The sequence below is a fragment of the Artemia franciscana genome, unplaced genomic scaffold (assembly GCF_032884065.1).
Source record: "Artemia franciscana unplaced genomic scaffold, ASM3288406v1 PGA_scaffold_67, whole genome shotgun sequence".
Classification (NCBI taxonomy): Eukaryota; Metazoa; Arthropoda; class Branchiopoda; order Anostraca; family Artemiidae; genus Artemia; species Artemia franciscana.
The window spans coordinates 1,016,982-1,139,047 of record NW_027062705.1 but is presented as its reverse complement, the minus strand read 5'-3'; the positions used below and the strand labels follow the sequence as shown (position 1 = coordinate 1,139,047).

The 122,066-nt window shown below is 35.0% G+C and overlaps 2 protein-coding genes and 1 long non-coding RNA gene across 7 annotated transcripts; 1 reads left to right on the top strand and 2 right to left on the bottom strand.

The window, feature by feature from the left end:
• Positions 1-9,166: 9,166 nt before the first annotated feature.
• LOC136042120 (uncharacterized) lies at positions 9,167-76,615 on the top strand. Of its 4 annotated transcripts, none has more exons than XM_065727020.1 (4): positions 9,167-9,241; positions 19,144-19,486; positions 59,065-59,308; positions 74,110-76,615. In XM_065727020.1, exons 2-4 carry the CDS (start codon positions 19,144-19,146, stop codon positions 76,559-76,561), a joined length of 3,039 nt encoding a protein of 1,012 aa, XP_065583092.1. In that variant the 5' UTR covers positions 9,167-9,241; the 3' UTR covers positions 76,562-76,615. The 4 variants fall into 4 exon arrangements, with proteins under 4 accessions (XP_065583092.1, XP_065583094.1, XP_065583093.1 ...); XM_065727022.1 differs by lacking the exons at positions 9,167-9,241; positions 19,144-19,486 and adding exons at positions 43,195-43,284; positions 53,949-54,107; XM_065727021.1 differs by lacking the exons at positions 9,167-9,241; positions 19,144-19,486 and adding an exon at positions 54,748-54,992.
• LOC136042121 (uncharacterized) lies at positions 29,620-54,621 on the bottom strand. Its single transcript, XM_065727024.1, has 3 exons — positions 54,553-54,621; positions 39,942-40,189; positions 29,620-33,762 (listed from the first exon to the last, which is right to left on the bottom strand). The coding sequence occupies exons 2-3, from the start codon at positions 40,186-40,188 to the stop codon at positions 33,368-33,370; spliced, it is 642 nt and encodes a 213-aa protein (XP_065583096.1). The 5' UTR covers position 40,189; positions 54,553-54,621; the 3' UTR covers positions 29,620-33,367.
• A 16,544-nt stretch (positions 76,616-93,159) lies between the features above and the next one.
• LOC136042133 (uncharacterized) lies at positions 93,160-114,596 on the bottom strand. 2 transcript variants are annotated; one of them, XR_010621182.1, is made up of 4 exons: positions 114,479-114,596; positions 102,127-102,206; positions 95,663-95,720; positions 93,160-93,690 (listed from the first exon to the last, which is right to left on the bottom strand). It is a non-coding gene; the product is annotated as an uncharacterized LOC136042133 (long non-coding RNA). The 2 variants fall into 2 exon arrangements; XR_010621181.1 differs by lacking the exon at positions 114,479-114,596 and adding an exon at positions 108,711-108,820.
• Positions 114,597-122,066: the final 7,470 nt, after the last annotated feature.

Here is a 122,066-nt window from a genome sequence, read left to right as displayed (position 1 = left end):
TTTCAACGGTGATTCCAATCACCGTTCCAATACGGTGATTGGAACACCGTAATTTTCAGCACAGTCACAAAATCCAGCTTGCTCTAAGGAACATTCATGAATTATTTTTCTTATATTTCTCTACTTTTCAATATACTCACTAATAATTTATTTAACTTTATAGGGTACATTTATAGAATGAAAGTTTTATTGAATAGTTTTTGAGAGTTTTTTTCGTAAAAATCACCATTAATGATTTAACCAGTTTTATTTGACAGTTCGTACGTTAAAGGGGTTTTATGTTTCAGTACAGCTATTTCAAACACTTCAGCTGTTTAATTTGGTAGGTAACATTTATCAAAAAACCCTTACTTTTATTATTTCTACCCAAATCACCAACATTGAACTTGTTTATGGATGGTTTTTGAACTTCAACATCAGGAAATAAATTAGTGCAGACCTTGTTTTCATTTACTTTTTTACTCGCATCTCTTGGCTTCATTTTGATGGATCGATGATAAGATTTGTTATAATTGTCAATGAAAGAGGGTAATACATCTGCCCAACGTTTCGTGTTGTGATGAGTAGAACATTTCCATAATTTCTCTTTGATTGTTCTAAACCGTTTAACAATTTGAGCTTTTAATTCACTTTCAGATGAGGATCAATGAATTCAATTACTCTTAAAAATACTTGAACATTTTTCATAACAAATTCTTTACCTTTGTCTGTTTGTAATTTTTTAGGTTTTCTGTTTTAAAAAACAACCGTAAAAACTTGAATAATTTCCTTACCCGTTTTATCCTTTCAAAGAATCCACCAAGAATATCTACTAAAATAATCGATGACTGTAGGAATATAATTAAAATTATTATTATCACTTGTAAACTGCTATATATATAGAAAAAAATCCGCTTGCAACTGGTTCAATCTTATGAACGTTAACGCGTCTTCTTTTAAATGCATGATAAGCTGGATGGTGGAAAGAATAACTATTTTGATTTGGCCACACTTCTTCTATTTTAGTTTTTTATACAATAAAACCACGTTCTTTTAGTTTTCTATGTAAATCATCAATGCCTGAAAAGTTTGAATAATGGAATTCTAAAATACTGTTTTCTACGCTACTCTTGCCAGCACTAATACCACTTCCTTTTATGCAGGGTTTTTGCTCATTGCTTCCTTTTTTTAAAAAGATTTTTCTTGCAACCACAAAATGAACGAACACCTTTAATCATTGGCACTTCATTTCGACTCGACAGCAGCAATCTGTTTACATCACACACAATAAATCTCCATTTATCACAGATTTAAATTATTAAACAAATTTAAATTATGAAACATATTAATAAACATAACAGACTTCTACGTTCTCAACAAAGTCTCAAGAGTAGTATATAGCAGGCAATAACAATCCTCAGGCTTGACCTTTTTTAAGAATAGGAATTTTGTTTAATAAAATCGGCTCTTAAAAAACGACTGTAATTGCAGAAGTGGTGAAAGGTGTTAAGAACGACAAATTCGTCAAGATAATGAAACAATTGCCGCATTATACAATTAATGAATTGCGGTCATTTGCCAAACACAGTAATTTAAAGACTATTGGCGAAAATTTAAAATATTCAATACCATCAATGATCCTCTTAATAATGAAATATCAAAATGAGATCATTATAATCAATCGTCATGAAATGTAAAAAGAGAAAAAGACAAAAGCAGTATTACTATAATATTTAAACTGAATTAAAAGTAAAATTAAAAATGAAATCAAAGGAAAGAATAATGCTCTTTCAGATTTAAAAATTCAAATTAATAGTAAACGAAACAAAGATATTACTGAACTTAACAAATTTTTAAGATCAAAAAAGAATTCAAGTGCTGGAATTTATAATGAAGCGAAGAATAAAGTAAAAAGTTATCTCAATCAAACAGTTCGTGGTGACGAACTGTAGTCAGGAGCGACACGGCTCAATAGTAACCAAAACTCTTAAAAATCTAATTTTGATACCAATAGCTACATCAAGAGAATTACATTTTAATGCTGATTTTAAATATATAAGTTTCATCAAGTTTAGTTGTACCCATCAAAAGTTATGAGCCTGAGAAAATTTGCCGCATTTTAAAAAATAGAGGGAAACAGCCCCTAAAAGTCATAGAAAACGTAACGAAAATCACACCATCAGATTCGGCGTATCAGAGAACCCTATTGTAAAAGTTTCATGCTTCTATCTACAAAAATGTGGAATTCTTCATGTTTTGCCAGAAGGCAGATCACGGATGCGTGTATATTTGTTTGTTTGTTTGTTTTTCTTCCCCAGGGGTGATCGTGTCGACCCAGTAGTCTTAGAATATTGCAAGAGGGCTCATTTTAATGGAAATAAAAAGTTCTAGTGCCCTTTTCAAGTGACCAAAAAAATTGGAGGGCACCTAGGTCCCCTCCCACGCTAATTGTTTTCCCAAAGTAACTGGATCAAAATTCTGAGATAGCCATTTTATTCAGTGTAGTATAAAAATCTGTTAACTATGTCTTTGGGGACGACTTACTCCCCCACAGTCCCCGTGGGAAGGGCTACAAGTTACAAACTTTGACCAGTGCTTACATATAGTAATGGCTATTTTAAAGTGTACAGACGTTTGAAGGGGGATTTTTTGGTTGAGGGGGGGTGAGAAGAGGGGGATATGTTGGGGGAACTTTCCTTGGAAGAATTTATCATGGGGTAAGAAAATCTCCATGAAGGGAGCGCAGGATTTTCTAGCATTATTAAAAAAAAACAATGAAAAATAAATATGAAAAAGTTTTTCCAACTGAAAGTAAGGAGCAGAATTAAAACTTAAAACGGACAGAAATTATTCCGCATATGATGGGCTCACCTCCTCCTAATACCTCGCTCTTTATGCTAAATTATTTTTAGTAATTTCAACTATTTATTATACGGCTTTTGTGATTCAGGGGACATTCTTATGAAATTGGGACAAAATTTAATCATATACGTAATAAAAACATGAGAATACAGAAGTTCTTTACGTAAGCTAATTTATAAGTTACGTACATCTTTTCCTAATAAAAACATTCGTAAAAAATTAAAAGTTCTAGTTGCCTTTCTAAGTAACCAAAAAAACCGGAGGGCAACTAGGCCTCCTCCCCCAATCCTTTTTTTCTCAAAATCATTCGATTAAAACTATGAGGAAGCCATTTAGCCCAAAAAAATAAATATGCAAATTTCGTTTTAATTATTCATTTGCGGAGAGCCAAAATCAAAACATGCATTGATTCAAAAACTTTCAGAAATTAAATTAAAAAAAACAAGTTTTTTTAACGGAAAGTAAGGAGCGACATTAAAACTTAAAACGAACAGAAATTACTTCGTATGTGAAAGGGGTTGCTTCCTCATCAACGCCCTGCTCTTTACGCTAAAGTTTTTTACTGTTTTAAAAAGTAGAGTTAAGAGATTGAGTCAAACTATAACGTAAAGAGTGGGACGTTGATGAGGAATCAACCGCTTTCACACACGAACTAATTTCTGTTCGTTTTAAGTTTTAATGTCGCTCCTTACTCTCCGTTAAAAAAAACTTGTTTTATTTTTATTTTAATCAAATAGAAGTCAATAAGGTACGTTGACAAAAATCGACAGTTCATTCGATATATAACTGGTAGACAGAGTGTTAAAAGAGAACGGAATATTATTGACATTTCGAATTTATTTATAAATAAGAAAAAAAAAACAAGATAAATTCCAGATAACCCAGGTTTTATGTTTAAAGAATAAAAGCATGATAATAATTCAAGTATTCAATGGATTAGAGAAAGTTCCCTTACAGTTAATATTTCAATGAATTCAAATGGAACTGATTTTGGACCACTTTTTGACTCTCTTAAAGAGATTAAAAAATACAATGAATGATAGAGATTGTTACAGAGTTCAATTTACAATACGTTTGATATTTTATTTTTAGAAGGACAATAAAGAACTCAAACATATTCCTTATCATAGCTACTCCTGAATTTTTAATAAATATAGTGACATCAAACAAAACCATCTAAATAGTAAACACAGGAATATACACTCTTGGACACTCGGTCAAAAAAGTAAGTTCGTTAAATCGTGGCAAGAAGCGCCACGATTTCTCTGACATCACCAAAAAATTTTTACTCGGTTATTTAAAGACCACAAAAATAATGGCATGTCATCTACAGAAATTTCCAACTTGGTCGGTAAACGCAGCAGTTTTACCAACTCTTACCGTTATTTTAGGGAGGGTGCCACAATTTTCCATTTTGAGCAAACAGTTCGTTGTAACGAACTGTAAGTTTGTTTACTTACCTGGAAGTCTTTAGTAGTTCGTTTACTAAAGACCCGGCTCAACAGTAACCGAAACTCTAAACAACAGAATTTTGATACCAATAGATACATCAAAAGAATAAAATTTTTCTGATTTCATGGGGAAGAGAATTTTATGAAAAGGGTGCCGGATTTCATAGCATTATTTAAAAGAGACCAGAAATTAATTAAAAAAACAAGTTCTTTCAACTGAAACTAAATAACAATATTAAAACTTAAACAAACAGAAATTATTACGTATATGAGGGGTTTGCTCCCTCGTTAATTCCTCACTCTTTACGCTAAAGTTTGTTTAGTTCTTTCAAAAAAGCTATTTATTCTAATTAAACGGCCTTTGTGATTCAAGAGTAATTTGTAACAAAATTGAACACAATTCGAATCTACCGTAAAGAGCAAAGTTTTGACAAAGGGGTGAACCCCCTCACATACGCAATAATTTCTGTTTGTTTCGAGTTTTAATGTTGCTGCTTACTTTCAGCTGAAAAAAACTTGTCCTTTTCATTTAATTAAATAAAGAACATGAAAACAGTGACATGATCTATGCAAAAATTTCGATCTCCGTCGGTAAATACAGCGGAATTTGCAATTATTTTGCAAATTTGTATATAATTTTATTTTTTAGCACCATTGGGTAACCTTGTCATTAATCTCTTAGGATGTATAGTCTTTCATAGAAAATGAGCCCTTGTGGCCATGAGGGTTGGCGTGTGTAATTTTTAGCTGATTTCTGGAAAGTAAGGTTTAATTTTGAACTTTATAGCAAAACATTCGCCCATTGATAGGAAAATCTGGCAATTTTTTCTTTTTTTTAAGTGACGGTGATTATGTCAGCGAAATAAAGGGTGAGAAGACTCAGGCAAATCGATCGCGTGTTTTAAAGCTGTAATATGTACCAATCAGCTGACATTAAGATTTGTTTTGTCAGCAGAAACTGACAATGGTAGGGAAATCTGGAAATTTTCTTTTTCTTTTTAAGTGAAGGTGATTATGTGAGCGAAATAAAGGGTAAGAAGACTCAGGCAAATCGATCGCTTGTTTCAAAGCTGCAGAATGCACCAATAAGCAGACCAAAAATTTTGTTTTGTCAGAAGAAACCTACAATGGTCGGAAAATCTGGCAATTTTTTCTTTCTTTTTATGTGCCGATGATTATGTGAACGAAATAAAGGGTAAGAATAATCAGGCAAATCGATCGCTTGTTTCAAAGCTGTAGAATGCACGAATCAGCAGACCAAAAGTCTTGATTTTTCATAAAAAATTGACAATGGTAGGAAAATCTGGCATCTTTTTTCGTTCTTTTTTTGGGGACGGTGATTATGTGAGCGAAATAAAAGGTAAGAAGACTAAGGCAAATCGACCGCTTGTTTCAAAGCTGTAAAATACACCACTCAGTAGACCAAAAGATTTGTTTTTTCAGCAGAAACTGACAGTGGAAGGAAAATCTGGCAACTTTTTATTTTTATTTTTAAGGGATGGTGAATATGTGAGTGAAATAAAGGGTAAAAATACTTAGGCAAATTGATCACTTGTTTCAAAGCTGTAGAATGCACCAATCAGCAGACTAAAAGATTTGTTATGTAAATAGAAACTGATAATGGTAGGAAAATCTGGCAACTTCTTTTTTTCTTTTTTAAGTGACGATGAAAAAGGTAAGGTGACGATAAAGGGTAAGAATAAAAGGCAAACTAAAGGCACTTGTTTCAAAGCTGTATAATGCACCAATCAGCAGACCAAAAGATTCGTGTTGTCAGTAGAAACTGGTAATGGTAGGAAATCCTGCAACTTTTTTCTTTCTTTTTAAGTGGCGATTATTATGTAAGCGAAATAAAGGGTAAGAGTACATAGGCAAATAGATTGCTTGTTTCAAAGCTGTAGAATGCACCAATCAGAAGACCATAAGATTTGTTTTGTCAGTAAAAACTGATAAAAGTAGGAAAATCTGACAACTTTTTTCTTTCTTTTTAAGCGACGGTGATTATGTGAGTGAAATAAAGGGTAAGAATACTCAGGCAAATCGATTGTTTTCTTCAAAGCTGTAAAATGCACCAATCAGCAGAAACAAAAATTGTTTTTTCAGCAGAAACTGACAATGGTAGGAAAACCAAAAAAAAAGACAGACCAAAAGATTAATTTTGTCAGCAAAAATGATACCGGTGGGGAAATTTGACAACTTCTTTCTTTCCTTTTTAGTGACGGTGTTTATGTGACAAATATTTGCGAGCCTTAGGCAAATCGATTGTTTGATCGACTGTAAATCGATCGATTATATGCTAAAAGCCTTTGGTCTGGATTATTTTTGGAAGTGGTTTTATTGTTTCTAGTAGGATTACTGAGAACATAACCTGCTCAAGATTTTGCTATGTAATTTTTAATTACAGGAAAAATTGTGATTCACTTCCTGTCTCATCAAGACTCAAGAATAAAATGTTTTTTGAAAAGAGGCCGTTCGAAAGCTTAAAGTGGAAAGCTTAGAGCAGAAAGCTTAAAGACCGGGAAAACGAAATTACCTTACGAATGCAACAAATCTTGTTTTTGTGCTTATGAGATATACAAAAAAAACTACTGTAAACAAGTTTGTTAATCTAAATTTCATCGATGTTATTGGTTACTTAGGTGGATTTGGAATTTAAACAAAACTTCACGACGGTTTGGTGTACAAAGCCACATTTAAAGACTATATGTAAAAAGACCAATGGTTTTTCGCTAACCTAGATCTAGCATTTTTCAAACAATTATGGTAACAAACTATAAGTAAGGAAGGATGCGGCTGAATAGTAACCGAAAAAGTGAGAAGCAGAGTCTTTATAATAATGGATGACTCAAAAGAATCAATTATTGGTGCTTATTTGAAAACCTATAAAATGCACAAGCTTTAGTGTTACATATAGAAAATTTACGAGACTGAGATATTTTGTCCAACTTTTCAAAAAGGGGCAAAAACCTTCAAAAAATTATCTGATCTTAATGAGAATTACAACATCAGATTCAGCATATCAGAAATTCCTATATACAAAATATCAGCATCTCAAGCATTTCAAGCAGATTTAGCATTTAATCTCCTAAATACAAAATGTAGAATTTTGTATTTGGTGGACTTAAGCAAGATCATAGATGTGTATTTATTGGTTTGTTTTTTCCCAGAGTGATCGTACCAAACCAGTGATCTCAAAAGGTTGGGAGAGGACTCATTCTATCGAAAATCAAAACCGGTTCTAATGCCCTTTTTAAGGACCAAAAATATTAAAAGGCAGCTAGCTCCTTCCCAAGCCCATTTTTTCTCACATTCATCCCATCAAAATTTTGAGATAACCATTTTGTTCAGCATAATCGCTAATAAGTGTCTTTCAGGATGACTTGACCCCCCTCCCAAAGCTATCTGCTTTGCCTATTGCTTACGTATTTTATCAGCTATTAGGACGTATACAGACATTTTCGGAAGGGGGATTTTCTTGGATTGAGGGGGGAAGACGTTGGAGGATCTTTCTAATGAGAAATTTTTCACAGGGGTATGAAATTTTCCATGGAGGGAAAGCAGGATTTCACGGGCTTAATTAAAAAACGATCAGAAATAAAATTAAAAATACAAGTTTTTTCAATTGAAAGTAAGGAGAAAAATTAAAACTTAAAACGAAAAGGAACAATTACGTATTTGAGGGGGTTATCCCCTCCTCAAATGCTTAGCTCTCAACACTAAGGTTTTCTATAAGTCTTTCAAAAAGCCTTATTATCCATTAAACTGTGCTTGTGTTTCAGGAGTCATTCTTAAATAATTGGAACAAAAATCTTTAGCTTAAAGAGTGAGCTATTGAGGAGGGGGTGACCCCCTCATATGCGTAGTAATTTCTGTTTGTTTCAAATTTTAATGTTGCTCCTTACTTTCTGTTGAAAACACCATTTTTTAAATTCAGTTTTTAGAAAATATGACTGCTTGTTCACAATAATCCTGCAAAGGTACACCCTAGGAGGGTGTTTCCTCTCTCCGAACCTCGCGTATATAAACAAGTTGCGCCTTATTCGACTCAGGGTTGTTCATTGGAAGTTCATAGCACATCCTCAAATAACTAAATGGCAATCGCTCAAATAAACTAAGTGACATAGTTGTTTATATCCAGTTTTTTTTTCTAGGTTGCACTTGCTTTCGAGCCGAAACTAGTACTAGGAAATACACTATATATAAATTACAATCTTTTCATTCTAATGTTTAATTATTTTATGATATAATTGAAAATTTGAGGAGTTTTAGTTTAATAAAAACCCTTCAGCATGAAAAAAAATTACAAGCTACACTATTTCTTATGTTTTATATCTAAAGCTACATTCTGCTACTTAGAGGAATTTGGGGTTTTACAGCAACCATAAGATCTGTCAAATCAATGAAATAGCCTTATAAAAATATAGAAAAAAATAATAAGAATAATAGCCTAATTTAAAAATAATTAAATAATAATATAGAAAAATAGCCTTATAAGAATGCACAAAGAAAAGTTATTTACAAACTACAAGGTATTCATTTAATTCATTGTAAGTTTTACGAATTTCTTAAGGAATTTTAAACAAAAATTGTATTTTTTTGTATAAATTATAGAAAGTAGCAAGTGCACTACACAACCAATTATGACTATTAATTCATAAAAAGGATGTGACATTTGACAGATTAGTGATTTTTGACTAGCTATACAAAAAGCATGCAGCACACGAAAAGGCTCAAGATAAATCAGACGTATACGGGTTTCCTCGCAATTTGAATAACCTTGTTGACAAAATAAGTCTAAACATGAAGGCTACAACGGGTCAAAACAGATTAAGCTGCCTGCAGGCACTATGATGACCTCCTCTTGCGCTTTGTCCAACCTATGTAAGTGAGACCCACAAGTTCAATTTAAGTTGTGGTGCTATTAATTTAAAAAATATAGGGATAGGAAAGTAAGTACATATTTTACACTTCTCTATTTTCCAGGGTTGTGGTTTGGATTTTAAAAATGTCTACTTTCCTTTATTTTATTTCTTTATGGTGAATTACAAGGAGACTTGCTATGGTGTGTAAGCATTTGAAAATAAATAAAGGTAAATGTTTAGTTTCGTCACAAGCTGTCTAAAGTGCGTATTACTGCATATAGCAAGATTCTGATGATCGCATATTGTTTCTTTGTCACTATTAGAGAAGCGCATTCATTTCTTAGCTTTTTAAAACCCCCCTCCAACGAAAATAAAAATGTGTAAAGTGGACTTGCCTACAGGTAACATTACCTATAGAGCGAAGCGTATTAGTCCATGAGCCCCGCGGGCAGCGGAGCGAGGTCTGTATTCTATATTTATTCAATAAAGTGATAAAACTAAAAAAAAAACTCAAAAGAGGTTTACTAAATAAATATAGAATACATACCTCGCTCCGCTGCCTGCGGGGCTCATGGTCTAACATGCTTCATTCTATAGGTAATGTTATCTGTAAGCAACCTCACTTTACGCATTTTTAGTTTGCCCTATGGAGGAGGAGGGTCAACCAGAAATAGACGTGTTCCTAGAATTACCATTTCTAAGTACAATAATGTGGAAACTATGTTGCTTCGCAGCATAGTTTCCAGTTTAGATAGCTTGTGACGAAACTACACATATACCACAGACTTCCTGTGGTGTGTAAGCATTTGAAAATAAATAAAATAAAACATGAAATTATGAGCATTCATTCCTTTATTTATTTTTTTGGCCTATTTTTATTAAGTTATGGTTGCAGCAACAGCTGCAACCTAGCTAAAAGAGAACCACAGGTCGTAGTAGCTGAAAGTTTCAACGTTGATAAAAAAAAAAAAATTGTCCAAAGATAAAAAAATGTTATTTGAAGCTATATAAGGAAGGGTGACTACACGTTTAGTTAGTTTGAATAGCAGAAGTTTATAGCAAAAAGAAATTTTGTGGAATATTGAAAAAAAGGGTCGAAGCTCACGGAAATAGCGATGGATCACAATGGAAAGTGTATTGTTGGAATCACCAGCATTGAAAGCCTTGCACAAGAGAGTACCGCGTTGAAGATAAAGGAAAATCACTTTTAGCATGAGTAGTACAAATCTAAAACATTTTCAAAATTCCTAATTGGTGAGGTTTATAGTCCTCCTCTCCTCTAAGTCCTTATCAGCTCCCCTAAGAAGTTACATTAACCTTCTATTAAATACCAGAATTAGCAGACGACTGCAAAATCAAAGGGAGGATTAAGGACTCAATCGAATCTCTCCATAATACCAATTTGCTTTTCGTAGATAGGCATATATGTTGATTAAATTAAAAAAAAACAAGTTTTTTAACTGAAAGTGAGGAGCAACATTAAAATTTAAAAAGAAAAGAAATTATTACGCGTATGAGGGGATTTGCCCCTTCGTCAATACCTCGCTCTTTACGCTAAAGTTCGAATTTCGTTCCGATTCTTTAAGAATGACCCCTGAATCGCAAAGGCCGTTTAATTAGAATATGTAGCGCTTTTGAAAGTACTAAATTTTTAGCGTAAAGAGTGAGGTATTGACGAGGGGGTGAACCTTCTTGTATTAGTAATAATTTCTGTTCGTTTTAAATTTTAATGTTGCTCCTTACTTTCAGTTGAAAACAAACTTTTTTAAATTTAATTTCTGATCATTTTTCAAATACTACAGGGATAACCAGCTTCATAGAAATTATTTTCCCCCATGAAAAATTCCTCCGTGGAAAGATCCTTCTACGCAACCCAATCTACCCCCCCCCACTAGAAAAATCCCCCCGAAAATGTCTGTATACTTCCCAATAACCAATACTATATGTGAACAATGGACTAAGTTCATGACTTGCAGCCCTTCTCCCAGGGAATGTGGGGAATTAAGTTGTCCTCAAAGACATAGTTGTTAGATATTTTGACTATGCAGAAAAAAAATGGCTATTTCAAAATTTTCATCCGGTGACTTTGGTAAAAAAAATGAGCGTGGGAGAGGGCCTAGCTGCCCGCTTAAAAGATGGTCAATTATAAGAGCGCTAGATCTTTTAATTTCCGCTCAAATAAGCCCTCTCACAACACTCTAGGACCACTGAGTCGGTATGATCACCGCTGGGAAAAATATATAAAAAATAAATAAATACGCATCCGTGATCTTTCTTATGGTAAAAAATACATATTCCGCATTTTTGCAGATACAAGCTTAAAACCTCTACATTAGAGTTCGCTGATGTGGTGAATCTGATGGTGTGATTTTCATTAAGATTTTACGACTCTTAGGGGGTGTTTCCCCCTTTTTTTGAAAATAAGCCAAATTTTCTATGGCTAGTAACTTGTGATGAATAGTGACTAAACTTGTATATTTACAATCAGCATATAAATCCAATTCTTTTGATCAACCTATCGGTATCAGAAGTCTTTTTTTTTTAGAGTTTCGGTTACTATGGAGCCGGGTCACTCGTTACTTACGGTTTGTTACCACGAACTGATTGATAAGAAAATTTTTCAAGTGCCAAATGACACCAAAAATGAAGCGTTTTAGTGCCTTTTTTGTAGTTAAGAGGCTGAGAGCTGTGAAAAGCATACCATAATAATATCTATAATGGAAAATCCTCAACTGGGTTTTACGACTGGGGTTTACAGCTTCTCACCTTGTAAGGAGTCCCTTTCGGCCCCCTTCGTAAGTGAAGACTCGAAAACAAGGTTTTAAATAGCTCGTCAAATTAAAAAAAAAAAAAAAACATCGCAAACTCCGAATTGGAATAGTTACTAATATTTATATTATATAAACATAAAGCTAACAAATATTTGATCAAATAGCAGTTCAGCAGAAGGCATCATAAGATTTACCTTGTTCTTTCAGAGCAATTTTTCACCTCATATATAATCAATAATAAAAAATCTTTTTTTACAAAAGAAGTTTTCCAAATAAAAGCAAAGACTAAAAAGAACTACATAAAGCCTAAGACAAAAAGAAATAGTAAAATAGAAATTCAATAAACAAAGAAAACCCAAAAGAAATAAAAATTTGCAATAAAAATCAAGTCAAATTTCAAACAAATTGAAATTCCTACAAACAGGAGTGGGACTAACGCTTCCTGTACTTTTTAAGGACATGTACTTCCTCTGCGGTCTACTGAAAGCATGAAGTTGTAGGCTAGTCGTATTAGTAATAGTCAAAGTAGTACTAGCCGTAGTTGTAGTAGTAGAAGAAGCATTATTTGTAACTATTGCAGTTGTAATAGTGGCCTAGTAGTCGTAGTAGTAATAATCATAGTAGTAGTTGTAGTAATAGTAGGCTTAGTTGCAGTAACCCTTATCGTGGTTGTAATAGTAGTAGTCATAGCATTAGTAGTTGGAACATTAGTAGTTGTAGTAATAGTAGTTGTAGCAGTATTAGTCGCAATAGTAGTAGCAATCATAGTGATTGCACCAGTCGCAGTAGTAGTACTAGCAGCAGTTGTAGCAACAATAGTTGAAGTAGTCGTAGTTGTAGACGTAAAACTATTAGTTTTGGTATATGTAATAGCAGTCACAGTAAAAGCAGTCATAGCAGTAACAGTCGTAGTGGTCATAGTAGTCGCAGTAGCCGTAGCAGAAGAAGCTGTAATATTGGTAGTTCTAGATGTAGTAGTTTTAGTAGTAGCCTACTAGTCGCAGTAATGGCAGTATTGGCACTGTAGTAGTGGTTTTTAGTAGAAATAGGGGTAGTAGTAGTAGTAGTAGCTGTAGTTGTCGTCGAAGTAGCAGTTGTAGTTGTAGTAGTGGTCGAAGTAGCAGTTGTAGTAATAATAGTAGTAATAGTCGTACTAGTGGTAGTCAGATTGGTAATTGTAGTTAGTCATAGTAGTAATGATTGTTGTAGTAGTCTCAGTAGTAGCAATTCTAGTAATAGCAATCGTAGTAGTTGAAGTCATAGTAGCAGTAGCTGTAGTAGGAGTAATCGTAGTAATTGTAGTAGTTTTATTAATAGTAGTCGCAGCAGTAGCAATCGTAATAGTAGTAGCCTTAATACCTGTAGTCGCAGCAGTAATAGCCGATAGCAGTTGAAGTAGTACGCGTAGTAAGAATAGTCGCTTTAGTAGTTTTTGTTGTAATAACAGAAGTAGTAGTAGTAATCCTAGTAGTTGTTGTTGCATTTGTAGCAGTAGTAAAAACAGAAGTAATACGCACAGTGCCTTTTGGTTAGTCCGAAATTCCCCTCGACATGCCCTGGAAGTTTCAACTTAATACCTTTAACCGTTTAAGAGACACGCGATCAAACATACCTTTATTTCCCAAAAATAAAACCTATTAATGCCAACACTCTAGCGTTGCCCACTGTAGCAGTGACGACACTTCGACGTGTTGTTTATTTATTATTTCTGTCCCAGAGTCACATGGAAGGGATGGTCAAACTAACTTCGAAGGGGATTTATTCAATTTTACATTAAAGTCCTAGTGCCCCCTTTAAGAGTCGAAGGTGATTGGAAGGTGGAAGGCCCCGGCTCACAACTTTTTAACTACCCCCCGCCCCAACCATGTACTTCCAATCAAAATTTTGAGATAGCGATTTTATTTAAAATACTCTAAAGGTCAAATAATTATGCTCAGACGATTGTATGACAATCCCCCCCCCCAGAGCCCCTTGAGCAAGAGCTCTAAGTTATGTAAGTTGCACAGAGCTTACATTTAGGGTTTGTAATTGAAAAATATAGGCATATTCAATCCTTGGTCTAAAAAAGGACTAATTGCTAGCATAACTGCTAGCAACTCAGCGAAATTGCTAAATTATGCTGACGAGCCCTCATAGAGGGACTGTAAGCGAATATAAGGGTAAAAAGCTCTCTAATATCATTCGTGGAAAATATAAGCATTCCCCCCTTTTTGTCACAATTAGTCAAAATGTATGCATTGAGACAATGTAATGCTCTATACGCAGGCTTGCTTTGAAGCCAAACTGACTATCGGGAGTGAAACACCAATTATTGACATGTGTAGTCATAAACAGCTCCATTAATTTAGACAATCTTGTAGTTTTTTTTCTATCTCAGGAATGACATAAATATTTTCATTCATGAACTTTAAACCATAAGATTCGATAATAGTCTGATCTTTATGTTGTGACTCTGAATGGAATTCCCTGCCCATTAAAATTCGGCTAGGTCATTCTTATGGATAATTTAAAAAAGAGCTAACTGACCACCTCCTATGCCTAGAAAGTTATATTTCTTCTCCCTTCTGTATTTTCCCTCTATCTTTCCTTTGCAACTTTTTTTGTGCCGTCATTTAATTTAATTTGTGCTTAATTTAATGCTTAATAAGTGTTGTAATTTAATTTAATTGATGGAGGTGTGATATTATCTATTATTAGTGCTTTTATTTAATACAATGTTTGGTCCCCCACTCTCACAGGCCAAAGAACCTTTGTAGGGGAATTAGGATCTGTAATTTTTTTCTTTCTTTAAATAAATCGATTGAATGATTGATTTAGATACCGGGGTGCCAGTTATAAGAGGGTATGAGGCATATTATTTCGGCTTTTTACTTTTTATGGGACTTGGTATTAACCAAGTGACATATAGCAATCGCCAATTCTGTCGGTCTGTCGGTCCCGGTTTTGCTACTTTAGGCACTTCCAGGTAAGAAAGGACGATGGTATTTGGCAGGAGTATCAGGGACGGGACCAGCTTAAATTACAAATAGTCGTTTTCCCAATTTGACCATCTGGGGGGAGTGGAGGGCCGGTTAATTGGGAAAAAATAGAAAAATTGAAGTATTTTTAACTTACGAACTGTTGATCAGATCTTAATGAAATTTGATGTTTGGAAGGATATCGTGTCTCAGAGCTGTTATTTTTAATCCCGACCCGATCTGGTGACATTGGGGGGGATATGGGAGGGGGAAACCTAAAATCTTGGAAAACACTTAGAGTGGAGGGATCGCGATGAAACTTGATTCAGATTCATGATTGACATAACTGGAACGGACCAACTCTCTTTGGGGTGGTTGGGGGGGGGGGGTAATTCTGAAAAATTAAAAAAATGAGGTATTTATAACTTACGAGCGGGTGATCGGATCTCAATGAAATTTGATATTTATAAGGATATGGTGTCTTAGAGTTCTTATTTTAAATCCCGACCAGATCTGGTGACATTGGGGGGGGGGGGTTGGGAGGGGGAAACCTAAAACTCGGAAAACACTTAGAGTGGAGGGATCGGGATGAAACTTGGTGGGAAAGTAAGTACAAGTCCTAGATACTTGATTGACATAGCCGGAACGGATCCGCTCTCTTTGGGGTAGTTGGGGGAGGGGTTAATTCTGAAAAATTAGAAAAAATGAGGTATTTTTAACTTACGAACGGGTGATCGGATCTGAATGAAATTTGATATTTAGAAGGATATCGTGTCTCAAAGCTCTTATTTTAAATCCTGACCGAATCTGGTGACATTGGGGAAGTTTGGGGTGGGGAACCTAAAATCATGGAAAACACTTAGATTGGAGGGATCGGGATGAAACTTGGTGGGAAAAATAAGAGCAGAAGTCTTACATACGTGATTTAAATAATTGGAACGGATCCGCTCTATTGGGGGGGGGGCTAATTCTGAAAAATAAGAAAAAATGACGTATTTTAAACTTACGAAGGAATGATCGGATCTTCATGAAACTTCATATTTAGAAGGACCTCAGAACTCAGATCTCTTATTTTAAATCTAAACCGGATCAAGCGTAATTCGGGGGGAGGGGCAGTTGGGGGGACCGGAAATCTTAGCAAATACTTAAAGCGGTGAGATCAGGATAAAAATGGATGGGAAGAATAGAAACCTGTCTAAGATACGTGACTGACATAACCGGACCGGATCTGCTCTCTTTGGTGGAATCGGGGGGGGGGGAGAAAATTTTGAAAATTGAGGTATTTGTAACTTACGAAAGGGCGACCAGATCTTAATGAAATTTGATATTTAGAAGGATCTTGTGCTTTAAAGTTCTAATTTTCAATTCCTACCGGACCCTGTGACATTGGGGGGAGTTGGAGGGGGAAACCGGAATTCTTGGAAAACATGAAAATTGGGGTATTTTTATCTTACGAATAGATGATCGGATCTTAATGAAATTAAATAAAAAAAAACAAGTTTTTTTAACTGAAAGTAAGGAGCGACATTAAAACTTAAAACGAACAGAAATTACCCCGTATATGAAAGGGGCTGCTCCTTCTTCAACGCCTTGCTCTTTGCACTAAAGTTCGACTCTTTCTCTCAACTCTACTTTTTAAAATAGTAAAAACTTTAGCTTAAAGAGCAGGGCGTTGAAGAAGGAGCAGCCCCTTTCATATACGGGGTAATTTCTGTTCGTTTTAAGTTTTAATGTCGCTCCTTACTTTCAATTAAATAAATTTGTTTTTTTTATTTAAGTTCTGAACGTTTTTTTTTAGTTAATCCATGTTTTAATTTCGGCTCTCCGCAGATGAATAATTAAAGCGAAATTTGCATATTTATTTATTTGGCTAAATGGCTTTCTCGTTGTTTTGATCGAATGATTTTGCGAAAAAAGGAGGGGAAGGAGGCCCAGTTGCTCTCCAAGTTTTTGGATACTTAAAAAGGCAACTAGAACTTTTAGTTTTTACGAATGTTTTCATTAGTAAAAGATATACGTAACTTACGAATTAGCTTACGTAAGAAATTTCTATGTTCGTATGTTTTTATTACGTATATGAGAAGGTTCGCCCACTCGTCAATACCTCGTCAATAACTCTTTGCATTAAAGCTTAAATTGTGTCCCCTGAATCACAAAGGCCGTAGAATAAATAGTTGAAATTACTAAAAATCCTTTAGCGTAAAGAGTGGGGTATTAGGAGGAGGTGAACCTCTTATATGCGTAATATTTTCTGTTCGTTTTAAGTTTTAATGCTACTCCATACTTCCAGTTGAAAAAGAATTTTCATATTTATTTTCTCATTTTTTTTTAAATAATGCTAGAAAATGCTGCGCCCCCTTTATGGAAATCTTCTTCCCCCATGACAAATTCATCCATGGCAAATCTCCCCCACATAGTCTCAAATCTCCCCCTCTTATCAATCCCCCCCCCTCCCAACCAAAAATTCCCCCTGAAAACGTCTCTACATTTCCCAATAACACTGGTCAAAATGTGCAACTTGCAGCCCCTCCCACGGGGACTGTGGGGGAGTAAGTCGTCCTCAAAGACATAGTTATAAGGTTTTTCGACTATGCTGAATAAAATGGCTATCTCAGAATTTTGATCCGACTACTTTGGGAAAAAATGAGCGTGGGAGGGGGCCTAGGTGCCCTCCAATTTTTTTGGTCACTTAAAAAGGGCACTAGAACTTTTTATTTCCGTTGGAATGAGCCCTCTCGCAAAATTTTAGGACCTCTGGGTCGATACGATCACCTCTGGGAAAAAAAAAAAACAAAAAAAAAAAAAAACAAATAAACACGCCTCCGTGATTTGTCTTCTGGCAAAAAATACAAAATTCCACATTTTTGTAGATAGGATCTTGGAACTTGTTCCATGGGGTTCTCTGATACGCTGAATCTGATGGTGTGATTCTCATTAGGATTCTATGACTTTTAGGGGGTGTTTCACCCTATTTTCTAAAATAGGGCATATTTTCTCAGGCTCGTAACTTTTGATGGGTTAGATTAAACTTGATGAAACTTATATATTTAAAATCAGCATTAAAATGCGATTTGTTTTATGTAACTATTGGTATCAAAATTCCGTTTTTTAGAGTTTTGGCTACTATTGAGCCGGGTCGCTCCTTACTACAGTTCGTTACCACGAACTGTTTGATTTGATTTTTAGAAGGAATTCATGTCTCTGAGCTCTTATTTCAAATCCCAACCAGATCTTTTGACATTGGGGGGAGCTGGAGGGGGAAATCTTGGAAAAACACTTGGAGTGGAGGAATCGGGATGAAGCTTGGTGGATAGAATAAACAAATGTCCTTGATACGTGATTGAGAGAATCGTACTGGATTTGCTCTCTTTGGGGGAGTTGGGGGGAGGGGTTCAGTGATTTGGCGAGTTTTGTGCTTCTGGGCGTGCTAGGACGATTAAAATTGGTAGGCGTGTCAGGGAGCTGCAAAATTTGACTTGATAAAGTCGTTTTCCCAGATTCGAGCATCTGGGGCTAAAGGGAGAGGAAAAATTTGAAAAAATTAGGTATTTATAACTTACGAGTGGGTGATCGGATCTTAATGAATTTTGATATTTAGAAGGAAATCGTGACTCAGAGCTCTTTTTTTAAATCCTGACCGGCATTAAGCCTCTTATTTTCCTTTTTAAATCAATCTATTGATTCATAGAATTTTGTTAGAGCTCATACCATATGATCTCTTGGCTCTTAGCTCTTCTCGCCTCGTCACAAGTGCCATATGTGCTCTTAGCTCTTGTTTTTAGGAACAGCGTTGCTATACCTATTGAAAATATTATGCGATTGATCCAAAACAAAAGATCCTCTTATAAAGCAAATCAAATTGTTCAATGAGCTTTGCACTACCATAAAACAAACTTATATGTCAGACTGTATCTACATCTCCTGAAAATTTTTATTTGGCGTAGTATAGCCTATTTCACGTTATTGACACTGACGAACAAAAGTGTATATAGCTCTCATACTCCTGAAACTGGCAGTATCCTTATTTGCTTGTAGATGTTTTGTACCGAATCACGGGGTTGCCTGTCAACCAACAATTGAACAGCAAAGATACTAAAAGATACTGAACTCTTGCCTCTTCTTTAAGAAAACATGATAAAGGACCTGGAGCAGTGCAATTTCAACTTCATGCTTTTAGGCCACATTATTTGTGTTGCAACTCATCTGTTTTTTTAAGTTCTTTTTGAATTGAAATACTTATTTGTCAAAATTGTATTTACAGATGATCGGCTTCCTTCTTGCGTTCACTTTGCGACCCTGTCTATTGAATGCAGCATCTTTAAGGGAGGAACCGCTCTACTACCCCGAAAATGATAATCAGCAGCTTATCCAAACTCTTCAAGCACAACCTCGAACAAGTCAGTCCCAGCCCTTTGTTCCATATACTCCTGAGCAGTTTAAACAAGGTTTTGGGCTTGTGTCATCGGATGATACCACATACTCTCCTGAAGAGGAAAACCCACTCTCAAAAATGTGGAGCATTATAAAAGATTATGTTTCAGGAACTCCTGGGTTAGAAACAGCAAGAGCAGAAGAAAGAAAGGGTGGTGGAGGTATCGATGTTGGTAGGTAATGATTTAATAAAAGTCTTTTTAATAAACAATTTTACAGGAAATTCAATTTATGAATTCAACTATATTGGTAAATTTGCTGGAAATTATTTTGATGATTTAACATTGGCTATGTATAAGTTCTATGTAAAATATTGTTCAAATAAAAAAAAAAAATCGATAATTTTTTAATGTACTGCGTGCTATAGTTTGGCACACATACTTTGGCAACACAAATATTTAATGGTAAGTTGCAACGTTCTCGTATTTTTGTTTTTGTTTAACCAACCAATTCTTCAAAAAATTACAAAATAGCTAACACCTACGCTAATATGAAATTATTTTAATGTTTTATGTTTTAACTCATAAATCAACTTTTAATATCAGCTAATAAAATAATCCAACAATATTTTCAGAAAACAAACAGCTCGTGGTAATAAACTGTAAGTATAGAGCGGCTCGTATCTTGGCTATAGCAACTGAAAACCAAAAAAAAAAAAAAATGGTAAAAAAAACATTCCAAAACAATAACTTATGTCAATTTTACGATAATTATTTATATCTAATTAAGGAATTTTAAAATAGCCTGTAAGCAGTTATGAGCCTGGGAGAATTTTCGTAAGAAAGAGGTGTAAAGACCCCTAAAATTAGCGTATATTAATATTCAAGTATTTGTTTTGATTTCTTTCAGAGTGATAATACCAACAAAGTGGTCATAATATATTTAAAGAGTACACATTCCAAATAAAATTTAAAGCTATAGTTCTAATTTTAAGCACCAAAAGAAATAATGTTCCGCGAAAGTGCTTTTCTGTCATTTTGTACCCAAATCTAAATTTTTGGCTCTAACAGGGCCAAAATATATCGTTTTAAAATTTTGATATAGCATGTCGGTTGATCATTATTGATCAACATTGACCGTTGATCATTATTGATCGTCCCAGACCTAGGCAGAGCGAAATGTTGATCTCTGCCATTTTGATCAACAGAAAAAAGATTTTAGACCGAATAGAGTCAAATTGCTTTCGAGAGAGCTAATGGGCTTAAAGCAATAAAAAGCTTTGTAATTAGCCTCTTGGGTTTTGGCACGAGATGCTGCCACATTCGTTTCTTAGCACATTCGTTTCTTTAGCACATTCGTTTCTTTAGCACATTCTTAGCACATTCGTTTCTTTAGCACATTCTTAGCACATTCGTTTGTTAGCATATTCGTTTCTTTAGCACATTCTTAGCACATTCGTTTCTTAGCACATTCGTTTCTTTAGCACATTCTTAGCACATTCGTTTCTTAGCACATTCGTTTCTTTAGCACATTCTTAGCACATTCGTTTCTTAGCACATTCGTTTCTTTAGCACATTCTTAGCACATTCGTTTCTTAGCACATTCGTTTCTTTAGCACATTCTTAGCACATTCGTTTCTTAGCACATTCGTTTCTTTAGCACATTCTTAGCACATTCGTTTCTTTAGCACATTCGTTTCTTAGCACATTCGTTTCTTTAGCACATTCTTAGCACATTCGTTTCTTTAGCACATTCTTAGCACATTCGTTTCTTAGCACATTCGTTTCTTTAGCACATTCTTAGCACATTCGTTTCTTAGCACATTCGTTTCTTTAGCACATTCTTAGCACATTCGTTTCTTAGCACATTCGTTTCTTTAGCACATTCTTAGCACATTTGTTTCTTAGCACATTCGTTTCTTTAGCACATTCTTAGCACATTCGTTTCTTAGCACATTCGTTTCCTTAGCACATTCTTAGCATATTCGTTTCTTAGCACATTCGTTCTTAGCATTCGTTTCTTTACACAGTCCCGATAAAATGAAATGCCATTATGTAAGATATAAACACAGTAATACTAACGTTTATAGCACATTACATTGCTGCTCGTCACTTGTTAGAGGAGGTTGAAAGGTCAGAGGGACTTTTTTGGATAAGGGAGTTTTTTTTTAATAAGGGAGAGCGGGCTTCCTATCCTGAAAAGGAATTTTATTTAAGTTTGAATCTTCCTAATTTCCTTGAGAGGTCCTTCCAATCACTGTGGAAAGGTTATTTAGTCTCTTACATGTCCTCATTTGGAATAATTTATCTGTGTTAAGGTTCAAACTGAACATGAGTGGTAGTATAGTTCATCTGTTATTACAGAAACAATTTTAGCGAGAAATAAAAGTTAACTTTCCCTGATATATTTAGTCAGTTGAGAAGATTAATTAGATACTAGATTGGGATTGTTGTATGCGGTAAGTGCTCATTGAAAATTAAAGGATATTGAAGGCCAGTTAATCGTAAATCTATTTATATTAACAAAATTTTCATTTGCTATTCATTTTCACTAATATATTTGCTTCAATGAACCGGTGGTCAGTTTTTGTAACAAATATAGCAAATATGCGGTTACTATTTCAAGTTCAAAACGTCAGTTTTTTGGACGTAAAATTTCTCACCTTTTTCGTTGGCGTATCCAAGCCATTCCTTTAAATTATTAAATAAAAAAAACAAGTTTTTTCAACTGAAAGTAAGGAGTGACATCAAAACTTAAAACGCACAGAAATTACTTCGTATATGAAAGAGGCTGCTTCCTCATCAACGCCCCGCTCTTTACGCTAAAGTTTGACTCTTTCTCTCAATTCTTCTTTCTAAAACAGTAAAAAACTTTAGCGTAAAGAGCGAAGCGTTGATGAGGAAGCAGCCTCTTTCATATACGAAGTAATTTCTGTGCGTTTTAAGTTTTGATGTCACTCCTTACTTTCAGTTGAAAAAACTTGTTTTTTTTATTTAATTTCTGAACGTTTTTGAATCAATGCATGTTTTGATTTTGGCTCTCCGCAGAGGAATGATCAAAACGAAATTTGCATATTTTTTTTTTGGCTCAATGGCTTTCTCATAATTTTGATCGAATGATTTTGAGAAAAAAAGAGCGGGGGACGAAGCCTAGTTGCCCCCCGATTTTTTGGTTAATTAAAAAGGCAACTAGAACTTTTAATTTTTTACGAATCTTTTTATTGGTAAAAGATTTACGTAACTTATAAATTAGCTTACGTAAAGAACTTTTGTATTCTCATGTTTTTATTACATATATGAGGGGATTCGCCCCATCGTCAGTACCTCGCTCTTTACACGAAAGCTTAAATTTTATCCCAATTCATTAAGAATGACCCCCTGAATCACAAAAGCCGTAGAATAAGTAGTTGAAATTACCGAAAATACTTTAGCGTAAAGAGCGAGGTATTAGAAGGAGGTGAGCCCCTCATATGGGTAATAATTTCTGTTTGTTTTAAGTTTTATTGCTGTTCCTTACTTCCAGCTGAAAAAGCTTTTTCACTTTTATTTTTTAATTGTTTTTTTTAATAATGCTAGTAAATCCTGCTCTCCCTTCATGGAAATTTTCTTCTCCCATTACAAATTCTCGAAGGAAAGTTCCCCCAGCATATCCCCCTCTTCTCAACCCCTCCCCCAAACCAAAAAAATCCTCCTGAAAACGCCTGTATACTTCCCAATAACCATTACTATATGTAAGCACAGGTCAAAGTTTGTAACTTGTTGCCCCTCCCACGGGGACTGTGGGGGAGTAAGTCGTCCCCAAAGACATAGTTATAAGGTTTTTTGACTCCGCTGAATAAAATGGCTATCTCAGAATTTTGATCCGTTGACTTTGGGAAAATAATTAGCGTGGGAGGGGGCCTAGGTGCCCTCCAATTTTTTTGGTCACTTAAAAAGGGCACTAGAACTTTTCATTTCCGTTAGAATGAGCCCTCTTGCAGCATTCTAGGACAACTGGGTCGATACGATCACCCCTGGGGAAAAGAAAAAAAAAACAAAAAAACAAAAAAACCAATAAACACGCATCCGTGATCTGCCTTCTGGCAAAAAATGCAAAATTCCACATTTTTGTAGATAGGAGCTCGAAACTTCTACAGTAGGGTTCTCTGATACGCTGAATCAGATGGTGTGATTTTCGTTAAGTTTCTATGACTTTTAGGGGGCGTTTCCCCCTATTTTCTAAAATAACGCAAATTTTCTCAGGCTCGTAACTTTTGATGGGTAAGACTAAACTTGATGAAACTTATATATTTAAAACCAGCATTAAAATGCGATTCTTTTGATGTAGCTATTGGTATCAAAATTCCATTTTTTAGAGTTTTGGTTACTATTGAGCCGGGTCGCTCCTTACTACAGTTCGTTACCACGAACTGTTTGATAATTTTCACCATACGCTACAGTAATATTCTATAATTGTTCGGACTTTTTACAATTATAAGTGTTACACATTTTTTTTATATTCCTTTCAAGCTTATCCGTTGTTGAATAGAGCTACCGATGCTCACTGAGTGTCGCAATCAGTATTTCTACTAACCTTGACTTTTTGGAAGTTCCACGAAAATTTCCCAAAACAAAAATTTTACTTTCTAAAATCTTTCCTAGAATTAACTTTAATGTTCCTGTGAACAATTTGTGTTTCATACTCTGTCTACGGCCCAACGAAAAGCAAGTTGTCCCCGATTGGAGTAGGAAGATTTCGCATTGAAAAATTTACAAGAAATGGGAACTTTCCGGGAGGGTTTAAAGTGGGAGGCTTTGAATAGATCGGGATGGAGGAGGAGGATGCGTAGCTATGTTGGCTTCGCGCAAACTGGTGCTGCGGTGAGTTGTTCATAGTCGTAGTATTTCGTGTTAACGTTAGTCTATTTACGATTGTTAATTTTTGGGTTGTTTTAGAGAGCTTAATTTCCATTCCAAACCCACAAAATTCCGGTTAGTAGAATCGCGAATCGTAAATAATAGCAAATACTAATGTAGGCTAAATGCCCAAAATTAAAAAGAAAAGAAACTTACAAACTTTGAAATAAAATTTCAATCTTTGTTTCAGAGCTACCCGACCCAGTAGGTTACACTTACAGTGACCCAGCTGGATATTCAATGCAGTCCGGTTTTGAGGGATATATTGTCCCGTCCATGCCCCATCTTGGAGAAAAAGGAGCCATAACAGGGCTTATTATAGCTGTAGCAGTCCTATCTGGTATACTTGCAGTTCTCATTCCTATGAGCTTGGGATGGTTGACAATGTTTAAAAGGATAAATATTGTTCGTAACATCTTAAATTGGCTCAGAACCAGATTATTTGGTAGATCTGGTCGTGAGTTCAGGATTGATTCAAGAACCGATGAATACTTAGAAAATTTAGCGTCAGAAGTATGGAAATCAATCTTAAAGCTAAGCGAGCAATCTTAGCTGTTTTGAACTTTTTTATGCATGTATATATTATAAATATTTTTGAATGTTTCTTTATATAAAAATTTCAGATTGTAAGGTAACAGTTCGACTTCTAAATCCAAGATTAGTTTTGTAAGGTGCTTGGCCAAGGCGAGATTAACAGCTTGCCCCTCAACATGCTTGAAAGTTGTCTTCTGTAAAAATGTTTCCTTTTCTCCTTTTTCCTTATTTTGAAAAATCTCCTTTTTGTTCCCACTGACTTGAGACTGAGCAGTAAACAGTTGGAACTATAAATAAACTTTAAATTGCTGCTTTGCAGTTTGTGCAATATACTTGGTAAAATTATTTTAAAGAAATTGGCTCGTCATATTTCCCAGACTTATATATTTTTTTTTTTTAGAAATCTTTCAAAATGGTGTTTTAATGAAAACTAAGTTTCCTTGAGTTTTTCAGATATTTAAATTTGTGTAACTAAATTTATTGATTTTTTTGCCAGAAAACAGCTATTGAGAGCTTATAAACTAGATTTTTATTTTTTGCAAGCTAATTAAGGTTTTTTTTTTATCCTAATCCTGTTTTATTGCATTGGTTTGCTGTTTTCAGTAACGCTCTAGTTTTTCCAAATTCTTCAAATATAGAGAAAAATTATGAACCAGTATGTTTGGAACTTTTTTCGCTTGCAAGTTTTAAGTTTCGACATCACCCTTTATTTATATCAGTAAAACTTGGGATAAAAAAAAACAAAACAAATTGCACTAAAAGCTTTCCGTAAACAATGGAAAACTTACATATTTTATGGTCATTATCCCTGGAGCTGTTTGGATGATTTTGCCCCAGAAAGCAAACTTGTTTTACCCTACGATGCTTCTGAGCAAAATGTCAGAATCCTGATACAATACATTGGGATTTACTGGAGAGGGTTGGGTATCTCGTTTTATAAAATGAATGAATTTTGTATTTCAAAACACTAGTTACAAGGTCATCTGACTAAATTTGCTTTCTCGTCATATATTTACTACTAGTACTGACAACTCACTGCAGTGCCAAGTCACCTGAGGTCAGCACAGCTAGGTTTGTTCCTCCTCTATCCCAAAATAAAAAAAAATATTTCCTCTTAGACCCTCCAAATAAATTCCAAATTTCTTTAAATCCTTTCTTACAAATGCTTCCCAACACATTTGGGGACAACCTGCTTTTCATTTGGAAAAGATTGGAGGGCAACTAGGCCTCCTCCCCCACCTCTTTTTTCTTGAAATCGTCCGATCAAAAAGAAGAGAAAGCCATTTAGCCAAAGAAAACGAAATAATATGCAAATTTCGTTTCAGTTATTCATGTACGGAGAGCCAAAATCAAAATATGCGTTAATTCAAAAACGTTTAGAAATTAAATAAATAAAAAAATTTTTAACTGAAAGTAAGGAGTGACATTAAAACTTAAAACGAACAGAAATTCCTCCGTATATGAAAGGAGCTGTTGCGTCCTCAACGCCCCGCTCTTTACGCTAAAGTTTTTTACTGTTTAAAAAAGTAGAGTCGAGAGAAAGAGTCAAACTTTAGCTTAAAGAGTGGGGTGTTGAGGACGGAAAAGCCCTTTCATATACGGATTAATTTCTGTTTGTTTTAAGTTTTAATGTCGCTCCTTACTTTCAGTTAAAAAACAAAAAAAAAACTGGTAAATGTTTACTTTCGTTCCAAGTGCTCTAAAGTGCATATTACTGCATATAGCAGGATTCTGAAGATCACATATTGCTTCCTTGTCATTATTAGAGAAGCACATTCATTTCTGGTTTACCCTCTTCCTCCATGGGGCAAACTAAAAATGCATAGAGTGGGCTTGCTTAAAGGTAACATTACCTATAGAGCAAAGCGTATCAGTCCATGAGCCCCACGGGCATCGGGGCGAGGTCTGTATTCTATGATTATTCAACAAAGAGTGATAAAACTAAAAAAATAGGTTTATTAAAGAAATATGCACTTTTCAGCACTTGGAACGAAAGTAAACATTTACCAAAAACCTTGTCTTTTTATTTATTTTGCCAAAAAGAACATTCTCTGTTAATCTGCCATCTCTCAGGCACGAAATATTTCCTAATGATCTCAATCTTTCTCTGATTTTAAAATAAACGTAGGATAGAACCACATTCTTTGTGCGGCTAATTGTTTGAAGTTTGATCAGTCAGACGGGTACCCAAAATATTATGATGACAATTCCTGTGGAAAACATCTAACAAATCCTCCTCCGCCTTGATATAGAATCCATTTTTCCTAATAGACTTTGGTATTATGGCCCAAGAAAAGAGAAGTTTTTTCAATGGATCAGTTAGGCCATTTACTAATACTGAAATTACTATCGATTTTTTTTTACTAAAAATCAATTTCGTCATCCAATGAATTGGCCCAATTTCACTAAATAGATTTAGTTATGCTGGTGCTAGAAAAGTGGAGTTGTTATTGATTTCATCCTCCAGGCCACTCAATACAGTTATTGAGAAGATCAACGGTTATGAGTTAGTACGCAGTGTCAAGCCACTAACTGACAAATGATATATATAATACCTTAATGGTAATAAGAGTAGTGCCAATAGATTCTCCTCCACCTTCTGAAGCACCATTGTTTCAGAACCATACTTGACCATGGTCATAACTGAAAGATTATTCCTCGTCTCGCTACCTATTATCCTCTCTTTACCTTCAACCCTCAAATTTCTGACCTATTCGTATACCATTAATTCTCAAATACTCCAAGATTCATTCGTTTTGCCAACCTTTTCATCTAGAACACTCAAATCATCATCATAATCTAAGTAAAGGAAACTCCTATAGACCTATACAAAAATGTAGAATTTTTCTGTTTTTTACCTGAAGACAGATCACGGATGATTGTGTAATTTTTTTACATTTTTTTTTTTACTCCCCAGGGTTGATCGTTTTGTGATATAGGTACTAGAAGACCAAGAGGGAAGATTCGAGCGGAAATTGAAAGTGCCAAAAATTAGAGCACCTCTGGCCCCCCTTCCTCGCCAATTTATTACCCAAAGTTACCTGATTAAAATTTTGAGATAAACATTTTGTTCAGTATAGTTGAAAGATCAAATAACTTGTCTTTGGGGTAAAATGACCCATAACTGTCCATGGGGATACGCCTCTAAGTTATCAAATTTACCCATTGTTCACATATATATAGTATTTGTTACCGGTAAATATACAAACATTTTTCAGGGGGGGCTTAGTTTGGATTTCCATTGGGAAAGCCTTCCTTGGGAAATCAAATTTACATGGGGGAATGAGTTTTCTAGGGAAAATTTTTCACCGGGGACATTTGACAGAATTCCTATACAACGTTCTTGTTAATTGTCTTACATTATCTTTGTCAACTCAGTTTTGCATGTGGAGATGTTAGGGGGAATTATCCCGGACTATTTGATTTCCAGAAAATATATTTCTACGGAAGGGGTATTTCTGGAGTGATTGAGAGTAATTTTCAAATGACATTATGCTAAGAATATTCTTTCAGGCTGCAAAAAAATATACAGGGAGGAGATTTTCAGCGACGATAGAACTGTCTTGAGGGAACTTGACCGGGAGGGGAGGGTGCAATTTAAGTTAGATGAAATTTTCACGAAGACGTTTGCCGTAAGGAGGTATATTTCGTGGAGGCTGAGCCAGAATTACTTGCACTTCTGGCTGTTTTCTTCAAGCTTTTTAATGAGAGTTATTTATTTAAGATAGTTTATTGGATGTTAGATTTCAGTAACCCTTCCCCGAAAAATAGAAGGGGAAGTTTACTGTCATTAAATACCATAAAAGTTAAATTTTTCACAGATATGATCCAAATATCAGAGAAATCAATTTTTTATAGTCTAAAGCCTTAAAACAGGAGGTTTTAAGCACCCTATCTGGCAAACCACCCCAGAGGAATATTTACTGCCATTTTGTGCTCTAAAAGATCAGTTTTTGCCCAAACAGGATCAAATATCGGAGAAATTGATTTTTCATTGTCTAAAACCAAAACAGAAGGTTTTAACCCTCTCTATCTTAACAAAATACCGCACATGGGCGTTTATTGGCGTTTTTTGCCATGAAAAATCAATTTTCCCCAAACAAGATCAAAATATCAGAGAAATCGGTTTTTATAGTCTAAAGCCTTAAAATAGGAGGCTTTAAGCCACCCTATCTGGACAGAACACAGCATAGGGATGTTTACCGCCATTTTGTGACATAAAAGATGAATTTTCACCCAAAAAGGATTAAAATATCAGAGAAATCGATTTTTCATAGTCTAAAGCTTTAAGACGGGAGGTTTTAAGCGACTCTATCTTCACAAAACATCTAGGAGGGTGTTTCCTACCACTTTGTGCCAAAAAAGATCAAGGTTTGCTCAAACAGGATCAAAATATCAGAAAAATTGATATTTCATAGTCTAAAATCTTTAAACAGGAGGTTTTAAACCACCATATATTTAAAGAACACCGCTGAGGGGAGTGTTTACTATCAATTTGGGTCATATAAGATCGACGACAACGTGGCACACTGTAGTCGCCCGATGGCCCCCTCTGGCGTGCATTATCACACATAAGACATTTTTCACGCATTTTCGAGTAAAAATAAATATCCGTTTACACTAGAATTGTTCGTTTAAACTTAAAGAAAAATTCCCAATAGCGCTTCTTCTGATGACTCGTGGCAGTTGACTCCTGCGTGGGATAATATACCCACCAGATGAAACCCTTTGACGTGCACTATCATATTTAAGGCATTTTCAACCTCTTTTCCACAAAAATAAGCTTATCAACTTACATTAACCATTGTTTTTATTTGAACTGCGAAGACTTTGCCATTTCATTCTTAGATTGTAATTTTCCTTGGCATTTCACAGCCGCTTCTCAATATTTCCCGTGATAATGTAAAAAATTCCCCTTTATTCGTAAAAAGGACATAGAATTTAAAACATGTTCTTAAATGAGCCTTTTCCTTAGTCCTACAAAATGTAGAAATCCAGAACAATCCTGAAATCAAGTTCAATACATAGAAATCCAGTAGTGTGGAGGCTATGGATTTGAAAACGGCCATATGGGGTATACTATTGGAGCTATCATCCCCTGAAGCTGCTATTGCTTACACTTGGGTCTTTCTCAATACTGTAGTGCAATACAAAAAGTTCAAACAAACCAACATAATTCCTACAAAACATAAGAATTATTCCTACATAATACAAAAATACTTTGCACAATTTTAACATAGTTCTAATTAAATGAAAAATAGTTGGTGCAGAATAAAAAATAATTATTACAAAAAACAAAAATTATAACAATATCCCAAATACTTATTATAAAATACAAAAAAGTTCAAACACAACCCAAAATAATTCCTACAAAAGAAAAATAATACTTAAAAAATACAAAAATACTCTGAACAATTCTAAAATAGTTCTAACAAAATGAAAAATAGTTGGTGCAGAAAACAAAGTACTTGCTACAAAAAAAATGTAACAACATCCCAATTACTTCTAATATAATACAAAAAGTTCACACATAATCCAAAATAATTCATAGTTAACACAAATACTACTACTACTTATTGCTCACAGCAGCACCAAGCCACTTGAGGCCAACAGAGCTTCGGGTGCTACTCCTCCATCCCAATCTATTTAGAGCCCCCCTCTTTACATCCTTTTGAGATTTGAATTTTTGAGATAGCAATTAGGTCAGCATAGTCAAAATACCTAATTACTATGACTTTGGGGACGACTTAATTCCCCACAGTCCCCGGGGGAGGGGCTGCAAGTTACAAACGTTGACCATTGTTTACGTATAGTAATGGTTATTGGGAAGTTTACAGACATTTTCAGGGGGGACTTTCTCGCGCTGGGGTAGGTCGGGGGAGGAGGTTACGTGGGAGGATCTTGCCATAGAGGAATTTATCGTGAGGGAAGGGAATTCCCATGAAGGGGACGCAGGATTCTCTAAAATTATTTAAAAAGAAAAACGAGAAAATAAATAAAAAAAGTTTTCAACTGGAAGTAAGGAGCAGCATTAAAACTTAAAACTAACAAAATGTATTACGTAGATAAGGGGGTTCGTCTTCTCCACAATACCCTGCTCTTTAAACTAAAATATTTTTAGTAATTTTAACTATTTATTCCACGGCCTTTGTGAATCATGGGTCATTCTTAAAGAATTGGGATGTAATTCAAGCTTTGCCTTAAAGAGCGAGGAATGGCCAAGGGGTGAAGCCCTTCATATACGTAGTAAAAGTACACAAACATAGAAGTTCGTTATGTAAGTTAATTCGTCAGTTACGTATATTTATTACTAATAAAAACGTCTTTAAAAAGAAAAAGTTCTAGTTGCATTTTTAAGTAACCAAAAATGGGAGGGCAACTAGGTCTCTTCCCCCACTTATTTTTTTTATCAAAAGCGTCCAATCTAAACTGTGATAAAGCCATTTAACCCAAAAAATTAATATGCAAATTTCGTTTTAATTATTCATGGGCGGTAAGCCAAATAAAAACATAAATTAATTCAAAAACGTTCTGAAATTAAATAAAAAAAAAAACAAGTTTTTTTAACTTCAAGTAAGGAGTGACATTAAAACTTAAAAAGAACTGAAATTATTCCGTATATGAAAGGGGTTGTCCCGTCCTCAACGCCTCGCTCTTTACGCAAAAGTTTTCTATTGTTTTAAAAAGTGGAACTGTGACAAAGAGTCAAACTTTGGCGTAAAGGGCGAGGCGTTGAGGAGTTTTTCAAATCATTTCCAGGCTTAACCAAGATATGATATGGGCCACCAGCCTAAAAAACACAGGATTTATTGCTGATAAAGTGTATGTAACAATAAGTATAAATTAGTGGTAACTTGCCGCTTTTTCATTTCTCTACCTGGTAATTTAAATATTGGAATGCAAGTAAAATCTTGGGCAAGATTTGATTATTTAGTAAAAAATATTGAATGAATAGTAGTTTCGTTGAAGAAGTTCTTAAAAATAATTTTAATCAATTGGCTATATTGAATTTCCATTCGTTTGTATTTAAGCCCTCCTCTGACCACAACTGTTATTTTACACCCCAAAATGGCAAACAGTTTCTTTGCTGTGGCTTAATTTAAATTATATCTTAAAATGGGAACCACAACTTTTAACTTCCACTTAAATGAGCTGTCTCCTAGTGTTTTAAGACAACTGGTGTAGTACAACACTGACCCATGGAAAAAACAGCTCATCAGCTAATCGTTTAAAACTAAACAATTTTACACTAGCATGTATAGAATTGAAGAGTTGGTCTAATCTAAAGATAAAGCTCTAGTTTATATCCTATTTATTTTGTATATCCTTTAATAGAATTTTTGTTAGAATGAGTCACATTATGAATTTAATTTGCGTCATAAAACAACGTACAGCCTAACGCAACGGCATTTCTTATATGTAAATTCGCGCACTGCCTGAATACTAAGAGTTGAATCCAAATCAAACAAAGACTCTCTAAAACAATCCCTTGAGTTTTTTGTTTGGTTCGTTCGACGCTGTTGGAAAAAAACAACAGATACTCGGAAAAAGGTCGTAATAACAATTGAACATGCAGAAGAAGCGGATTACTGACCTAGCTTACGCGTTCTCTGTATAACAGAACACCTGCGATAAAATTAAATTTACACAAGCTGCATAAAAAAAATCTATGATTTTAAGTTTGGTTTTTAAGAACATATAGAAGGATTTTAACAGGTACCGCATGGATACCAAGCATATTAATAGGAATAAATACAGAAAATAAATTCAAAATCATAGAACATGGGTTTTTGATTTCCATAATGGGAGTGCTCTGCAATGTCATATCATTAATTATATCAATATTATTCAATACGTCTGATTATAAATTAGGTTTTGGATTTTACTTCTTTTTGTTTAATACCATCAAGTAAGAAAACCCAAGTTCTGGCATCCTGATATTTTATATCGATATATTTATATTTGTATCAATATGTTTATCCATATATTTATGGTTGTTTAGTGTTCTTTTCCGCATATACTGTTTTTCTAGAGCTTTAAAAGTGTGCATTAAGGAGCACAGGTTCATGTTATCTTCTATTACTTTCTACCTTCCATTCTCTTCTATTCTCCCAACTAGTGATTTTTATACTTTCGGTTGGTGATATATACACCACTGCTTCCAAGTTCATTCATGTGCATCTTTAGTTTCTCTGTTGGTGGTCAATAATTCATAGCTTCTCTTAGCCTCTGCTATTACTAGGCAGATAACCTCTTGCTTTTGATATGTCTTCACATTTTTATCTTGTCGTTATAAAAATAAATTGTCACATAAGCACGCAAGCTAGGAAATCGTGTTTAGAAAGGCAATCAAATTCACGAAGATCTCGAAGACGATTACAAGGCTGGAAAGTACCTATGGTAAGTTTCTAACCAGAAAAATTTAAAGAAAATCCCTCGACCTGTTGATTAGGATTAATGCATCAGCTGTCACACAACAGAAAACTATAATCAAAAAATAAAAAGACACAAACACAGAACATTAGCAGTAAAATTTCAGCCATTATTCGGAAGAAAAGATTTCTAATAGTTTGGCCATTATAATATTCGGAATGCTGTCATTAGCTCCCTGTAATGCACTGAATACTGAATACAGCCATGTTGGATTGCACTTTGATTCTGAAAATGGCTGGAGTCCCAGAATAATTAATGTAAATTTTCCTGAAACTGTCTAATACTATCCAAAACAAATTCGGCTATTTCCAGAGCGTGCTCATTTAAAACATCCATTTTAAATTTAAAAGTGTTTGGTTTTATATAATTCATACTGCGGCGCCGTCTATAAAGTCCCGTTAACCAGGCGACTATGTAACGAATAGTATCTTGCCCTGTCTGTCTAAGGAAGAATAGTATAAAATCAGTCAATGCAACTGGGAGTATGCTTAAAAATATTGTACTCAATCCGACAACGTTGATTATATTTGACATTATGCCACCTGAGTGAGCACTTAATTTGGGAAGTTGTGGGATTACGAAACTTTCCATTCCCTCTTGCATATGGAAGCCTGCTTCAGGATTGAGCTGTGAAATGGCACTGGGATCTGAAAAAGCATAGCCTTGCTTACTGTTATTTTTAAAATTAATCATTAAAACAAAAAATACGAATTTTTCTTTCAGAAAACTTGCAAACCCATAGAGGTTTTGAAACTTACCAAAAATATTGTTATTTTACAAATAGATAAATACTTCAAGAAGTTTCAATTTTTAAGGGTTTAGCGAACTTTTAAAAAGAATTAAAAGTAATTTTTTAATCTTGCTTACAATCTTAGTGCTCAGAAGCCTTTCCGCCAGTTTTATAAGGAAGCCAATCGCAAACAGGATTTGCTACCCTGAGGGGGGTGTTTTATCGACAGATGTATTATCACCCATTTTTTGGGGGGTGGGAGGATGAAATGGGAGCATTTCATTTTTGCTAACAATCGTAACGACAGAGGCCGAAAGTTTAATCAATTTGCTGTAAGATCGCTTAATTTTAAAGAATTACGGGGACTCACGCCTTAATTGAAAAAAAAAAAATCGTATAGGGAAAACCAACACATCAATCAGAAGGGCGTCTTCCCTTCACACACCAATTCTGTTTGTTATTGTTTGGATTTGGAAGAACCCCATGCCAAACCAAAGAAATAAATATTGTTTAAAATTATTTAGAATATACTATGCTTACTATCTTTCAGCATTGAATTCCCCATCGGATATCTCAGTTAAAGCACTCCCATGATAAAATCTGAACAATTTTTTCTTTTGTAACAGCGATATTTTTTACGGCGTGAGGGTTGGAGACTTGATATTTATCGGCATAAGTTTTTCATAGTCAGAATAGCGCTAAATAGAACTTGGACAACTGAAGGAAATTAGTTTTGGGGAGGTATCTTTGCGGTTTAACGAGAAATCATGTAAAATGTTTTTTTAAGGACTTCATATAACATAAAAATAAGACAAATCTCAGGATTCAAGTGGGGAGGGGGTTTGATAGACTCTTACTCCCCCCCCCACCTCACACACACAAATATAAGGTTTGGAAAACGAGCTTTTTTGTATTTTCATTGAAAGTATTTTTTTGCTTTTTGGTATTTTAATTGAGAGAGATCAAAATACTAAAAATTGCCCTCCCCCCTTCAACTACATTTTAGATAATATACTTTTCAAGGGGGTGGCGCTAGCGGGCTACAATAACATCGTAGGCAGATTTTTTATAGTTCATATAAAAGATATTGCTCATATTTACGTTCTTTCTATAAGCTCCACCATTTTCAAGTTTCAAATGGCACTAAAAACGGCACTTTAGGCGCCATGTCTCAAGTAGAAAAGCTCGGGCTATTGGGCTAGCAGAACTTTTAAGAGCTATGTTTAATGGCTCATTTGAAAGCTATTGGTCATATCTACGTGCTTTTCATTGATTCGACCATTCGTAAGTGTGATATAACACTGAAAACAATAATTTTAGTGCCACATCCTGAGTGCAAAAGTTGGGAAGTACAAAACAGGTACTATTTTAATAGTTATGTTTCAAAACCACTAACTGGAGGTTCACAAGAATCTCTCCCGTACACTCTCCGCCTCCTAGTTCCCTTTGTAAGTTTCATAAGTCGTCTGCTCGCCATAAAGCTACTGCAACATTAGCAGGCTACCACACCATCGTAGATAGATGTTTAATGGCTCAATTAAAAGCTAATTTAATCATTAATTAATAGCTACTGCTTATATTTGCTAGGTTCATACAAAGTCTATCGTTTATTAGATTTCAATATTAACTAGTTTCTGGAGAAAAATTGCAATGAACTCTTTGTCACGGTTTAAGCAGTAGCTGCAACCTAGCAAAGAGCGAACCACTGCCCATACTAACTACAAGTTAACAAGATCTAAGAGCTCATATGATACTTGTGACGAGGCAAGAAGAGCTAAGAGCCAAGAGCTCATATGGTATGATCTCTAACAAAATTCTAAGAATCAATAGATTGATTTAAAATGAAAATCAAAGGCTTAATGCCGGTCAGGATTTAAAATAAGAGTTCTGAGTCACGATGCCTTTCTAAATATCAAAATTTATTAAGATCCGATCACCCACTCGTAAGTTATAAATGCCTGATTTTTTCTAATTTTTCCTCTCCCTTTAGCCCCCCAGATGGTCGAATCTTGGAAAACGACTTTATCAAGTCAATTTGTGCAGCTCCCTGACACGCCTACCAATTTTCATCGTCCTAGCACGTCCAAAAGCACCAAACTCACCAAATCACTGAACCCCTCCCCCAAACTCCCCCAAAGAGAGCGAATCCAGTACGGTTACGTTAATCACGTATCAAGGACATTTGCTTATTCTATCCACCAAGTTTCATCCCGATTCCTCCACTTCAAGCGTTTATCAAGATTTCCCCCTCCAACTCCCCCTAATGTCAAAAGATCTGGTCGAGATTTGAAATAAGAGCTCTGAGACATGAATTCCTTCTAAATGTCAAATTTTATTAAGATCCGATCACCTATTCGTAAGATAAAAATACCCCAATTTTCACGTTTTCCAAGAATTCTGGTTTCCCCCTCCAGCTTCCCCCAATGTCACAGGATCTGGTCGGAATTTAAAATTAGATTTTAAAGCACGAATGAAGCCTGTGCCCTAGTCCTAACGGCGATAATTGAGGGGAATGGGCGTTCTTGCCCCCTTAGTTTTTTGCTCCTGCCTAGGTTCTAAAACACGCCATTTTGTGGTCATTTCATTGGAAAAGGCACTTTTTTCATCTGAAAAAAATGAGGGAAATAACCGTAAGTGCACTTCATGGGAATATGCTATCATGTCAAAAAAAAATAATTAGGCATAAAAATGAGCTTTCAAATGAGCCCTAAAAAAGCTCTCTTTTGTTACAGTAGCCTTCTAGTTTCAGCTAGTCAGTAGGCAATTAATAAAGCCCTGTCACCATTATGGCTTTTTCAGGCTTAGTCAACCAAGCAAAAACAGCCTTTTGTTTACTGAAGAACAAACGTTCCTGAAAAACATGTATTGTTATGTAAAGTATGCGTAATAAGCTTTTTGTTATAAACTGCAAATTTTTGTAGCTGTAAAAGAACGTCTTTAGTATTTTCTAGAGTGGTACCCTAGATCGTTGATGATTAGAAATGATATTGAAAAATAAGTTTTCAACTGAACCCAAGGAGTGACATTAAAGCTTAAAACAAACAGAAGTTATTCACTATAAATAAAAAAGATCATGGCGAAGTTGTTTTTACATTAAATTTTAATCAAAAACGAGCAAAGATTATTTTTTTTTTTATTATTTTCCGAGGGAAGTAAAGAGTGAAGTTGAAACTTAAAACGGAAAAAAATTATTAATTTACAGCCTATCTAATATATATCAATAAATCTAGTACAAATAAAAAAAATATTATGTTTCCTTTATGTTTCTAGGATTATTGAAAACTAGTGCTTTACTGAAAACACAAGATACTATAGGAGTTTTGGTACAGTAAAAGCAAGTCAATTAAAGACACTTTTTATTGAATAAAAAGAACAGAATTTTAGGATTGTTCCTTTATTTTTTTTGTTTAATTTGGTATCACTTCTACACAGTGTCTCATCTCAATGACTGGCTCTTGTTTTGGTCCAGACTGAAAAGGACTGAAAAGGACATGTCATGATTAGTTTGTAGACAAGCTCGAAGTAAAGCCATCTTGATAGTATTAGGACTATAAACTAGCTTTAGAATTTGTATTATAGCTTGAAATTCTCTGTTGTATGGAGAGAAATAACCGGATTTCCAGAGTTCATATTATGTCTTATTTGATCTTCATTTCAAGTAATACTAAAGCATGTTTCTTAAAATTTAAGATTGTATATTACTCAGTGTCGACATTATAGCTTGTGAGACCAAAATGCTACCTGATAAATCAATCCAATTTTTCTCTATGCTCTTCAATGACTGCGGTTATTAAAAAAATTTAATTTTACACTTATGTTTATAAGATAACTTTAATTGTGTACTGACAGTTACTGATGTCACAACTGGTGTAAGATTATAAAAAGCTTTATAGATTAGTTTATTGTTATCAGGCTACATGGTCACCTTTGAATCCTAAATCAATATTCCTATTTTTTAAGCTTGGCTTTTGCGTTTTCAGTAAAGCACCAGTTTTTCATAATCCTAAAAATATAGGGAAACACTATTAGTTGTTTTAATATGTACTAGATTTATTGATATATATATATATATATATATATATATATATATATATATATATATATATATATATATATATATATATATATATATGTATTACATAGGCTTCGAAAGTAATAATTTTTGGTCGTTTTAAGTTTAAACTTTCGTCTTTACTTCCCTTGGAAAAACTTCGTTTGTTTTTAAAATTAATGTTTGATTTACTGTCAGTCAAAATAGTAACCACGACAATCAGTAGGCAATTCCTCTGAACACATTTAGAAATGTGTTCTCACACCTGAACCGAAGAAACACCTTCCGAAGCCCCCTTAATTCGGAGCCATACTTTCCTCTATTATCATTGTAGCTTCCAACATTCTAGTTCTGGTTCGCAGACTTATCTTCCTCCTCTTCCAATACTTTTTTATATGCGAAAAAGCACACTCGGCCCTGGCTATAGATTTTTGCTGTTTTCACTGCATCCGCCGTCTTTACTAATAATGCTTCTCAAGTAAGTAAATCTATCCTTTCCATCGATCTTCCGATCATCCAACACCACCTCTCCAGCCTCATTTATTTCCAGGGTGTGCAATGTAGTGTACTCACCATTGATTTTCAAGCCTATTCCCGCAATCTAAAACCCTAAAAAAAATCATTTAATTTGCTAACAAATTTATCTAGGACAATGAATGCATTTGCATATATGTTCCCTAGGACAACCTCCGTCAAGATGAACCATATAAATGGGTATCGAACACAATCATACTTAACTCGTCGTTCGATACTAAAACCAGCCCCTACCAGAAGCCTAAGTTCCTACCTTAACCGTAATAATACTGTTCTTGTACATAGCACTAAACAGTTTACTGTGTTTGCCTGGTACACTGTTATCACAGCAGGATAAGATAAAAGGTGGAAGTGCATGGGTATGACAGGCTGAGACTAAGAAGTAGGAGTAATTACCTATATGGACATGTCCGGTACCAAACAGAGAAGTTACGAGCCAAAATATTTGCCGAGGGAAATGGATTTTGTCAACTGGGTTTTGTGGATTTTGTAATTTTGTCTGTCATTTCAACCGACTGACTCTACGATCACTTGCCTTTTTGGGGATGTTTTCCCCATTTTTTGAAAATCAGGCAAACATTCTTAGGCTTGTGGTGTCTGAAGAATGACATTAACTTTAATGAACTTAAAATATTTGGAATCAGGATAAAAACAAGTCTTACTATCAAAATTCCGTTTTACAAAGTTTGGTTACTGATGGTCCGAGTCGCTCTTTACTTAAAATTTGTTACCACAAACTATCTTATTCTACACAACAGCTACATGATATATTAATTCAATACCATATCTACATAATATGTCACATCATAAGTACTACGGATTATAGCCTAGGTAGAATTTCCACGATCTCTTATTTCTTCATAATTTTTGTCTTAATTTCCAGAAGTGTTTTCTAGGAAGATATTGTCGAAGAATGGAGGGATTTTCCAGGGAGGGTTTTCAATGGGGGGGGGGCTTAATTTTCTATGGAGGAATACGCCAGACCCGAGTCAATAAAGGTGTCTTAGTTTTAGACACTAGTGAACTGAAGTAAAAGGTAGACAATGTCCTTGCCTCTTTGTTTTATGGCGACTATATCAAAATTTGTGCCTTAAGGACTTCTCGCGATAAATTATAGCCTTTTTTTAAGCCAACATACAACAGATAAAAATTAAATAACTTTTATGATTGTGTTAGAGCGATGAGAAAAAATAAAGTGGTAGAGCCAAAATTTAATATGGATATAATTAATATGGCGTAATTTAATACTTATTTGACAGAACTATTGCAACAGCCATCCCTTATTGAAAATTTATGATTGGTGTGGACATGATGCAACTCAAATTTGCAGATCTCCTGTATCCCCCCATAAATTGTAAGATTACCGGCTGAATCAACAGCATAAAGCATTCTGGAAGATAGTTGTTATAATTATGAAGCTTAGAGAGGAGGAGGATATAGTAAAGAGTTTAATCATACTCTTGGTCTTATTGACTTTGGGTTACTTTAAAATAAAAGCTTAAACGTATTACCTATTATTAGATCAGAACGACCTTTGATAGTGACAACCCTGCGATGTCCTTTTTTCTTCCTTTTGAAATAATCGAGAAAAGATGGTTCCCGGGAATATCTTCGGATTATTAGTGGCTGCATTTGTCTGTTGAATTGCCTGTTAAATGCTTCATTTTCATCAGCTGCAGGATTACTTTTTGCAAACCATGATTTGGCGAGCGTCAGGGTCAACAGAGTTTGACTGAACATGTACACTTGTATCTTCATTCTATAAATTGGTAAACATAAAAGACTCCACAGAAATCTCAAGACTTCGCTCATGGGTGCTTAAAGACATTTGTCCTGAGGAAAGGGGAAAATCAAGAGTGCATTTTTTTTCTAAGGGCAAGGGCATAGGTTTTAAATGATAAACATATGGCCACAGTCACAGGCCTTCTAAATATTATACGATTTTACCATTTTTATATATTTTTGGTCTTCCAGTGTGAGGAGGTTTAGTCTAACCCTCCACTGGTGCTATGATGGGTTCCATTTTTAAGATTGATACCATCTGAGAATAGAATTACAAAAAACAAACACATGCAATTTGTTTCAGCTGTCACTAACAAATAACAGACTTTTTTTTCATTTGTAACCAAAATATAGCTTCTACGTTTTGAAACGCATGAACATTTGGGGTTCCCTGAAAATCCAGAAATGTTTCGCAAGAAAATTAAAACAAAACTAACAATGTGAAAAACACGAGGGTTAAAGAATGCAACTTTTCAGGTTTGCGCTTTTCACCACCTTTAAAAAGAAACTTAAACTGAGCGAAAGAATCTATGAACTGGATTTTTGACTTTTGCTCAGTATGGAATACTCTGATATTTTTATTTATACAGTATTATTAGAGCCCTCAGAAGGATATATTCTTCTTGACAAAAAACTGATACGCTCTAATTTCAGTGTTCTTTTGTGTGCAGGTAACAGCAGTAGATTAAAATAAAAATTCCCTGACAAGAGCAATAAATTGCGACGAAGACCAAACTGCCTTTCCATCACTAACACCAAAAACAAGAAAAGCAATAAGGAATTTCTCAAGACACTGGGAAACAAATTAGAATTAATATTTGTTTTGAGAAACTTTTCAGTGCAGTTTTATTGATTTTATCCTGTTGTAGGTTTCTTCTTATATATTTTTGTATTGCTGAGGACGGCCCTTGGACATAGGGCCGAAATATTCATTCTAATTTTTTTCCCACTGTTTTGAGAAATTCCCTATTGTTCTTCTTGTTTTTGATGTTTGGTACAAGAGCTATCATAATCAATAGGAACTGAAATGTTAGGAATTCTTTTTTTTTGCAGATCAGACTCAGTCTAAGAGGTAAGGGAATTCTAATTTGTTTCCCACTGTCTTGAGAAATTCCCTATTGTTCTTCTTGTTTTTGGTGTTTGGTACAAGAGCTATCATAATCAATAGGAACTGAAATGTTAAGAATTCTAGTTTTTTTTTGCAGATCAGACTCAGTCTAGGAGGTAAGGTAATTCTAATTTGTTTCCCACTGTCTTGAGAAATTCCCTATTGTTCTTCTTGTTTTTGGTGTTTGGTACAAGAGCTATCATGATCAATAGGAACTGAAATGTTAAGAATTCTAGTTTTTTTTTTGCAGATCTGACTCAGTCTAGGAGGTAAGGGAATTCTAATTTGTTTCCCACTGTCTTGAGAAATTCCCTATTGTTCTTCTTGTTTTTGGTGTTTGGTACAAGAGCTATCATAATCAATAGGAACTGAAATGTTAGGAATTCTGTTTTTTTGCAGATCAGACTCAGTCTAAGAGGTAAGGGAATTCTAATTTGTTTCCCACTGTCTTGAGAAATTCCCTATTGTTCTTCTTGTTTTTGGTAATTTGTTTCCCACTGTCTTGAGAAATTCCCTATTGTTCTTCTTGTTTTTGGTGTTGGGTACAAGAGCTATCATGATCAATAGGAACTGAAATGTTAAGAATTCTAGTTTTTTTTGCAGATCAGGCTCAGTCTAGGAGGTAAGGGAATTCTAATTTGTTTCCCACTGTCTTGAGAAATTCCCTATTGTTCTTCTTGTTTTTGGTGTTTGGTACAAGAGCTATCATGATCAATAGGAACTAAAATGTTAAGAATTCTAGTTTTTTTTGCAGATCTGATTCAGTCTAGGAGGTAAGGGAATTCTAATTTGTTTCCCACTGTCTTGAGAAATTCCCTATTGTTCTTCTTGTTTTTGGTGTTTGGTACAAGAGCTATCATAATCAATAGGAACTGAAATGTTAGGAATTCTGTTTTTTTGCAGATCAGACTCAGTCTAAGAGGTAAGGGAATTTTGATTTTAAAACTGTGTCTCATATTGCCATCCTATTTCCGTTTGATGGAGATATTTACACAGGATTTCACCCAGAATTCTATTGCAGACCCACTTCCCATAAATATAGCGATTTTGACAAGGGTTTAGCCACTCCTCGTGGGATTTTGGATTGTTGAAAAGAGTTACAGATAATGATGCTGCTTACTACGGACGACGTTTTCATCAAAAGGCAGTAACCTGGTTTATTATTAGAACTAGGTGGCCTCCATAAAAATCTTAATAGGAGTAGAAAAGGTCGCTAATGTTTTTCAAGTCATTGGTTTATTTTTGGAATTCCTTGCTCAAGAGTCGATGTGGAAAGGCTTTTCAGTGTTTTGATGACAGTAAATATGAAAAGAGCTAAAAAACATAGCCTTGGATACAACTATTTCTGTGAACTATAGGATAAAGAACAAAGATTCGTTGAGGTCCAACAAGAACTTAAAAAAAAATATAGTCCGTGAAATCTATTCTGCCTTCACCTGAATATTGCTTTTCTAGTATTGGGAAAGACAACGATATGGCGACTACAAAAACGACTTGATGTAAAATTGAGATGAAAAACTAATAGCGCCTTAATACCCGTTATGAAAAATCTTTACTTAATTCTTAAGCAAAAACAGAATCATTCACAAACTAGACAAAAGGAATTTCGTGTTCTAAAATAATTTTAATTTATAACAGACTATTTTGATCATCTTGTTTCTATGCTTATGAGTATATGAGGTGCAATAGAGTGCCCCACTCTTTTGATGTCTTTGGTTAGATAGCTACCCTTGAACCTCTACTTTATTTATTCTTTTTCCAGATGGTATCCTTCAAAATTTTACTACCATTTGGACCCCCAACTTCTTTATTCCAAAATTAATGGGGTAGAAGCAGCGGAAGACACAATTTTTGAAAGGACGAAAGTTGTAGAAAGGAATCCCGTAAATACGGATTGTAAATTATATCAGTGGTCAGGATGATCCTTTTGTCGTGAACAAACATGAAAATATGTTCATATGAAAGTATGATTTTCATTTTTCCTATTAGTGATGCCGTTTAGCGATGATAGGCATTGCCTCCTACTTAAGCATTTCCTCTCTGTGCTAAAGTTTAGATTGAAACTAGAGGAAAATCATAAAAATACATTAAATAATATCAATTTGTAGACTATATTTACTGTTTTATCCACTTATTTCTTTTCAAACCATCTGAATTAATGATGCATGCTCAAAACTGTGTCTTAGTGACAACCCACTAGAGGTTTGTGATAAAAATGGGAGCATAACATTTGAATTTAGCGCGATTTTTGGTTGTATTTATTTCTAGCATACTTTTTACGCTCAAGCGTGAAAGTAAGCTTCTATTTTATTTCTGTTCATCCTCTGCTTTTTCTGGAACGTAAATTTTCCTCATTCGTCTAAAAGACTGTTGTCCCACCTCCCTTAACCTCTAAGCTTTTAAGTGAAACCGTCATTACTGCTTAAGTAAAATGAGTGTTCCTTTTGAAAACATGTTTTATAGTTATAGTATTGAAAAACAGTTTAATTTATTATTTATTTGGTTCATAAAAAGGAAGTGGTGAGAATTTCAACCCTAAAATCAGCGGTATTCCTCCTGGAAGAAAAGCATATTTAACAGTTTTACACTTAGTAAACTTACTAAAATCCAATTAATGCGACTAAACGATATTGTGTTTTTAAATATTCGGCATAACTTTTAGTAAAATAATACTTTTTCTCCTCTGTTAAGGAATTTAGACCTCCTCAGCTTTCCGATTTCAAGGCTTTGATCTTCACCTTACCTAAATAAGATATTATGTATGGCTTAAATCTTGCATTGAATTGATCAATCTATGCACTTCTAATTTTATTTTTATGCTTATTATAATGAGAAATATTGTTTACTATATTTTTGTTTTGTAACGAATCAATTGTTTCTTCTGTTTAACTTTAGTTGATTTTCAACAGAAGCACAAGACTTTACCGGTTCTCACTACAGTTGGGTCTTCAGCATCTATTGGGACCTTTGATACCCAATAGACTCAAATATTATGCTCCCATTTTTTATCGCAAACCTCTAGTGGGTTGTCACTAAGACTCAATAGTAATAAACAGGTGCTTTTTGGGACCTAAAATCGGGGTAGCAGTATTCTAGTTCTGGTACCCTAGGGAATATTATAAATAGGGGATAATATTATCTCCCTGCATATAAGGAGGTCCTTCTTTTCCATGGAAGCTTTAGCAATGAAATATTTATTCAGCTTTAAAAAGTTTTTCAATTTGGCTCCAGCAGGCGAAATCTCTAGAAAATATATTCCTCCATCTTTTCTTGGTTATAACTACCAAAGATACTTTATAGCAGAAGTTATTGTTTAGTTCGAATAGCCTTTAGGCTTTTGGTTTTTTGAGGAAAGGGGATGGAGGTAGGTAATAAACAAAGGTTTTATTCACAAGCCTTTCCACCTACACTGTTTACTTAAGTTTTCCTAGTATAAAAGTTTTAGTAAGTGACAACCTAACCGGACACCCTTTATATTTGGTTGAATTTAAAATAAAGTTTTTTTCAGGAAGTAAAGAGCGAAGTTGAAACTTAAAACGAAAGAAAATTATTGCTTCACAGTCTATTTAACGTATATCAATAAAACTAGTAGAAATGCACAAACTAATTGTATTTCCCTATGTTTTTAGGATTTTAGAAAACTAGCGCTTCACTGAAAACACAAAAACCAGGGATAACAAAAAGTATTTATTTATTAGTTAAATGAGTATGTAGCCTGACAACAACAAACTAATCTATAAAGCTTTTCATAGTCTTACACCAGCTTTTATATCAGTGACTTTCTGGATACAGTTAGAACTAGACCTCCGTTGCCTGTGCAACGGGAAGTGTTGCAGCAACTATGCCATGTTCCTTAGGGCACAGTTGCGGAGCAACACGTGCAACTGTGCCCTACGGGACACAGTTGCGGAGCAACAGTCTCCATTATGTCCTTCAGAGGACATTTTCCTAATGCGGCTTCGATTGTTATCTTGAAGCATCTTTCTGAGGAACTTTTTAATCAATTTCACGTTATAAAAATAAAATAGACATCAAAATCGAAAATTTAAGAAAATTTCAAAAAATCGGAACGAGATTGACTTTTCCGGAATTATTTCCGGGAAATCTGTAAGAGCTACGGAATTTCATGCTTCAGTTCTCGAAAACATCAATAAAAGTTCTATATGAGTTCATAATTATTTTATCTCTAAAACGTTTACTTCCGAAACTAGTTCCGTCTTAACTTGACGCCAATTCGAAGTATTATGTTTCGAGACGCACATTTCGGGAATTATTTCCGGGAAATCTGAAAGAGATACGGAAATAACGTCTTATAGTTTTCTGCTTAACTTTTGATGGTCTAAGCTAGGAAAATATAAAACAAACCAAATTCACCAAAAAATTTAAATTGCCCCGAGGGCATGACAAAACTTCCAAACAGAAAAACCCAAAGAAGGAATTTTATTTCGGGGAAACTATTATAAGCTCCAGTTGTTAGGAGATCGAGACCTGTCGAACCGCGTTGGAAAAAAAAATTCTAGCTGGTCCAGAACAGAAGTTACCTCTAGAACGTCGAAACTTCGGAAATTATTTCTTAGAGAACGAAGCAACTTGGTATATAGAACACTTCACTTCTTCTTGCATACTTTTCATAGCACTAATCGATAAAAATATAAGAAACATCAAAATCGAAAATTTGAGAAAATTCCAAAAAAAATCGGAACGAGATGGACTTTTCCGGAATTATTTCCGGGAAATCTGTAAGAGCTACAGAATTTTGTGCTCCGGTTCTCGAAGAGACAAATGAAAGTTCTACATGAGTTCAGCATAACTGTATTTCTAACAAGTTTATTTCCGAAGCTAGGGTCGTCTTAACTTGACGCCAAACATCGAACGCAGAGTTTCTAAGAAAAAAAACAGTTTTATTTTTTTTTATGGAAAACTGTTAGAAATTTTAGGAACTTCTCTGGAACTTTTTTACTCTGTTTCACGTTTCCCTTCCCTCTGAAAAATCTCAAATTTTTAGCTCTTACCACTTCGGAGCTACAGGTCGCTGATCACGGTGAAAAAAAAAAAACAAAACAAAAAAAACTACGAAAGCAGTAGTGTTGCTCCGCAACACAATTATCTTAAAAACATAAGCATAAAAATAAATACTTTTTAATAACCGCAAAGTCATTGAACAGCATACAGAAATATTGGGTTGATTTATCAGGTAATATTTTGGTCTCATCAGCTGTGATACCAGTAGTGAGTAATAAACAATCTTAGATTGTAAGAAATACGCTTTAGTATTATACAGAATGAAGATCAAATAAGCCATAATATGAACTTTGGAAATCCCGTAATTTCTCCCTATACAACAGAGAATTACAAGTTATTAAAAAAATTTAAAGCTAGTCTATAGTCATATGTGAAATCATCAAGATGATTTCACATCGAACTTGTCTACAAACTAATCATGATACGTCCTTTTCAGTCCCAAAACGAGAGCAAATCATTGGACTGAACCATTGTGCTGAAATGTTGCCAAATTAAGCAAAAAAAAAAGCAACAGTCATAAAATACTTTACTCTTATACTATAAAAGTGTCCTTAATAAGGCAAATTTTCTCAGGCTTGTAACTTTTGATAGGTAACACTAAACTTGATTAAACTTATATATTTAAAATCAGTATTAAAATGCGATTCTTTTGATGAAGCTATTGCTAACAAAATAACCGTTTTTTAGAGTTTTGGTTACTAGTGAGCCGGGTCGCTCCTTACTACAGTTCATTACCACGAACTGTTTGATAATAATCTTATTATGTCTAATAATAAAAGTAAATAATATGAATAAATGAATATGATAATAAGTAATCCTTCTTTGAAGATACGTCTTTGAGTGATTCCTGAACCATATGCCGACACTTCTCCAACCCCTAACTTCCCCAACCATTGACAAACTTAAAACCGGTTTCTTTCGTTAGTTTCTTTCAGCTTAGCGTCAGACAAGACGATAGCAAGTAACAGAATTGATGAGAAACAAATAATTTGGGCAATGTGTTTGCACATTTAGAGGGAGGGAAGTGGGGGTGAAGTATTTGGACAGCGTGAAGTTAGAAAAAATTCTTGCTTCATAATATGCAGAATAATTGTGCCTAAAACATTTTGTATGTAGATCCGCTATACTTTACCCCCACCCCCTAATGTAAAATATATAGTCCAAATTTATGTTTAAAGTATTATATTTTCTTCATACTTATGTATATTTATATACCTAATATAGGGACATATAGGGACTATAGAGGGTTATGTCGTCACCAAAAGCATAGTTATTGGACCTTATTCAGAAAATACATTTGTAATTGGCTATTATAAAACACTGAGTTGATTCAAGTTACTATTATAAAGAGTGAGAGCACCAAACTAATTTTGGTGAAGCTGAATTTTTGCGAACAGGAAGAGGGGAGGAAGTAGGTCAAGGAATAGTTATTTGAAGTTTCAAGATCCAATTATTTGTTATCTTCTGAGTTTTTCCCTCTTAAGAACCTTCGATATCTTAAAAATCATTTTGCGAGCCTTAACGTCAGCTGACCATGTGGAAGAGTTCATATTCTCCCAACGGACTAATAAGACTTACTAATGGGAGTGGGAGGGGAATTATACCGGAGGGGCTCTTGTAAATCACCAGTTAAGAGTTTTGGACCATAAATATGGCACTTGGCATTAACCAAGTGACATATAGCAATCGCAAATTCTGTCGGTCTGTCGGTCTGTCCCGGTTTTGCTACTTTAGGCACTTCCAAGTAAGCTAGGACGATGATATTTGGCAGGCATATCAGAGACCTGACCAGATTAAATTAGAAATAGTCACCTCAATGTCACCAGATCCGGTCAGGTTATAAAATAAGAGCTCTGAGACACGATATCCTTCCACACGTCAAATTCCATTAAGATCTGATCACTCATTTTTAAGTTAAAAACACATCATTTTTTTATTCTTCCCGATTTGACCACCTGGGGAGAAGTGGGGGGCTGGTTAATTCGAAAAAAATAGAAAAAAATGAGGTGTTTTTAACTTACAAACGGGTGATCTGATTTTGCCAGCATTTTTTGCCAGAAGACCGATCACGGGTGCGTGTTTTTTTTCAGGGGTCATCGTATCGACTAATTGGTCCTAGAATGTTGTAAGAGGACTCATTCTAATGGAAATAAAAAGTTCTAGTGCCCTTTTTAAGTGACCACAACAATTGGAGGGCACCTAGGCCCTCTCCCACGCTATTTTTTCCCAGAGTCAATGGATCGAAATTTTGAGATAGCTATTTCGTTCAGCATAGTCGAAAACCATAATAACTATGTCTTTGGGGATGACTTACTCCCCCCAGTCCCCGGGGGAGGGGCTGCAAGTCACAAATTTTGACTAGTGTTTACATACAGTAATGGTTATTGCGAAGTGTCCAGACGTATTCAGGGGGATTTTTTTGGTTTGGGGGGTTGAGGGGAGGGGGCTATGTGGGGGCATCTTTCCTTGGAGGAATATGCCATGGGGGAAGAGAAAATAAATGAAGGGGGCGCAGGATTTTCCAGCATTACTATTAAAAAAAAGTGAAAAAATAAACATGAAAAAGTTTTTTTCAACTGGAAGTAAGGAGCAGCATTAAAAATTAAAACAAACAGAGATTTTTATGCATATGAGGGGTTCTTTTCCTCCTAATTACCTTGCTATTTATGCTAAAGTATTTTTAGTAATTTCAACTATTTAATCTACGGCCTTTCTAATTCAGGGGTCATTCTTAAAGAATTGGGACAAAACTAAAGCTTTAGTGTAAAAAGCGAGGTAATTACAAGGGGACAAACCCCCTCATATGCATAGTAAAAATATAAGAATATAGAAGTGTTATGTCAGTTAATTTTTAAGTTACGTATATTCTTTACTAATAAAAACGTTCGTTAAAAAGTAAAAGTTCTAGTTGCCTTTTTAAGTAACCAAAACATTGGAGGGCAACTAGGCCTCCTCCGCCGCTCCTTTTTTTCTCAAAATTGTCCGATCAAAACTATGAGAAAGCCATTTAACCAAAAAAATAAATTAATATGCAGATTTTATTTTAAGTATTCAGGTGCAGAGAGCCAAAATCAAAACATGCATTAATTTAAAAACGTTCAGATAATAAATTAAAAAAAAGAAGTTTTTTTTAACTGAAAATAAGGTGTGACATTAAAACTTAAAAGAAACAGAAATTACTCCGCATATGAAAGGAGCTTTTTCCTCCTCAACACCCCGCTCTTTACGCTAAAATTTTTTACTATTTTAAAAAGTAGAGTTGAGAGAAAGAGTCAAATTTTAGCGTAAAGAGAGGGGCATTGAGGAGGGAACATCCCCTTTCATATACGGAGTAATTTCTGTTCGTTTTAAGTTTTAATGTCAGTCCTTACTTTCAGTTAAAAAAAACTTGTTTTTTTTTTATTTAGTTAGTGTCAGAATTTTTTCTTTTCACTAGACAATTTTTTTCTAAACCCATTTTTTTAATTTTGGTTGCTATTGACTATTGATCGTTCTTTACTAGTTGCAGCTATCGCTGTAACCATGATATATAGTTTGGGCTATATACTTGCACGTGGGGGGGGGTAGGTATTTGAATATTTTGAACTCAGAAAACAATTCCTTCTTCATGATATGCAGATTAATTGTACTTAGCACATTTTTAATGCAGACCCGCTATAATTTACACCCCCCCCCCTAACGTGCAAATCTATAGCCCAAATTTGGCTCTAAAGAAAGGAAAAAACTAAGTTAAAAACCGGTTTGTTCTCGAGTTTTACACCACGTAAACTTGAGTGACTGGCGCATAACACACAAGTACTAAAATTCCTTCCCCCTACGTAACTTAAACATAAAAATCCAAAGAAAATTCACAAATTTGGAAAGCCTTATTTTCCACGGGGGGGGGAGTATTTTCCGGGGGAGGGTATTTACCGGGGGTATTTTCCGCACGGGGTATTTTCTGTGGTTTTTTCCACGGGGGTATTTCCGGGAGGAGCATGTTCCTCGGGGAGGATATTTTCAGGTTGTTTTTTCCACGGGGGTTTATTTTCCAGGGGGTATTTTCCTGGGGGTATTGTCCAGGAGCTATTTTCTGGTTGGTATTTTCCGGGGAGAATTTTATGGGGGGATTTTCCGGGGGTTAATCGCAGGGGGGGGGGTAAACGACAGTCACCAATAAAACAGTGTCCCAGACTGAAGCATGGCTGGATTTTTTTAGCTTGAGAAAAATCAATATTAGGAATTACCTTCCAGAGCTGGGAAAAAGAGAAAATGCACTTTAAGTTTCGGGTACTTGTTTATTATACCAACCACACTCAAGAAGTGAAGTTAAGTTAATCATAATGGAATATACCAAAATATGATGAAAATATAATACTTTAGTTACAAAATTATCGAAACTACTACAGAAAATTATGAAAAGCAGGCCTCCCAGAACGCATTATATTAAATACCTAGCCTAACCAACTCTATATATATTTACTTGAAATATACCTGCATAGTCATTTACCTCACTCAGTCTAAGCCAATTATCTCCAAGTGCGCGCAGAGAAACCGGTTTTAAACCGATCAAGAGTAACAGTGTCCTCGGTATATTACAAAAGTATCAAATTTTACTCTAAAGAAGTAGACCTACAGTGATAATAAATATAAAATTTGAATAATTGATAAGGAAATAACACCCTTCGACCCCCCCCCCCTCCTTGGGGGGGGGGGGGTGGGTGGGGTCGAAGAGTGTTAAATTATAATCAAAAAACAATTTATTGTCTTTTTTCCTGTTAAATCTTGTATTTTTATATCTCAATTGGTAAACTTTGAATAATTCACCTTTGTTTTTAGCGCAAATTAAATTTTAAACTCTTTATGCAGAGACAGTTTTTCAATGTCTCAATCTCCACCCCTCCCCCTCTATGTAGTCAGTTATTGCGCTTTTCGGCTTTTTTTTTATCCTAAAATACCGTTAAAATTTATAAATATGTGCCTACCTTAAAAAGTTTCAACTTCTTCATGATACAAATACTATTTTTACCAAATACAATTTTGCTAAATGAAGTTCTATTATTTATAAGTTAGGCTTAAACTGTAATAAATTTTATCCAAGATTCCATATCAGATTCCCTCCCATCTAGAACAAGATCTTAGGGGGGGGGGGAAATGTGGTCTGGGTACGAATAATTGAAAAAATTGACAAGTTTATTTAAAAAAGAAAAAATGAATTTATGGCGCCAAAAAAATCCTAGGGAATCGCGGGTCTTCCTGGATTTTTTTCCCTGGATCTTCTTGTACATGGTTTCGGACCACGTTATTTCCAATGGTGCACTTTTAATTTGATCTGATACCATTTCTTATGGGGTCTTGGACAAATTTGTTTTCAAATATTGGGAAACCATAGAAAACACTGGAAATATTGGACAACTATCATCGAAAAAAACACCCAGTACTGATATGCCCGATCCCGATACCTGCCCAATACCAATACGCCTAATAACAATACGGCCATACCGATACGCGTGATATCGATATGTCTGATACCAATTCAGCGTACAGCCCTTTCTCCAGGGACTATGGAGGGTCATATAATCAAAAAGATCATAGATATTGGACCTTTTAATGATTTTAAACAAAATGGCAATCCCAAATTTTGATTATGTGACTTTAGGGGGAGGGGGCTATTTCCCCTCCAATCTTTTTGGTAACTTAAAAAGGGCACTAAAAAATTTAATTTCCATTCGAATGAGATATTACACATATCTCTATGATGTTCTGGTCACCCCCAAGTCCCGCGAAAAGAAAAAGAAAAGAAAGGAGACAAATCAGTGCTACCCAGGCAAAAAAAGTTAATTTTTTTGCTGTTCAAGGAGGGGGGACTGTAATTTCTCTGTAGAAGGTTTTCGACCATGCTGATTACAATGGTATTATTTTTAATTTGATCTGACGGCATTTTTAAGGGTTTTCAGGCTTTTTTTTAGATCATCATAAACTTCTTTTCGCAATAAACTTTTGCTTCTAAGACGAACCGAAATAATAATTGCCATTCGTGCACCATTCTATGGGCTGAGGTTCGCTCTTTACTAGTTTGAAGCTACCGCTGCAACCATGATGTGCTACTCTGTATTCTGCTATACCTAATTTGTTGGTTTTCCTTATCACCATAATTAGCAATCGTCATCCCTGATTTTAGATACACATACGGGCCCAGATTATATCAAATAGGTCCCTATCCGAGTACCAAAGACCCAAAGTTGGGTTTTACCTGAGTTGGTCTAAGATTAGGAAGAGAAGAATATTCGCTATAAAGTTGCAAAGTAAAATATGAAGAAACATGATAAAAACAGGACAAATAGGACAAGACAAATTGACAAAACAAAAAAGAATTCCTTAATTATTAGTCAATGTACTGCTTAAAATTGAATTCTTTGCTTACATTCAGCGGCGTCAAGCTATCCTTTATAAGTTAAGCAGGGACATATATCAAGGATTTCCTTTTTTTTGGGGGGGGGGCTTACAAAATATTAAAAACGAAACAAAAATATTTTCATATGCACTTTCATTATGATTTTTCAAATAGGACAGATATTTCGGAGGGGGGGGGGTTAAACCCCATAACCATCCCTCTGGATACGGCCTCGAAGTCAATGAAATTTGAGTCGAATAAGAAAAAAGCAACAACAACAGAAAACAAAGAATAATATGTTGATTATGAGTTGATACAATTATGATCTTTGAATCAGTTTATTCATGATGTAAATGAGTGGTTTAACACTGTTTGACGTTAATACAACGGAAAGTACCACGATACCACGTCAAGACTGCCTCAGCGTGGCAGTAGAATATATTAAGGGAAAATATTAAAATTTTTATTAAATATAAAATATTATCCCTTCATTTTAACCCTTCTTAATCCCTTTAACCCTTTCAACCCTTTAACATATTTAACTCTTTTAACCCTTTCTAACCATTTTAACTCCGGTGACCTCCCGGGAAAAATTTGTTCCACTATTATTACCATGACTACAACTATCCCTGCTAATAAAGATGGCAAATTACTACAAAAAAAGCAAAAAACAATTAGGCAATCGTGTGCCAAGATTCCTCCTTTGAAGGATAAGCTATTATAGTAAATGGTTAGTACCATTCAGTCCCGTTTGACCTTTTTCGAAATTTAGTGGTCACTATCATGATAATTACCCCCCTACCCCTAGTGGCGCAACCGCTTTTTATTGCAGCCGTTTTTATTCAATAAAATTGACTTTTGTCTTATAGCCACCACAGTCAAGATCTTGTATCGTGAACATGAGACAATAACCGGTTTTCATGGTCTTTACACCAGACAGTATTCGCTTAGGCTCAATGGGGAACTACACTGCAGCTATATTTTAGTTAAATATTTAGTTGGTATTTTTGTTAGGTTAGTTTAGGTTACGTATTTAATATAAAATGGTCTGGGCAGCCCTCCTTACATAAATATTTGTTGTAGTTTCATAATATTGTTGCTAAAGTATTATATTTTCATTATATTTCGTTTTATTTCATTAGCATTACCAAATTTCACTTCCCAACAGAACTTGAGTGTCTTGGCTATAAGACATAATACCCAAATTGCATTATTGTTAGCATTTTCTTGTAGGTTTGTGTATGACCTATGCTATATCCGGTTCCACTAGGGAAGGTGGGGCGCAACTGTTATGGTGGCGAACATTACATTCCGAAAGAATGCTGAATGGAGAATATAGAATATAAAGAATATATGAGGGTCTTTCTCCTCTTGAGTCGTTCACTTCAGAAGGTTAGATTTTGTTGTTGTTTTTTTCCTCTGTTTTTTTTTTGTTTTTTTTAGCACTGGGGACGACTTGGTGGAGGTCTTTGTCGAAATATTTGCTTGATTTTCGTTTTCATATTTTGCTACTGGCTGACAAGATCCTCGTTTTTTCACCTATTTGATTTTTTTCTTTTCATTTATTAATTCATTTCTTGGTTTCATGCGTCATGTATAGCCAGTATTGTCTCAGAACGTGTTTAAGAATATAATTGCCCTACTTATCAAACTCGTTTGTTATTACAATGTTTCGTTCACAGGAGAAATCTTACCACATAATTAACAACAATAATGCACCCCCCGCCATAAAAAAAGCAGCCACAGAAGGTCCAGGATTTCTATGTGTGATTTACAAGTAATTTAATGGCAATTGCAAATTCGACTTTCCTTGACAAACATAAACTTTGGCACTTACTTGATCGTGTCGCCTGTAAACGTTTTGATGTTTTACTTGCATCACCTGACTTTATACTGACCAGTCAAGTGTGATACATCATAAACGAAAACAAGATAATATCTCGGGCCAAATCCCATCATCTTCCCCTAATTCCTTTATCTTTTCAATACTTTTCTCCATGTCATGGTATAGCTTATTATTCAGTCATAAACCTTCCCTCTAATGAGGTAGTTAGTACACGATATGACGTTTTTATTGAACTTGGTCGAGGATGTCAATATTTTGGGAAAAATACTGCTTTATAATACCGATGCTCCTATTTAAATTTGACTAACTTGTTACCCTGTGGCTGTTTGGGAGATAAACAGGGTTGGGTCAGGAATAACAATTCAAAGCTAGTTTGAAGCTGTTGACTGCTGAAAAAGGATTCTTTCGGTGCCATTATCAGGCGTAAAAAGGTTAGACGTTAATAGTTTGCAATATTTGGGTAAAAGGTGGGGACACTGCCAGGAGGGGACTCTGGCTCATTTTTTCCACAATCTAATCACTTTTTGGCTTGTTCCCTAATTCCAATTAACCTGTTTGTGCTTTTACTAATTTGACCTCATTCCTAAAAGAAAAACAGTTATACGCTTTTGTGTGGTGGAGACAAACCAAATTTGAACAAAAAGACGCCTATCGATCTCAAATTCATGGCAAGACACAGAAATGGAATTATGCTGCTCATAGCTCTTATGAGCTTATGCAGAAGACATAGCCTATTTGTATAATTTAGTATTTGGCTTAACATAAACAGTGCGTTCAGTATATCTCGCAATAGGCTTTCACATACACAGGATTTGAACCAACCACTTTCCAAGATAGCGAAAGCCTCCTAAACTAGAATTTTACCAAAACTGAAAAAAAACTAGGTTTTTTTTGTGATAACTATTCTTAAGTTTGCACTCCCAAAACTGGGAATGACCTATTTTTAGAACTAAGATATCAAAATCTCTTTTGGCAGCCCAGTTGGTGGAAACGAGTCTATTCTGTCATCATCACAGTTTCTTAGCACTAATTTTGGATTGTACAAGTTTTATTTATTTCGCCATTTCTTCAGATAAAAGAACAGTTGTTATTTGACTTTACAAAAGAGCTATTGTTTTTTAGTTCAAGCTAAGTTTATCATAACCAACTAGTTCAACTGCATAACAAAATTGATTAAACACCCTAATTCTTTCTTTTTTTCTATTTAGCATAACTTCATTAAATTCTTTTCATGTGCATCTATTAATTGATTCCCGTTTTCATTAATTTTTGAGTAAACTGCCAATGATTTCCATACGTTTCTATGTCGTTCCCCATTTCTATAACTATTCTTTTTTCGGATGCTGCTTATTTTTCGCCAGAATTTTTGGAATCCAGGCATGCCAAAGGTGCATAAACTAACGGTCATGTAGGGGCAGATCGGATTCATCTCCACCTGAAGAGACGTAGTCTAGGGTTTGATAACAACTGCCATAGAGCCAACGCTTGGAACTTGGTAATTAAGAAGCTTCATTCATTAATGCAAAAATAGATAGATATAAAAAGAGAATGTGACTGTTTTATTACTTTTTTCGTGGGAATTAAGTGATTGGCTAATTACCGATGTTAAGAAAATAGTCTTAACAAATCTAAAATCACTATTATATAGGTGCCAAAAAAAAACTTATAGGAAATGAACCAAACCAGTAGTCTTAACAAATCTACCTAAAAGGTTTGTGCTTAGTTGTCTAGCCCATGAAGGAAACATGTAGTGTCCCAGAACCGAACGCATTGTGAATGCATTAAATGCCTTCTCGCAGCAAATTCTTAGTACTTCCCTCTCTTTTTCATATTTTCTACAGTTAAAGATGATGTGACGTATATCTTCATACAGTCCACATGTGTCATAGTTGGGGGAGGGGGCCATTTTTCACTGGAATAGCGTTGATTTTTTCTTTGCAAGGCCACATCTAATACAAAATAGGCGAGTAGAAAGGATGCGAGAAGAGGGGTAAATTTCTTTTGATGGCTGCTCAGAATCATAGAGATCAAGGAGCTGAGTATGGGAAGAATGGAGCCAAGCCTCTTCTTCTTCCAAAATTTTTTAGCTAATTGAAGATAGAAATTCAGGACCAGTAACAGGGATTTGACAGATCAGGCCCAGTTGGGAGGCTTGTTTTGCAGCCTGATCTGCTAATTCGTTTCTAGTTACAGTGTGCTGGAACCCATATAAGTAGAACAGATATACCCTTTTTTTGCAAGTTGAGTAACCAAATTTTCAATTACAGGCAACATTTCTTGCTTGGTGTTGCTGGTGAGAGAGGTAATCCAGAGCTGAACTTCTTATCCCTTATTTTCAGATGTGTTTTTTCCCGAGATAACTTACTAAATAAAACACAGAAAATACGTGGTGTAATCAATTATGACTGCAAGGGATCGCCTGGAACGCATTGGACTTGTTATTTACATGATCCAAACTACTCAATTGTAGAATTTTGCGATTTTTTGGAATCCAAACTGAAAACGAAATTGTCAACTACTTAAAGACTTCAAATGAACAAATTGCCTTTTATTCTACTAAAATCCAAAATTTTAACGATCTAAATTGTGGTGATTTGTGTGTTGATTATATAAAAAGCAGATTTTAGGGAATAGATCCACATAATTTTATTTAAAGTTTATTTTCAAATATAAATTGAACAAGAATTAAGAAAGAGATTATTTGTTATCATAGAGGTTCTAAGTATTATGAAAATGTTAGTAATGGTATATTTAGTACTTCAGGTTTATCTGCTTTCGCTATGGCACCGTTTGCTTCTTTAAGTTTTGGGACAGTTCTGATTAAAATACTTGAAAAATATCTAAGATTAGCAGCAATAAAGGCTGATTATGAAATATGCTAGTCCATTCTATTTAGAATTGCTTGCTATGTACAAATCAGGCAAATTGACTAATGTAGAAATAGTTAACCGAGAAAATAAATTGCACCAAACATCACATTTTTTCTTCGTGAAAATTATTTGAAAAAGATAAAATTAAATTTTTGTAATTATCACACAAATTTCGTCAAGCCCAAAAATAATATTTATAATAATTTAAGAAATTTTAAAGAATTTTACAGACCCTTCCCCCGGTCTTTTATCCATTTATATATTTTTTTGGTGCTGGTGATCTCACATTAGCCTGGTTTCTGAGGAAAACCCGCAGGATTTTTGTTTGGAGCAAAGCTAGCTACTACTTACTCCCTATATATTACTCCCTATATATATTACTCCCTATATATACTCCCTTATTACTTACTCCCTATATATATTACTCCCTATATCCTAGCTACTACTTACTACTTACTTACTCCTTATCTAGGGCCAGATTGTATTGACATCATCAACTGCTACACGTGGTAACAATGAGAGCATTGGTCAGGTAGCAGTGAAAGCATTGGCCAGATCGTATTAACACCATCAACTACTAATTGAGTTAACAGTGAGAGTATTGGTCAGGTAACAGTGAGAGTATTGATAAGGTAACAGTGAGAGTTTTGACCAGATCGGGTTGACATCATCAACTAAGTAGAATACAAAATAACTCCAGAAGTCTGTAGAAAAAAATAACAAAAAGTTAAAGAATATTAGCTGATGGCAAGACACAGATTGATGTTTTTAGCTATGTTTTTGGCAAAATTTAGCTGGTGCAAAACTGGACATACCCACATAGGGTGTTGGGGATGGTGGCTTTTAAGCTTATCCATTGAAAACCTCAATGTTCATATAGTTTTCCCACTGTTATCTATATTTATCTGATAAATAATCTGTAAAATTACCTCTCCCCTGCATCCAAATATTGCCACACTGGGATAATATTTTAGGTACGTGCCTGAGCAGAATATCAATTTTGAATAGCATTATCAATGGTGGTTCAAGCACCTTTTAAGGTTCTAGTGGATGGAAATCGCTACAAAGATTCTTAGAAAATATGACGCTAGAGAGTTTATTCTTTTAAACTAGTATTTAAAGTGGAGAAGAACTTGAAGAAAAGAGCTAGTTTTGTCACTACTTTCCTAATAGTAAAGATCTAATGCGAATATTTTTTTTTTCACAATAGAAAAATAATAACATCTGTATTAGAAATGTTTCTTTTTATTCCTAGCATTACTATTGCTAAACATTACTATAAATTCTTTGTAAGCAAATTCATAGTGGTTGAAATGTGCTCTCTTTCGACAGAAAGCTTTTCGTCTTAAGAACGAAAATAGAGTTGCATAAGGAAAATTTTTTTCGTACAAATTTCCCTGGAGTGTAGTTCATGACTTGATGTCACATAGGTAATATGGTGACCAAGGAATTTGGCCAACCTTCTAGTAGTTTCTGTAAGTCACCATGTATCCTTAAACCCTGGGCGACAAATCATGAACATCACAACCGAGTCTTCCTGAGTCCAAATTGTATATGTAAAATGAACTGGATTCAGAATGAGACTTGCAGGTGTGGTTTTTGTACTTGAACTTAAACCCTGTTTCAATTTCAGAGACAATGCCAAAATTCTTTGCGGTGCTCCTAAAACATCTGCTGTTTGCATGTTTGACAACTAACTCAGTGGCCAAAGCAATAGTCGACCTGCACAAAAATTCCAAAGTGGAAGGAGAAAGACAGAATAGAATTCTACGGTATTATGACGACGGAACAGTCTATCAAGACTATGGCTACGATCCGATTTCTCAGAACGTAGCAGAGTCAAGGTCAGACCAACCCGGTTTGACACCGTTACAAATGTAAGAGCCCTACTTAATTTTATTCATGATTTTTTTTTGTGTGGGTACGAACTAGATTATTGAACAAATTATCATTTTCCAAATTATTTTTGTATTTGTTACTTATTACCAGATTTTAACAAATTACTTTGTTGCAGTATGTAAATTACCATAGATGTCACATAATTTTACTTATATGTTACCAAAACATTAAAACAATTTATTCCCGACCATTTGTTACTTGTTTCAATTTTCTAACCATTAAAAAATTCATTTTTTTAATCAATTACTCATTATTTAATGTCAGTTGATTTCAAACACATTTTTTGAACTTTTAGTTATCCCGATCCAGGGTGGTAAGGTATAGGCCTATGCTTTATATATTGTGGAAGAATCTTCTAATCATTTCTTATAATCATTTAATGGTATGTTAATCATATTTTACTGTAGCCTTATACCTATTCTTTGTGAATGGAAGTATAAATGAATTGCTTCTTGAACACTGAATTACTTCTAGATTGTTAATGTTCTTTGTGAATCTAGATTGCTTCTACTGTTCTTTGTGAATCTATTCTTTGTGAATCTAATTACTTCTAGGTTGTTAATATTCGTTGTGAATCGAAATAGAAATGAATACTTCTTGAACACTGAACTACTTCTAGATTGTTAATATTCTTTTCAGGCATTTTAACTTTGAAAATGTAAAAAACAGACTAACAGGGTCGAATTTAATAGTGAACCCTCGAGTTTAGAATTCCCTAGATTTGTGATCCCATTGGACATGAAAATAATTTTTATCTTACGATGGGAATATAAGGATATTTTTTTTTAAATTACTTCTTTTCAGAGGCAATATACTAGCTTTGTCTTAGCACAACACTATACTGAAAACTATGTGTGGTGTTAATAGTCTTAGAAAAAATAATGAAATTAAACCGGATATTTGATATATAATTATATTAATTAATCAAAGCTCATCAGTTAAGAATTTCATTTCACAGTAATTTTTATTTTTATTTTCAATGATGTATTAAGTAAAAAATAAGATATTTGTTACATAATTTGTTTTCACTAAAGTGGCAATAGCGCAGAAAGGTTTTGACTTTAACAGATAGGGAAGGTATCCATTTCAAAATATGCAAATTGCTTCCTTTGAGGGCATGAAACAAAATTAACAAAATACTTATTGCATTTGAAAGAAGCATAAGAAATGCATTGAGTGGTGTGCTCATCTTCTACCTATGAATGAATGAATGAATGAACTTTATTACCCGTAAAGTATAAAAAACACAAAGTACGGAGTATTATAAATAAATATAAAAAATCATCTTCTACCTATTAAAATACGGTAAGAAACTATGAGTTAAAAAAGAAATACAAATATAAAATACAGAAAAAAAATAGAATGGGACTAGAAGTGAACGTCTCACCTAGTATCCTGCTTCGTGAAATATATTTAATATATGGATCCCTTATACCATCAGCCTTTGTGCAGCTAGAATCAAATCCCTGGGCTTCGTATTGTTCAGCAAAGATCATTCTTCGGTGCTACCACGGGATGTTATTTTCAGTAACGTACAATTTAATTATGCTCTAACATTTAGAAGGCTTAAATATCGCCTTACTCATACGTAGTTGTTTCTCTTTGTTTTTGATTTTATTTGTATATCCATTGAGATTTCTGCTCGTTTTAAGTTTGAATTAAAATATGACTTTATTTCTGCTTGTTTATGTTTTAATATGACATATTGATTTTTTTTTAAAGCTTTTAATATTAATTCAGATATGCAATGAAAAAATCATCCGGCCAATCTTTATACTATGGTGCAGTCTTTGCGCCTGTCGTTCAGCACCTCAAAAATTGTTGCATTAAAACACTACCCATGAATCTCATTCCTCCAAACCCAAATTGTCATTTTGGCACTTGTTAATAAAACAAAACACACTCGAGAATTACGTTTAGGTTATATCTCAGAAAACCAGTTTCATAGCCAAAAGGACAAGTGATCGGTGATATAAAGCATTGGACTTGTATAATTTGGGCAATATATTGGCAGATTAGGGGTGGGGTGAGGTTAGGTTTGGGGTGCTTTTCAAATACTTTACTCCCACCTTGATGTGCAAATATGTAGCCTGAATCATATTATTATGTAAACCAACGGTTATATGAAAGTTATATTTTATTAGGATTTACTAACTTCGTTTCTTGAGGGTGTATCCATTAATTAACAAGTACCATCATTTTAACTTATGCTATAGTTGAAACTCTTCCTCCAGGAAAACAGAAATTAAATGTCGTCAAAAATTTCTTCGAGCAATGAATTTCCTGGTGTTAGTTTTGTGCAATAGTAGCCTTTTTTTAGAGAGCCAAATAACCTCTTTATGACCTAAAAGATACGGTAAAGAGCCAAAGTTAGTGTGTACAAAATTATCAATTTAAAACCAAGTATGGCTTACCTTATAACAGTAATCAGTAAAAAAAAATATGTCTAAACAAGTAACATATTAAATTTACCATCAACTTCTTTTATCCAGTCCAATCGGATTGAGACCCATCGAGAAACACTTAAGAAGATCGTCAACATCTACATTCAACAGTTCGCAACTCTTTGTAAAACAAATCTTTGCATGTAAAACACAGCCCCACGGATTTCTAACTTAACATCAAACAGGTAGTAATTGATTATGTTTAATAAATGGTAAATAAAATGTATAGCTACATCCGTAGGGCCAAAAGAAGTGACAGTTCACAGCATTATTACTTCGCACTACGCATGAATTTTTTTGGAAATGATCTAGTGACAAAACTTTCAGATACGAAGGGGGGAAAATCAGGATTTGGATTGTGTGGAGTAGGCTACCTTCAATTTTAAAATTTTCTTGTTTACGGGCTCGTGAAGAGGCAACTTGTTTGTTCTTTGCAACTCAGTGTGATTTTGGAATGTACCTAATAAGAATGATGAAGCTTTTCTCAAGAGCAGCAATTTGACGGTAAAAGAGCCGCAGACTGCTTAACACCTAGGAGTGATCTTTCATGGAGGATCCCTCTTCCAAATCAAAAAGTCATAATGAATTCAAATATTCACAATTAAATTTTGACAATAGGACTATTCTAGGGAGAACAGCTTTTCTCAAGAGCAGCAATTTGACGGTAAAAGAGCCGCAGACTGCTTGACACCTATATAGTTTGAAGACAAAGTAGGAGTGATCTTTTATGGAGGATCCCTCTTCCAAATCAAAAAGTCATAATGAATTCAAATACTCACAATTAAATTTTGACAATAGGACTATTCTAGGGAGAACAGAGGAAGTATTTTTCAGAGAAGCAAAACACAAAACAGTCAAACACATGCAAACTCCTCCAGCAAACAAAAAATTAAAAAATCACTGGAATTGAAAACTAGTGACAAAGTCTGTAGTGCTTGCCCTCTGAGCGAAATATATAGGCAAAAAGTACCTGGTCATCCTGATTCCAAGAATCTAGAACGGAAGCGTCAATTTTTGAACTAAGAGCGAGCTTATAGACAATGCTTAAAGAACTAATAAAACTGTTACATTTTTTTTTAAAGAGATTTCGTATTTCAGATACGCCGCTTAATATAAGTTTTGCAGATGTGACATCAGGGAAAAAAAACTGAATCATAACTCTGCGGAGAAAATGATCAAGTCGCAATCCTATACAAAAACGAGTCCAATCCTGATTCGGTGCAAAAACAAGCAAGAAAAAGAAAGTGTGCCCTTGACCCCTTCATTACCTCTTACCTTTCTTTCTTTCAACTTTAAGCAGAGAGGTAGGGATATCACATCTTGTTTAAACCTGAATCACGCAATGATTTTTCATCTGTCTTATAGAGAAACAAAGCATGCCTGTTTCGCTATGAAAAGATATTTTCCATTCTCCTGTCATCTTACAATAACTTCCAATCTGCATAGCCTTGTTTTCAGGCCACCCACATCCGACAAGGAGTTTGACACATGTTTTCTAGATTATCGTTTTTGAGTGTCGTGTTCAACACGACCAATGTCTAACAGTAGTGAGCGCGACAAATGTCAACTGTAATGGTGAGCGACCCGGGTCAATAGTAAACAAAATTTTAAAAAACAGAATTTTGATATCAATAGTTACATCAAAAGCATCGCATATTAATGCTGATTTTAAATATATAAGTCTCATTAAGCTTAGTCTTGCCCATCAAAAGTTAAGAGCCTGAGAAAATTAGTTTTATTTTAAAAAATAAGGAGAAACACCCTCTAAAAGTCATACAATCCTAACGAAAATCACACCATCAGATTCTGCGTATAAGAGAACCCGACTGCGTAGTTTCAAGCTCCTATCTACAAAAATGTGGAATTTTGTATTTTTTGCCAGAAGACAGATCACGGATGCATGTTCATTTGTTTTTTTGTTGTTTTTTTTTCTCTAGGGGTGATTGTATCGTCCCAGGGGTCATAGAATGTCGCGAGAGGGCTGATCCTAACGGTTATTATAATTTCTAGTGCCCTTTTTAACTGACCCAAAAATTGGAGGGCACAAAGGCCCCCTCCCACGCTCTTTTTTTTCAAAAGTCACCGGATCAAAATTCTGAGATAGCCATTTTATTCAGCATAGTCGAAAAACCTAATAACTCTGTCTTTGGAAACGACTTACTCCCCCACAGTCTCCGTGCGAGGGGCTGCAAGTTAAAAACTTTGACCAGTTTTTATGGCACTTGGTATTAACCAAGTTGGGTCAGTTAATTCGGAAAAAATAGAAAAATGAAGTATTTTTAACTAACGAACAGGTAATGGGATCTTAATGAAATTTGATGTTTGGAAGGATAGCGTATCTCAGAGCTCTTATTTTAAAACCCGACTAGATGCAGTGACATTGGGGGGGGGGGAGTCGGGGGACCTAAAATGGTCGGAAAAAGCTTAGAATGGAGGGATCGGGATGAAACTTGGTGGGAAAAATAAGCAGAAGTCCTATATACGTGATTGACATAGCCAGAACTGATCTGCTCTGTTTGGGGGAGTTGGGGGGGGGGGTTAATTCTAAAAATTAGAAAAAATGAGGTATTTATAACTTACGAATGAGTGATCGGGTCTTAATGAAATTAAATAAAAAAAACAAGTTTTTTCAACTGAAAGTAAGGAGTGACATCAAAACTTAGAACGCACAGAAATTACTTCGTATATGAAAGAGGCTGCTTCCTCATAAACGCCCCGCTCTTTACGCTAAAGTTTGACTCTTTCTCTCAATTCTTCTTTCTAAAACAGTAAAAAACTTTAGCGTAAAGAGCGGGGCGTTTATGAGGAAGCAGCCTCTTTCATATACGAAGTAATTTCTGTGCGTTCTAAGTTTTGATGTCACTCCTTACTTTCAGTTGAAAAAACTTGTTTTTTTTATTTAATTTCTGAACGTTTTTGAATCAATGCATGTTTTGATTTTGGCTCTCCGCAGAAGAATAATCAAAACGAAATTTGCATATTTTTTTTTTTGGCTCAATGGCTTTCTCATAACTTTGATCGAATGATTTTGAGAAAAAAAGAGCGGGGGACGAACCCTAGTTGCCCCCCGATTTTTTTGGTTAATTAAAAAGGCAACTAGAACTTTTAATTTCTTACGAATCTTTTTATTGGTAAAAGATTTACGTAACTTATAAATTAGCTTACGTAAAGAACTTTTGTATTCTCATGTTTTTATTACATATATGAGGGTATTCGCCCCATCGTTAGTACCTCGCTCTTTACACTAAAGCTTAAATTTTATCCCAATTCATTAAGAATGACCCCCTGAATCACAAAAGCCGTAGAATAAGTAGTTGAAATTACCGAAAATACTTTAGCGTAAAGAGCGAGGTATTAGAAGGAGGTGAGCCCCTCATATGGGTAATAATTTCTGTTTGTTTTAAGTTTTATTGCTGTTCCTTACTTCCAGCTGAAAAAGCTTTTTCACTTTTATTTTTTAAATGTTTTTTTTTTTAAATAATGCTAGTAAATCCTGCTCTCCCTTCATGGAAATTTTCTTCTCCCATTACAAATTCTCGAAGGAAAGTTCCCCCAGCATATCCCCCCCTTCTCAACCCCTCCCCCAAACCAAAAAAATCCTCCTGAAAACGCCTGTATACTTCCCAATAACCATTACTATATGTAAGCAGAGGTCAAAGTTTGTAACTTGTTGCCCCTCCCACGGGGACTGTGGGGGAGTAAGTCGTCCCCAAAGACATAGTTATAAGGTTTTTCGACTACGCTGAATAAAATGGCTATCTCAGAATTTTGATCCGTTGACTTTGGGAAAATAATTAGCGTGGGAGGGGGCCTAAGTGCCCTCCAATTTTTTTGGTCACTTAAAAAGGGCACTAGAACTTTTCATTTCCGTTAGAATGAGCCCTCTTACAACATTCTAGGACAACTGGGTCGATACGATCACCCCTGGGGAAAAAAAAAAAAACAAAAAAAAACAAAAAAACAAATAAACACGCATCCGTGATCTGCCTTCTGGCAAAAAATGCAAAATTCCACATTTTTGTAGATAGGAGCTCGAAACTTCTACAGTAGGGTTCTCTGATACGCTGAATCTGATGGTGTGATTTTCGTTAAGATTTTATGACTTTTAGGGGGCGTTTCCCCCTATTTTCTAAAATAACGCAAATTTTCTCAGGCTCGTAACTTTTGATGGGTAAGACTAAACTTGATGAAACTTATATATTTAAAACCAGCATTAAAATGCGATTCTTTTGATGTAGCTATTGGTATCAAAATTCCATTTTTTAGAATTTTGGTTACTATTGAGCCGGGTCGCTCCTTACTACAGTTCGTTACCACGAACTGTTTGATTTGAAGTTTGGAAAAATATCGTGTCTCAGAGCTCTTATTTTAAATCTCGACTGGATCCGGTGACATTGGGGGGAATTGAAGGGGGAAATAAAATCTCGGAAAACGCTTAGAGTGGAGGGATCGGGATGAAACTTGGTGGTAAAAATGATCACAAGTCCTAGATACGTGATTGAAATAACTGGAACGGATTCGCTCTCTTTGGAAGAGTTGGGGGAGGAGGGTTAGTTCTGAAAAATCAAATAAAACGAGGTATTTTTAACTTACGAAGGAGTGATCGGATCTTGATGAATTTTGATATTTAGAAAGACTCGTGACTCAGAGCTCTTATTTTAAATCTCGACCGGCATTAAGCCTCTGATTTTTCTTTTACAGCAATCTATTGACTATTATAATTTTGCTAGAGCTCATACCATATGAGCTCTTGGCTCTTGGCTCTTCCGACCTCGTCACAAGTGCCATATGAGCTCTTAGCTCTTGTTACGTATAGTAATGGTTATTGGAAACTGTACAGACGTTTTCAGGGGGATTTTTTTGGTTGATGGGGAGTGGTTGAGGGGAAGAGGCTACGTGTGGGACCTTTCCATGGAGGAATTTGTCATGAGGGAAGAGAATTTCTACAAAGGGGGTGCAGGATTTTCTACCATTATTTAAAAAAAATGAAAAAATAAATATGAAAAAGTTGTTTCAACCGAAAGTAAGGAGCAGCATTAAAACTTAGAACGAACAGAAATTATTACGCACATCCTCCCAATACCTAGTTCTTTACTCCAAAGTGTTTTTAGTGGTTTTAACTATTTTTTCTACGACCTTCGTGATTCAGGGCTCATTCTTAAGGAAGTTGGACAATATTTTAACTTTAGTGTAAAGAGCGAGGTATGAACGAGGGGGTGAACCCCCTCATATACGTAATAAAAACATACAGATATAGAAGTTCGTGAGTAAGTTAATTCGTAAGTTGTGTATATTTTTACTAATAAAAACGTTCGTAAAAAATTAAAAGTTCTAGTTGCCTTTTTAAGCAACCAAAAAATTGGAGGGTAACCAGGCCTCCTCCCCCAGTTTTTTTTTTTATCAAAATCGTCCGATCAAAATTATGTGAAAGCCATTAAGGCCTAGCCGAAAACCAGACATTTTATTTCCTAGTCAATTGTTTTTCAGATGCGGCATTTCAGTTAAAGACAAAGTCATCAGTCTTCTTCGCCTCTTCTACTAAACAAATATGAGAAGGTTGAACTCAAGGGGGTGTCTCACTCAAAATTATGATTATTGCATTGTTATTCTTCGTAATTTGGCAAGTAAATAGGAAGATTTATTTGCAAAAGAACTATTATTCGATGAGAGAATTAGAGAAATTATTATTCGAGATTTTTATTTTTTTTGGGGGGGGGTCAACTCTTACGCAAGAGATACCAGGAAAACACGGAAAATTAAACATTTCGCATGGGAAATTAAGCATTTTGAAAAGTTTGAGGAGCGGAATCCCTCTCCTTTGTACGTGCCTGTGTTCTGGTCATCGTTATTTGCCAGGGTGTGGTAACAACTTGTGGAAATTACAAATAGAAAGTACAAGTTTTCGGGTTTTCAGTCCATGCAGATCTATTTGCATAAATAAAATTTAAATAATTGCTTGCAGCGAAGTGACCAATTTAATTTATTTTATTTATCTATACGGGTCCACAAAAAAAATTCTAAAGCTTGAGTGCCGCTTGTGCATTTGTATATCTGAGTTTGTATTTGGATAAGACAGTAATTATACATGACAACTACCTACACCTAGCATAATTGGATTTATATAAACGGTTCCCGTATCTCCATACTTCTTGGCAACCTTCCATCGACAATTTTTGGTAACAGCGGTTATAACTAATACTTCACTGAATCGCTCAAGAACATCCGAGTCGTTAGCAGGGGCGCCACTTGGGGGGGGGGGGGGGGCAGGGGTGGGCAAATGCCCACCCCAGATTTTCCAGGGGGCCCAAGCTTCCGCCAAAGAGGGTCCTTTGCCGGCCATAATAACAACACTATTTGCTATTAACCATTGTAAAGTTTGAAAGCAGATTAGATACATAATCTAATTCTCAAGTTCTGTCAAATTCCCGTTTCCTAGATGATTATATTAATATTATAAATTCCAAACATTTGCAGGAATTCCTCTAAGTTGATAGACTAAAATAGGTCAGTTCCTGGCCTATCATGATGGAATCGTTCCTTGTTATCTTCCAATTGCACTACATAGAAGCAATTACGCAAGCGACGAAATTGCTGTCTCATCAACTCCATGCCGTCGCCGTCAACTTGGTTATTTCTCAATCGCGTACCCTGATTCAGGCCACAAGAAGCAAACTCGCCAACCTGCGTTCAGATGCTTCATTTGTATCGCTTTTCAAGAAGGCTAAAGAGTTTGCAACAGAACTCGAAATTGAATTACCTGCTGTGAGTGGACCCGCCACTAGACCCTCCTCTGTTGGTCAGAAAGGACAACCTTGAAGAATTCAAAAGATCACCAAGCATCGGAAACAATTTGTGACAACTTTGACACTAGGAAAGAATTTCATCGAATCTGGAAATTGGACTGCTACTTTGGCGGATGAAATGAAGCAAAAATACTTCAAAACTTTTGACCGTCTACTAGCCGAATTTGACAGAAGGTTCACAGATAACTTGCTAGTGCTGAGTATGCTCGAAGCCTTGGATCCAAGCTCAACCAAGTTTATGGACACAGAGCTGCTCAAGCTTTTCTCTTCTCTTTACGGCAAGCTGGATATCGACAGCATTCTTCTCGATTCTCAAGCTGGTATTGCCAAGCGTTTCTTGCTCAATGAGAAGAAGAAGCCGGAAAACTTCCTAGACATTGTCGACCATCTTCAGGGATTACCAGTGGCTTACTCAGAAGTAATTAAAGTACTTGGTATTGCTGCCACACTTCCTGAGACAACAGCGAGCAATGAGCGTTTGTTTTCTAGCCTAGAAATAGTGAGAAACTACCTGCGGTCTACAACAGGAAATGATCGTCTCAGTCACCTCCTTTTGATATTTGCAGAGAAGAATTTAGTAAAATATTTGGACTACAACCAGCTTGTTGACGATTTTGCAAAGATGAAAGCTCGGCGGTTCCCCTTGTTACCTTGAATGTTGTTATATTTTTTTTCTTGTTATGTTTTTCCTTTTTGTAAATATATTTGATCTGGAAGATTTCTGCTGAAGGGACACTGAGATTTTGGTTACAGCCTCAGCATAACAATGAAGGTTACTTTCACCAACATATTGTTTACTTAAATAAGAAAGTTTCTCGCTGAGGAATGCCAGCCTGTAATCTGTTTGAATTTTCCCCTTTCAGTTTAATCACTTAACCTCTTTGATTGTATTCTTCGTTGTTATAATTAATCTTAGAGGTCAGTGTGGCTGAGTTGCACATTTGGTTACAGCACATTTCCAATCAACACACGGGTGCTGAAAATGCATTTTTACTTAGAATGTTTGATCAATGTGCTGCCAAAAGCCGGAATTTTCTTGCGCGACACAAAGTGAATCGGGGGGGGGGGCAGATGGAGTTCATGCCCACCCCAAGATTTGGCCCAAATGGCGCCTCTGGTCGTTAGTCCCTTGGTCTGATTCATGGATTCTCATGCGCTCCGATAACAGCTGCATCTAGTGTTTGAGGGGAATTTTTGACTTCCGAACACAAATATGTAAAGTATTGAAGGGAAAGCAGCCAGCAAGTATATATTAGAGAAATAAGTTTCTGATGGTTGAATAGAATAAATTTTCAATTTATTTTTTGATACCCCACAACAATAATGTCAAGTATAGCTATCTAGAATGTAAACCTGAAATAGGTTTTATAATTATTTTGGAATTGTAAAAAAAATAATTGTCGGCTTTAAGATTTGATTAGATCAAAATATTCACCTGATTTTTTTTCTGTCTGTTTAAATAAAAACCGCCGAGATTACTAAGTCAGGAATGTCAGGCAAACTCCAAATGTTTAACATGGGAGTTATAGGAAGACCCCTTGAGAGTCCGTCCTGCCTTAAGCCAAATTATTCCCCCAAAGTCCCCGTGGATGGTGCTGCAAGTTACAAACTTTGACCAGTGTTTACATAAAGTAATGGTTATTGGGAAGTGTACAGACGTTTTCAGAGTGAATTTTTTTTAGTTGGGGGGAGGAGTTATGTGGAAGGATATTTCCATGGAAGAATTTTATGGAGGAAGGATCTTTTCATGACGGGAGAGAATTTTTACGAAGGGGTGCAGGATTTTCTAGCATTATTTAAAAAAAAATAATGAGAAAATAAATTTTTTTTTCACATGGAAGTAATGAGCAGCATTAAAACTTGAAAGGAACATACAATATTACGTATATAAGGGGGTCGTCTCCTCCACAATAGCTCGTTCTTTACGCCTGTTCATCCCCAGTCTTTATGTTGCTCCTTACTTTCAGTTGAAAAAACTTGATTACTTTTTATTTAATCAGCTTTCAGAGACCAATTTCCACACCCAATCACTTTCAACCAATCAGTGTCACTTATAAAAGAGGAAGTAAATTTTGATTGGTCGAAAAAGAGTACGGCCAAAGCCGGCTCAAGAGTTTTGATAACCTATCCGAAAGTGCTTTTAGGTGCCCTCCCCCTCCCGGCATCCATGTAATTCAAGTATTAAACTACTAGATAACAAGAACACAGAAAAAACATTGAATTCCTGATTTACCATTTATGGTCAGATAAGCAACAGAGCCTGCGCTAATAATTACAGTTTCACCCACCAAAGGTCGTTTATAAAGTCGTTTTTCTGGCTGTCTGTTTGAGAGATATTGCAATCGAACCATTAGGTTTAGTGTCAAAGAGTATGAATAACTTGTAAGAGTGGAAAGTGGAGCTAGAATCGTAAAAAATATCAACGCCATCTAGCACTTGGTGTTTCTTGGCATTTTATCAAGCTTCTTACTTGTGTTTTTCTCAGAAACTAAGGCCTACGCTTATTATTATAGTTTTTTTTTTTTTTTATTTCATCATTTGCTGATAAACCTAAAATTAAATTATTCATACGAAAAACTACATCAGAAACAAGTAGCAGCTTAGGTTTTGGGAAAAAGTTCAAATTTATAAATGTTGCTTCTTCCAGTATTTGTGGCCTAGATTTGTAGACCTTTTTTTGTGAAGCCGACTTGAGGATGCTATAATAATTCACGTTGGCCAAGGAACATAAGCCTAATTCATTTTAATTTCGTAAAGTCATGCTGTATTCTCAGTGCTTGTTAGTAATTATCCTTTTAGTCACTTACGATCTGAAAGAATCACAGTGAGTGTCAAGGTGGGTAGAGTTGGTTGCTTGGAGAAACTTTGGACCCAACGGGTCCACTTAGGCAGGGGAATAATTTACGATGGGGCAGGTTACGTTCCTCCAGCTCATACCTCGTTCCAATTCCTCCTGCTAAAATTTAACACATTCAAAAACATTGTTAAAACTAAGACAGGCTTATATAACTCAAGAATCTACGGAAAAGATCAATTTTCTTTAGTATATCTTTACCCTGATAGTATAATATGGCTCATTTTTCGTTTTTCACGTGGTAATTCTCAATTGACATGGGAACATTGGCTCCATCTTCCCCCCACCCAGGATTTCATTGAAGAAACGCCCCTACACTTACGGTTATTTAGCCATGTAGATTGAAAATCCTTCCATAGCACAGGTTTTAATAACTTGCATCATTTCCAGCAGTTATAAAAATATTTACTTAGCATGTTTTGATGTTGGATGGTTAGAAAATGTTGTTACCATGTCGAGTGGGCTTAAATAGAAAGCTTTGATTACAATAACTATTTTCTTGATATTGGCTCACTGGCATAGCATAATAGAGAGGGCTTATGAAGCAATTTCAATTTGCTTTCCGTTCCATGTGAGAATTAAATAAAAAAACAAGTTTTTTGAAATGAAAGTAAGGAGCGACGTTAAAACCTAAAACGAACAGAAATTACTCCGTATGTGAAAGGGGCTTTTCCTCCTCGACACCCCGCTCTTTACGCTGAAGTTTTTTATTGTTTTAAAAAGTAGAGTAGCGAGAAAGAATCAAACTTTAGCGCAAGGAGCGGGGTGTCGAGAAGGAACAGCCCCTTTCATATACGGAGTAATTTCTGTTCGTTTTAAGTTTTAATGTCGCTCCTTACTTTCATTTCAAAAAACTTGTTTTTTTTTATTTAATTTCTGAAAGTTTTTGAATTAATGCATGTCGGATTTTGGCTCTCCGTACATAAATTATAAAATTGAAATTTGCATATTAATTCTTTTTTTGGCTAAATGGATTTCTCTTAGTTTTGATCACACGATTTTGAGAAATAAGGGTTGGGGAAGGAGGCCTAGTTGCCCTCCAATTTTTCAGTTACTTAAAAAGGCAACTAGATCTTTTAATTTTTAACGAACGTTTTTATTAGTAAAAAATATACCTAACTTAAGAATTAACTTACGTAACAAACTTTTATATTCTTGAATTTTTGATTATATATATGAGGGGGTTGGTCCCCTCGTTAATACCTCGCTCTTCACACTAAATCTTGTTTTGTTCCAATTCTTTAAGAATGACCCCTGAATCAGAAAGGCCGTAGAATAAATAGTTGAAATTACTTAAATTTTTTTAGCAAAGAGAGTGAAGTGTTTATCTCCTCCTAAATACCTCGCTCTTTATGCTAAAGTATTTTTAGAACCCCTCATATGCGTAATAATCTCTGTTCGTTTTAAGTTTTAATGCTTCTCCTTACTTTCAATTGAAAAAACTTTTTCATGTTTATATTTTCATTGTTTTTTTTTTAATAGTAATGCTAGAAAATCCTGCGCCCTTTTCATTGAATTTCTCTTCCCCCATGAAATATTCCTCCAAGGAAAAATCCTCCCATATAGCCCCTCCCCCGAACCCCACACCCTAACCAAAAAAATCCCCCTGATAACGTCGGTACACTTCCCAGTAACCATTACTGTATGTACACATTGGTCAAAGTTTGTAACTTGCAGCCCCTCCCACAGGGACTGTGGGGGATAAGTCATCCCCAAAGACATAGTTATTATGGTTTTCGACTATGCGGAACAAAATGGCTATCTCAAAATTTTGATCCGTTGACTTTGGTAAAAAAATGAGCATGGGAGGGGGCCTAGGTGCCTCCAATTTTTTGGTCACTTAAAAAGGGCACTAGAACTTTTCATTTCCGTTAAAATGAGCCCTCTTGAATCATTCTAGGACCACTTGGTCGGTACGATGACCCCTGGGAAAAAAACAAAAACAAATAAACACGCACCGGTGATTTGTCTTCTGGCAAAAAATACGAAATTCCACATTTTTGTAGATTGGACCTTGAATTTTTTTTCTATAGGGTTTCCTGATACGCTGAATGCGATGGTGTGATTTTCGTTAAGATCCTATGACTTCTAGGGGATGTTACCCCCTATTTTCCAAAATAAGGCAAATTTTCTCAGGCTCGTAACTTTTGATGACAAAGACTAAACTTGATGAAACTCATATATTTAAAATCAGCATAAAAATCCAATTTTTTTATATATATTTTAGCATCGAAATTTTAGAGTTTCGTTTGCTATTGAGCCGGGTCGCTCCTTACTACAGTTCGTTACCACGAACTGTTTGAAAATTGATGAAAAATAATACAAAAGACACACTTGCACTTTACTAACTCAAAACTATTAACTGATTTTTTCAGTATACAATACATCATTGGCTTCTTTTTTCTCAAATACTCTTGAGCTTTAAGTATTGGAATATTTAAAGAATGAATTACAGAAATATACGAAAATTTCTCTTCGCCAAAAACAAATGTACAGTAAAAATAAAATGTATCTTTTCAGAATTTGGAACTAGCTAAAGTAGACTTTGAATTTATTCTGTTTATTATTTATAACATATTAATAATAATAACAACAATAATACTAATAATTATATATAATCTATTTATTGTGTATGTTATCATTTGTTATAAGAAACAAATAACTGAATTTAATTTCAGGGCTGCAGAGAGGTCGGATTTCTTCAGTGATCCTATGATGATGGATGAATGGCTAAATCCCGGATTCAAAGCAATTAAAACGCTGTCAATTCTCTCTGTGATATTTGTGAGCGTATCACTGCTTTCACTCCTCGATTACGTGATCGGTCAGCCGATTTTAAAAGGAGTAATGAAGCTATTACAGATAGAAGATGAAACTCCAGAACCTCCAAACCTACCGAATATACTAGATGGCTTTTCCTCTCTCTCTAATCTTCTAAAAAAATTAAAAAATCTAATTAATGCTTTAGGTCAAAACCCCCAGGCTCTAGTTCAACCGAATGTCCTAGAGAGTTTTTTTTCTCTTTCTAATGTTTTGGGAAAATTAAAAAATCTCATTAATGCTTCAGGGTTGGTTCAAATAGTAACGCCATCCTTAAATTCCACGGGGCTCTCTTTCGTGACTCCTCAAGGGTCGAATCTGAATGAAACTTATACCTTAAGTTCTGTACCCATTCAAGAAAATATCACAAGTCCTGGTCTTGAAATAAATTATCCTTTGCAGCCCGGCCTAACGATAAATTCTGGTATAATTGACATGGTTCATCAAGTACAAGAGGGAATAGCTAATTTTTCAGAAAAACTTTCAAATGCAGGTGTAGAAATACCAGCAGTAGAATCACCTGATACATCAACAGAACCACAACTAGAAAGTCCATCTTGGCTGAATTGGCTTGTTGGTGAAGATAACGAAGACAAACAAGATCAAACAACCACTCAGTCATCAAAACTATCATGGACTGAGTGGTTAGTAAGTGACAATAAGTCCTTAAACCAAAATACTTTAAATGCTTTACCTAAGAACTTTACAAATATAGGTATTGAAATAAACTATCCCTTATTACCTGAAGTTGTGATCAACTCTGGTATATTTGATTTGATTAATCAAGTCCAAGAAGGGATATCTAATATTTCCGAAAAGTTGTCAAACACAGGATTGAAACTATTTGTTACAGAGTCACCTAAAACAACAACAGTATCAAAGTTAGAAGATCCATCATTGCTGAATGTGCTTGTTGGCCAGGATGGAGAAGGAAACCAAGATCAGACAACAATTCAACCATCGAAACCGTCATGGGCAGAGTGGCTACTTGGTGGTAATAATTTATTGGGCCAAAATTTTAAGCCTATCGAAGAAAATGTAACTAGACCAGGGCTTGAAATAAATTATCCTTTACTGCCCGGAGTTGCGATTAATTCCGGTGTAATTGATAAATTTCAGGAAGTTCAAGAAGGGATTGCTAATTTTTCAGAGAGTCTTTATAATTCAGGGCTGGAAATATCTGCTACAGAAGCACCTGAGACGACAACGGCGACAGTAGAAGAAATTCCATCTTGGCTAAATTGGCTTATTGGCAATGACCAAGATGAAAGTCAAGATGAAACTACTACCCAAGTATCAAAACCAACTGGGATTAGTTTGCCTTTTATTCCCAATGAGTCTTCAGATCAAACACCTAAGCCAGTTGATCAAGCCTCAATCGTTTCAACCTTAGATGTAAAAGGTCCTCTAGCCACATTTCTTTTGGATTTACAAAAGTTTGTTCGAAATGAGAGTGAGACAACGACGGCCCGAAATACAATAAATTTGGTTGGACCGTCAGATCTAGTAATTGAAGCAGCAGTAACTCAGCCCCCACCAGTATTTCAAACTGGTGGCCTTGATTTAAAGCTGAAACCCCCTCTCTATCCAGATATACAGCTCCAGCAAAGTAACAACTCAATCAATTTAGAGCTTAAGCCCGGGAGTGCAGAACCGTTATTAAATACAGTGGTAATCCCTCAACAGAATACAATTAATCTAGTCCAACCTTCTGATAGTATTGAGGCAGTTTTAGGATCATCAGAAAAAAATGTCCCGCTAGAACCACTTGTAATGCCGAATCTAAAATTGCAACAGGGCGACGCATCAATTAACTTGGATATTAAACCTGGAGCAGGAGAAATATCAATCTATACTGAAGGTCAAACAGAGTTTGAGGTCGCCACTGGAAACCCTTTAATATTAAAACTAGCAGATGGCACTGAATTAACACAAAACATTGACAAGGAGAATCCAGTCGAACTTGAAATTACTGCACAGCCTTTAAGTGAAGTATCAAATGATGGCATAGTATCAAATGTAGAGCCTTTAAGGGTAGAGGTAACAAAGTATCCAAATATACTTGAAGCTTTGAAGGACCCTCAGGGTGCTGCAACGTATATAAACAATCTATTGATCAATGAGGATGGAAATAGTAATGAAATTGCTAATACTATTTCAGCTCTGTTGAGTGAAGAATCTTTTGTGAATCGAGAGGATGATGAACAGGGCAATGATAAGGATTTGGTCAGTGAGGCGTCAAGAGCGGCTTGGTATCCTTTAGCAAGGAACTTGTTAGAAGCTTTAAAAAAGTCTTCAAGAAGTAATTGAAATCATATTTTGTATTTATTCATTAAGTATTTTTTATACAATGCATATATTCAGGCTCTTGTGCTTGTCGTTAGTAACAACTAAATTACAAAAGTAAAATTGATAGAAATTAGTCAAAAGTCTATGGACTTCCAAAGGAATGCATCCGTTTGCTTTCTCAGAGACTGCTTCTAAGCTTTCTAGGCTCTTCAGTGTATAGCTTCTACTACAAATATGATTTTTTCATTTCAGCAGGAAATTTACAGGTACGCGTGAAATAGAACATGCCGAGCTTCGTAAGCCAATAGATGTTTCATTTGTGCATAAAATTACTAGAAAAAACAACTTCACGTACAACAAAATTAGGGAATCAGAGTGAACACAATCTAATCTCTATATATTGAAATTAGTAAAGAAACACTCAGGAGCCCCATTTTTCTCAAATATAATTCTCAGTACGTTCATGTCTCCATTCAAGAACGAAATGTGCAAAAACATTAAATGAGATTTGACATTAATAATTCGTAACTACTATGACGAGCTTGATCAGTCACTTTTTAACGAATATAGCTCGCATTTGTTTTTCTGTTGAACACTCATAAACATGTATCTTTATATGACGAGAAAGTATTTGAGAGCAACCAAAAAGCTGTTGTCCTCTTTCCACAATAGCAATATCTGTGGGGTTCTTCTTATCTCAATTAGATAAACTGAACAATTTTTGAAAAATTAACTCTATTCAAAAAGAAAAAATTCTGCAACATTTGTTCCTGTTATAGTACTACTACTATTACTTCTTTTAATTCGCTTTAGCATCAAACCGTCTGAGGCCAACACAGCAACGGACGTTCCTCCCCCATCCGAGTCTATTTAAAGCTCTTTACACCCTCCCAAGAAGTTCCTATTTACTTTAAATCTTTTCTTATGACATCCTTCAGCCCTATTCGTGGTTGGCCTTCTTTTCGTTTGGTCATAGACGATTGGGCAACAAGAATGATCTTGGACCATCTGTCATCCTTCTTCTGCAAAACATGCCCTAGTCATCTCAACCTTTCTCTCAGTATGACCCTTAGAAAAAGGGCTGCTCACTGTTTGACAGTCAGTTAGTCGGGTACCCAAAACAATCCGTATATAAGTTTTCTCTGGAAAATATATAGCAAACCCTCCTCCGTTTTTTGAAGCACCTAAGCTTTATAACCATGCTTGACCCGTATCATCACTGTTTCTTCCGTTATTCTAATCTTGGTTTCTAATCTTGGTTTCTAATCAGACTTCTCTTCCTATTCTCCCAAACTTTTTTCAACTGCGAACGCCCTGGGCCATGGTTATTCTACTGTAAAGATCTTCACTGCACACACCGTCTTTACCAATAATACTATCACAGTAAGTGAAGCTGCCCATTTGATTGATTTTCTGTTACCCAACGTTACCTCTTCATCTTCACTTATTCTCTTGATTTTTCACTAAAAAATCTTGATTTAAAAGAACAACATTTTTGAGGCCAAAAAATAAAGTTTACGAAACAATTATATTTGTAAAAAAATATAAAGATGTATTTAGTTGGTTTTCCTTTTCATGAAGCCAGTATGATCTGTACGATGGTTGGAATGAAGTCACGGTTTGGTGCACCTCTTGGCAAGCTGTTGAAAGCTATCCGGAATCAAACTGTTTCAGCCGCGAGGGAAAAATGGGAAAACGGAAGTATTTCAAACAAATAAGCAAAAAAAAGGAAAAACACCTTTTTTTGTATTATCATTCAAAACTGAAAAATAACCTCCCCCCCACCCTGTGTTTGAAAAATATAGACAGTTAAAGAAAATGTCACAAAAAGTTGCCTTTAGATTATATGCGGTAATTGTATTTAACTACTAATCTATAACCCAAATTACAAGACATAACATAAAATAAGGCGGCTCGGTGATCTAGACACGGTTGTTGTCGAGGCGCTATCCAAAACACCACATTTTAAATAAAAAAAGGAAATAACTCACATTTTAAAGACCTGCAAATCTCAAAAATTGTTTACTATTGGCATTACTAGATGAAACAACAATTTTACTTTTAGTAAAGAGTTAGTTTTGAGTTTCTGGCAATTGCAGAGGTTATATCCTTGACACTTTCGACCGCGCTGAATAATTCTGGATCTGAAGACAAGAAATTCGATCACTAGACCGTCGAATAAACATCTTCTAACGTCGCAAATCGCAAAATAGGATTTTAATAGTCCAAGAAAGTCATAGAAGGGGCTAAAATGTAGCCAAGCCCACTGATTGTTTGACTTTTATCCTTAAATCGTAAGGACGTCGTCTAAATTGTCACGAAACGTCGTGAAAATTCATATAAAGATTTGCTTATATATTAGTCTGTAAATTAATGCCGTGGATGAAGCCTCAAGTATGCTGAAAACTCTTACAAAGGGAGGCAACAAATTAGGTGACAAGAACGTCGTCATATAGTTTCAAAACTTTGCTGATCTTAAAAAAATTGGTTTAGATAGCGCACGAAACTCTTGAACGGGCGAAAATGAGCATCTGATCGCACTGGCAAAAAATGAAGTTTTGATTGCACTGGCCATTTTAGCATCGTATTGGAGGCCATAAATCGGGATTGTTGACCTCAGTTTTCTTAAAAATTGCAACGCTGTCAGACGGTCACATTGGGTTGTGTGAGGTTCTAATGATTTAGTATGTGTAAGAAAAGAAAACTTAGGGTATCGACTATACAAACTGATTCCAAGAATTAAAATTGTATTTCAGGACGTTGTGGATGTGCCGAGTAACAGGAGTTCATTTTTGTGAAAACAAGAAGCCGGACATCCAACATACAATCTGACTCCAAAAATTACATTCAATTTCAGAACGTTTTTGATCCATCGAAAACGTCAAGTAACGACTTTTCTCACTGTGCAAGAAAGCATTTGAGTGAATGTATCAATATTTTTATTACAATGAGAAATTCAATGAGAAAGACAATGAGGAATTCCGCTATAGTAACCATTGCCTTTTGACTTGGATTTAGCTATGGTTCGTTCCCACACTACATGTGCCTTTTCTTGTTTTTGCTTTTCTTTTTAATCGTCAGCGTTGACTATCAATACTATTTTCCTCTTTCACTTCTTTAGAAAATTATATAAAATCGAAATTACTGAATTCACTGGGTATAGTTTGATGAATTACGTTTTTTTTTTTTTGTTAAAAGTATGATTTGCGGATGAAGAAGAATGCAACAACCTCTTTTTTTTTATCAGAACTTTTCAAAAATAGGTAGTTCCCCCTGGATACAGTATTTTCAATCTTATTCAAGAAAGAGATATAAAGATAGAAACACATCCTCCCCTAAAATATGTAAGCTACGCAAAGGCACAACTATCGTATTTTTCTTTATTTTTAAGTTATGTGGTGGTAAATCTGTAGTTTCGATTGAATTGAGGAATTTTGAAATAAGTTCAATTCCTCCTTTCTCTCTATCTTTTACATAATCTTAACTTTTATTCAATTTGTATTCTCATGGGACGCGATCGACAATTTTTTGCTTTTATTTTACTAACTTCTTTCTTGATTAAAGCTAAAATAACTCGATCCTTCATGACATTGGACCTTTGCTTAGAAAAACATTCTTCAAATGCTTCCACAATTAAATTGTCACTAGAAATTATGTCTTTCAGTAGTTCAATTGAATTTAGAACATTTTTAGAAAGGTCTCCACTTCTCAGTTCGGGGATTTAATTTGCAAATGCTTCCTGTTCAGGACCAACCCACATATTTTCATGGCGCTTGGTATTTACCAATGTTAATTCGATTGTTAATTCGGAAAAACTAGAAAAAAATGAGGTATTTTTAACTTACGAGCAGGTGATCGGGTCTTAATGAGATCTGATTTTTAGAAGGAAATCGTGTCTCAGAGCTATTTTTTTAAATCCCGATCAGATCAGGTGACATTTGAGGGAGTTGGAGGGGGAAACCTAAAATCTTGGAAAACGCTTAGAGTGGAGGGATCGGGATGAAACTTGGTGGGAAAAATCAGCACAAGCCCTAGACACGTTATTGACATAGCCAAAACGGATCCGCTCTCTTTGGGGGAGTTGGGGGGGGGGGGGGTAATTCTGAAAAATTAGAAAAAATGAGGTATTTTTAACTTACGAAGGAGTGATCGGATCTTAATGAAGTTTCATATATAGAAGGAATTCGTAACTCGGACCTCTCATTTAAACTCCCGATAGGATCCAGTGTCATTGGGGGGAGTTGGGGGGACAGGAAATCTTGGAAAATGCTTAGAGTGGAGAGATCAAGATGAAACTTGGTGGGAAGAATAAGCACAAGTCCAAGATACGTGAATGACATAACTGGACCAGAAACACTCTCTTTGGAGGAGTTGGGGTGGGGGGTAGTTTAGAAAAATTAAAAAAATAAGGTATTTGTAACTTACGAACGGGTGATCAGATTTTAATGAAATTTAATATTTAGAAGGATCTTATGCTTCAAAGCTCTTGTTTTAAATTTCGACCAAATCAGGTGACATTGGGAGGAGTTGGAGGGGGAGACCGGAATTCTTGGGAAACGTGAAAATTGAGGTATCTTTATCTTACGAATGGGTGATCGGATCTTAGTGAAAGTTGATGTATAGAAAGATGTTAAGTCTCAGATGTTCCATTTTCCAAACGAATCGGATCTGGGGGCATAAAGGGTTAGAGGGGGGAAACAGAAATCTTGGAAACCGGAAATCTTGGAAAATACCGAGAGGGGAGAGATCGGGAGGAAACTTGATAGGAAGAATAAGCACAAGTTCTAGATATGTGATTGACATAATTGGAATGGTCCGCTCTCTTTTGGGGAGTTGGGGGGTGTTAATTCGGAAAAATTAGAAAAATTGAGGCATTTTCAACTAAGAAGGGGTAACCGGATTTTAATGAAATTTAATATTTAGAAGGTACTCATGTCTCAGAGCTCTTATTTTAGATTCCGACCAGATTTGGCGACATTGGGGGGATTTGGAGGGGAAACCATAAATAATGGGAAACACTTAGAGTGGAGAGATCGGGATGAAAATTGGTGGGTAGAATAAGCAAATATTGTAGACACGTGATTGATGTAACCAGACTGGATCTGCTCTCTTTTGTGGAGTTAGGGGGTCCAGTGCTTAGGCGAGTTTGGTGCTTCTGGACGTGCTAGGACGATGAAAATTGGTAGGTGTGTCAGGGACCTGCACAAATTGCCTTGATAAAGTCGTTTTTCCCCACTTGACCATCTGGGTTGCTGAAGGGAGAGGAAACATTAAAAAAAATTTGCATATTTTTTACTTACGAGTGGGTGATCGGATCTCAATAAATTTTGATATTTAGAAGGACCTTGTGTCTCAGAGTCTTATTTTAAATTTCGACCGGCATTAAGCTTCTGATTTTCCTTTTAAAGCAGTCTATTGATCCTTAAAATATTGCTAGAGCTCCTGCCATATGACCTATTCGCTCTTGGCTCTTTCGACCTCGTCACAAGTGCCATATGAGCTCTTAGCTCTTGTTTAATTGTCTATCTATTATGTTTTCAATGAGGTTGATTAGATAATTGTTGCAAAATAGAATATCTTTGATGTAATATAACTCAGATTTTACATGATTATGTGAACACACTTTAAGAATACTGTCGATTAGAGGAATTACTCTCCCTCTTTTCACAGAAGGAGGGTGATTTGACGTCAAATGTAGATACCGATCATTATGGTTCGGATTTCTATGTATAGAAATTTTAAGGCTAGGTGTATTTTCAATAATTGAAGCACCAAAGAAAGAGAGCTTTCCTGAATTTTCCAGTTCTATTGTGAATTGAAGATTCGGACCAAAAGAGTTCAAATATGCCAAAAAGTATTTTAGAGAGTCCTGACCATGTGCCCAAAAAGCAAGAATTTCATCTACGAAGCGAAACGAGAGAGTGTTTTAAGGGGAAACTATTCAAAGCAGATTGTTCTACGAAATCCATGTAAACATTTGCCAAAAAAAGAGACAAAGCAGTGCCTATGATCCGAAGGAAAGTTTTTTCTCGGAACATAAAATACAAAGAGAACATGTACATAAAATACAAAGAGAACTTGTTGCAAAGACGTACAAGCGTCATTATTGTGTCAATTTCCAAGGGTTTAGAATCTGACCGAGTAGAATTGTCCTATCATTTTCTTTTTAAGGCCTGTTCACACTCATGGACATCGCATGAAGTGTACACGGAAGCATCAGAACTAGATAAGAGAGCTTTTTCTGTGCTTTGATTTTTCAGCTTGTCAATAAGATCTATTGAATTTTTAATATAAGATTTATGTGTGGTTATAAGAGGCTTGAAAATTGTGACTAAGAATTTTCCTACACCTGTGGCTGGAAAACCATAACACGCTACGACAGGACGTAACGGAGTATCCTTTTTATGGATTTTAGGTAGACCATAAAGTTTTGGGGCTGAACAGCCTATGGGGTAGAAGTTTCGATACATTTGAGGGGTGATTGGTCTATTGTCTTTTAAAATTTCTAATTCTGTTCTCAACTGCTGTGTGTATTTATCTGTGGAATCAGATTTTTATTTCTTTTTAGGTATTTTTATCCATTAAAAGGGTATTTATTTATTTTGATAGTCTGCAGAATCCATGATCACAATTGTTTCCTTTGTCTGCTCTTGTAATTATTGTATTTTTATCTCTTCTAATCAAGAAGGCTCTTTAGTAATTCTCCTGTGAGTATGTCTGGATTTTCAACCTCACCATGAGAGCTAAAAATACCGGACTCCACACCCGTAATAATTTCTGGTATATTTACGTTTGTCTGAGCCATTGCAAATTTAGGTCCTTCTGATAAAATACTTAGCTTCTAACCTTGAAGGATAGATTTTTCAAAGGTGAGCCAGGATAACATCTAGGTGGGATGATCCGTGTTTGTTGAAAATATTGAAATTCGGGTTTTGAAAATTTTTCCGCTAAGCCAGTTTTTACTAAATGGTAAACGTGATGGTTTTCGCTAAATGGAAAAAATATTTAAAATTTGGTGAAAATCTGGTGAATAATTTGGGCTGCCTAAAAATATCCGATATCGGATATCGCATAAAAATCCGATATCCGCATGAAAATATCCGATTGTGTCGGTTATTTCTCTTTTAGTACCTTAAAGGTGAAACATGATGATTCCAATTTACACAGAATGTCCTTTTGAATAGCCTATCAATATGTGTGTTTTTTTTTGGGGGGGGGGGGATTTGCAAGAAGTATGTATGTCAATTATTACGAATATTTTCCATAATTAATTTTACGAAAAATGAAAGCTACAAAAAAGAAAAGAAAAGAGAGATAAAGCCTAGATCATTGTCTCAAAAACTTACTATAAATTGGATGGTATGTATTCTTTTCTTAAATTGCTTCAAGAAAGCAAATCAACGGTACTTCGACTTACAGACTTATCTCCCAGTAACCATAGATTCAGCTGTATTGTGCTATTCTAAAATCATAGTTCAAACTGAAGTTCAAAAATAAATTGCTGAGACACAGCCTCACTAAGATGTGCCAGGGTTAAACAAGAAATAAAAGGATACATAGTGCCATAAATGCATTATGAAAAAAGAGAAGATAACTACATGAGATCCAACAAATAGTTTTGCCCCAAGGTTGGGGAATCGATCCAAAACTTTCAGTTGCTTTTTTTTGGGGGGGGGGTGGATTCAAGGGGAATTTAAGCTTTGTCATTGAGGGTGGAAATCAGATCCTCAAAGAAGAGCAAACCGTAAGGTTTGCTTTCTTTTTTATGCTTATCGCAAGAGAGTCTCCCTAAGTAGTAAGTAAGATAAGATAATATTTATTTGCAAAAGACTATCACAAGCTCTATAGAGCCGAATTCGCTTTATATGTCAAGTAAAAGCTAAAAAAAAAAAAAATTCAAAACAGTACATTAAGTTAAACACTTAAAATTAAAAGAAATTAAAAAAATAAAATCATCAAAGATAAAGGGCAAATCAGTAAACTTAACAATTAAATTACAAAAACATTGCAGTAAATAAAAAAAATATAGAAAATAAAAAAAATAAAGAAAATAATAAAATAAATATAAAAAAAGTACTAAAATAAAGAAAAAAACAAGGCTAAAAATTTACAACCAGTTTTGAAAGCTACCACGCCTTAGTGCCAGGTCATATATGTCATATATGTGCCAGGTCATATATATATGTCATAGGTCATATATATGTCATGTATAATATATATATATATATATATATATATATATATATATATATATATATATATATATATATATATATATATATATATATATATATATATATATATATATATATATATTATATATATATATATATATATATATATATATATATATATATATATATATATATATATATATATATATATATATATATATATATATATATATATATATATATATATATATATATATATATATATATATAGTGCCAGGTCATATATGTGCATAGTACCGGGTCATATATATGTCATATATGTCATATATAATATATATATATATATATATAGATATATTTATATATATATATATATATATATATATATATATATATATATATATATATATATATATATATATAGTGCCATGTCATATATGTGCTTTTTACTTTGCTAAAGAATTAGTTCCTAATAGCCTTTAAGAATCCTAATGGAAGGTTTTAATCTTAATACATGATTTTTATTTCGACTCAATATAAAAAGTAGGATATTTCCAGCAACATGCGTTCTATTTTAATTATTAAAGTTCCAAATTTTCACCAAATTTTAATGATATCATAAAGCATTTTTTTAGTAAAACATATTTTTAGGAACTGCGGACTACTTGTTCCACAAGAAAATATAATTGCTAACTTGAAAGCTAACTTAAAACAGAGTTCGTGAATTTATCTAAGAAGAGATGTGGGCATATTGCCATAATATATGGGCATGTGGCATGTGGGCATATTACGTTTGGAATTTGCCGATAGTTTTACAGGAATTAGGTCGAAATCAATTTTTTTATTATATTTTAAAGAAGTAAGGTATGAAACAAGGCTACTTGTTTCACAAGAAGGGATAACTTATAAGCTAACTTCAAACAGAGTTCGTGGATATATCTAAGAAGGGGCATACTACATTTTTTCTGAAAGCATGGTCATGCAAGGATTAGCCAGAAGTGAGGCCCTAAAGAGCTAAGGAAAAAGATACAAAATCTAGCTGTTAAAATTGGCTAAGCGAAACTTGAACAGTCAGGGCCGTATCCAGGAGAATGGTTAGGGGTTCTCACCCCCCTCCACTTTCAGCTAGTAAAATTGTAACAAAAATTCATATAAACAAATTTTGATATATTAAAGAAATTTTTTTAGCCCCCTCCTGAATGAAACCAAGATACGGCCTTTTGTAAAACCATGTGCATTTTTAAAGTCTTTTTATTCATACATAAAAATCCCCTCCCTGTGATTTTGAATTTTTTTTCTTTGTTTTCGTAAAATAATAAACAACAAAGAGAGATAAAACTCTACAAAAAGAAAACTTCAAACGAGACGACGGCCAGTAGAAAGGAAAGACTAAAACAACGCGGATATTTCGACTGTATCCAAACAAGGCGTCCTCAGCACAAGATAAAAAATTTAAAAACTTAAAAGAAAAATAATGTAAAAACAAGTAAAAACCACCACCAATAACTGTAAATACAATTGTCGCTACTTATCCACGTAGGGAAAAGCAGCTATTTAAGTTACTTCAATGAGAATCAAAGAGCAACTAAGGAAAAATTGTGAAAGTTGAAACTTAGTTAATTATTCTGTTGCGAAATAATTCTCCTGTAAGCTAATATTGAAGCAACTCTTTTTGGTCTAGTGGATAATCTTGTCCCTTGGTGATTGTGTAAAATTTTAATTCCCTTATTGGTTATGGGTTCATTTTTCAAAAGAATATCATAAATTGGGTCAATATTTAAATTCCCTGTGTCTCTATTTATTGAAATATTAGCAAATATATGTTTTTTAATTTCTATAGCCTCCCTCGCCCACTGAGAAAAACCTCTATCATTAGAAATAGCTGTAGCCTCATCAAATTGTATAAAATGTTCGGGATAAAAGAATGTATGTTCAGCTAGAGCCGAAACAAAAGTTTCCGGAGGCTTTCTTAATTGTAGGGTTTTTTCTATTGAGTTGCGATGTTCAGTAAATCTTTCAGTAAATTGTTGGTGAGTTCTACCAATATAAAACTTTCCACAGGAACAAGGAATTTTATACACCCCACTAGCTGAATCTCCCCGGGTTAAATCCTTCCCAGAATTAAGAAAACTACCTAATGGTCTCACTGATTGGAAACAAGTATCAATGTTATGTTTACCTAAAATTCGTTTAAGAATCTCCCCCAAAGTGGGTACATAAGGTAAAGAAATAAAACTTTTCGGTAAGTTTAATTCTGTGCACTGTGAAACCCCAATAACCCTATTGTTGTGTTTAATGCGTCTATTTTTTTTATTATTTTATCAATGAATTTAATCGGGTAGCTATTACAAAATAAAACATCCCTCAAATACAACAATTCAGAATCTAAAAACTCCCGGGGACAAATTCTGAAAGCTCTATCCACCAGTGCAATCACAACCCCTCGTTTCACTGAAATAGGGTGGCACGAGTGAAAGTTCAAATACCTATCACTGTGAGCAGGCTTTCTATATACTGAAAAAAGTAAATGGAACTCACTTTTAATCAATAAGATATCCAGAAAAGGTAGTTTATCATTTTCTTCAAACTCCACTGTAAATTTTACGTTTTTGTCAAAACTATTTAAATGTTTATGGAAAAGGTCTAAAGACTCTAAACCGTGTTTCCAAATGCAAACCCCATCATCCATGAATCTGCCTCAGAAACAAGGAGAGAGCCTAAAACTGTGTATGGCGGAGATTTCAATAGATTCCATGAAGAGATTTGCCAACAAAGGGGAGAGAGATGCCCCCATAGCCAAACCAAACACCTGTTTGTAAAATTCACCTCTAAAACCAAAATAAAGAGAATGTAAATTTGCAAGGATAACCGATTTCATAATGACTTCAATCTCCAAACTCGCCATGGTCACATCTTGTATCAAATCAAAGTGCTTTTGTAATTTAATCCTTAATATATCCTCGTACTTTTTCACGTTACAATTTGAATACATGGACACCACATCAAAACTACAGAGAATTGAATTCTCCTCATGTGTAAAATTTTTTAACTTATTAGTAAGATCAGTGGAATTTTTTATATATGATTTTTGTGTTCCTAAGAGTGGACGCAATGCCACCGACAACCACTTTCCTAATTTTGCCACTGGTGATGAGAAAGTTGATACAATGGGACGGAGGGGGACTTCCGTCTTATGAATTTTGGGTAGACCATAGATCTTTGGTGCGGAACGACCTCTTGTGTAAAATTTATTATAAAATTGTGGGGTAATGTGTGAATTATTTTTCAATGACTCCAATTCCTTTCTAATCGACTTTACATATTTATCCGTAGGATCGAAATCCAATTTCTTGTAAATATCCGCGTTGTTTTAGTCTTTCCTCTCTACTGGCCGTCGTCTCGTTTGAAGTTTTCTTTTTGTAGAGTTTTATCTCTCTTTGTTGTTTATTGTCATGTCTGGCCAGTTCAGCTTAAGAACTTTCATTCGTAAAATAAAAATCGAAAGAAAGAACAAATTTCATCCTCTGTTTTAGAACGTCTTCAAGACTTTTTTTACAAGCCTTATGAAGTTAAAAGGGAAGAAGCATAACATAAGAGTAAAACAAAGCTTAATATTAAAAATACAAAACAGTCAAATAAAGCAAGGGCCTAGAATCTATGCATAAATTTGTAATTATAATAAAGTCCAAGATATAATAAATAGCCATGAAATAGCTACGTAAATATATTCGTAAGGATTTTTTTAAATAGAAACTTGAGATTAAATATTTATGCGCATATTGCGTACATGGATGAAAAATCAGGGGGGGGGGTTAAATATATAAAATTCAACGCAATTATCACCAGAGCGTTGAATAAAGAGGCAAAAGGTATATTTTCTTCGGTACTTGTATGATATACTCCACTGCTTCTCAAGTTGTTCATGCATTGACGCTTTTTTTTTTTCCTTTTTTTTTATCCTTTTTTTAAAATCCTTTTTTTTTTCGCTAGTTTCTTTTAACTGAGAGTGACTAATTGACGGAATAGATGGAAAATATATAATTTGGGCTATATATGTATTTGCACATTGGGGGGGGGGTAAAGTATTTGGACAGTGTGAAGTTAAAAAAAACAGTTCTTGCTTCATAATATCGGCAAACACTAGGCATACAGACACGCTGTTCTATACCCCTGTCCCTAATGTGCAAATATATAGCCCAAATTTGTTTCTAAAGTATTATATTTTTATCATACTTAGGTAGCCTATATTTTATTAGGATTAGCCTAACTTCACTTCTTGAAATATAGGGGGTATATCATGCAAGTTCCCTTTCTTTTTACCCAGTTTTTGTCTTGCTATAGACGCTAATAAAAAAGCAACAGCATTTTGCTTACCATGTAACTGGTATTTGTGCCCGCTTCACAAGAACTTGACTCCAACCAGTTGATTTTCGAGGTGATCTCTTCTATTCAACCTCGTTTGAAAGATTTACTTGATTTTTCAAAGATGGATGCGTTAGCTCATGACTTACTCTGTGCAGTGATATTTGCTTTTTGAAAGAGAATTTGTTTTAACTTTTAAAATCCTTTGGTCGTGCCACTTGACTATATTTAAATTTGTACATAACCTATAACAAATTAAATTAATTATAAACAACTCAGGTACTTATGTATTATAACGACCACACCCAAGAAGTGAATTTAGTTTAATCCTAATACACCTCTAAAACTATATGAATTAACGCCGCTGATTACCTGCTGCTTTTGTTTATTTCTGTTTAACTAACAGAAGAAAATATAAAAAAAGTATTGTGAAGCAAAAGTGGATTGTGAAGTAAAAGTAAAAACGTAAAAACATTACACCTCTAAATCTCTATGAATTGACGCTGCTGATTACCTGCAGCTTTTGCTTATTTCTGTTCAACTAACCCATAACAGAAGTAAAAGAAAAACATTATTGTGGAGTAAAAGCGGATTGTGAAGTAAAAGTAAAAAAAATTGAAAAGATTACACCTCTAAAACTCTATGAATTAACGTCGCTGATTACCTGCTGATTCTTTTTATTTCTGTTTGACTAACCTATAACAGAAGAAAAGGTAAAAAAAATTATTGTGAAGTAAAAGTAAAAAAAAGTAAAAAAAATTACACCTCTAAATATCTATGAATTAACACCGCTGATTACCTGCTGCTTTTGTTTATTTCTGTCTAACTAACCTATAACAGAAGTAAAATTAAAAGAGTATTGTGAAGTAAAAGTGGATTGTAAAGTAAAAGTAAAAAAAAAGTAAAAACATTATACCTCTAAATCTATATAAATTAACACCTCTGATTACCTGCTGCTTTTGCTTGTTTCTGTTTAGCTAACCTATAATAGAAGTAAAAGCAAAAACATTATTAAGAAGTAAAAGTGGATTGTGAAGTAAAAGTAAAAAAAAAAAGTAAAAACATTTCACCTCTAAATCTCTGTGAATTGACGCCACCGATTACCTGCTGCTTTTGTTTATTTCTGTCTAACTAACCTATAACAGAAGTAAAAGTAAAAAAAAAGTATTGTGAAGTAAAAGTGGATTGTAAAGTAAAAGTAAAAAAAAAGTAAAAACATTATACCTCTAAATCTATATAAATTAACACCTCTGATTACCTGCTGCTTTTGCTTGTTTCTGTTTAGCTAACCTATAATAGAAGTAAAAGCAAAAACATTATTAAGAAGTAAAAGTGGATTGTGAAGTAAAAGTAAAAAAAAAAGTAAAAACATTACACCTCTAAATCTCTGTGAATTGACGCCACCGATTACCTGCTGCTTTTGTTTATTTCTGTCTAACTAACCTATAACAGAAGTAAAAGTAAAAAAAAGTATTGTGAAGTAAAAGTGGATTGTGAAGTAAAAGTAAAAAAAGTAAAAACATTACACCTCTAAATCTATATAATTAAAACATTATTAATAAGTAAAAGTGAATTGACGCCACTGATTACCTGCTGCTTTTGTTTATTTCTGTTTAACTAACCTATAACAGACAACCATCCCAACGTTTTTCAAGTTCTGTTACCTTTGCCCTATTACCTTTTCAATCTAGTTTTGTGACTAATTTCTTTTTTAGAATTTTTTTTTCTTACGCCTTCAAAACAGGACTACATCCTTGTTTTTTAAGTTAATAAAAAATAATTTCCGAAAAAGAAGTTTTCAAAGAAAGTTAAAGGCCATGTTAAACTTAAGGTCATCAGAAATAAAAATCTATTATAATTTAAACCCAAACGACCAAAAATTACTATTAAAGAATAAGTGAAAGCCAAATTGAACAAAATTATATAAACACTCGTAGCAAACAGACATACAACAGGTACTAATTTAAACGAATAAATTAGTCTTAAAACAAGTAAAACCTAAATTGAATATGCAAATTAAGACGAATTAAAACGATCAAAAATCACTATAAAGAACTGTTTGGCTGCTGCCCAATTCCCTGCCGGTAATAGTATATAGCCTATTGCGTAATTGGTGCTTTACTGAAAAAATATTACATTACAAGTATTTTCTTTTGTATTTATTGCATCATTGAAAATAAAATGAAAATTAAAGTGAAATAAAATTTTCAAGTTATGATCTTTCGGCAATTAATATTCAGTTTAATTTTATTAATTCTTTTCAACACTGTTCAAACCACATAGTTTTCAGTAACATTAGAAATTCTGGAAAATTAATGGCATCATTTGTGACTTAAAAATCCTGTTTTTTTCCTAAAAAAGAAATCCACAGGTCATGTTCTTGTTGTACGGTTAATGCAATATATACGCTGTTGCCATTCTTTAACCTATAACTTGGGCTCAGATTTGTTTGTAAATGACCCTATTTATTTAGGGAAAGGGAGGAGATCTGGTATAATTTACTCTAGAGAGAGACAGTGAATAAAAATAACTTCTGGAGAAGAACAAAGCTGCAGGGAAGAATCTTTTCAAAGGAAAGAATTGTTAAGTTAGTAGGATGCTATGATTTTGAACTTTATTTTGGCTCTCCCAAGGGTTGCAAATTAATAAAGAAATACCCAGAAATAACAGTTCTCTCAATTCAAATTCACATTACGTCCATATTTCCACCCAAAAATGAAATGTGCAAAAACGTTAAAGGGGGATTAACCTCACTATTCCATAACTATTTTGACGAGCTTAATTAGCCACTTTGAAACGACTAGTTTGTATGTGTTTTTCTGTTGTACACTCAAAAATGGATATTTATGTGACGAAAAAGTGTTTGAGAGCAACCAAAGAACTTACAAGATTTGCCTGGTTCTATCCCTGCTTCTTATTTGCCTTAGATAAGCTGAATAACTTTTTCTTTAATCTTAACTCCATTCAAAACAAAACAAAAAATCAGCTGTATTTGTTCTGGTTCTACTACTTCTAATTCACTCCAGCATCAAGCTGCCCGAGGCAAACACAGCCACACCCGCTCCTCCTCCCTCCAAATGTTTTTAACGCTTCCATCTTTGCAACCTCCCAAGAAGTTCCCATTTTCCTTAAATCTTTCCTTATGATATCTTCCAACCCCATTTTTGCACGACTTAGACGATTGTCCGACAAGGACAATCTGTAAGCCTTCATCCGAAAAGCACATTTAGCCATCTTAACCTTTCTCTCAATATTGTCCTAGAGAGAAGAATTGACCAACATTTTTCGTACAGCCTACTGTTTGAGATGCAGTCAGTCTGTCAGGTAACCATAGGCAAACTTTCTCTAGAAAACATCTGATCAATCCTCATTAGTTTTTTAGAGTGCCCAAGCTTCATAACTATGCATGACCCGAGTCATCACCTTCCAACATTTAATCTTGGCACGAAGACTTATCTTCTTCTTCTTCTAAACTTTTTTCAACTATAAAAAAACCTGAATCTTGGCTATTCTACTTGCAACATATTTACTGCATCCACCGTCTTTAACAAAGGTAAGTGAAGCTGTTCACTTGATCAATCTTCTTCTTACCCAACGTCACCTCTTCACTTTCATTTATGCCTAATCTTAGCGATTAAGTGTTCTAGACACAAATTTTCAAACTTATTCCTGCACCCTGAACTCGCACAACCTCTAAAAATGCATTCACTTAGCAAACATTTTCGTCTAGGATTCTCAAATCATCATCATAATCTAAGTCTGGAAGAATGTTACTTTTCTATTTGATTCCATGCTCTCTGTAGCCTTATATGTTTTCATTAGGTCAAAGTCCATCAAAATGCCCTTGCGTAACTTCTGATTTAATACGAAACTATGTTACTAACCTCATTTCCTAAATTTCATGTCACTTAAAACCATTAGACTAGGGAACGCATGGGTCTACAGTAAAATGATTCATATTTTGAAATTCATGAGATCCAAATGTTCACTCAATCTGGATCCAACTCTGAATGCTAACATATATAAATCTATTTCTTAAATATAAAAACTAAATCAAAACAATAAATAAAAATATAGTCAAAGTTATTTTAAAGAAATAACTGTATTATTGAGGCCAACAAGTTTACAAAAAAGCAAACAGATATAAAAATGTACTGAGTCGGTTTTCCTTTTCGTGAAGCCAGCATAATCTGTACAATGGCTGGTGATGGTGAAGGTGAAGTCTCACTTTGGTGCACTTCTTGGCGAGTCGTGGAAAGCCACCCGAAGGCAAACAGTTTCAGCCGGAAGATAAAAACGGGAGAATGAAAGTTAGAGGAGCAAGAATGGAGGAACATTGAATTAGAGGAATTCGATGAACTGAATTAGAGGAGTTACATTAGAGAAATTAGAGAAAATTAGAGGCACAATACCTTTTTTGAATCATTTTTTCAAATACGAAAATAATCCCCCTCCCCATCTTGTGTTTAAAAAATATATTACAGTTAAAACAAATTATAATAATTTGCCTTTTGATTATACCCAATAATTGTGTTTAACTTACTAATCTATAACTCAAATTAAAAGATATAACCAAAAAAGGCGGTGACTGAAATTAAACAAGGAGGTTGCGACCTGAAAAAAAAGTACATTTAAAAGCTAAATTTGAATGTAAATTCTATTCAACATATTGACACAAAATTTACGCAATAAGCTCTCAAAGTTTAGGGGAGGGGCCCTAAATATTTAGAGAAGCCTATATAATATAGAGAGAAGCCTCAGATATTTGAGGTTTAAACATGAAATTAGCAAACTTCGTTGAAATATAATAAAAAAAATTGATTTCCACCTAATTCCTGTAATAAAAAAAGAAAAAAAATGACATTGGAATGTAAAAATTATCGGCAAATTCAAAGCAAAGGGACCTTGCAAGTGAGCTTAAGAGCTCTCTTTGCATAAGCCAGAAAGGAATTTCTCTAAACTTAGTACAAAACATTGAAAGTAATTGCTCTAAGTTTCTCCAAGTGCTGAGCACAAACGTCGACTCCTTGCCAAATAAACTAACGGAGTTACGGATATTAGGAGCAGAAAATGATTATGATGTGATTTTTGTAGCTGAAATTAAGCCGAGGATTACAAATAACTCCTTGGACGATGCCCACATTCGAATTGCTAGTCTAAAAAGCTCCAGATTAAAAAAAAAAAAAAAAAAAAAAAAAAAAAAAAAGAAGTGTCAACAAGGATATATTAAAGAAGAAAATATTACAGAAGAAGTTTAAGGGCCACAAAAACATCCCCATGGATTTAAAGGGAATTGGATGACGCAAGCCAGAGGATGAAGACTCAATGTAATTCAAACAAATCGTGGTAGCGAACTGTAGTAAGGAGCGACCCGGCTCAATAGTAACCGAAACTATAAAAAATGGAATTTTGATACCAATAGTTACATCAAAAGAATTGCAATTTAATGCTGGTTTTAAATATATAAGTTTCATCTAGACTTATTTTACCCATCAAAAGTTACGAGCATAAAAAACTTGCCTCATTTTAGAAAATAGGAGGAAACACTCCCTAAAAGTCATACAATTTTAACGAAAATCACACCATCAGATTCAGCGTATACGATGACCATATTTTAGAAGTTTCAGACTCCTATCTACAAAAATGTGGAAATCCTTAATTTTTTGCCAAAAGACAGATCACGGATTCGTGTTAATTTGTTTTTTGATTTTTTGTTAGTTTTTTTTCCCAGGGCTGATCGTATCTACTCAGTGGTCCTAGAATGTCGTGAGAGAGCTCATTCTAACGGAAATTAAAAGTTCTAGTACTCTTATAGGTGACTTAAAAATTGGAGGGCACCTAGGCCCCCTCCTCTGCTTATTTTTCCCCAAAGTTAACCGATCAAAGTTCTGAGATAGCTATTTTATTCTCCATAATCGAAAAACTTAACAACTATGTCTTTGGGGACGACTTTTTCCCCCACAGTCCCCGAGGGAGGGGCTTCAAGTTACAAACTTTGACCTCTGTTTACGTGTAGTAATGGTTATTGGGAGTGTACAGACGTTTTCAGGGGAATTTTTTTGGTTTGAGGGGAGAAGTTGAGGAGGATTACGTGGGAAGATCTTTCCATGGAGAAATTTGTCATGGGGCAAGAGAATTTTAATGAAGGGGGCGAAGGATTATCTAGCTTTATTTAAAAAAAACAATGAAAAAATTCTACTTCTGGTTTTGCGTTTGGAACAAATGGAATTTGCTTGTTTTGTTTTCACTTCACTACTTATTTTCCGTTTTGGCTTCTATATAGAAAACCAAGTGACAAAATGATTTGTAAACAAGAGAAAAAGACACCGTGATTAGCTTCATTGTTTTACTTGTAAGAAAACAAATTGAACGACTATACCGAAGCATTTAACTGAAAAGCAAAACAAAAACAGAATGTAGGCAAAAAGAGTAATATCTAAAGAGGCAAAAATTAAAAATTGCGTCAAAAATTCAAGTAAAAAAAAAAAATAAAAAAATACACAAAAAAGGATAAACTTTGCAATAATACTAAAATAAATGTACAAATCTGAAAAATGAAGATACAAATCAGCAATAAGAAACTTACCCTGAGGTGAACTATACGGTTCTTGTCTCTTAAATTCCGGTATGAAAAGTTTCTTCAACTGAAAGTAAGGAGCAGCATTAAACTTAAAACGAACAGAAATTTTTACGCATATGAGGAGCTTACCCCCTCGTAATACCGGCCTTTGTGATTCAGGGGTCATTCTTAAGGAATTGGGGCAAAATTTAAGCTTTGGCGCAAAGAGCGAGGTATTGACGAGGGGGTGTACCCTCTCATATACACAATAAAAGCATACGAATATAGAAGCTCATTACGTAAGTTAATTCGTCAGTTACGTATATTTTTTACTAATGAAAACCTTCGTAAAAGATTAAAAGTTCTAGTTGCCTTTTTAAGTAATCAACAAATTGGAGGGCAACTAGGCCTCCCACCTCGCTCTTTTTTTTCCCAAAATCTTCCGATTAAAACTATGAGAAAGCCATTTAGCCAAAAAAAAATATGCAAATTTTGTTTTAATTATTTATATGCGGAGAGCCAAGATCAAAACACGCATTAATTCAAAAACATCCAGAAATTAAATAAAAAAAAGTTTTTTTTTAACTGAAAGTAAGGAGCGACATTAAAACTTAAAACGAACAGAAATTACTTCGTATATGAAAGGGGCTTTTCCTCCTCAACGTCCCGCTCTTTAAGCTAAAGTTTTTTACTGTTTTAAAAAGTAGAGTTAAGAGAAAGAGTCAAACTTTAACGTAAAGAGCGGGGCGTTGAGGAGAAAAAGCCCCTTTCATGTGCGAAGTAATTTCTGTACGTCTTAAGTTTCAATGTCACTCCTTACTCTCAGTTTAAAAAAAACTGTTTTTTATATTTAATCAAGTTAGAGGCTAGCTTTAAAACTGTTTGTTTCCTGTATAAGGGTCCTCGCTTAACATCTAATTTTGACAGTGGTTTAAAAAAAGAAGAAAAAGTTGAAATTCATGCATACACTATGGGTGATAACTTATAAAACAGATAATAAAAAATAATTATAAAACAGATGTGCGGGGGTTAAATAGTCAAAAAGCTTTACAGACATTAAGAAATTCTAAATAGTTGCACATTAATGCTCTCTGTATTGTTTGGTCCAGAAACTACTAATACTATTAACGACTCGTCGCAGAACCAAGCCGTCTGAGGCCAATACAGCTGCTCACGCTCTTCCTCTGTCCCAGTCTACTCAAAGCCTCCCACTTTATACCCTCCCAGGAGGTTTCCTATTACCCTTAAATCTTTCTTTATGACGTCCTCCCACCCCAGCCGTAAACAATTTGCTTTCCGTTTAGTCCTTGACGGTTGGCCAAAAAGGACAATCTTGGCCAATCTGTCATCCTTCTTCCAGAGAACGTGCCCAATCCATCTCAACCTTTCTCTCATCATAGCCCTATAAAGTGAGATTGAACCGTACTTTTTGTAGAGCTTATAGTTTGAAATACGGTCAGTTAACCGGTGGGGGAGTGTTTGGACGGTTAATTCGGAAAAATTAGAAAAAATGAGGTATTTTTAACTCGTAAACGGGCGATCGAATCTCAATGAAATTTCATATTTAAGAGGATATTGTGTCTCAAAGTTTATATTTGAAATTCTGACGGGATCCAGTAGCACTGGGGGGAGTTGGAGGAGAAAACCTAAAATCTTGGAAAACGCTTCGAGTGAAGGGTTTCGGATGAAACTTGGTGGGAAAAATAATCACAAGTCCTAGATACGTAATTGACATAGCTGGACTAGGTCTGCTCTATTTGGGGGAGTTTTGGGAAGGGGACCTAATTCGGCAATTCGGGAAAATTAGAAAAAATGAGGCATTTTTAACTTACAAATATGTGATTCGATCCTAATGAAATTTGATCTTTCGAAAGACCTCGTATCTCAGAGCTTTGTTGTAAATCCTGACCGGATCTGGTGACATTGGGGGGAGTTGGAAAATGAAACAGGAAATCTTGGAACACGCTTAGAGTGGAGAGATCGTGATGATACTTGGTGGGAAGAATACGCACAAGTCCTGGATACGTGATTGGCATAACCAGACCGGATTGGCCCTCTTTGGGGGAGTTGGGGGGAGCGGTAATTCGGAAAAGATAGAAAAAATGAGGTATTTTTAGCTTAGGAACAGGTGATCAGATCTTAATGAAATTTGATTTTTAGAAGTATCTTGTGCTTCAGAGCTCTTATTTTAAATATCGAAAGGACCCAGTAACATTGGAGGGGGTTGGCAGTGGAAACTGGAAATCTTGAAAAACTTGAAAATTGAGGTATCTTTATCTTACGAATGGGTGGTTGGATCCTAATGAAATCTGGTATATAGAAAGAGCTTATGTCTTAGAACTTCATTTTCAATTCAAATAGGATTCGGGGGCATTAAGGGTTGGAGGAGGGAAACGGAAATCTTGGAAACCAGAAAGCTTGGAAAAGGCTTATTGTCGAGAGATCGGGATGAAACTTGGTGGGTAGAATAAGCAAATGTCGTAGAAATGTGATTGACGCAATATGACTGGATACGCTCTCTTTGGGGGAGTGAGGGGGGTCCAGTGCTTTGGCGAGCTCGGTGCTTTTGGACGTGCCGGGACGATGAAAATTGGAAGGCGTGTCAGTGACCTGCAAAAATTAACTTGATAAAGTCGTTTTCCCCGAATCGACAATCTGGGTGGGCTGAAGGGAGAGGAAAAATTAGAAAAATGAGATGTTTTTAACTTACAAGTGGGTGATTGGATCTTAATAAATTTTTATATTTAGAAGGACCCTGTGTCTCAGAGCTCTTATTTTAAATTTCGACCGGCATTGAGCCTCTGATTTTCCTTTTAAATCAATAAATTGATTCTTAGAATCAACTGCAAAGGTATAGAAAGGTCAAACGGTGTGACAAGTGTGAGCAGTCAGACGTAGAGATCCAGTGTCCACGATCAGTCTCAGACTATAGTCTGAGTGCCTACTATCTGTTGGGCTATACCATTAGCCTATACTATCAAGGTCAGACAATTAGACACCTTCACCACAAGCAAGAGCAGCACTACACTTAACACATTGTAAAATTATTCTCTCTTTGACAAGGGACATCTGCTAATTCAAAGAGTTTCAAGAAGAGTGAGGTTTTATTTGATTAATCTTTTTTTAATGTACGGCTTTTTTTCTGTCTGTAGTTTCTACTAGATGGGGGCCGAATGTCCACCCCTTTTGACTTCCTGCAGGGGGTGTATGGGACCAGATTTTCTTTAAAGCTTAATTTAAATATGTTTTTTTAAGTTTAAACAACAGAGAGAGATAAAACTCCACAAAAAAACATCAAACGAGACCACTGCCAGTAGAGAGGAAAGACTAAAATAACGCGGATATTTCCCCTGTGTCCAAACTAGGCGTCCTCAGCACAAGATACTAAAACAACTACAACTTACTTCCCGGATAAAACAACTACATACTAAAACAAAAATTTAACCTATAAGTAATGAAAGATCCAATGCCAAATTTGCCAAATTTTTCCCAAAGGAATTCATGGGGAAATTCATATATTTTTAATTTAATTTTTCTATATAAATATTCTAATGTCAAAAAAATATCCCTGTAAAGAATATATAAATATTTAGCTAAAACTTTTCATATAGCTTTATATGCATATAGCTATAACTTTTCTTTCCAAACATATCATTTAGTTGAAAATATGTTCTTTTATCTTAGATTTTGAAAATAAATAAAAGCACAGCTGAAACAGTTTCAAATTCAATTCAGAGATGTAATTTCGTCAAAACCTTGGGGAGGGAGAAAAGTTGGAGCCAGTTTTCTCAAATTAAGTGAAAGTGACAGTGGAAAGTAAAAATGAGCCATTAAGTACCATAAAGGCAAAAATACACTGAAGAAAACTGACTCGTTTCTCTGGATGCTTGAATTATACAAGCTCATCTTGGTTTTGAGGTAGAAACTAAATTCCAACTAGGGGGGGGAGGAAGAGACAGCTGCCCTCCCAGCTCCATAGAAAATTATACCCCTGGGTATTAGATAATGGATGGTTAGATTTATCTACAGTAGTACTATCAAGAAACTTTATTGACTATTTAGGAGAAAAACTAAATCAATAATTTAGAGGCTGATGTTGTCAGATCGCATAATTCTGGGATTGTGCGATTGCTATAATTACGATGTTATAGCACGAAGATTTTTATTTTTATTCACTAAAAATTTATAAGTTGTCTAGTTTTGAAAAATTAAATAAAAAAACAAGTTTTTTTTAACTGAAAGTAAGGAGCGACATTAAAACTTAAAACGAATAGAAATTACTCCGTATATGAAAGGGACTGTTCCCTCCTCAACGTCCTGCTCTTTACACTACAATTTGACTTCTTTCTCTCGACTCTACTTTTTAAAACAGTAAAACATTTTAACATAAAGAGTTGGGTGTTGAGGAGGGTACAGCCCCTTTCATATACGGAGTAATTTCTGTTCGTTTAAAGTTTTAATGTCGCTCCTTACTTTCAATTAGAAAAACTTTGTTTTTTATTTAATTTCTGAATGTCTTTGAATTAATGCGTATTTTGATTTTGGCTCTCCAAACATGAAATTAAAACAAAATTTGCATACCAATTTATTTATTTGGCTAAATGGCTTTCTCATAGTTTTGATCAAACAATTTTGAGAAAAACAGGAGCGAGAGAGGAGGCCTAGCTACCCTCCAATTCTATTGTTACTTAAAAAGGCAACTAGAACTTTTAATTTTTTACGAGCGTTTTTATTAGTAAAAATATATTTATCTTACGAATTAATTTACATAACGAACTTCTATATTCGTATGCTTTTATTACGTATATAAGGGGGTCCGCTCCCTCGTCAATACCTCGCTCTTTGCAATAAAGCTTAAATTTTGTCCCAATTCCTTAAAAATGACCCCTGAATCACAAAGGCCATAGAATAAATAGTTGAAATTACTAAAAAATACTTTAGCGTAAAGAGCGGGTTATGAGGAGGAGGTCATCTCCTCATATTCGTAATAATTTCTGTTCGTTTCAAGTTATAATACTGCTTCTTACTTTCAGTTGAAAAAACCTTTTCATATTTATTTTTTCATTGTTCCTTTTTTAAAATGCTAGAAAATCCTACGCCCCCATCATGAAAATTCTCTTCCCCCATGAAAAACTGCTCCATGTAAAGTTCCCCCCACATAACCTCCTCCCCGCCTAAACCAAAAAATCCCCTGGAAACGTCTCTAAACTTCCCAATAACCATTGTTATATGCAAACACTGGTCATAGTTTGTAACTTGCAGCCCCTCCCATGGGGACTGTGGGTGGGTAAGTCGTCCTTAAAGACATAGTTATTAGGTTTTTCAACTATGATGAATAAAATGGCTATCTCAGAAATGGCTATCTCCGGTTACTTTGGGAAAAATGAGCGCAGGAGGGGGTCTATGTGCCCTCCAATTTTATAGATTACTTAAAAAGGGTACAAGAGCTCTTAATTTCCATTATAATGAGCCCTCTCGCAACATTCTAGGACTAATGGTTCGATACGATCACCCCTGGGAAAAAAACAAACAAATTAACACGCATCCGTGATCTGTCTTCTCGCAAAAAATACAAAATTCCACATTTTTGTAGATAGGAGCTTGAAACTTCTTATATAGTGTTCTCTGATACGTTGAATCTGATGTTGTGGTTTTTGTTAAGGTTCTATGACTTTTTAAGGGTATTCCCCCCATTTTCTAAAATAAGGTAAATTTTCTCAGGCTCGTAACTTTTGATGGGTATAAACAAACTTGGTGAAACTTATATATTTAAAATCAGCATTAAAATGCAACTCTCTTGATGTAACTATTGGTATCAAATTGCGTTTTTTACAGTTTTGGTTACTATTGAGCCAGGTAGCTCCTTACTACAGTTCGTTACCACAAACTGTTTGACCAAGCAAAATTTCCGTACCTATCATAAATCTTACGACAATAATACCGTAGACCCTAAGTTACGATTATTTTTTAATTTTTGTTTTAAAATTTGATGCCTAAATACTTTCAGGAAAAATGAAAAAAAAAACTCGAGTACACTTATTCAAGTAAATATTTGAACAAGAAATAACTACTTCGATACCGTGAAAGCTAATGATGAATGGGAGACCTCTTACTCCTACTGAGTTGTGATTTAAAACATTTTTTAATTAGGAAACAAAATTATAAATATTAATGATCATCAGGAAATGAAACACCCACCCCGCGCTAAACAAACGAAACACATTTAGATATGAAGATGTATAATTCTGAGAATATTTTCATCAAGAGTTTTTTACTCTTTTAATTGTCTCTAATGACTAATCAATCGAACTTTCCGAAATCTTGACATTGAGCAGAATTGAAAGTATATGGAATTGAAAGTAATAGTATATAGAATTGTAAAGTATATAGAATTGAAAGTAATATGTTATTGTACAAAAAAAAATACAAATAGCATTACAAATTTATCTCTTGCTAAACTTACTAGCTTACTAAACTTACTTTTTACTTACAATTATTTTCCATTGAACTCTTCAATTATGGTGGCTTTTTGCCATACCTTCGTTGGGCAGCTAAGCCAAACCAGCGTACCCTAAAAATTAAATATAAGAGTTATCTGAGAGCATAGTTATTTATTGCAAGATGCGACTTATTAAGGAAAAATATGGCGATCAGTCCAACTAAATCATGCCCTATTGTCTATGTAATAGAAAAGAAAAATTCTATTAATAGTTCATTGCAAAGGATAGAGTAAATACTGTGACTGGAAATTTAAATGATAAAAACACTTCATAGGCCAAATTTTGACCAGGGCGAGGGGAGAAGGGAAAGTCTAGATGAATTTTCCAGAAGAAGATTCTAAGGCTTGAAAAAAGCAAAGTATGTCCAAAAAACATCAGTTTTTCCGAATGTCATCGATTTTGCACTTCTCCCCAATTTAGGTCTTCTATAGGTAGGAGGCTGAGGCTTCCTTGACCTTCATTTGGAAAGCCTTGTCTCGTGATATTTTTGCTAAGTCAGTCAAAAGCCATATTTTATTGTTATTAAATTGCAAAAACCAGTTTTTTTTTAACTGAAAGTAAGGTAAAACATAAAAATTGAAACGAACAGAAATAATTCTTTATGTAAGGGAGGCTGACCCTTCCTCAATCCCTCGCTTTACACACAATCAAATGTCTTTTGTGTTTTAGGAGACTTTCTTCAAGAATTCAGACAAAAAGTCAAACTATAGCGGACAAAGCAAGGTATTGACGAAGGGCAGTCCCACTCATGTATAGGATAATTTATTTTCTTTTTCACTTTTAATGTTGTTCCTTACTTCGAGTTGATAAAAAATAGTTTTTTTATTTCATTTCTGATGGTTATAAATCATACAGGAATCCCCCCTCCGTGAATTTTTTTTTCCGCAAATACCCCAAGTGAAAATTTTCTCCGAAGAAAAATTCCCCAAGGCGAATTTCTCCCGCAAGAAATCCATCCCCCACGGAAAAATCCCGAAGACAATTCCAACCCCGCTGAAAATTTCCCTTAGACAATTCCTCCAGAACATTTCCACAAGTAAAATTGACTCCCCAAGGAGAAAGTAAGACAAAGAAACCATCACCATTAGTTACTGCTAGGAATAATCTGGCGCTGGAATTTAAAAAGGGTAACTACCTTCTGGGAAGTTACAACGTTGGTAGACACCAAATTTCTTTCTAAATTTCGACACAAATTTCTTGCATTAAGAATTCGTCAGAACTTGTAAAAAAAAAAAACTAAAAGAAGAGGAAATTTCTTCAAATTCTATGATCTCAAATTTTGAAATAGTATCAATGTATACGAGATTTGATGTAAAAGCCGCAGAAATTCTTCTTGAAAGAAATATATTAAAAAATTTGGACTTAATTAGTGGTGAAACAGTTTTGGAAGTCGGTGTAATTATGAATTTAGTTATATTGTACAATATGTTCTCTTATTTTTTCAATTTAGAGGGTTTTTTTCGAACTGGTAAATGGTTTACCCGCGGTGGCCCTTTAAGTCCTTTATTAGCAAATTGTTTAGTTGAAAATATTGAAACAAAAGCGTCAGATTAATATTTTTTATAACACAAATTTTGGGGGAGATATATGGATGACATAATTTCAGTATGGAATTATGAGGAGGATGAATTAAAAGGTTTTTTAGAACATCTTAATTTTTTGGGGAGGTGATTTAAAATTTACAATATAATTAGAAAAGGATAAGAAACTTCCATTTCTGGATGTTCTTCTCTTAAAAAAATGAAAATAGTCGGGATTTTAAAATTTACAGAAAACCTACTAACAATAATAAATTTTCGTCGTTCTTCTCCAGTTTTGCTCGCCAAGTAAAAATTGGTTTAATCATATCCTTAACTGCCACATTAATTTGTTCTCCAAAATTCATTGAGGAGGAATTATTTCTGTCAGAAGAAATTTTAATAGATAACCATTATCCAGGCTGGTTAATTGACCAGACATTTTCGAAAAGAAGGACAAAATTTCTAGAATGTTCTAACCATACTCTGGAACCAACAGGAAAGAAAGGTGTTGTTTGTTCTTTACCATATGTTCCAGGGCTGAGTGAAAAACTTGAAAGAATTTTTAAAAATAATGGTTTAAAGGTAGTTTTAAGCCGTAGTAATACTTTTGCTAGTTTTTTAAACCCTGGAAAGGATCGAACTTCCCTAGGGCAACAAAGTGGGGTTTATAAAATCCCATGTACTTGCGGAAGCTCTTATGTGGGACATACTAACCAGACAGAATTTTAATATGAGATTACTGCAACATCATAATTCTATTTTATCGTCCTTAAAGCAAAATTCCAAACCGGAAGATTTCACGTGGGTTCTATCGGAATATATTTATAATTATCCAAATCATTTTATTTTGTTTCAAAATGTTTCTTTGATTTCTAGGCACCAAGGTTTAAAGCAAATTTTGAAATATTCTATCCACCAAACAATAAAAAAAAAAAAAAAAACTGTATATAAGAATATTTCCATAAACAGAGATACAGGTGAATTGAGATTAAATTCAATTTATGACAGTTTACTGAAGTCTAATAAAGTAAATGTCATCTCACCTAAGAGCTATGACCCCTGTCCACCTGATGAGTCAGATAAATCTAATGAACCGGAACCAAAAAGGTCAAGACGATTTCCTTCTGCTGTTGCATTGAAAAAAATAAGAGCAATAAACTATATGGAATTAGTTTATTGGGTATAAATTTTATTTGTTTTTATTGATGTCTTTTAGTTGTTCTGCTGATAATAAACACTGTATATGTGTTCAAAATATCGAGTTAAAAATTGTATATCTGTTCACTGTCGATTAAAAGGTTTGATCCCTATTTTGAACTGTTATACTTTTAAAGCTTCATGTTCAACTTTCATTAGAAAAACTTTCATTGCAGTCTTTGATTTTTGGATTGACAACAATGTTTTAATGGAAAGCCTTGTTAGTGAATAAAATCAAAGCTCAGGATTTACTTATGCGGCTGGGAGGAGTAGCCTTTCTCACCCAAAAAAATACTACCGATGGCGAAAAAATGCTCACCTAAAAAAAAACTACTGATGATATTGTTAGGGAAGACCTTAACTATGCCAATGACAATATATATATATATGACAATTGAACTGTTATACTTTTATAGCTTCATATTCAACTTTCATTAAAATTTTTTTTATTGCAGTCTTTGATTTTTGGATTGACAACAACGTTTTAATGGAAAGCATTGTCAGTGAATAAAATCAAAGCTCAGGATTTACATATGCGGCTGGGAGGAGTAGCCTATCTCACCTAAAAAAATACTACCGATAATGAAAAAATGCTCACCTAGAAAAACTACTGATGATATTCTTAGGGAAGACCATAACTATGCCAATGACAATAAATACATTGGACCAAACAGAAATGGGAAGGGTGAACCTTCTGTCACCTACTTTTGTTCATTTTACTCAATTGTTGTTCAACCCTCCGTATGAAATGAACATACCGCTATTCCAAACCAACTTCCCTTCTTTTCATCGCAATGCTTTGGAAAGTCTTCTTTCGGTTTGCCTCCTGCCTCAAAGCAAATGACGCCCCTTCCCCCACCTGACCCAACCCTAGTGTACAAATATACAGCCCAAATTATATACTTTCCATGTATTCTGTCATTTCTCTTTGTCTTGTCTCACGCTAAGCTGAAAGAAACTAACAGACCTAAGAGCTCATATGGCACTTGTGACGAGGCGAGAAGAGCTAAGAGCCAAGAGATCATATGGTATGAGCTCTAACAAAATTCTATGAGTCAATAGATTGATTTAAAAAGGGAAATAAGAGGCTTAATGCCGGTTAGGATTTAACATAAGAGTTGTGAGTCACGATGTCCTTCTAAATATCAATATTCATTAAGATCCAATAACCCACTCGTAAGTTATAAATACCTAATTTTTTCAAATTTTTCCTCTCCCTTTAGCCCCCCAGATGGTCGAATCTGGGAAAACGACTTTATCCAGTCAAATTGTGCAGCTCCCTGACACGCCTACCAATTTTCATCGTCCTAGCACGTCCAGAAGCACCAAACTAGCCAAATCACTGAACCCCTTTCCCCAACTCCTCCAAAGGGAGCGAATTCAGTACGATCCTATCAATCACGTATCAAGGAAATTTGTTTATTCTATCCACCAAGCTTCATCCCGATTCCTCCACTCCAAGTGTTTTTCCAAGATTCCCCCCCTCCAACTCCCCCCAATGTCAAAAGATCTGGTCGGGATTTGAAATAAGAGCTCTGAGACATGAATTTCTTCTAAAAATCAAATTTCATTAAGATCCGATCATCTATTCGTAAGATAAAATACCCCAATTTTCACATTTTCCAAGAATTCCGGTTTCCCCCTCTAGCTCCCCCCAATGTCACAGGATCTGGTCAGAATTTGAAATTAGAACTTTAAAGCATAAGATCCTTCTAAATATCAAATTTCATTAAGATCTGGTCACCCTTTCGTAAGTTACAAATACCTCAATTTTCAAAATTACCAACCCCAATTCCACCAAAGAGAGCAGATCCGGCCCGGTTATGTCAGTCACGTATCTTAGACAGGTTTCTATTCTTCCCATCCAGTTTCATCCTGAGCTTACCGCTTTAAGTATTTTCTAAGATTTCCGTTCCCCCAACTGCCCCCCCCCAATTACGCTTAATCCGGTTGAGATTTAAAATAAGAGATCTGAGTTGCGAGGTCCTTCTAAATATGAAGCTTCATGGAGATCCGATCACTCCTTCGTAAGTTAAACATACGTAATTTTTTCTTATTTTTCAGAATTAACCCCCCCCCCCAATAGAGCGGATCCGTTCCAATTATGTAAATCACGTATGTAAGACTTCTGCTTATTTTTCCCACAAAGTTTCATCCCGATCCCTCCAATCTAAGCGTTTTCCATGATTTTAGGTTCCGCCACCCCAAACTTCCCCCAATGTCACCAGATCCGGTCAGGATTTAAAATAAGAGCTTTGAGACACGATATCCTTCTAAATATCAAATTTCATTGAGATCCGATCACCCGTTCGTAAGTTAAAAATACCTCATTTTTTCCAATTTTTCAGAATTAACCCCTCCCCCAACTACCTCAAAGAGAGCGGATCCGTTCCGGTTATGTCAATCATGTATCTAGGACTTGTGCTTATTTTTCCCACCAAGTTTCATCCCGATCCCTCCACTCTAAGTGTTTTCCAAGTTTTTGGTTTCCCCCTCCCAAATCCCCCCAATGTCACCAGATCTGGTCTGGATTTAAAATAAGAGCTCTAAGAGACGATATCCTTCTAAACCATCAAATTTCATTGAGATCCGATCACCCGTTCGTAAGTTAAAAATACCTCATTTTTTCTCATTTTTAAGAATTACCCCCCCCCCCAACTACCCCAAAGAGAGCGGATCCGTTCCGAGTATGTCAATCATGTATCTGGGACTTGTGCTTATTTTTCCCTTCAAGTTTCATCCCGATCCCTCCACTCTAAGTTTTTTCCAAGATTTTAGGTTTCCCCCCTCCAACTCCCCCAATGTCATCAGATCCGGTCGGGATTTAAAATAAGAGCTCTGAGACACAATATCATTCCAAACATCAAATTTCATTAAGATCCCATCACCCGCTCATAAGTTGAAAATACTTCATTTTTTCTATTTTTTCCGAATTAACCGGCCCCCCACTCCCCCCCCCAGATGGTCAAATCGGGAAACCGACTATTCCTAATTTAATCTGGTCTGGTCCCTGATACGTTTGCCAAATTTCATTGTCCTAGCTTACCTGGAAGTGTATAAAGTAGCAAAACCGGGACCGACAGACAAACCGACAGAATTTGCGATTGCTCTATGTCACTTGGTTAATACCAAGTGCCATAAAAACTGGTTTTACGATGCGTCAATGAATAAGCAACTTGAATGGTCAGAGGTATATCATACAAGTACCATAAAAATCATTCTTGAATCAGCTACAGATTACAATTTGTCTCGCAAGACAGTTTTTCTTAGAAACGCATTTTTAAGCTTCTGATTACTATGGGCTGTTATTAACCCCTTTCAGGGCTCAAAAAGGGAATTTGCTCTAGAATCAGTTATTAGATTTAGAAAAGCATAACAGAGGCATAAAGTGATACATCCGCTTTCTTGCTAGCTTAATTATGTGAATTTGTATATATTTATCCAACCCCTACTACGAAAGCCTAGGTAACCATTCTGCTTTAATTTTAGCTTTTTCCGATAAATTAACAGACATGCTGAAAAAGAAGAAAAAGATATTAGCCACTAAGATGCAAATACGGTGAATTTCACCATAAGAATCTTTTCTCAACCATAGAATTCTCTAAACCCCTGCTTAAACAAAAATTCTCCAAAAGAACTAACAAAAAAAAAAGTGAAACCACACTAAAACAGAAAGTTATTGTGAAAATGTCAGACCAACATTGCATGAGACTGGACAGTTAATTTGCGGCTTATGTTTATATTATATGTAAAAACAACTACTGGCTTATTTTAGTTAATGCAAGTTCATAGCTGGATGTAAAATAATAACTGTAGAAAAAGTAGCAGAAATGCAATATATCAAGAAATAAAATCTACCTGATCAAATGCTGCCTTCACGAAAAGTCAAATCAAACTGGATTAGAAAATTATATAGGACAAAAAGAAGTTTCTTTTTTTCATTCAATCGGATCCGGTATTTTAGTCCAGTTCACTTATTGTGAAACTCAACTGTTAGCAGCAAAGTTTGTTCACTGGTATACTTAAAGTTCAAAGATTTATTTTAAGTAAAATATAGAATGAATTAGAAGCTCATTGCAAACCAAAGCTGCAATCGAATTTAAAATCAAAAGAAAGAAAAAGAACAATATTATAGTCAGTATAATAGTTAAACTTTATTGGTGTATCACTTTTTAAATATCTGTCTTTCACCAAAAAATAAGGGACATATTTAACCCTAAGATGATCAAAAATAAATAAATTCAGTCTAAAATTGAAAAGAATTTGGTAAATGGTGAGTTTTTATTAATTAATTAGTTGATAGACAGTCAACACACAAAGCCTTATCCAAGGAAGAGGGTGCTATAGGGTTTTGAAACCCCTACCCCTCCTGAAATGTTAGTCTAGCTCGTAAAACGTAATAAAAATGAATATAAAGACTTTTTTGATGATTTAAAAAATAAATTTATCTCCCCTTCCCCCAGAAAAAAATTCCTGGATACAATCAGGTCAACACACCACCTGGTGTAAACTTTTATTTTGCAGTAAAGACAATGAATAAATGGAAGACTAATTTGAATTGAATTAAAGTTAAAAAAAAACAATTTTTTTCAACTGAAAGTAAGGAGCTACATTAAAATTTTAAACCAACAGAAATTGATACGTATATGAGGGGATAACCCTTCCTCAGCACCTTGCTCTTTACGCTAATCTTTTTTAGTAATTTAAAAAGAGCTCCTTGCTGTTCTAATTAAACGAACGTAGTGTTTTGGGAGTCGCTCTTAGAGAATTGGGACACAATTCAGACTTTAGTGTAAAGAGCGAGGTGTTTAGAAAGAGCAACCCCTGGCAGGCGTATCAGGGACCGGACCAGATTAAATTTGAAATAGTCGCTTTCCCGATTTGACCATCTGGGGAGGAGTGGGGGGTTGGTTAATTCGGAAAAATTAGAAAAATGAGGCATTTTTGACTTACGAACGGGTGATCTGAAAAATTGGAAAAAATGACGTTTTTTTTAACTTACGAAGGAGCGATCGGATCTTCATGAAACTTCACATTAGAAGGATTTCGTATCTCAGATCTCTAATTTTAAACCCCAACCAGATCAAGTGTCAATGGGGAGGGGGCAGTAGGGGGGGCTGAAATCTTAGAAAATACCTAAATCGGAGAGATCAGGATGAAACTGGGTGGGAATAAGAAAAATAAGTCCAAGATACGTGACTGACATAACCAGAACAGATCCGCTCTCTTTGGTGGAGTTGGGGGGGAGTAATCCGAAAAACAGAAAAACGTGATTGACACAACCAGACCGGATTGGCCCTCTTTGGGGGAGTTGGGGGGAGCGGTAATTCGGAAAAATTAGAAAAAATGAGGTATTTGTAACTTACGAACGGGTGATCAGATCTTAATGAAATTTTATATTTAGAAGGATATTGTGCTTTAGAACTCTTATTTTAACTTTTGACCATATTCCCTGACCTTGGGAGGGGAGTTGAAGGGAAAACCGAAATTATTGGAAAACGTTAAAATTGGGGTATCTTCATCTTACGAACAGGTGATCAGATCATAATGAAACTTGATATATAGAAGGATCATATGTCTCAGATGCTCCAATTTTGATTCGAATTGGATCTGGGGACATAGGGGGTTGGAGAGGGGAAAGAGAAATATTGGCAAACGCTTAGAGTGGAGAGATCAGGATGAAACTTGATGGGAAGAATAAGCGCAAGTTCTATATATGTGGTTGACATAATTGGAACGGATATGTTCTCTTTGGAGGAGCTGGGGGGTGTTAATTTGGAAAAATTAGAAAAATTGAGGTATTTTTAACTTAAGAACAGGTGACCAGATCCTAATGAAATTTGATATTTAGAAGGAACTCGTGTCTCAGAGCTCTTATTTCAAATTCCGACCAGATCTGTTGACATTGGAGGGAGTTGGAGGCGGAAATCGGAAATCTTGGAAAACGCTTAGAGTAGAGGAGTCGGGATGAAGCTTGGTGGATAGAAAAAGCAAATGTCGTAGATACGTGATTGACGTACTGGATTCACTCTCTTTGGGGTTGTTAGGGGTGGGGTTCAGTGTATTGGCGAGTTTGGTGCTTCTGGACGTGCGAAGACGATGACAACTGGTAGGCGTGTCAGGAAGCTGCACAAATTGACTTGATAAAGTCGTTTTCCCTGATTCGACCATCTGGGGGGCTGAAGGGAGAGAAAAAATTAGAAAAATGAAGTATTTGTACCTTACAAGTGGGTGATCGGATCTAAAAGAATTTTGATATTTAGAAGGAGCTTACGATTTGTTTTTTTAAATCCCGACCGGCATAAAACCTCTGATCTTCCTTTTAAATCAATCTATTGATTCTTAGAATTTTGCTAGAGCTCATACCATATGAGCTCTTGGTTCTTGAGTCTTCCGGCCGGGTCAAAAGTTCCATATGAGCTCTTAGCTCTTGTTCAATTTAATTTCTGATCTTTTTTTTTTTAATAAAGTCAGGAAATTTGGCTAAACCTCTACGGAAAATTCCTCCTCCCCGCAGGTTTATACTCTAGATGATTCAATCCCGGTGAAAATTTACCCCGGAAAATTACCCTTAACGTCACCTCGCGTAAAATTGAGGCAGCAAACAGAAAGCAAGATATAAGACGAATTTCATACAGGAATTCTGGCAAATTCCTCCAGTGTAATATTTTTCCTGAAAAATACACTCTCTGAAACTTTCCGCTTCTTGGAAAATTATTCCCGTGGAAAATACCACCAGTAGAAAATTCGACCCCCCCCCCCCCGAAAAATATATACATAATTCCAAATAACGAATACCATACGTAAACAATGGGCAAATTTTGTAACTTAAAGACCTCTCTCCAAAAGCTGTTGGGGGTCATGATATCTCCAAAGCCATAGTTATTAGGCTGAACAAAAGAGGTGTCGTGAAATTTTGATTGAACAATTTTGATAAAGAAGGACGTGGGAAGGGACTTAGTTGCCCTCAAGTTTTTTTTGTCACTTATAAAAGGTAGTAGAGCTTTTAATTTCAGTTAAGTTCACTTTCAAGCTCAGTTTTAGAACTGTTAATTCAAGGACCATAGGGTCAATACGATCACTCCGGAAAAAAAGTATCTCTGATCGCTCTTCCGGCAAAAAATAAAAAATTCACCCTTTGTAGATAGGAGATTGAAACCTGTACAGTAGGATTCTCTGAAACACTGAATCTGAAGGTGTAATTTTTATTAAGATACTACGACTTTTTGGGTGTGTTTTTTTCATTTTTCGAAAGTAAGGCAAACTTTCTGGCTCGTAACATTTTATAGCTTAAGGCTCGTAATATTTTATAGGCAAAAGTAAACTTAATGAAATGTATATGTTTGAAATGACCATAAAAATTCAGTTCTTTTGATGTGTCTATTGGTATCAAAATTGCATTTTTTAGAGTTTCGGTTACTATTGAGCTAGGTTGCTCCTTAATTGCAGTTCTTTACCACGTACTGTCTGATATATACACCCACTTAAGATTAGATACGACTTGTTTCCACATACACATGAGATAAGACTAGCTTCATGAATTTTCCTGGTCTTGGGGTAAAAAATGGAAATATGTACGGGGATGGATCAAGAGAAAGATCTTGGGAGGTTTTTTCGGGGGGGGGGGGGTTAATGTGACAAAGTTGTGAATAATTGAGTGAATCGACGAATTTATTTTTTAAAAAGAACGAAAAAAGGGAAACAGGGTGCTAGAAAAATTGTTGGGGTCCCCCTGCCCCCTTGATCCACCAGTGGATATGTAAAATGAAAAGGCCAAAATTTGAAATGCTGGGAGAACGAATGGTAACTCTACTGGAAATTGTTCGTTAAGAAAATGTATTTGTTGCTTCTTATAGTTATTCAGCTGGCGGAATAAGGAAATAGTCCCATTTAAAGTTAAGAGCCTGAGAAAATTTGCCCAATTTTGAATAGGGAGACAAATGCCCTCTAAACATCAAGTAGTCTTAGTGAACATTGCTCCATCAGATTCAGCATACCCTGGAACCCTAATGTAGAGGTTTCAAGCTCCTATATACGAAAACATGGGATTTTCAATATTTTGCCAAAAGAAAGATCACGACTGTGTGTTGATTTGTTGTTTATTCCCCAGAAGCAATCGTGTTGAACCTGTGATCGTAGAATATTGGGAGAGGGCTCATTTGATCGGAAATAATACGTTATAGGGCCTTTTTAAAGTGACCAAAAATATTAGAGGCCAGCAAGCTCCCCTCTCACGCCCGTGTTTTCCCTAAAATCACCCGGTCAAAATTTTGAGATTGCAATTTTGTCCAGCATAGACTGAATATTTAATAACTAATACTGTCTTTGAGGATGACTCAACCCCGCAGACCCCGGGAAAAGGGCTCGCAGTTTTGAGCTTTGCCCATTGTTTACCTATATTATTGGTTATTGGTAAGTATATAAACGTTTTTAAGGGGATTTTTCTGTTGGGGGAGGGTCAGGGAGAGGGGAGTTACATGTGAGGATCCTTCCACGGAGGAAGTTTTCATGGGGAAAGGGAATTTTTCATGGAGGAGAGCTAGATTTCCCAGTATTATTTAAAAACAAAGAGAAATTAAATTTAAAAATTAAGTTTTTTCAACTGAAAATAAGCAGCAAAATTAAAACTTAAAACGAACAGAAATTATTACATATATATGATCAATTTTGTCCAGCATAGACTGAATATTTAATAACTACTCTCTTTGAGGATGACTCAACCCCGCAGTCCCCGGGAAAAGGGCTGGCAGTTTTGAACTTTGCCCATTGTTTACTTATATTATTGGTTATTGGTAAGTATATAGACGTTTTAAGGGTATTTTTCTGTTGGGGGAGGGTCAGGGAGAGGGGGGTTACATGTGAGTATCCCTCCACGGAGGAAGTTTTCATGGGGAAAGGGAATTTTTCATGGAGGAGAGCCATATTTCCCAGTATTATTTAAAAAACAAAGATAAATTAAATTTAAAAATTAAGTGTTTCCAACTGAAAATAAGCAGCAACGTTAAAACTTAAAACGAACAGAAATTATTACATATATGGGAGGGTTGCCCCTTTTTCAATGCCTTGCTCTTTATGCTAAAGTTTCTTAGTACTTTTAAAAGAACTATTTATTCTAACTAAACGACCTTTGCAATTCAGGATTCATTTTTAATGAATGGGAAAAAATTCAAACATTAGCGTAAGAGCGAGGTACTGACCAGGGGGGAGCCCTCTAATATGCGTAATAATTTTTGTTCGTTTTAAGTTTTAATGTTGCTCCATACTTTCAGTCGAAAAAACTTGCTTTTTATTTAATTTTTATGAAAAAAGCCAGAGATCAGGATGAAAATAATTTCTTAGACCACACTGCTTTTCCATTTACGAAAAATTTTTTAAAGAAAAGACGGGTTTGATTTCTATAAAGCAGTGAACAATAATAAAATATATAAACTATAATTTAACTAAAAAAATAAAATACTCCGAATATTTCGGCCCCAAGTCCGGGAGCCTTTCTCAACGGAAAAAAAAATAAGAAAATTACAAACCGACAATTTAAGACTTTTTTTAAGACATCATAAATAAAATACCATGACAAATGAAACAGCACGAAAAAAATATAAACAATAAAATGATTAAGAACAACTCACATTATAAAACAAAACTCCTGCACTGACGGTAATAACTTTAGAATAAAACTAAAGCAACTGTACATAATGAAACTTTCCTCTGGCACATTCGGTGTATAAATGGGAATCAATTAAATGAAAATTATAAATACTTGCAACAAAACAAAAGCAGGTCACCCAACCCCAAATCCAATCAAAATCTTACAGGTTAATGAAACAAAGTTATGAATTATAAATTGAATGGATTTTTTCATTTGCTATTTTATCTGCAGTCCGTTGACTTCTTGCAGCATTGACCTTGCTTTGACTTTTGTTCTCAAGGTTATTACTTGTTAGAAGGACCTCGTGACTCAGAGCTCTTAAATCTCGACCGGCATTAAGCCTCTGATTTTCCTTTTAAAGCAATCTATCGATTCTTAGAATTTTGGTTACAGCTCATACCATATGAGCTCTTGGCTCTTGGCTCGTTCGGCCTCGTCACAAGTGCCATATGAGCTCTTAGCTCTTGTGTTTTAACACTAAACCAAAAGGTACCCCGTGAAAAATTAAATTTAGTATCACTCCCAAAAATTCAATCTATGGCTCTTTGACAATACTTACATTCTTTTGGTTTATTTATATTGTAAGAGCAGAAGTAGTGAAGTAATAGCCCTGATGGTTTCAGCTTAATACCCCCAGTTGTTATCGATATGTTGCTGTGGTGTCTTATTTGCAATCATACACACATTGCCTTGTGAGTTAGTTTTATTTTTAGCAAAGATTTTAGCTTTTTGATTAGCAAGATTTAGTTTTAAACAATAATGAGCCAATTACGTAGTTGTCGGGGGTTGAAATACCCAATATCTCTAGAGACATAGCTACTGGACCGTTCTACTATGGTGAAAAAAAAAAGGTTGTCTGAAAATTTTGATTCGATCTGCTTGGAAAATGAATGGGTTTGGGAAGAAAGCTGCTTTCCCTCCAATATCTATCGACTCTTATAAAGGGCACTAGAACTTCCAATGTCCAATCGAATTTGCCCAATTAAAAGTTTCAGTGATATTTGAATTGATTCTAGAGCAGTGGTGCCTATGATATTGCTTACATACCTTTTTGAAAACTTATATACCCTTTTGAAAACTGTCTAATTGAAACTACCCCTAAACGTTTCCTAAGAGTTGTAATTTAATACTCTTAGTGTGATAAGTTACAGTGATTAGATTAGTGATTAGTGATATTAGTTAGTATACTGTTAGGGGCAGCACTAATAGCATACATATAGTGCCTTCTAGCTAGGTCAAAAATCTGCACAACTTACCCTTAAAAGTCTAGCTTAGTAGTGTAAGTCTTTCTTGAGATATTACTTTGTCACTTTTTTGAAAATATACACGCTCGTAGTTTGTTTTGATTTAGTTCAAAATCATTACTTTGTTGCAAAAGCGCCTTTGGTTTCTACAAGACTCCCGCCCCTCCCTTCAACACACGCTGAAAGTTTCAACTTAATACTATCAACCGTTCCAGAAGCATTTCTAATGCGTCCTCTTGACAACCTTTGTGGGAATAGTGTGTTTTACTTTAGTTCTATACAGTTTCAATATTTCCAAATTTTTTGCCTTAATGCTCTCATTTTTAGTACCAGTAGTAGCAGTATAAGCAGTAAAATAAATAGTAGTAGCCTTAGCTTTAGTGGCATTAGTAGTAGTAAAAGTAGTTATAATACTAGCAGTAGTAGTAATATGAGTAGAAGCAAAAGCATTAGGATGCAAAAGTTTTTTGTTTATTTCAGCGTTCCCCATAACAAGCCTTACTAGTTTCAACTTTTCACACTTGTTCTTAATATATTTCTGTTATGCCCTTCGGACACCTTGCTTACAGATGGCTTGTTGTGATCTTGACAACATGTGTGGGAATAGTGTGTTTTGGTTTAATTCCACACAGTTTCAATATTTCCAAATTTTTCGCCTTAATACCCTTACTTTTAGAAGAAGCAGTAACAGTGTTAGAAGTAAAATTAATAGCAGTAGCCTTGGCTTTAGTGGCAGTGGTAGTAGTAGTAGAAGTAGTTATAATACTAGCGGTAGTAATAATATGAGTAGAAGCATTGGGATGCAAACATTTTTTTTGTTTATTTCTACGTTCCTTATAACAAGCCTTGCTATTTTTGACTTTACACACTTGTTCCTAATATATTCCTGTTATGCCCTTTTGACACCCTGCTTACAGATGGCGTGTTTTGATTCAGCTCATTTTCCCCTTAAAATTCCCCGAAAATATTCATTTTCATACCCTTAGCCTTAGTTGTAATAGTAGTCACAATAGCAGTATTGGTATTACTAGTAGTAGCGACAGTACTAGTAGCAGCAGTAGTATTAACGTATTACCTTAGTTTAGTTGAATATCCCTCTCATCTAGTCCTAGAAGTTTCAATTTAATACAAGTAGCCGAGACTAGCTTAGGAGTAAATGTAGCAGTGATAGTAGTATTAGTAGTAGCACGTAAATATTTCCTTTTGATCAAATATTCTTACCCTTTAAGCGTTCACTGAAAGTTCCAACTTAAAACCCAAATAAATTCTTGAGGTTCGCTCTGTTGACAATTTACCTGCACGTGGCGCCTTTTAATGTAGTTCAACTCTCCCCTCAATATTTTATTTGAGGTAGAGTGATAGTAGTAGTGGTGATAATTTTAGTAGAAGTGGTAGTATGCAAATATTGCCTTTTTGGCCCCTTCCATTTTTATTTCCTGAAAGCACAAAATTAATATAGTCAATCATTCCCCAGTTATAACCTTTGAGAGTCTGTGTAAACATAAGGTGTTTTAATTTAGTTCAAAAATCCCCTCAACAGTCTCTGAAAGGTTCACCTGAATGCTCTTCGTTTTTTTTTTGTTTTTTTTTTTGAAAATAGAATTCAAACATATATACCTTTCTCAATAACATATCATAGGTAGCTCAATAGCGCTGCCTGAGCAAAGAGCAATGTTGGGATTTTTTGTCTCTCTTTTTTTTATAGAGCAGGGCAGTTCGTGCTGAAAGATTTGTTGTAGAAACTTCGAAAAGGGCTCGGCTCAATAGATAGAAAATTGAAAAGGTTAGTGGTGTTTTTAATTGTCGAAAGTGGTTGGAGGGCAACTTACCACCCTCCCACTCTCATCGTTTCCTCAAACACATCCGATCAAAGTTTTGAAATAGCTATTTTGTTCAATGTAATAGAAATATCTGAAAATTTTATCTTTGAGGATGACAACCCCGCCCCCCAAAAGTCTTCAAGATAAAGGTTGTAAGTTATGTCCAAGAGGCATATAAGGTTCTTATAGAAAGCGTGGTCGTATAAGCTTCAGAGGGGACTCATTAGATTCGTAATTAGAAGTTCTAATACTATTTGAAGATTCAAAGTGATCAAAGCATCTGATAGAAATTTTGAAATGACCATTTGTTGTCGCAGAAACTTTAAAAATGTTTCATTCGGTTGGAAACTGATAGGGCCTTTTTTTTTTAAATGTGTCTTTCAGGATGACAACTCCCCCAAAGCCGTCAGCGCAAGGGTTTTAAGTTATGCCCGGGGATGTATGGGGTTTGTATAGAAAGAATGATCGTTTAAGCTTCGGAGGGGTTCATTGGATTGGTAATCAGATGTTCTGATTACCTTTCAGATGTTCTGAAAGCCCTCGGGGGGCATAAAAGGTTTTATAGAAATAGTGGTTGTAGAAACTTCGAAAGGGGCTCATTGAATTGGTAATCAGAATTTCTAGTATCATGTCAAGATTCAGAGTGATCAGAGGGGGGATAACCCCCACAACTCGTAAAATGCATCTAATAATTTTGAGATGGTCATTTGTTATTGCAGAAACATCAAAGAAGTGTCATTCGATTGGGAGTTGAAAGGGATTTTTTTTAAATCGTCTTTCAGTATGACAACTCCCCCACAGCCCTCAGGGCAATGATTTTAAATTATTCCCTGGGGATACATAAGCTTTATGTAGTAAGTGAGGTCGTACAAGCTTTGGAGGGGGACCACGGGATTGGTAATCAGATGTTCTAGTACCTGTAATTTCTGTAAGTCTGTAATTTCTCTTTGAGTGTCCCGGTCGTCATTTATATTCCCTGTGTCCCGGTCGTCATTTGTGTCCTGGTGTCCCGGTCTGTAATTTCGTCAGTCGACAAACATGACGTGAGCCGACAAACAACTTCGTGATGGCATAATGCTCAAACCTTATAATGACGTCAATTGACAAACATGTATGACGTCAGTCAACACACAAACAACTTATTTTTATATATATAGATATAGATATTGTTCTGTTTTACTTTCGAAAAATGTTTTCTACTGCTGCGGATCTTTACAGTTATGGAACTAGACAGGTAGGTCAGTATAGGAGACAACTGAAGGTTTCAAAGAGGTCGATATTTTTCAGTCACCATGCTCTTCTACCGCTTTGGAATGGGTTGCCTTCGTTGTTGAAAAATGAGTTAGATGAGACTGATTTCTGTTGCCAGTTGAGACGATGAGTATGATTTTTTTTTTCTTGAGCAGAATTATGATATTGTGTTAGCATTTTGGTAGATGGAAGGTGTGGCAACCCGATGCAAGTGTAATCGGCTTTTTCTGTATATATAAGCTGTGTAATAAAGATTTCCATTATTCAAAAAAGTTCCCTTTTAAGAGTCAAACATGATGGAGAGCAACCAGCCCCCCTCGCTGACATCCTCTTTTCCCAAAACAAATTCAATCGAAAATTGTGAGATAGCCATTTTGCTTTACCAATAGTTTGAAAATTATATAACAATATCTTTAGGACGGACCACCCAGAGCCCTTGGGCAAGGGTTGTAAGATATGCCCATGGCATATAAAGTTTTTGTGGTGCGGGTAGTCTTATAAACTTTGGATAGAATGGAGCTCATTTGATTGGAAGTCAGAAGTTTTAGTGCCATTTTCAAGAGTCAAAAGTGAATGCAGGACAATCATCCCCCCCCCAGACTGTCATTCTTCAAAACGTATCTGATCGAAATTTTTAGATAGCTATTTGGAAGATCCGTTAATTATGTCTCTGGGGACGTCAACCTCTCCACAGTCCTCAGGACAAGGGCTGTAAGCTGGGCAATTCGTTCATTGTTTGCACATTGTACATGTTATCAAACAGTTCGTGGTAACGAACTGTAGTAAGGAGCAACCCGGCTCAATAGTAATCAAAACTCTAAAAAAAAAAAAATGAAATTTTGATACCAATGCTTCCTTCTTCCTCATCAACGTCCCGCTCTTTACGCTAAAGTTTTTTACTGTTTTAAAAATTAGAGTTGAGAGAAAGAGTCAAACTTTAGCGTAAAGGGCGGGGCGTTGATGAGGAATTAGCCCTTTTCATATACGAAGTAATTTCTGTTCGTTTTAAGTTTTAATGTCGCTCCTTACTTTCAAATATTTTTTTTTTTATTTAATTGAGAAAGGTATGCATGCATGTTTGAACTCTACTTTCCAAGAAGACGAAGGGTATTCAGGTGAGCCTTTCAAAAAGTGTTGAACCTAATCAAAACAAACTATACCTACGTTTCCCGGGCAACGTGAAGTGTTGCGGCGACCTTTGTCCGGCTTCGCCGACTAAAGTGTTTAGTCTTAGCAAAGACTAAATTGACTTTGCAGCTAGTTGAACTTTATCCATTTCCATCGTAGACCTCGTGACGGATGAAAACTCAGAACAATATCTTATATAATCTAGTTGGTATTATAAAGCTATCCCTAACTTTTCAGGATCAAAATATCATAGATGACATTCCATAATACCATAGGTTACACAAATTATTACGAAACTACCTAACTGTTTTACGTCATCGTTTGTACCCGTTGCATAAACACTTAATTCTATCAGATTTAAAGAGATCGAATACAATGTGCACCAATTTTCACAAATTTCTAGCCCAAAATGAACAGATTCTTACTTACAAGTCCCTCTCCCGTGATAGACATCAAGTTCACCGGAAACAAATAAATGGGTACACCAACTAGAAAAAGTTGCAAACCACTCATCGCTGAATTTGACTGTTGCCTAACAGCAGATTATTACTCACAAGTCCCCTACATGTCTTACCACTGGAACCAAACTGGCTTTACCATCAAATACACTGGAAACAAATAATAGATACACCAACTAGCAAAAGTTGGCTAACCCCTCATTGCCAAAGGTGATTATTACCTATCAGCCGACTGTTGCTTACAAGTTCTCTATAGGTCTAACAGTTTGTATCGGCCTAGATTTCTTTTCAGAGTGTACCTTACTACTGAAGTTGTCAACCCCTTGAAACTTTCAAACGGGTATATCTCAAGAAGGAATTTTGTACCAAAAATGGATGTCATATAATTTGATCAGCTCATCAAGAGCTATCGATTGCCGTTGAATAAGGAAATTCTATCTGTCTTAGTTCAAAAGTTGCTTTTTTTGCCGTAGGCCAACTTTCTAACGTCACCACTTAGAAAGGAGCAAAGGATAAGCTCCAATTTCATTAGCAATGAGAGAACTTTTAAAGTTTATTAGGCACATCTGATACCATTTCTCTACCACAATCCCAAGTCCAAAAAACCGAATGATAAACTCAGCTGAAATCACGAACAGAAATGGGTAGAAACAATAGATGGCAGCACTTTCGGACACGTGGGAAAATGCCACATTTAGGCTTCTGTAATTTTTTTTTATTTATCACTCAAAGGAGATATATTGGCTGTGGGGCCGGGTAACTGCCGCATATATTTAACACTTATAGATTTTACCCCATCTTCAATTTGAAAGTAGTGCCTGTCTGTTAGAACGGAGCTTTCCACTCAAAAGCAGAAACATGGTTTGATGAAACGAAAGCTTAGCTGCACAACTTCAGATACTCCTCTCTGACATAGGCTATATAACTTCACTTCACTTCGCACAGCATAGGCTCTGTTTCGTGGACAAGCAAAAACCATTCTTTTTTGCCCCAGGCAAGAGTTCTGCGGATCTTTCCAAAATGTAATGTCATATTCATCAATCCGGCCTGAGGTCCACACTTTCCGTAAAAACTGCACAGGTGAGACCCTTACCAGTTTCCAGGAATAAGCTGAGATCGGCGGCATTGGATAAAAAAAAAAAACGGGACAAAACCAAAGTGTTGCTCTCGCAACACAATTATGTGTATACGGACTGTCAAAAGGATACAGCACAGGAATAACTGATTATAATAATTCGGAGAATTCAGGAAATGATAAGGAAGAATTTGAGAAAGACAATATTTGCATGCTACAAATATTAGTGCAACTACCAACATAACTATTACCATAGTCGATTATTTACAGTGTTAAGGGGAATTTTGAACTGAATCAAAAGCCGCAATGTGCATGTACATTGTCAAAATAACGTATCTAAAGAATTAAATTTGAGTATTGAGTTGGAACTTTCAGAAAATGCTTAAAGGGGAAGATCATCTCACCAAAATTAAGGTGAAACTTCCAGGATTTGATGAGAGGGATATTCTTCTGACAAAAAGACAATAGATCATAATACAACTGCTAGTAGTACTACCGCTATTCAATACTATCACAATTAATATAAATACTACTACGGTGACTACTAATACAACCGTGCCTAGGGGTACGAAGGTGAAGTTTTCAAAAAAAT

What these genes read in the sequence shown, in the direction of transcription:
- LOC136042120 (XM_065727020.1), top strand. Translation starts at nt 19,144, where the DNA reads ATGATCGGCTTCCTTCTTGCGTTCACTTTGCGACCCTGTCTATTGAAT. An exon ending in TGGTGGAGGTATCGATGTTG is followed by an intron (nt 19,487 to 59,064) that starts GTAGGTAATGAT and finishes TTTCAATTTCAG; the next exon opens with AGACAATGCCAAAATTCTTT. An exon ending in GGTTTGACACCGTTACAAAT is followed by an intron (nt 59,309 to 74,109) that starts GTAAGAGCCCTA and finishes ATTTAATTTCAG; the next exon opens with GGCTGCAGAGAGGTCGGATT.
- LOC136042121 (XM_065727024.1), bottom strand. Translation starts at nt 40,188, where the DNA reads ATGAAGATACAAGTGTACATGTTCAGTCAAACTCTGTTGACCCTGACG. An exon ending in TCGTTCTGATCTAATAATAG is followed by an intron (nt 33,763 to 39,941) that starts GTAATACGTTTA and finishes ATGCTTTTTCAG; the next exon opens with ATCCCAGTGCCATTTCACAG.